The following is a 121896-nucleotide window of genomic DNA, read 5'->3' as shown; positions in this document are numbered from 1 at the left end:
GTCTCTTGTGGACACCAGAACATGAAGATGTAGGAGCCAGTGCGGAGGAGCGGAGCAGCGGAGCAGCGGGGAGCAAGTAAGTATGATCATTCAGTAGGAGAGGCAGCCTGTTAGAAGTTATATATTCGCAATCAACCCCTTTAAGGGAATTTCCACCAAAGATTAAAGCAACTGTCCAGTTAGGGGCTAAAAAACAATATGTAGTCAGTATCTAAAGCTGATGATTACCTGCTATATATTTTTCTTGTACTTGCTGCTTGGCCACTTTTGGCTACAGTGCCTGCATGGACTCTTAGGTAGTCTATGACACACTTTCTTTCTCCTTATTGGTTCAGACTGCTAATTCTAACATCTCATTTACTAATCTATGGCCAATTTTGAATTTTGGGTGGAAATCCTCTTGACTGTTTCTTCAACAAAACGTTGATGAACTTATAATTATATTTAAATCGGCAGCAAATCTCATTGATCGGTTGTAATATAGCTTGCCTCGGTTCCACTGACCGGAACACAGAGTGAGAATTCAATGAACATGTGAAATGTCTGGACACATTGGAAGAAGAGTCCTCTCGACTTAAAAGTTCTCATCTGATAAATACAGAGATATCCTGCTCTCTTTTAACATATTTTCTTTGGATCCAGCACCAAGTTTTGGCGCCTCTTGCTTGCCAATAACTGGGGCAGTTGCAGGGGCGGTAGGAGGTGGGGGAAGAACCCCTAAGAAGTACACACTGAACAATGTCCAGTCTCCGAGACCCATTCCCATCACATTTTTTATATCATTATTATCACTGTAGACAAGTGCTCTGCCATTTAAGTTGTGGTCTTTAATCTTCTGCTTGTACATTTGGATGTTCTTTTCTCGAAAACCAAGTTTGTTCATCTGAAAAGAAGAAAATAAAGGTTTTATCATAGAGAAGCATTGCACTGGACGACTGGTGCTCATTAAGGATCGAAATGTTAGGTGGATAATCCATTATTTCATGACTTGCCATGGAAGAGGCAACACAAGCTCCAGTATACAGTAGCAGAGTGGTACGAGGCATTAATCTGGTCAACCCTCACCCTACACTTAAGGGCCCTTTACACGGGCCGAGAATCGCACAGATCATTGCTAATAAGCTTCCACAGTAACGCTCGTTAGCGATGATCTGGCGGTGTTCTCTCGCTCATCGGGGAGTTGGATCGTTTGTGTGAACACAAAAGATCTTTTCCCGACGGCACGATCTGCTGCCGGGAAACAACGAATCAGTATGGGGAAGAACGATGGCATTAATGGCTTTTCCTCCCCATCTATGGAGGCCTCCTCCACTACCGAGAAGAAGATTGTTGGGACGGAACGCTTCCCTCCCGACAATCCGCTGATACATCACCCCATGTAAAGGGACCTTTATGGCCTATTCGCATGCTGGAAACACCTGTGGGCTGAACAGGTGCCAACAGAGTGGCCTTTTGGTATCCATCGGGCAGGTATATGATACCTGGTAATTACTCACATATACGTTAAACAGATTTTAATAAAGCCTTAGACAAGTGTTTCCAAACCAGAGGTCCCAGGATTCCTGATGTCCCAAGGAACCTGATCATGGCTTCCCCGTAATACAAAAGCATCTAGAGGTGAACATTTTCAGCAGAGAAGGCAAAATGACTTCATACTACTTAGCATGGAGGCAGGCAAAAGAGTCATCAAAGCTAACTATAATATATAATGCTTATTTTTTTTGATATTAGGATGGGAATAGGAATAATCATGGTGCAATAGTTGGGAATCGCTACCTAAGAGCATGTAGTAACATAACACATACTATGCTTTCATGCATGTAACATTCTTTGGTCCTAATGGACACTGATATCATTAGTATTTATTGCTGTCTCGTGCTTTGATGTAGCTCTGATTCTTAGAGCACTAAAGCTGATATGTTTTTTCCAAGTTTTGAGTTTTTTGATGCGGTTTTTTTTTTGCATTCTTTTTGTGCGAAAAAATGCCAGCTCCAGGTGTTAGCTGAAAGTTTATGTCAATTTTGGACACAAATCAGGACATACATTTTTTGAAAGTGCTGTTATTTTTTATTTCAGTGTTTTTTTTTTGTCTCTCACTTTTTTAAACGCAGCAAGTTGACTCAATATGCTGCAGTAACCTGGCATGGCCACTACACAGAAAATAGAGCTTTGCTTCCGTCTCTTTCCTCAGTGTCAGTTCTGGAGCCATTGGATGCTGGGAACAGCTGACTGGTGGGGGTGCTGGGTATCAGATCCCTACTGATCTGATATTGATGACCTATCCTAAGAATGAGTTATCAGTATCTACAAGCCGGAAAACCCCTTTCCTGGGATTCGCGTCCCCACCCATCCCTTGGTTGAACTTGATGGACTTATGTCTTTTTTCAACCATATTAACTATGTATCTATGTAATGTATATGGGTATGTTCACATCTGCATCAGATGCACAATTTGTGGTCTCCATCACAGAGTCCAACAAAAAAGCGTGGACAAAAAAAGTCCAACATGCAGGACTTTTTGTCTGGTAAAAAACAACATCCGGAGAGGAAACCAAATGGACCTCATTGTTGTCAATAGGGTCCGTTTGGCTCCATTCATTTTACTTTCGCATGAATTCAGCGCTTGCATTATTTTCATTGTTCTGCTCATCTAACGGAGATGTGAACCCACTCTAATAGTAAATAACAAAAAAAGTCACACTTACTTCTTTGCACACCTCATCCACACTCATGTTCAGCAGAGACAGCATGGTCAGTCGGTTGCTCTTTTTTGATTCCCACATATTATTACTGCCTCTTAGAAGTTCCATTTGTCTTTTAATGGAGGGGTCTAAATTAACAGTATATGGCAAAAAGAAGTTGGCATCTTCTACAGTAAAGTTTTCACATAACAAATGGTGGAAGATCTCTGGATCACCATCTAACTCCAGTAGTTGTTTTAGACTTGTCTTTATGGCATCCAGCTCCTCTAAAGACTTCTCAAAAACATCCCAAAGGAAAGTTCTGGAGTACGCAGAGTTGGTTTCTTCACCTGCGAGGCAAGTATTCTGTTGCTCGTCCTCAACGCACTGCAATATCCAGCTGAGCCGACAAGGCCATTGGGTTGCCAGGAGCACCCATTCTGTAACTTTGCGAGGTTGTATTTGGCTTCTTGGTACTTCGCGGATCATTAGTCTAATGCTTATGGTGATAGTATTCACCATCCTTCTGATATGAACAGCGTTGTCAGTGATATAGTCACTCATACTCTCATCAAAAAGATACCCGAGGGCTTCATCTATTAAAGTTTTTGTCTTTGGTCCTTTATCTACGAAGTAGCTGTTGAGCTCCAGCTCATTTGAGCCTCTTACTGCCATTGGTATATCATTGATATTAATGTTTATGTTAGAGGTATTTCGTTGGCGTAAAAGTTGGTCTTTCTCATTTGGTATGTCAATATCCAAGGAATTCTCTTCATCAGTATCTCTTATTAGCTCAATTTTCCCTTCAATAATACTTCTTAGCAAGGATAATTTTGTGTCACAGTCCATTTTTGGGATACAAAAGGGTAATGTTATTATGCGGTTTAGGAACTGATAGCCATTGTTGGCCATACCTTGCAAGACTAGAGAGCTTTCAACACATTCTACAATGATACTTGGATCCACGGCCAAAATGGAAATAAATGGGGCGTTTGGATCAGAGAGGAGGATATTCATGGCATTTAGAACCCCAACCACTTTGTCCGGCATGCATTTGTCTAAGTTGGTGATCTCAAGGACGACTCTAATTTTTTGCCTTTGATAGACTTCCATGAGTTGTAGGTAACGGGTGATGATTTTAACCTCTCTCTTCACATCATTCATGAAACCCAACTGGGAGCTCATATCTGTTCTATTCATTTTCTGTTGCACTGTACCCTTCTGAGTGACAACGGCATTTCTGATCACCACAATACCCACTCTTATCACTCCTGCTGCAGATATGCCAACCACGGTTGCCCCAACACCTTCAGCGGCAGCTAACAAATCTCCAGAGAGATCACCAAATGGAAAGCCAAATATAAGGATTAAAGCACCCACAGCAATTCCAATGAAGATCACCATCAAAGTGGCAACCCAAAGTGGGATACATAGGATCTTCTTATTAACCCATTCCTGTTTGAGTGGAGCATCTATTATTTTAATTTTTTTGCCTACTGCTCGATAGACGCTAATAGGTGCCAGTCCAAAGCAATTTTCAATGCCATCACAAAGCGTAGTGACCAGCCCAGCCCAAAGATGGTCACTGCCAGCGTATTCCCATGCACTAAAGCGGATGAAGCAATATCGTATATTCGTTCGCTGCTTGTGTGTTTCTGTGATTACTGGATGGTGAAATATCATAAGAAAGATGAGTTTGATTAGGTCTTTTCCTGTGGTTTTTCTTGTCCTCAGTCCAGTTCTCGCTACTTCTTCTTGATCCTTCTTCCATCCTTCAAGACAAAGGTACGCTGCAACCACAGTGTAAAATTAGGTTCTAGATCTTTAGGAATGATTCATTAATATTTTGTGTCATCTGTCATTTAATAAAATGTAGTGCAAAATCTTATTTAATACAAACATCAGTCACTGATCATGCTGATGGCCCTGACTTCATAGCCAACTATCAGTGACCTATTTTTGTGGACCTTCTTGTAGATAGGACTTAAAGGGAGTCTGTCATCTCCAAAATCTGTTTCAAAGTAAGCAAACTACCATGTAGGGTATCCCAAAACATAACCCTACCTTTCTTGTGAAAATTCGGTTATCCAATCTTGAGAAACGCTTCTCTTTATTTAATGCAACTAAGGTTTTCAGAGCACCGTGGGTGGGGTTGCACCGTTCACCATCTCTTGGCTAGTAATGCTGCCCAGGCCTCCCCCTCTCTTGTTTGATTGACAATCCCTGAGATTTCAGAGTTGGAAGTGATGATGCATGGGGAAGCCAGGTGCACTGAATGGAGCTCCTCCACCCATGGTGAACCAAAAACCTTATCTGTATGGAAATAAAAAGTAGCATTACCTAGGATTAGAAGACTGGGTATGGTTATGTTTTGAGGCACCTACCCTACATAGCGATATGATTAGGTTGGTATTTAAAATGCCCCCAGATTTCAGATTCCAACATTGGGAGGTATGAAAATATACATAATAGACATAACAAAAGGAGCACCACACTCTGTATATTTCATAATGAACAAGAACGAAGGGTCGTTCTAAAAGAGTAGCCCATCTTCTGGTGGATTTGAGCCATCCATGTATTACATGGTCAGCCATTTGTCTGAATGACCAACACATAATGCTCCATTTCCCGTGCGGAGGCCACTGCAGGGGATATGTATGGTCAAATGCTGGCATCTGTTCAAAGGGGTTGTCTGGCCTAGTAGCAGACTTAAAGGGGTTATCTCATTATTAATGTAAAAAATATAAAAAATCCAATATCATTCAGTACATAACAGTCTCTTTCTAACAAACTTAGAACCAGCCCTGTACTTCACATCCAGGAATCTCCCCATTCATTGCTCTGCTAGATTTATTTCAAGCTGGCAGCATAAGGGGTGTGCACTTTCTCAGAGGGCGTGTTCTTTCTCCTGCAACTGGTGGTAGTTGAAGAATGGAACTGAGCATGTGCTTCTATCTCAGTGAGCAGGACATAGAAATTAGAAAAAGAGCAAACAGCAGGTGGCGCTGTACAGATATATTTCAGTGAATAACTCAGTGGCTATACAAAATTTTTAATTACATGCAATTATAAAAGTATTCAGATCCAGGTGCTGGTTTGAAAAATGTAGAATATTTTTGTTGGGACAACCCCTTTAATTAATGTCTGAAATGTGTGCCCAGTCCGTTTTGGTCCCAGGCTATAAGATTATGAGCTTATTCAGGTGCAGGGGTGGACTGGTCATAGTCCCTACAGGGAAATGGGGCACGGAGTGTGGAGGATGGATTAAAATTAAAGCCAGCCCTGCTACATCTGTCTCCAAAGTCCAAGAGTTTGTCCCCTTAATATGATATCAAAAGCACTTCCACACAGGAGAGTGTCAAGTATAAGGAGCTATGTAGCCTACACTTTCATGTTTTCCTAGACAGTCCACTTTGTTAAAGAAGTGCACCAACAACACACAGTTGACAAAGCAAGCCATGTACTTACATTCAATCTTGTTAAGAAGGAAATCTTTGCGTCTTCCCCATGATGCATAGAACCCGACTGTCACGGGAGATCTAACGTAATACAAAGCCTTCGCCAGTGAGTAGCAGTAGATGTCATCTTTTGTCTCAAAACCTTAAAGTACAGAGTAAGGAAGAGAGTATGACTTGGGGACCGTGTTATAATGGGTGTGATGAGAGCCATAAATTTCCCCCGAGATCTGTAGTAATACTGACCATGTAATAGCCCAGCGGGGCTTATGAACAGAGACCCTCCTCTATGACATCCATATGCTCTATTAGGATATATCAACCACCCCTTTAAAGGGGTTATCCCATGATTTATGTAAAAAATCTAAATCAGACATCATATAGTACATGACAGTCTCTTTCTAACAAAGCTAGAACCATCCCTGTTCCTCCCATGGATCCAGAGATCTCCCCATTCATTGCTCTGCTAGATTTATATCAAGCTGACAGCTCAGGGGGAGTGTCTTTTCTGCTGCAGCTCAGGGGGCGTGTCTCAGCTCTCCCTATCACAGCTCAGGAGGAAGTTGTAGGATGAAACTGAGCCTGTGCGGCCTTCTCAGTGACCAGGACAAAGAAATAAGAAATAAAAAAACAGCAGGTGGAGCTATACAGATATACTTTACCGAATAACTCACTGGCTATGCAAAATTTTTAATTACATGCAATTAGAAAAGTATTCAGATCCAAGTGCTGGTTTCAAAACTGTAGAATATTTTTCGTGGGACAACCCCTTTAAGTGTAGGAGCTCGTACTTACGTGCTTCAAAACAGGCAATTCTTATAAGTCAAGCCCATGTCTTATTACAAACTTTTTTGTTCACTGATCATAGGATGCCACCCTGTTGTGAAAAATAACAGAACTTATACTCACCTCGCTGCTGTTGTTCCGTGCTGTTGTCCAGCTGTGCTCCCCTTCTTGCCCCTATCTCAACACGGCTGGGATTGCCGCTCCTCCAAACACAGCGGGGACTCGGCAACCTCCGGAACAGCAGTGGCGGGGGATGGCCAAGGTGAGTATAAGTCCTGTTATTTTTTTACAGCATGTGCAGCCTGATATGATAGCCTGCCAAGCACTCCCGATGGTCTGCCAAGCACTCCCGATCCCCCTATACACATGTATTCTCCACTTAGCCGAGCATGCATGCATTCTCAGTAGGAAGAGGGGAGGAAGCGCGGCTAGGATCCGCTTTTGGAGGGACAATCCCCGCTTTTGCCCCTTGTCCTTCTGTCCCTCTTTGCTACTTAAAGGGGTCTGCTCATCTAGTTGCTTACCTCATGTACATCTTTATTCTTTTATTCGCTTTATTGAACACACAAAGCCAATTATAATGACAATCTTTGTACATAATCTATCATTTGTTATACATCAGCAAAATCAAATTGGATCGTACAAATATCATGTACATAACATAGTTAATAAAACTATAAACACCTGTGCTGTACCTGCATACTTATTTCTTTCTTCCAGACAAGAGGTTCACCAATTTTTATCAAAGAATCATTGAGGTTATTCACTTATTGTGACTTATCTATATCACTATGTCCCACCTACTCCCTCCCGTCAAACTTTATGACTGTCTGACTTGTTCTGCCCTTAAAGCCTCTGTTAATCTTTGAACTGAATAAAGAGTTCTCGGTGACGTACACCATACCCCCCCCCCCCACACCTTTTGAAACTTGGGCGTACAGCCTCTATTCCTAAAAACTATGTTCTCATATGGTATAATAGTGTTAACCAATTGTTTCCATTGCGCTAAAGGGGGTGCTCTATCTCCCATCCATCTAATGGCTATTGCTTTTCGCACTAAGAACACGCGGTCCTTGAGAGCGTATAACTCCAATCATTGGAAAGGTGGACAGTAGAACTGGGGTATCTCGATAGTGTGTTTGCATGGCATGCCTTAATTGTAGGAATCTATAGAATGCCTGTCTAGGAAGTTCATGTCTGCGATTCATGGATTCATAATCGTTGAAAACATTATTACTATATAGGTTTCCCAATGTGGTAACCCCCTGTTCCCTCCAGAACGCTCCATCTCGCAGTGCCATCAGGTCAGGAAACATGGGGTTATCCCAAATCGGAGTCTCCAACAGGCCCGACGCCACACTATGTAGACGCTTACAAGCTGTCCAAACCTGAACAGCTACCCTATGGATCGGTTACAGCCTGCGTGGGAATAGTTTAGGTTGTTATAGAACTGGCCATAAGTTGGTAAGATCCAGGTATTCTGCAAGCTGTTTCTCCTGCCTATAGAGACAGTCTCCCGGTGACAACCATGACTTAATATTCCTCAGTTGCCCAGCTAGGTAGTATAAGTGAATATCAGGCAGAGACATGCCACCTTCCTTTTTAAGACGCGACAGGTTTAATATAGATAGCTTGGATCTATTCGCACCCCATATAAAGGGTGACAACAAGGAGGTAATTCTCTGAAAGAATGCTTTTGGGACTATATATGGTGCGTGCTGTAGAATATACAAACACTTCGGGAGAATAATCAGTTTTATCAAATTTATCCTTCCTGACACAGACAGAGGTAATCCCTGCCGCACCCTGAATTTTTCTTTACAATATTCTATGAGCAGTTGGATATTTAGTGCATGAAAGGAGGTGACATCCTTTGTTATATATATACTCAAATATTTATAACTATTCACAATAGGTAACTCTTCTTGGGGAAAAGAATCCTCCAACTTATATAGAGGGCATAAGGTCGATTTCGACCAGTTTATCCTTAGTCCTGAAAACTGGCTTAATATTTCAATTATGGTGATTGCTCTAGGAAGTGTGGATTCTGTTTGTGACATGAAGAGCACCATATCATCAGCATACAAGCCGACCCTATCCTCCTGCTCTCCTAATTGGATTCTATGAAATTGCGAGTCCGCCCTTATTCGCATAGCCAGCGGCTCTATGGCCAAGGCAAATAACAGTGGTGATAAAGGGCACCCCTGTCTTGTCCCTCTTCCCAGGCTAAAGCTGTCCGACAACAACCCATTCACTAATATGCCCGCCCTGGGGTGTTTGTACAACATTTCAACCCATTGTATAAAGTTAGGGCCGAGACCAAATCTTTTAAGAACCTGAAATAAGTAGGGCCATTCAACAGAGTCAAACGCCTTTGCTGTGTCCAAGGATGCCAGAGCCCATTTCTCCTTTTTCTGTAAACCTATCTGGGTCACAACTTGCACCCTCCTGATATTGTCAGTGGTGGACCTGCCTGGTAAAAACCCAGATTGATCCGGATGCACCAAAGTTTTCACTACTCTACCAAGACGTATGGCCAAAATCTTTGCTATGATTTTATAGTCGATGTTTAATAAGGATATCGGACGATATGACCCACACTCATCTGGCTCCTTGCCTGGTTTTAGGAGTACTACTATAGTTGCATCATACATTGATGGTGGTAAGCACCTGTTTTGAAATGCATCCTTGTACATATGCATCAGTAGTGGGTTGATGTGGGCAGCATATTTAATATACACTTCTAGAGGTAGTCCATCAGGACCGGGAGATTTACCCCTAGCTAACTGTGCTATAGTTTCCTGTAGCTCCAAAGTAGTTATAGGGGCTTCCAAACTTTCTATTGCCTCCTGTGTTAAAGTAGGGAACTCCAGATCCTCAAGATATTGCATGACGTCATCTATCCCATAATTTACTTTGGACTCATATAAATCCCTATAGTACTCTTGGAATCTACCCGCTATAGTTTCCGGATCTGACAATATCTGTCCATCTAATGCTTTGATGCGCTGTACCGCTGGGGATGCCTGATTTTGTTTAACTATGTGAGCGAGTAGTTTACTGGACTGATTGCCCAGTTCAAAATACGTTGTTTGACAAAAAACATTTTCCTTTGAGCCTTTTCTTTAAGAAGGGCTAAATACTGACTCCCTGTTGTTAACCAAGACTCTCTATTTAAATCATTGGGGTCGGCAATATATGTTGCTTCTAATCTAGAACATTCTGCAGCCAATCTTTCCTCCTGTCTAGCTGCTGACTTTTTAATGAATGATATAGTAGATCTGAGACAACCCCTAAGATATGCCTTCATAGTCTCCCACAACAATGTGCAATCCGACTCCTCTTCATGTCCTTCCATAAAAACTTTTAATTGATCGGGAATGCGATCAGACGGTCCAAATCGGGACAACCAAAAAGGATTAATCCGCACTGAGCGTCTGATCACATCCCCTCCCAGCCTCAGCACTAGTTGTATTGGTGCATGGTTGGAAATACCCCTTGGTCCATATTCTATATTATATGTCAAGGAGCACATAGATGAGTTACCCAGGGCATAATCTATCTGTGATATCGTATTATGACTAGTTGAGTGACATGAGTATTGTCTGGTGTCAGGATATTTAAGGCGCCACATATCCATACATCCCACTTCCTCCATTAATGCAGCCAGTGACGTCTTATTATTAAGGCGGTTGTCAGCAGCCTCTGCCAGGTGGTGTCTATCTAAATTCCTGTCTAAGGTCATATTAAAGTCCCCAAGACTCACTATACGGGCTGACGGATATGAGGCTGCAAAACTCACCGCCTGCTGAACTACCTGTAGGGAGAAAGGCGGTGGAATGTATATACCAAGAATAACATATAATATACAGTTGATGTACGCAGCTACGAACACATATCTCTCTGCTGAATCTATCTGACATGCCTCCAATTCCCACCTAAGAGACTTGTGCACCATGAGAGACACTCCCCTTGACATACTAGTATAGCATGAGTGTTGTGCCCATTAGACCCAGGGCTTTTGTATACGTCTAGTATTTTCTGCTATTAAGTGGGTTTCCTGCAGACAGAGAACATGTGGGTTGAATCCCCTGATTGCAGAAAATACCATGGTACGTTTCCTAGCTGTACCCAGTCCTCTGACGTTCCAGGACATTATACGTAATTCCGACATTTCCATCTTATGTATAGGACCTTATTTACCCCCTGCCTCTCTCTCAACACTTCACCATTTCCGATACAGCACAGAACATATAACATTTGAACTATCAGGCTTACCGTACAGACAGTACAGACCAAAAGTTTGGACACACCAGTACAGACCAAAAGTTTGGACACACCATCTCATTCAAAGAGTTTTCTTTATTTTCATGACTATGAAAATTGTAGATTCACACTGAAGGCATCAAAACTATGAATTAACACATGTGGAATTATATACATAACAAACAAGTGTGAAACAACTGAAAATATGTCATATTCTAGGTTCTTCAAAGTAGCCACCTTTTGCTTTGATTACTGCTTTGCACACTCTTGGCATTCTCTTGATGAGCTTCAAGAGGTAGTCCCCTGAAATGGTTTTCACTTCACAGGTGTGCCCTGTCAGGTTTATAAGTGGGATTTCTTGCCTTATGATGGGGTTGGGACCATCAGTTGCGTTGAGGAGAAGTCAGGTGGATACACAGCTGATAGTCCTACTGAATAGAAAAAAGCAGCTAAGTAAAGAAAAACGAGTGGCCATCATTACTTTAAGAAATGAAGGTCAGTCAGTCAGCCGAAAAATTGGGAAAACTTTGAAAGTAAGGGCTATTTGACCATGAAGGAGAGTGATGGGGTGCTGCGCCAGATGACCTGGCCTCCACCGTCACCGGACCTGAACCCAATCGAGATGGTTTGGGGTGAGCTGGACCGCAGAGTGAAGGCAAAAGGGCCAACAAGTGCTAAGCATCTCTGGGAACTCCTTCAAGACTGTTGGAAGACCATTTCAGGGGACTACCTCTTGAAGCTCATCAAGAGAATGCCAAGAGTGTGCAAAGCAGTAATCAAAGCAAAAGGTGGCTACTTTGAAGAACCTAGAATATGACATTTTCAGTTGTTTCACACTTGTTTGTTATGTATATAATTCCACATGTGTTAATTCATAGTTTTGATGCCTTCATAGTCATGAAAATAAAGAAAACTCTTTGAATGAGAAGGTGTGTCCAAACTTTTGGTCTGTACTGTATACTGCGAGTGCCTGCATGGTGTAACCTTGAACCATTTACATCACTCTTGTCATTTAAAGACAGAATACCTCGTTTGTTAGGTGGCACTTTAAGTAAACGGGGTGTGCATATGGTAAATTACCAGCAGCACTGTGAATCTTATACCTTATATATAAGCAAACTGTAACTTACCAGGAACCCAATCCCTAACTTCTAATGGGATCCGGGTCCGGGTCCCGAGAATCTAATCCAGCGGGGTCACTTATCAATCTAAATAGCTCAACAATTACTAAATAATTCCTGTAGCTTGTGAGATTGTTATCTTATCCTTCCTATCATTTCCCCAATTCGCTCCCCCCCCCCCCCAGCTAACTATATTCTTACTTAGGTTTTCTCTTGTGAGATCTGATACAAACGTTGCCCTGCGCTTCTGCAACTCGGATGAAAAGTCTGGGAAGATCATGGTGGTGCTGTTATCAAACTTTAGCTCCTGTTTGGTGCGCGCCATCTGTAGCACATGATCTCTGTCCATAGAGTTTAGTAACCTTGCAAGTAGAGGTCTTGGAGGGGCCCCCGGTGGAAGGGGTTTGGCGGGAACGCGATGTGCACGCTCTATAATAAACGCAGTTGAGAATGTTGCTTCTGGAAAGCAATTGCGGAGCCAGGTAGTGAAGAACGCACATGGATTATTGCCCTCTGCTTTTTCAGGCATCCCGATTATCCGCAGGTTATTGCGCCGTGTGCGATTTTCATAGTCGTCACATTTCTGTTGCCAAAAATTTACCTTCTGCTCCAGCTCTTGTACTTTTGTGGGAAGTGGCTGCAATCGGTCTTCCACGTCTGAGATCCTGTTCTCTGTCTCTTTAACGCGGTCCCGTATGGCCTGCATATCATGGCGAAGTAGGCCTATATCCACCTTCACTTTCTCCAGCTTACCCACCATTGATGTGCGGCAGGTGGCTATTGCTTGCAGCAGCTGCTCAGTAACCTGCTTTAGAGATGGTTCGGCGGCTGTATGCTCCGCTCCTTCAAGCGCAGGATCCTCCTTTGCCCCATCTAATGAGGATGAGCGAGAGCCCGCGCCATCTTGGTCTTCCACGCGGGCAAACTCTCGGAGCCGGTCTGCAGCCGACTGCTCTCTATTCCGGGACATGTTTGTGTTGCGGGTCTTTCCCGATCTCCTGCCCGTTCTGGAGGTAATTTTTGCGGCAAATAAGTGTCAGGATAAGTTTGAAGTTAGGGATTTGGGTCCGGAGCTCCACTACATGCGACCGCTCATACCAGCTTCCGGACACGCCCCCCCACCTCATGTACATCTTTAACACACTTTTTTATATATTTTTTTCAATTTGGACTCTCCTGTTTTCACCATGTAAAAAAAAAAAATCACCCTGGTTTGTTTCCATCCTGTATGTAGCACTTCCTGTTCCTGTATCCAACCAAACCCATGATGCACTTCTCCTTCCTCTACCACAGCTCTAGCACTGCTTCCAATCTAGTGTATAGCTCCTCCCACCCAGCTAGTTACATAGACACTCCCCTATCACTGCCCCGCCCATGGACATAACATCACAGGAAATAAGGAAGAGCTGCATGGACATGGTCATGTGACCATAGCCCAGACCGGAAGATAGGAGCAATAAAGGTAAAAGAAATACATTACAAAATTACAATGACCTTCATAAATAATTATTTTAAAAGATGTTGATGCAAACTGGTAAAAACCTTTAAAAATTTTAACGGCCCTATTTTACATGGAAATTTATATATTTTTTTATTAATAAACTTATTGCTCAAAAACCTGCTTAGTGTCTAACTGAATATCAGACCCCAATTTGTATATTATTCTATTATTTGCCTTGCAGCTCTGGGGTCCTGGGTTCAAATCCGACCAAGGACAACATCTGCATGGAGTTTGTATGTTCTCCATGTGTTTGTTGTGGGTTTCCTCCAGGTTTCTTCCCATGTCCCAAAGACATACTTATAGAGAACTTAGCCCCATTGGGGATGGCTTGATCCTAATGTCTGTAAAGCGCAGCGGAATATAGTAAAATAACTTGTTGCAATTTGGATCTTAAAACATCCTGTATTCTTATTCGTTTTGTGCTAATATTTACATTTAAAACTATTCGAGTATATGGACATGCATGAAAAATGGATGTTTGACACAGTGAGCCATAAGTGTCCCTCTCTGACCCTCCAAAAAGTTTGGAGGTTTGCAAAAGGATCAGGTAGTCAACATGGCCGATCCTTACCTCCCCCAATATCTGCCATCAGGGGAGAGTCAGGAGGCCACATACACATTAGATTGTTGGTGGTTTGGCCAACATACCTGTACATCTAATGAGTATAACAAGCTTTAAAAAAATAGGGTAATCCTTGAATTCATATGGAAAACTAGGTGTGTGCACCTTTGTAATACCTGTTTACCATGTGTTTAATGATTGAGGAAGTTCAGATAACATGAGGGGTAATACACAGCAGATAAGATAACATTTCTCTAATGGCAGGAGGATATTAACACATACTAGGACTATGTAGAAATTAGTGGAGTGGGAGAAGTATATGGGCATAGGTGGAGGGGAAAACAGAATAATGATAGGCGGTATACAATACAAAAAAAGAACCTCCTTACCAGGACACACCATGTCATCACTTTGTAATGTGCAACTTCTCCAGAGGACCTTATACCTGTGGAAAACAGCGAAAATACTATTAATGTGACCTCCTGGTCAGATCAGGACGCACATACCCTTTGATCTCCTCCCTTGCAGGATTCTGCCTTGTACAAACAGAATGTGGCATTATGTATGCACTTCTTATTCATTATCTCAGATGGCTGATAATGTTTGTGTACAGTATATTGGAAGGTGCATGTATTACGTATACAGGTTAAAGGGTAGCCGAGTTTTCAAAAAACGTTTCATATGTCATAAGATTTACATCAAAAGTTTTGATCGGTGGGGACCTAAGTGCTGAGACTCCTACCAATCCCTAGAACGAGACGAGAGAAGCACTCACATATCACGCTCCCTCAGGGGTGTAGCTAAAGGCTCATGGGTCCTGGTACAAGAGTTCAGCTTGGGCCCCCCCCCCCCCCCTTCTCTTGGTTCTTTGTGAGCAGGGGCAAGGAAGCACATTCATGCTACCTGAGGCAAAAATTGGAATGGCAACTCCCCTCCTCCATGCCAAATTATTGACCTATCCCTTTTCCTCTTGTATATACCTTGTGATTATTGTTGTAGTTCACATGAACTTTATGGATTGTCTAGTATCTTGATTCCTTCACTTCTGCTTTATGGTTCCCCTAATGCCGTCTACATTTATCATTATGCCTCTGACTCGGGGAGCAAAGTCTCATCAGACTGCACATGCTTTGTTTTATCTAAGGGCAGCCGGTGATAAAACTGCTGTTTCCTCACACACACTGCAGATACTCAGTGTATTGTATGCAATGGAGCTTCAGCCTGTCTATCCTGCCCCCTGCTTGTGATAGATTTCTCCCTTGACAAAGGGCATTGGTGCCCGAAACGCATCAAGAAGGTGATGTTTTTTTTTTGTTTTTTTTGGTTCAAAATATTTTTTAATTTGGCTATTCCCCACCCCTCCCGTAATTGCTCCGCCGCCCGTGGGCCGCGCGGGCACGAGCCCAGCCACCTCGGTGCGCTATCCAGTCCTGCAGCGCGCGACCCCGCGAGACCCGCCGCTGTAGGTCCTGGGTCCCGCGGGATCACGCGCCAAAGCGACCGAACCCACGCCCTTGCAGCCCGCAAGCAGCAGATCAGTGGAACAAGTACAAGGTGGAGGGGACTGTTTCTTGTAAAAATCTTTTTATTATTTTTTTTTAACAAGGTATTACAACAAAAGGAAATAATAATGTCGTAGGGAAAGTGAAAATAGGATGTTCACATTTCAATATTAGTGTAAAAACAAAATAACAATAACCAAAACAACATAACAATATCTTAACATAATTCTGCAGGAGTAGCCCTCATAATTGGGACCGGTAGTAATTAGTTTCCATCCACCTATCCCATCTGTAGTGGAATGTAGAAGATTTGTTATGAATCCGTGCTATTGTCTGTTCAAAAGAGCAGGTATTGTTTACCACTTGCCAGACCTCTTTCATCTGTGGGGTGTCAATGGACTTCCAATGTCTTGTAATGACAAGTTTGGTAGCCATGACCAAATGTGCCACGATCGATCTAGCTTCTTCTGGGAGATCTTCCAATCCTATCAACAATAATGCTAACTGTGGAGATAGACCGAGATGTATGTTCAAGACAGATTCAATAAGAACTTCAGTGGCTCTCCATAGAGGTTTTATAATTCCACAATCCCAGAGAGTATGTAGGAGTGTTCCCCTCTCCCCACATTGTCTCCAGCATCTGTCTGAAGAATCTGGGAAAATTAGGTGTAAAGAAGGTGATGTTTTTTATTGCTTGAGTGCTTACTTTTTTCTACAAATAAAGTGACCAGTTTGGAATACGGCGGTGCTGTTTTTTTCCCTCAAACCTCTCCCTGTCAGTTCTTACAAGCAGGAGGCAGGGGAGAGCAGTGTGAAGTAGCATGGCATAGAATACACTGAAGATTCTGCACACAGCACAGTTTGCAATTTTGCGGAACGGGTGCGGACCTATTCATTTCAATGGGGCCACAAAAGATGCGGACAGCAAACAGTGTGCTGTCTGCATCCTTGGTTCCGTTCTGCAGCTCTGCGGAAAACATAGAGCTTGTCCTATTCTTGTCCGCAATCGTGGACAAAAAAAGGCATTTTCTTATTATGGTTGCGGCCATGTGCGGTCCACAAATTGCGGAACGCCCACGGGCGGTATTCGTATTTTGCGGATCCGCAAAGCACTACGGCAGTCCGAAAAGGCCCTTAGTGGGAGTCAGGGGAGTATTACTACTCAGCAGCTAACCATTGAAGAGACTCACCAACTATATCACTGTTCTTCTGCTCTAGATAAGGTAAAAAAGATATATTCAGTAGCACTCCAGGAGGGATTTCATGGATGATGTTGTCATCCTGTAGTTAATTGGAAGTTCTCCACACAGATAACTCTGACCTTCTGTCTATACAGGAGAGAAAGCTCTAGACTGGTGGGGATCACATAACGACACAGTATGGATGCAACTGAGCCTGGATGAAACAAATTAGTTGTACAAGCAACAGCGATTTCTCTAAACTTTCGCAAAGTTTACCTATTTACTTGCATTGTTGGGGGAGTTGTTATGCATACGTCTTGCATATGCCTCTGGGATAGGTTATTGCCTAGCTTGTCCTGGTTAATTTAGGGGGGAACTGTTGATTGCTTAACCTTTATATGTCCAGGCCTTTTGCTTCCATGTTCTGTCCTCCTCCAATTGTCTCTAATATGGCTATGGAGCAGGGAACAACTACAGTAAGGTAAATTAATGAATGTAAATATTGGGCATGACAAGTAAAGGAGGGGGGTATTTTAGGAGCAAAGAGGCAAAAAATAAAGAAGGTATGTCATGTGTGCTAATGTCTATCCATTGTAACTACAACTAGTAGTCAAATTAGAGGAAAATAACTGCAGACTGTTTTCAGGGAAGTGGATGTGGAAGTCAATATCTATAGATGCTTACAGAGTATATTAGGAAAGCTAAAAGCCATGCAAATTATGACATGTATAGAGTTATATGTACACTGCTCAAAAAAATAGGGAACACAAAAATAACACATCCTAGATCTGAGTTAATTAAATATTCTTCTGAAATACTTTGCTCTTTACATAGTTGAATGTGCTGACAACAAAATCACACAAAAATAAAAAAATGGAAATCAAATTTTTCAACCCATGGAGGTCTGGATTTGGAGTCACACTCAAAATTAAAGTGGAAAAACACACTACAGGCTGATCCAACTTTGATGTAATGTCCTTAAAACAAGTCACAATGAGGCTCAGTAGTGTGTGTGGCCTCCACGTGCCTGTATGACCTCCCTACAACGCCTGTGCATGCTCCTGATGAGGTGGCGGACGGTCTCCTGAGGGATCTCCTCCCAGACCTGGACTAAAGCATCTGCCAACTTCTGGACAGTCTGTGGTGCAACGTGACGTTGGTGGATAGATCGAGACATGATGTCTCAGATGTGCTCAATTGGATTCAGGTCTGGGGAACGGGCGGGCCAGTCCATAGCATCAATGCCTTCGTCTTGCAGAAACACTCCAGCCACATGAGGTCTAGCATTGTCTTGCATTAGGAGGAACCCAGGGCCAACCACACCAGCATATGGTCTCACAAGGGGTCTGAGGATCTCATCTCGGTACTTAATGGCCGTCAGGCTACCTCTGGCAAGCACATGGAGGGCTGTGTGGCCCTCCAAAGAAATGCCACCCCACACCATTACTGACCCAATGCCAAACCGGTCATGCTGGAGGATGTTGCAGGCAGCAGAACGCTCTCCACGGCGTCTCCAGACTCTGTCACGTCTGTCACATGTGCTCAGTGTGAACCTGCTTTCATCTGTGAAGAGCACAGGGCGCCAGTGGCGAATTTGCCAATCTTGGTGTTCTCTGGCAAATGCCAAACGTCCTGCACGGTGTTGGGCTGTAAGCACAACCCCCACCTGTGGACGTCGGGCCCTCATATCACCCTCATGGAGTCTGTTTCTGACCGTTTGAGCAGACACATGCACATTTGTGGCCTGCTGGAGGTCATTTTGCAGGGCTCTGGCAGTGCTCCTCCTGTTCCTCCTTGCACAAAGGCGGAGGTAGCGGTCCTGCTGCTGGGTTGTTGCCCTCCTACGGCCTCCTCCACGTCTCCTGATGTACTGGCCTGTCTCCTGGTAGCGCCTCCATGCTCTGGACACTACGCTGACAGACACAGCAAACCTTCTTGCCACAGCTCGCATTGATGTGCCATCCTGGATAAGCTGCACTACCTGAGCCACTTGTGTGGGTTGTAGACTCCGTCTCATGCTACCACTAGAGTGAAAGCACCGCCAGCATTCAAAAGTGACCAAAACATCAGCCAGGAAGCATAGGAACTGAGAAGTGGTCTGTGGTCACCACCTGCAGAACCACTCCTTTATTGGGGGTGTCTTGCTAATTGCCTATAATTTCCACCTGTTGTCTATCCCATTTGCACAACAGCATGTGAAATTCATTGTCACTCAGTGTTGCTTCCTAAGTGGACAGTTTGATTTCACAGAAGTGTGATTGACTTGGAGTTACATTGTGTTGTTTAAGTGTTCCCTTTATTTTTTTTAGCAGTGTATTATATCAGTTACCTGATCTATGGCATCAGAATGCTCTACACCAGTCTGATCTACTTCAAAGCAGTTGACCATTAGGTGTCCTGTCCGGACGGGTTACCTGGGGCCAGGTGACAGATTACAATACAATGGAGGTGTTTGATGTTGGGGCTGTGATAAAGGAAGGGGAACTGATTGTTTTGTCATTTAGGATGCTAATAAACAAATTAAATGTTACTCCTCTTATATATTGCACTGGGCATAGCCACAGAAATCCGTCCTTGTGGAACGCGGTCAGTTTTTCAAAAGAAATGTAAAAAAAGTATAAACACTGACGTATTACAGCTATCAAACTTCATTATTGGTCATATAATCTCATTCTGCACCAAAAATCTCCACTGTTTACCGCACAATATATGTAAATGGGGTGTTCCAAACCCCATCAGCCCGTATCGGAAGCGTTCTGCATGGAATTCAGCGCATCCCCACGTGTTTGCAAATCTGCAGCATGGTCATTCTCAAATTCTCGCTGTGGATTTCAGCATTTTCAAAGTATAGTGTGAAATCCACACGTAGAACCTAATTCTCAGAAAATAAAACATAAAAGGGTTGTCCCGTCCCAACCTTTTTCAAATGTTACGACGAGTCAGGTTGGGCACCTTTGTGCATTTCCCCAACTGTACAATCCTATTTGGATCCTTAGGCTAGTTTCACATCTCCGGCATGGATTGTGGCAGGCTGTTCCGGCAGAGAACAGCCTGATGGAATTCTCCGGATCCGGCACCGCCGAATGCAACGAGAATGCCCGCTGGCTCCATTTACTATAATGGGGTCCGGCAGAGATCAAGCCGGCAAATATGCGGAGAATTGGCCAGACATAAACCACTGCAGGCTGCTGTTTGTGTCCAGCCGATTCCCTGCATTATCTGCCGAAACTGGCAGCGCCAAAGATGTGAAAGTAGCCTTAACGGGGTTCTGCAGTTCTATTAAACTGATGATCTATCCTCTGGATAGATCATCAGCATCTGACCGGGGGGGGGGTCCGACACCCGGGACCCCCGCCGATCAGCTGTTTGAGAAGGCCGCGGCACTGGCAGTAGCGCCGCGGCCTTTTTGTCATAACTAGTATCACTGGCCTGGGTGCGGCTAAGCTACATTTAAAGGGGTTGTCCGGGTTCAGAGCTGAACCCGGACATACCCTTATTTTCCCCCGGCAGCCACCCTGAAGCTAGCATCGGAGCATCTCATACTCCGATGCGCTCCCTTGCCCTGCACTAAATCGCGCAGGGCAAGGGCTCTTTTGTTTATCATAACACACTGCCGGGTGTCACGGGGTAGAGTCTTGGGTATAAAGATAGAGCAGAGGTGCACCCCCCTGAGCTGCCACCCGGTCCCCTGTCCCTGCCTACTTGCACCACCCGCCCTAGGTGACGGGGCGCAACTAGGCGACAGTCCCTCACCTGAGTAAGTGCAAGCAGAGAGATAGAGACAGCACGGAAGCGGACAGCCAATGAGAGGTAGCACTAGAGCGGACAGAGAGGTGAAACAAGCAAGGTACCACCAAAAACGGAATTAAAACGGCATTAAAACCCTGGGATAAGGCATCTGCCTTAATATTTTTACTACCTGGTCTGAAAGTAACAGAAAAATTTAAACAAGTAAAAAACGGGGCCCATCTGGCTTGTCTAGGATTAAGGCGTTTGGCCGCCTCAAGAAACACTAAGTTCTTATGATCGGTGAGGACAGTAATACGGTGTCTAGCCCCTTCTAAAAAATGCCTCCATTCCTCAAATGCTCATTTTATGGCCAGTAATTCGCGGTTTCCAATATCGCAATTTCTCTCCGAAGGAGAGAACTTACGAGAGAAGAAGGCGCATGGCCTTAAATTAGTGAGGTTAGAAGACCCCTGAGAAAGGATGGCCCGCACACCATCCTCTGAGGCATCAACCTCCACCACAAAAGGTTCCTCGGTATCGGGCTGAACCAAGACTGGAGCCATCTGAAAACAATATTTAAGGGTATCAAAGGCCCGACAGGCCTCCAACGACCAGTTAACCAGATCAGAACCTTTTTTAGTTAGGTCAGTAAGGGGCTTGGCAATAACAGAAAAATTATTTATGAATTTACGGTAAAAATTGGCAAATCCTAAAAAGCGTTGGAGTGCCTTTAAGGAGGATGGTCTTACCCAGTCTTAAATAGCCTGAACCTTACTGGGATCCATTTTAAATGAATGAGGAGTAAGAATATAGCCGAGATAAGGAACCTCTTGAACTCCAAACAAACATTTCTCTAATTTAACGGACAGATTATTCTCCCTGAGGATTTTAAAAACCAATCTGATGTGAGACACATGAGAATGCCAGTCAGGTGAAAAGACAAGAATATCATCGAGATAAACAATCATAACTTTGCCGATGAGTTCTCTAAAAATGTCATTCATGAAATTCTGAAACACAGCTGGGGCATTGCAAAGACCGAATGGCATAACAAGATACTCAAAGTGTCCCTCTGGAGTATTAAAAGCAGTTTTCCACTCATCTCCCTCCTTAATACGAACTAGGTTATACGCTCCTCTCAAATCTAATTTAGAAAACCACGAAGCACCCAAAATCTGGTTAAACAAATCAGGAATCAACGGGATGGAATACTGATTCCTAATAGTGATTTTATTAAAATTTCTATAGTCAATGCAGGGCCTGAGACCACCGTCCTTCTTTTTAACTAAAAAGAATCCTGCTCCCAGGGGAGAGGTGGAGGGCTTAATATGTCCCTTCTTGAGACTCTCCTGGATATAATCTTTCATGGGCCTACGCTCAGGACCGGAAAGATTATAAATCCGTCCCTTAGGAAATTTGGACTCGGGTACCAAGTCGATAACACAGTCATAAGACCTATGGGAAGGGAGAGTATCTGTCTCAGTGGTGGAAAAAACATCTGAATATTCAGAAATAAAATGAGGAATATCTGATGAGACCCCAGCTTGAACTACGGTTAAGCAAGAACTACAGTTAGGCCCCCATCTCTCTAACTCGCCCGAACTCCAGTTAATGACCGGATTTGTGTTGCTGGAACCAGGGCATACCAAGGACTACCTGAACAGAAAGATTCTCTAAAACAAAGAAAGAGCATTTCTCTGAGTGGCAGACCCCCACAGACTGGGTAACTACCGCAGTACAGAGTTTTACCGTGCCCCCTAGCAGGGGGGTAGAATCGATGGCGACAACCTGGATCGGGGTGGACAATTCTAGTATAGGAATTCCCATTTGTTCAACAAATTTGTAATCAATAAAACTAAAAGCTGACCCTGAATCGACAAAGGCATTTCCTGACCCCTTTAAGACTCCAAAGGCAATAGAAACCGGCAACAATAATTTACTTCTTACCACCTCCGGGAGTACCTTGTCCTTGGATACTTCAGACTTGGATGACTTTCCAGAAGGCAGAGCTTTAGGACACTGACGGATCCAGTGGTCGGGATCCCCACAATAAAAACAAGAGCCCCGACGACGGCGTAGCTCTCTTCGCGTCATCCCGAGTTGCATGGGCTCGTCTGAGTGGGCCTCCATCTTGGGTTCAATGGGGGAAACCTCAGGTTGAAGAAGGGTATGAGGAGAAAACAAATGCTCTCACTGTCTCTCTCTAATCCGTCTATCTAGTCTGATGACTAGCGTCATGGTCTCCTCTAAAGAGTCAGGACAGGGATAACAAACCAGCATGTCTTTTAACTTCTCAGTCAAGCCTGCCTTAAATTGACATTTGAGCGCTGGTTCGTTCCAACCCGAGGGAACGCACCACTTGCAGAACTGCGTACAATGGATTCTGCCACAGAGGCTCGGTCTGGTTCATCATAAAGATCCCCTAACGCCTGGAAAAAAAAGGTCCACAGAATTAAGACAAGGGGAATCCGGAGGCAAAGAAAAGGCCCATTCCTGGGGGTCCCCTTGAAGCAGGGAGATGATAATACCAACCCTCTGTGGATCAGGACTAGAGGCGTTAGGACGTAGTCGAAAATAAAGTGTACAGCTTTCCTTGAAATGTAAAAAACTTTGGCGGTCACCCGAAAACCGATCGGGTAATTTAATGTGTGGTTCTACCTGAACGGTGGCGGGAGCAAGAATGGGGGGAGTTTGGATGGTCTCCTGAACCTGTAGTCTCTCCCCAAGTTCCTGTACTATTTGAGCAAGACCCTGCACATGTTCGGTGAGGCTCTGTAGAGGGTCCATGCTAAATTAAGGCCTGTGATTCTGTCACGGGGTAGAGTCGTGGGTATAAAAATAGAGCAGAGGTGCACCCCCTGAGCTGCCACACGGTCTCCTGTCCATGCCTACTTGCACCACCTGCTTGACGGGGCGCAATTGGGCGACAGTCCCTGACCTGAGTAAGTGCAAGCGGAGAGATAGAGACAGCAGGGAAGCGGATAGCCAATGAGAGGTAGCACTAGAGCGGACAGAGAGGTGGAACAAGCAAGGTACCACCAAAAACGGAAGGGCGAGGCGGGTCAACTAGCCGGGGTCAGTCCAGGAGGTCACGTCAGTACAAGGGAAGAGGCAAAGACAAAATCCAAAAGCAAGCCGAGTTCAAAATCCGAGAGGTAGCGTCAAGGTTCAGGGAGCAGGCAGAAGAGGTGTCAGGAAGCAGATCAAGGGTCAAATCCAAAGGTAAGCTAAATAACAATAATAATACACAGCCTAAGGGACCAAAATCACAGGCAACCTGTAGCCATCAGGTTGCCTGTATTTATAGTGGGGAGTGAGGGTCATGTGACGTGGCCAGCATCACATGACCGACAGACAAACAAGTCGAGCACCGAGTGATCAGCTCGGCTCTCAAGGCAGACCTAGGAGCAGGGAGCCTCCCAGCTAGAAAAAGCCGCCCTGGGAACTAGGCTGAACATAGATCCTCGCTCACGAAGCTAAGCAGCAGGTCTGCGGCTGATGGGAGACCGAGTGCGCCTTCAGCACCCCGTTACAGCCGGGGTGGAATCTTCCGCCCGGCAGTGTGTTCGGTGATATCACCGGCTCTGATGGGCGGGCTTTAGCGCTGCCCTAGCCATTTTACTGGCTAGGGCAGCGCTAAATCCCACCCATCAGTGCCATTGACGTCACCGGGCTTCCTGGCAGCCCCATGGAGAGCCCGGTACATCACCGGATCTAAAAAAAATGCCTTTGCCCTGCGTGATTTAGCGCAGGGCAAAGGAGAGCATCGGAGCTCAAGTCAGGGGGTCTGCCTGGGTGAAAATGGGGGGTATGTCTGGGTTCAGCTCTGAACCCGGACAACCCCTTTAAGTGAACAGAGCTTAGCCCCGCCCAGGTCAGTGATACTAGCCGTGGCGGCACTGGGCCTGAGGGAAACCGAGAGAAGGCTGCGGCGCTCCTGGAGCGCCCCTGCCTTCTCACACAGCTGATCGGCGGGGATCCCGGGTGTCGGACCCCCGCCAATCAGATGCTGATGATCTATCCAGAGGATAGATCATCAGTTTTAAAGAACTGCAGAACCCCTTTAAGGTCCCTGCTTATCATGCTCGTCAACATTTTATCCCAAGGTTGAATATTTTTTAATTTATAATCTCTATCACCTTGATTAGCCACTATTAACTGCAGTACTACATGAGTAGTTGACTCTGACCTCTGATCAGTGCTTTTGATGTGTAGACTTGTCCCCATCCCACCCCTCCCAAATACATAGATAAGACTCATTATCTTGTGCTCAGGACTAGGATCTCTCTATTATGTGCACCAGCTCATGAGTCCTGGCAAAATATTACAGCGGATAGTGGCTAATCGAGGTGACAGATTTCCTGGTCATAGACATGAGATTTTTGTATTTGGATCCTTTGATGTTTTGCAGGATCCACTGGCAACCATGTTTATAGGTCAATGGGGAGAGGTGGAAAGCTGCTGCCTGGTGGCTTATCTCCCAGGAGAACTGAATATTAATTATTTGTATTAATTCCTTTATTAAACAATTGCCCGGAAAATACAATAATACACAAATAACCAAAAATTAAAAAGTAAATAAATGTTTAAATGAATATTTATCTGCTTTTACAATTTTTGTATAATTGCCATATAGCGAGAGTGCCAATCCATTATATTATTTTATTCTACTGGATCTGAATCAGAGATCAGGCCACCAGTTGGATTGTAGCTCCGGCACATATCCCCCATTTGGAATAAGGCCTCTTGCACACAAACGTTTTTTTTCCCGTTTACGTTCCGTTTTCATTTCAATGGATCCGCAAAAAACAGGTACTTCTTATGCCTTTCGTTTCCGTTTTTGCGTTCCGTTCAAAGATAGAACATGTCCTATTATTGTCCGCATAACGGACAAGGATAGTACTGTTCTATCAGGGGCCAGCTGTTCCGTTCCTCAAAAAACGGAATGCACACTGACGTCATCCGTATTTTTTGCGGATCGTTTTTTTGCGGACCGCAAAATACTGAAAAAGCCATTCGGTCATGTGCAAGAGGCCTAAGTAAGACGCCTGTACTTTTCAATTTTGCAGGACAAGTTGCACTTTCTAATGGCACCATTTAATATTGCATACAATGTACTGGGAAGCTGCAAGAAATTTACTAATGGGGTGAAATTGGAAAAAAAATGCAATTCCACTACAGTTTTAAGGGTTTTGTTTTTACGGCATTCCCTATGCGGTAAAAAGAATCTGTTCCCTTCATTTTCCTGGTCTGTACGATTACAGGCATTACCGCATTTCTTATGTTTTAATACTTAAAGGGGTTCTGCACTTTGTTTAAACTGATAATCTATCATCTCGATAGATCATCGGCATCTGATCGGCGGGGGTCCGACACCTGAGACCCCCGCCGATCAGCTGTTTGAGAAGGCTCCAGCAGCGCCGCGGCCTTCTCACTGTTTACCGCAGCCGAGTGAGGTCACGACTAGTATCAACTGGCCTGGGCACGGCTAAGCTCCATTCAAGTGAACAGAACTTAGCCCTGCCCAGGCCAGTGATACTAGTCGTGACATCACTGGGCCTGCGGTAAACACTGAGAAGGCCGCGGCGCTGCTGGAGCGGCGCTGCCTTCTCAAACAGCTGATCGGCAGGGGTCCCGGGTGTCGGACCCCTGCCGATCAGAAGCTGATGATCTATCCAGAGGATGGATCATGAGCTTAAACAAACTGCATAACCCCTTTAAAAAAAAATTAAAAACTTAAAAAATTTTTTTTTTCTGTGCATCACCATATTCTGACCCCCTTAAATTTTTTATAGTTACATCTATGGAGCTGTGTAATGGCTGAATTTTGTGGGGGGAAAAAAAGTTTTTATGGATACCATTTTTTTATCACCTTTAATTCAATTCTTTTAACAACTGCAATTCGGTCTTCTATGTTATGGCATTCACCATCACCATAAGGGAGAAACACATTTAATAGTACAGGCATTTTGGGACACTGATGCAAATTATTCTTATTTTTTACAGTTTATTTTTATTTTTCACTTATTTCACTATCTGCTCTTATCTTGTATATATATACGCTGCACAGTATCACTTCTCCTGTCCTGTATACTGGGTGTAATCCTCAGTATCTGCTGTTATTCTGTATATATACACTCACCTATAGAATTATTACGAACACCTGTTCTATTTCTCATTAATGCAATTATCTAGTCAACCAATCACATGGCAGTTGCTTCAATGCATTTAGGGGGGTGGTCCTGGTCAAGACAATCTCCTGAACTCCAAACTGAATGTCAGAATGGGAAAGAAAGGTGATTTAAGCCATTTTGAGCGTGGCATGGTTGTTGGTGCCAGACGGGCCGGTCTGAGTATTTCACAATCTGCTCAGTTACTGGGATTTTCACGCACAACCATTTCTAGGGTTTACAAAGAATGGTGTGAAAAGGGAAAAACATCCAGTATGCGGCAGTCCTGTGGGCGAAAATGCCTTGTGGATGCTAGAGGTCAGAGGAGAATGGGCCGACTGATTCAAGCTGATAGAAGAGCAACGTTGGCTGAAATAACCACTCGTTACAACCGAGGTATGCAGCAAAGCCACAACACGCACAACCTTGAGGCGGATGGGCTACAACAGCAGAAGACCCCACCGGGTACCACTCATCTCCACTACAAATAGGAAAAAGAGGCTACAATTTGCACGAGCTCACCAAAATTGGACTGTTGAAGACTGGAAAAATGTTGCCTGGTCTGATGAGTCTCGATTTCTGTTGAGACATTCAAATGGTAGAGTCCGAATTTGGCGTAAACAGAATGAGAACATGTATCCATCCTCTGATGGCTACTTCCAGCAGGATAATGCACCATGTCACAAAGCTCCAATCATTTCAAATTGGTTTCTTGAACATGACAATGAGTTCACTGTACTAAAATGGCCCCCACAGTCACCAGATCTCAACCCAATAGAGCATCTTTGGGATGTGGTGGAACGGGAGCTTCGTGCCCTGGATGTGCATCCCTCAAATCTCCATCAACTGCAAGATGCTATCCTATCAATATGGGCCAACATTTCTAAAGAATGCTATCAGCACCTGGTGGAATCAATGCCACGTAGAATTAAGGCAGTTCTGAAGGCAAAAGGGGGTCCAACACCGTATTAGTATGGTGTTCCTAATAATTCTTTAGGTGAGTGTATATACTCTGCACAGTGCTACGTCTCCTGTCCTGTATACTGGGTGTAATCCTCAGTATCTGCTGTTATTCTGTGTATATATATATACGCTGCACAGTGCTACTTCTCCTGTCCTGTATACTGGGTGTAATCCTCAGTATCTGCTGTTATTCTGTGTATATATATATACGCTGCACAGTGCTACTTCTCCTGTCCTGTATACTGGGTGTAATCCTCAGTATCTGCTGTTATTCTGTATATATATATATATATATATATATATATATATACACTGCACAGTACCATTTCTCATGTCCTGTATACTGGGTGTAACTTTCAGTATCTGCTCTTATTCTGTATATATACACTGCACATTACCACTTCTCCTGTCCTGTATACTGGGTGTAATCCTCAGTATCTGCTCTTATGCAGTATATATGTACGCTGCACAGTACCACTTCTCTTCATGGCAAGGTGACCTCAGTCTGGATGGGAAACTACTCTTTTTTTTACTTATCATTATGCCATATGGACATCTAAATTCAAGGAGCCGGTGGGCTAAACCTAAGGGCATTTCCTGACATCCCCTAGTATTCACCCTTTAATGGGATATAGCATATAGTAGAACGGTGGGTCCGGCCAACACTCTTATTAATGGGCATGGAGAGTTCCTGACCCTCCTCAACAAATATTGTCAGGGGAGACACGGATCGGGTGAAATTAATATTTTACCCAATCCTTTTATTCTCCCGGGACATAAGCTGCCGCTAGAAGAGTATGAGAGAAGCTTTCCCTGAGCCGAACATATATGTGTATGGGAAGCCGGGAGGCAGTGAGCAAAGATATATTTATCAAAATAGATTTGCTAAGCACCACACATTTATTTGTATAGTAAATGTGGTATAAGTATATACTGTACACTGCCTGTCCAAAAAAAAAAGTCGCCACCTGGATTTAACTAAGCAACTAGTTATGAGCCTCCTATTGGATAATTACTGCATGGGCGATTATCTTTCAGCCGGCAAAAAGTTATTTAACCCCAACTGGTGCAATGAGTTGCTTCTTATTTCTTAAACAACCATTTTAAAAGACACATCTCGTGGTCGTGGAAAAGATGTTAGTCTGTTTGAGAAGGGTCAGACCTTAACCCCATTGAGAATCTTTGGGATGTGCTGGAGAAGGCTTTGCACAGCAGTCAGACTCTACCATCATCAATGCAAGATCTTGGTGAAAAATGAATGCAACACTGGATGGAAATAAATCTTGTGACATTGCAGAAGCTTATCGAAACAATGTCACAGCGAATACATGCCGCAATCAAAGCTAAAGGCGGTCCAACGAGTGTGTGACCTTTTTTTTTTTTTGGCGACTTTTTTTTGGGCCAGGCAGTTTATATATATATATATATATATATATATATATATAAATATATATATATGTATATATATATATATATATATATGTATAATATAATTTACATTTATAGACTGCATTTCCCCTTTTCATTATGGCCATGTGCACCTGCATATTTACCTTATCTTGCAGAATGTGCTGATTAATTCAGTTTTTATTCACCCTTTATCTCCTATACAGGGATCTGGTCTTCACTGCAGGGGAACCACCAGTCCGCTACCTCTTGGAATAGTCCCAGTATAGTTAGCACAGAGGTCAGAGACACCAGTGTGAAGCATCGAAGGAGCAGACAATACATGTAGTCAGAAGACAGGCGGGATCAGGGCAAGCAGAGTTTGCGTGTATACATATAACAAATCTGAGGTCTGGGCAGGCAGAGTTCTGGCGCATCCAGAAAATAAATCCGAGGTCAGGGAAGGCACCAGAGGATCGGGTTCGGTAAGCAGACAGAGTTCGCACGCAGGTAGACAGAATAAGCACACCTTCACTAGAATACCTAAACTCAGGCAAAGGGGTGGATCAAAGTGTCCAGAATAAATAGGAGGGTTGATCATCAGTGTAATCAGCAGCTGAACAGAACAGAAAGCAAAAGGGAAGGTTACCTTTGCAGTACTACAGAGAAGTTTCTCTGAATACTAGCCCCAATACACACAGGGAGAGTGGAGCAGCAGCGGACACGGGTTGCCAGTGTAACACATAGATATAGATGGAAAAAATAGATAGAGATAGATAGATAGATAGATAGATAGATAGATAGATAGATAGATAGATAGATAGATAGACACTGTAGAAGAATAGAATAGCTACATCAATAATACAAGTAGAAGAATATGAATAAATTGATATAGATATGTAAAAGATAAATAGATCTTACACAGCAGTGATTTTAGATAGATGGATATTACGATAGACAGATACTATATAGATAGATAGATAGATAGATAGATAGATAGATAATAGATAGATACTGTAGAGTAGAAGAATAGAATAGCTACATCGATAATACAAGCTATAGAATATGAATACATTTATATAGATATGTCATAGATAAATAGACCATACACAGCAGTGATGATAGATAGATAGATAGATACTGTAGAAGAATAGAATAGCTACATCGATAATAAAAGTAATAGAATATGAATAAATTCATATAGATATGTCACAGATAAATAGACCATACACAGCAGTGATTATAGATAGATGGATATACAGATAGATAGATATAGATAGACAGATGATAGATAGATAGATAGATAGATAGATATACAGATAGATAGATAGATAGATAGATAGATAGATAGATAACCCATAGATAGGTACTGTAGAAGAATAGAATAGCTACATCGATAATACGAGCAATAGAATTTGAATACATTGATATAGATATGTCATAGATAAATAGACCATACACAGCAGTGATTATAGATAGATAGAGATAGATTCCACTTCTGAACAGCAAAGTAGTGGAATCCTTTAAGGGTATGTTCACACGGTATAAATAATATATGTATTTGCAGTGGAATCCAGGCCGACCCTCAGATTTATCCAATAAAAAAACATGGATCGCACATCCACATGCTTTGCATTGATTGCTCCTTCTCAGAGTAATTAGAAGTTTTCAGCCCCCTAATATAGTGCTGTACACGAGGCATTGGTAAACGTTGTGATCAAAATACATAAGACCACTCACCATGCCAAGGTTGCCTCTACGAGTCGGTACCTACTCTAATTTGGCACAGTGCCACGAACCTCAGATTTCTGCAGCAGATTTACCTCTACATGTCACGATTTCCATGTCCATTGAATGGGACTGGCTACCACCATGGTTTCAGACAAAATCCTTGTGGAATACACGTCAAAAGGTGACACGTCAATCCTTTTTTTTTTTTCTTCAAGATGGATTTCAACAGACTATGGTGCCTAATTCCCATTGAAAGCAAGGTGACACATTCCCTAATAAATCAGTCAATACAAATGAATGAGTGCCTGCTTTGTAGAACATGCAGAGGATAACTGGGGGTGTTCCAGGTATCTCCAGAGTCTACCAGCACCAGAATACATTGGGGCAAACACAGAACCGACACATGTATATATCCAGCATTAATATGTACAGCACAACCTCATGTTAGGAGAGCAGTTTACTCACCAGACAGATTGTCTTCATGTGTACGTCTCGCACTGTTGCAGAGTAAGAGAAGTTGACTCCACGCCTGTTTGGAATAGTATTACGTGATAATAGATGCGGCGGGCCCTAGAGTGCAGTAAGTCAACATGGGCCTGGCTTGGACTTTAAACCCACAATTACATATGGGGGTGACCAATGCCTGAGTAATACTACAATCTATGTTCTTGTGTGTAAACACAAATCAGCTTTTTCCACCGCAGAACTGTGATGTCAGGAGAAAAGAACCTTTAGGCGTGATGAATTTCAACATGCCTGATCCTTTGTTCTAAGAGGAGATAAGTGGTCACCATAGGTGTCTGGCAGCTTCTTTCTCTCCTCTCTCTCTGCAGAACTCCAAAAGGGCACCTACAATGGGCATGAGAACATCAGAACTGGACCATGGAGACATGGGAGAAGGTGGACTGGTCCTGTGAATCACTTTACTTTAATATCATTTGGATGGCTGGATGTATCTATAAGAGATGGCCCCAGGATGTACTATGAGAAGAATAAAAGTGAGCAGAGGCAGTGTGATGCCCTGGGCAATTTTCTGCTGCAGATCATAGGTTTTGGCCTTCAAGTAGATGTTACTTTAACACATACTGACTAGTGTTGAGCGAGCATGCTCGGCCGAACTGCTGTTCGGCTCGAGCATACATCTGAGTGCCTGGCCGAATACTGCGGGTGCTCAAGTACAATTTAATACAATTAAAGTCAATGGGAGACCCGAACATCAAACCAGCCACCCCCTGCTCTGAAGAAGAGAGGGTGTCTGGTTCACAAAAAAGATTAGAAATTGATGGAAACCCCATCAAAATGGTTTGGAAACAGCATTAAGAGAATAGCTGGATGCGTCTTGGACTCCTATTATCTACAACATACAATAGACAACCACACAAAGGCTATATGCCAAAAGTCAGGTAAATGGAAGCCATCAATCCATGAGAAAGATGACAGGCTTAGTCAGTATACCTTACAATGGCAGCCTTGTACACTATGAGACATTCCAAACCAGTTCTCATCTGACTGAGAGCCAGTAAACCTCAAAGTTACTTCAGATCTGTTGGATGGACCTGCGCACCTAGATCAATATCATTAGGGAGACAAACAGTTTTCTGATTGTCCTAACATAATATTCAATAACCTTTCTATACAGTTTTGTCATGTAAAAACTAATTTGCATAAGCATGGGCATTTGGAAAAGACATGAAAATGAGCAGAATCTGCCTTGTTTTTCAGCTGAAAAACCATTTGCATGGAAAATTTGCGATCTACACTACTCATGAACAGCTTCATCTATTGGTTTCATAGTCTTATGACAAGACGATTACTCTTTTCATAAGACTATGAAACCAATAGATGGCGCTGTTCATGAGTCAGAACAGCGCCAGCTATTGGTTTCATTGTCTTATGACAAGACAATTACTGTTGTCATAAGACTATGAAATCAATAGATGGCGCTGTTCATGAGTCATGAACAGCGCCATCTATTGGTTTCATAGTCTTATGACAAGATTATTAGTGTAGCCTTTTGCATGAAAAATTCGCGATTAGAATATTCGCGATCTACACTACTCATGAACAGCTTCATCTATTGGTTTCATAGTCTTATGACAAGATGATTACTCTTGTCATAAGACTATAAAACCACTAGATGGTGCTGTTCATCTTGTTGGGGTGCTAGTAAGTGGGGCACACTGCTCAACAGAGTCCACACACCGTGTATCACTCAGCCTATAATAGCCTGCGCTAACACTGAGGTGTATATCGGATTACTGCTATCATTCACACATCTTCTAGCACTTTATCTGCGGTAATATAAGCTTGCTAGGGTGTATCTGAGGACTATTGCCCTGCTTGTATTGACTCATGAACAGCGCCATCTATTGGTTTCATAGTCTTATGACAAGACTATGAATCCAATAGATGGCGCTGTTCATGAGTAGTGTAGATCGCGAATATTTTAATCGCGAATTTTCCATGCAAAAGGCTACACTAATAATCTTGTCATTAGACTATGAAACCAATAGATGGCGCAGTTCTGACTAATGAACAGCGCCATCTATTGGTTTCATAGTCTTATGACCAGAGTAATTGTCTTGTTATAAGACTATGAAACCAATAGATAGTGCTGTTCATGAGTAGTGTAGATCGCGAATTTTCCATGCAAATGGTTTTTCAGCTGAAAAACAAGGCAGACTCTGCTCATTTGCATGTCTTTCCCGTAAGCCCATGTTTATGCAAATGAATTTTTACATGACAAAACTGTATAGAAAGGTTATTGAATATTATGTTAGGACAATCAGAAAACTTTTTGTCTCCCTAATGATATTGATCTAGGTGCACAGGTCCACCCAAGCCATCCAACAGATCTGAAGTAACTTTGAGGCTTACTGTCTCTCAGTCAGATGAGAGCTGGTTTGGAATGTCTCATAGTGCACAAGGCTGCCATTGTAAGGCATGCTGACTAAGCCTGTCATCTGTCTCATGGATAGATTGATGGCTTGCATATACCTGGCTTTTGGCATATAGCCTTTGTGTGGTTGTCTATTGTATGTCGTAGATAATAGGAGTCCAAGACGCATCCAGCTATTCTCTTAATGCTGTATCCAAACCATTTTGATGGGGTTTCCATCAATTTCTAACCTTTTTTTGTGAACCAGACACCCTCTTCTCTTCCAAGCAGGGGGTGCCTGGGGTTCTCTCATTGACTTCCATGGTGCTCAGTAGAGCACACGAGCATACCGATGTGTTCGGCCAGAGCACACGAGCAGTTGGTGCTCGATCAACACTAATACCGACTACTTAAATATTGTACAAACCAACTATAGTCTTCACAGAAGCTATATTCCTTAACGTTAGTGATTTCATTCAGGAATGGTTTGAGGAACATAGAGTTCAAGGTGTTGACTTGGCCTCCAAATTCCCCACATCTCAACCCAATATAGTATCTGTGGGATGTGCCGAAAACGCAAGTCTGATCCTTGAAGGATGGACCTTACAGGATCCCCTGCTAACGTCTTGGTGCCAGATACCAGATTACATCTTCAGAGGTCCTGTGGAGTCAATGCCTCGATGGGACAAACTTTTGGTGGCAGGAATGAGACCTACAAAATATTAGACAAGTGGTTTTTAAAGACTATGGACACCCTCTGAGACATTTTTTATTATTGCATATATAGAATTTTCTAATTGTTTATTTTTATTAAAAGCTCTGCACCGTTTGGCTTCTGCAATGTCCAAATGTCACAGTACAGTACTATGATAAATAGAGCTTGACTGATGGTTCGTTCTAATTCATGTTAAAGTTAATACATGCCCAAATTGTTTATGCAAATGAGGGACATGGCCAGTACTTGAAAACTGAGGTGCACCAAGGGTCTAGGCTCTGCCTGTCAGTGCACTGAAGCCCTCATTAGCACAAGAAATTAAAGATTTTCATAAGACAGGTATCGTTTTAATCAGCCCTACTTGGCAGCAGACCTGGTTTGATAAGGTTGATCCTGCTGGTAGGTGATCTTTAACTATGCACAGCCAGTAATCAGATTTCCATCTGGGTTGGACTGGTTAACATCAAACTTGACTGATTCTTTTTTTTCTCACCAAAATCAGTCATTGGAGAAAGCACCCAGCAAGCGAGATAAAGCGGTATGTAGCTGAGGTGAGGTTTTTACGGCCATATATATATTTTTTACAATGCTCCTTTTTTTCTAAGCTGTTCCTAGATCTGCACGCTTCCTACAAGGCCATTGCACTTATATATACAATCCATTAATGAATCTGTAAAGATAGCTTACCGTGCAAACATAGTGTAAAGCTTAACTGCCGTAATGTAAGACTGATGACTGTGTAACATATATAGTGTGTTAAAGGTGAGTATGTCATAGTTTACAATGGAGAAGAAGAATAGAGAACTTTACATTTGATGATCACCCAGTTATTGCAGACAATATACGTACTGTACACAGTCGAGTCACATTATTATGACCAGCAACTAATATCCAGAGTAACCACTGTGTGCAGCACAGACTTCAGCTAGAAGGGCCCGGAGTGAGTCAATAAGGTCCTGGTAGGTTGTCACAAGTATCTGCAGCCATGTTGACTGGAAGGGGCGTGGGGGAGGATCCATAGAGCGAACACAATGATTGAGGTGGTCCCTCAGATGCTCAATTGGGTTCAAGCCTAAGGAATTATGGGGCCAGGGTAGTACTTGGAAGTCTTGGTAATGCTCTTCCAACCAATGTCGGACATTTCTTTCCATGTGACGTTTCATTATCTTACTGGAAAATCCCCCCCCCCCCTTCATCTATTGGTTTCATAGTCTTATGACAAGACGATTACTCTTTTCATAAGACTATGAAACCAATAGATGGCGCTGTTCATGAGTCAGAACAGCGCCAACTATTGGTTTCATTGTCTTATGACAAGACAATTACTCTTGTCATAAGACTATGAAACCAATAGATGGCGCTGTTCATGAGTCAGAACAGCGCCAGCTATTGGTTTCATTGTCTTATGACAAGACAATTACTCTTGTCATAAGACTATGAAACCAATAGATGGCGCTGTTCATCTATTGTCTTCCCCAGGGAAGACAATCAGCATGTATGAGTGTACGTGATCTGCAAGAGGTATGGACTGACCATACACCCTACAGGGAAATTTCCAGGTGAGCCGACGTCCAGATAGCCCAAAGCCCTCCTCACTGCCACCGGCTGTGTACATAATGGTCTGATGCTCTCAGCATTTATTAATCTAGGGCAATCAGGTACTTATGCATCTGGCCAACAACTGCAAGTGTCCTCCTGAATTCAACTGTGTCACTATCCTCAGGACAATCATACAGTGGCGAGAGCGACAGTATTTTGGGGTGCTCTGTGGTATTTGGTTCTGCTGAGGCAGTATATTGTGCTGCACTATGGTAATGCTAGCCCCGATCTTCTTATGTTTTACCTGCCTACTTACTGTATGTCAGCCCTATCTAATTGTGTTGACGCACCTTTAACATGGGGCCACTTTAAGATCCCATTCTGTCCCTGGATCTCAGAGTGAGATAAAATCAGTCATCAATTGCTCTCAGCACCCCTCTGAACTCCTTCAAGACTGCTGGGAAACCATTCCAGGTGACTGCCTTATGAAGCTGATCGAAGGGAATGATAAGAGTCATCAAAGCCAAAGGGGCGACTTTGAAGAATCCAAAATATAAAACATATTCTACCTTAACACTTTTATGTTTGCTACTTAATTCCATGTGTTCTTTCATCATTTTCATGTCATTAATATGAACCTATAATGTAGAGAAAAAAAAAAGAAGAAAAGAAAAACCGGGGAATGAAAAGGTGTGTCCAAATTTTTGACTGGTACTCTACATACATAAAAGGCAGCATACAGAGAAAGTTCAAAGGGTTTCTGAACAAAATATATAAACAGCAAAAAGGGACAGTGGTGGGCACAAAATGTTTAGCAAGCTGCAAAAACCTGTTTGTGGGCCTATTTGGGGACAGTATTGGGCTCTGTTCACGTAGTTCAAAAGAGAGGGTAAAGCAGTTCCATAATTGTAAGGGTATTTCACATACTGTACTTAGGTACTAATTGGTTCTGTCTCCTTTAATTATTACATCCCCTTCTATATTCTTTTTAATGATATTCTTTGTAATTTAGTAAGTTATGGATAGTTAGATAACATATACAAATACCCCATTGTGCTGAGAAGGCTACATTTCTTAGTGATTATCTCAGAGACATGCATACTCCAAACTGGGCATCCTTAGGAGGGGCTGAAAGGTAAGGTATAAACCTTTGTGCACAAAGAAAAAGACTGTAGCTCTGCTGAGATCATCATCCAGGTAATATGTTGTAGGTTCCTATCTCTCTCTCTTGCATCACCATGACTACAGGAGTTCTCCCCATTGTATTTTGTAGGCCAGGTGACTGATTATTTATTCTGTATGTGATTTGTTTGTTTTACCTTATGTTTAATCACACTTAGTAAATATTTTTTTGCACTTAGCCTGTTTAAGCCTATTTATTCGTAAATCGTTGAATCACGTTATAACACATACCATGGATTATACTGGGGCCTGATGAACTCTGCTGACTTATCATGAGGTTCCCTTGTGGCTTTAGTCTTTCTGAGCACAAATTTTTCTGCATTTCTGCTTCGGCTTACCAGAATTTTCAAAAAAGCTTGCACAATGTCTGTGCTTCTTTGTATAATCATAACTGTGAAGGAATAGGTCTTGTCTAGCTTCTAGGCCTCATGCACACAACCGTTTTTTGGGTCCGAATCCGAGCCGCAGTTTTTGAGGCTCTGGTGCGGACGCATTCACTTCAATGGGGCCGCAAAAGATGCGTACAGCACTCCGTGTGCTGTCCGCATCCGTTGCTCCGTTCCGAGCCCCCGCAAAAAAAATAAATAGCATGTCCTATTCTTGTCCGTTTTGCGGACAAGAATAGGCATTTCTACAATGGGACGCCCGTTCCGTAAATTGCGGAAGGCACACGGACGGCTTCCGTTTTTTGCGGATGTGCGGTTTGCAGACCTCAAAAAACCGGCACGGTCGTGTGCATGAGGCCTTAGCCATATTATTCTGTTTCAGCTGCATACATAAATGCAATTCACTCAAAAGCAGGGGGTGTCTCCCTTACGCTGTACTGCTTGGACATTCTTTCACCTTGCTTCCCACTATGTCTGTTTTCACCTCTGGAGCTCACAGAACAGATAATTAGGGGTTAATCATACTTACAGACACACAGGAGGCTCCTATAATCTTCAAAAGCTGTGTAAAAGTTATTTTATCAGGCTCAGCATCTCAGCTAGCTCTGACCCCCCCAAATCAGTGTCCTGAATGAGCAGAGGCAGATTTGGTATTTCTAGGGTCCCCATCAGCCCACCAACTCCCACTATCAGCAGTACAGCCCGGGCCCCTGTCTCCACCTGTGCACGAGGTGGTATGTTTTTTTAATTTATTTTATGCTATCTTCCGCAGTGCTTTACAGACATTAGCATCAAGCTGCTCGCAATCTAAGTTCCCTATGAGTAGGTCTTTGGCGTGTGGGAGAACCCGGAGGAAACCACACAAACTCCATGCAGATGTTGTCCTTGGTCAGATTCGAACCAGGACCCCAGCGCTGCAAGGCACATGCTGCCCTAATTAAGGTCAGCAGATTCTGGGGCCCCAAACATTAGCATTGTTTGGTGGTGGCAAAACCGCCAATGTGGATGAAGCCATGTCTTAGAAAGCACCTTGACCTATAATTGCAGGTGTAAATGTTGACTAAGACTAGTGTAGGCTTAGACAATATTAGTATTTGGATCTGGCCACTGATAAGTTCTACTAAGCCTCCCTGTTGTTTGGTGAATTGTGTACACATTACGTGATCTATGCGCCCTGCTTCAAGTAATACGGCGCTATAGCTACACCCATCATTCACGTAAGACTATTTTTTTTTTTCTGGGACAGCACGCCTAGAGCAAAAATAATCTGCGCCCAGACAACAATATGTGTTCTTCACAGCCATGTTCGCACTTGTCGAAGCCCGGTTTGGTGCCAAATGCACCGCTGATGTTGATTTAGGTTGCACTTTGTCAAAGTCACATTTATAATCGGTGACCTCAAGTTATTGTGTGATGGAATGCCTCCACAATAGCCATAGACGCCACAGCCATAACCATGACGGTCCTCCTCTCTGCTTTGTGCTAGTGGATAACAGCCATCAAGGCATGTGTGACACCCATGCCAGCTAATTGCACTTCCCTATAGGGTTCACATTTAAAGCTCATCAATATCAGATTGTGTGGGTCCAACACCTGGCATCCCCACCAATCAGCTGCAGCACCATAGACAGTGCAGTGGCTGTGCCAGGATGCTACTGCTCAGCTCCCATTCCTGTGACAGGAGCTGCAGTATGTGGCACCAAAGACTACACAGTGTATGAAACCTGCTGCTTCCACTCCATACACTGTATAGTTTCTGGCACCGTGCCTGCCTGAAACAACTGATCAGTCGGGGTACCAGATGTTGACCCTAAAGTGGCCCTGTGGGGAGAGGGGGGAGAAAAAAAACCTCAAGATGGCACCATATTGTAGGCGGGTTGAACTTCACAGGAGGAGGGGCGACACAAGTAGGTGGGGCCAGCAATACTATAGTGCAGAACAAAATACCACCCAAGCAGAACCAAATACTGCAGTGCAGCACAAAATACGGCCACCCTAGACACTGTATTGCCGGACAGCAGCTGCTGTCCAGGTGCATTAGTATATGATGCTCCTATCATTAATTAATGCTGAGGGCATCAGATCGTTACGTACCCGGCCGGCAGAAGTGCTTGGGCAGCCCCTCGGCCCACCAGGAAATTTCCCTGTGGTGTCTATGGCCAGTCCGGCCCTGCTGCGGTACCACTCATCCCAAACCATCTCAGTTGAGTTATAGTTAGGTGATCGTGGAGGCCATGTCACCTGATACACCACTCCATTAACTACGCTTCTTGGTCAAATAGCCTGTACATAGCCTGGAGGTGTGTATGGGGTCATCGCCCTGTTGAAAAACAAACCATGGAATCACTAAATCATAAACCAGAGGGGATGAAATGTAGCTGCAGAATGCGGTGGTAGCCATGCTGGTTAAGTGTGCCCTGAATTATTTAATAAATCAGCAACAGTGCCACTTGCAAAACGCACACCTCTTACTCTATGCTTCAGGGTGAGAATTAAACATCTAAAAACAATGTACTCACCTTTTCTTAATCTTACAAAGACCGAATAGTTAGAACCAAAAATCTCAAATTTTGACTCATCAAGATTTGAGACCAAAGTCCCTTAGAATAGAATAGTATTGCGGTCTATGGGATTTTTATTGCCTGCCTGTGAAGCAGTGCCTCGTGCATGGCTTTTCAGGCAGTTAACCATAACAGTCCTGGAAACTTTCCTGATCCTAAAAACATTGGGGAAACTGTGAGGCCTTGTAACCCAGTTTTCTGGCATCTAGAAGCCACCAATTTGAACACAGGGCAGTTTTTCACAGGATTTACAACTTTGTGATTTTAAGCTGCTCAACATTTTTAAAAAGTGGCTGGTAAATTGGGTATGGCTAGCTAGGTGAGAGCTTTTATGACAGATTTAAAGAGGACCTGCACTTACCCATTTAATAACAAATCTGGCGTATCTACACTGTGTGCAGAATTATTAGGCAAATGAGTATTTTGACCACATCATCCTCTTTATGCATGTTGTCTTACTCCAAGCTGTATAGGCTCGAAAGCCTACTACCAATTAAGCATATTAGGTGATGTGCATCTCTGTAATGAGAAGGGGTGTGGTCTAATGACATCAACACCCTATATCAGGTGTGCATAATTATTAGGCAACTTCCTTTCCTTTGGTAAAATGGGTCGAAAGAAGGACTTGACAGGCTCAGAAAAGTCAAAAATAGTGAGATATCTTGCAGAGGGATGCAGCACTCTTAAAATTGCAAAGCTTCTGAAGCGTGATCATCGAACAATCAAGCTTTTTATTCAAAATAGTCAACAGGGTCGCAAGAAGCGTGTGGAAAAACAAAGGCGCAAAATAACTGCCCATGAACTGAGAAAAGTCAAGCGTGCAGCTGCCAAGATGCCACCAGTTTGGCCATATTTCAGAGCTGCAACATCACTGGAGTGCCCAAAAGCACAAGGTGTGCAATACTCAGAGACATGGCCAAGGTAAGAAAGGCTGAAAGACGACCACCACTGAACAAGACACACAAGCTGAAACGTCAAGACTGGGCCAAGAAATATCTCAAGACTGATTTTTCTAAGGTTTTATGGACTGATGAAATGAGAGTGAGTCTTGATGGGCCAGATGGATGGGCCCGTGGCTGGATTGGTAAAGGGCAGAGAGCTCCAGTCCGACTCAGACGCCAGCAAGGTGGAGGTGGAGTACTGGTTTGGGCTGGTATCATCAAAGATGAGCTTGTGGGGCCTTTTCAGGTTGAGGATGGAGTCAAGCTCAACTCCCAGTTTCTGGAAGACACCTTCTTCAAGCAGTGGTACAGGAAGAAGTCTGCATCCTTCAAGAAAAACATGATTTTCATGCAGGACAATGCTCCATCACACACGTCCAAGTACTCCACAGCGTGGCTGGCAAGAAAGGGTATAAAAGAAGAAAATATAATGACATGGCCTCCTTGTTCATCTGATCTGAACCCAATTGAGAACCTGTGGTCCATCATCAAATGTGAGATTTACAAGGAGGGAAAACAGTACACCTCTCTGAACAGTGTCTGGAAGGCTGTGGTTGCTGCTGCACGCAATGTTGATGGTGAACAGATCAAAACACTGACAGAATCCATGGATGGCAGGCTTTTGAGTGTCCTTGCAAAGAAAGGTGGCTATATTGGTCACTGATTTGTTTTTGAATGTCAGAAATGTATATTTGTGAATGTTGAGATGTTATATTGGTTTCACTGGTAAAAATAAATAATTGAAATGGGTATATATTGGTTTTTTGTTAAGTTGCCTAATAATTATGCACAGTAATAGTCACCTGCACACACAGATATCCCCCTAAAATAGCTAAAACTAAAAACAAACTAAAAACTACTTCCAAAAATATTCAGCTTTGATATTAATGAGTTTTTTGGGTTCATTGAGAACATGGTTGTTGTTCAATAATAAAATTAATCCTCAAAAATACAACTTGCCTAATAATTCTGCACTCCCTGTATTCTTATTACTCTGTGTTCTGCCATTCCTCTACTATTCCTTCTAGAAAGTACAAATGAATTACAAGCAGATTGCAATGAAGATTCAGCCAGGATGGAGTCTGACAATGGAAGCACTGATTGGATAGTGTCAACCTGTTTGGGGATACAATCCAACTGGTAACACCCATCTGGACCTTCAATGCAAACTACTTATAATTCATTCAAAACTTCTAGCAAAAATAATACAGGAATGGCACAACAGGAGTCATAAGACTAGATGCTCCTGAAATTATTACATTGGGGATGCAAGTAGTTGTTAAAAAAGGAGGTGACTGCTCCTCCTTAAGAATTGTGACTTGGTCAAAAAGTTCAAATTTTCGCTCGTGGTCAGTGAAGTGGTGTCTAGACATACTTAAAGAAGCAACTAATTTATCAAACAGCGTGCGATGTTTGATATATTTGAGTCAACTTACTGCTTGGGCTTAAAAAAATTCCCCCTTTGTCTTAAAAGCTGTATATCCAATTTTAACAGACTGTGCAGATTATTAAAGGCTACAATGTAATGTCCTTTCATTTTGCTGACTGACGGGGGTCCCAGTGGTCATCCTCCCATCAAACATGATAGGCCATCAATATTTCAGTTCTAGAAAACCAGTAGTCTAGAAAACTACAATACAAAGAAAATAAAAGCTCTAGCACTGCTTGGTGCACACTGCCAGCTGGCCTTTATTTTTTGCCATCACATCACTGAATGAAAAAAAAAATCTGCTTGGTTTTATTTAATTGCCTCGGGATTCACACAGATTATCAAGAAAAGCAATTTTGCTTTGTACCTCAGGGCAACGATAAAACAAACATTGCTGGTGCATATAAAACAAGAAAACGTAACTCAAAAATCAGCCTAGAAAGAAAGTGATCTGTAAGAGATGGTGGAGGGCAGGAATGTGCAGGTGAAAAATCCCCAATCACTTACAGTGAAGAAAATATATTATTCAAAACACACACACTATACACTTGGTCATAGAGACAACATGACGGTCTGAACAATAGTAGCGTTATATACAGTAAGTCTGTCAATGTCTTTTGTTTTTTATTATTAGATCTGTAGCAATTCATTTCCAGGGGCTACTGCATATTACAAAAGCTGAAACTCCTTAGGAAAACTTCACAGGCAAAGCTTACGGTCTGGTAATAGGAGGCAGCAACAGCCCCATGGCATCTTGACTTCCATGCTACAAAACGTCCTGTTTGGCAGAGGATCTAAGAAGAACTAGCAGGTTCTACTAAGTCCTAGTCTATCTTCTGATATATACCAGTTCGAGTCAACTCGGAGGCAGCCATTCGTTTCTCATGCGTCGATTCCCTTTCTTGCCACGTAGATGAATTCATCAGCATTATTAGGGGAAAACGGAAGAAGGTTTTGGGGTTCTGCTAAATGCTTAGAAAAAACAAAACAAAAAAAAAAAAAACACAAAAACCTACGAGATTCACAATGTTATTACACTATGTGGAACATGGCGTTGAAGCTTGGAGTTTGAACATGGAGGAGGCACCAAGAAGTTAAAAGGCGCTGGGATGTCACATTTCATCATCTAGACCGTAATCTTCTTCTGGGAAGTCACCAACCACGACAAACTGGGGTTTGACGAATGCGCCGTACTTTGAAGAACATGTGAAATAACGCTTTCCCTCAACACTGAGCAAAATAAGAAAAAATAAATAAAAAAATAAGTTATTTTAAGACAATCATAGAACTACATTTTTTTTTAAATAAAAATATGTGAAAATATATTATTGGCATTATTTTCACATAAAGGGATTTATTCCTGAGAATGTAGATTACATGACACGTCACTTTATGCACATGCACTTTGTATTTTCTGTAACAGATGTATGTAATGGGATCCTAATTGTAACTTCAATCTGATTGGTCCTACACTGATGAAATGTCTTTTATAAGCTCTCACTTTCACTGCTTCTATGCTTGAGGAAGGCTCTTGTGAGCCGAAACGTCGCAAGTTGTGCCATTTTTATGGGTGAATAAATTGTTTATTTCACTATCATTTTGGAGTGCAGTCCGACTTCTTCCGTCTCTACAATACTTAGGGTATTGCCGCTACCCTGTACTGGACGTTGCACCCACATCCTGGCTGGTGCTCCCGCTGGATTCTCTCCTTTTTATATCTACACACACATATACAGTCAGGTCCATAAATATTGGGACATAGACACAATTGTAACATTTCTGGCTCTATACACCACCACAATGGATTTGAAATGAAACAAACAAGATGCGCTTTAACTGCAGACTGTCAGCTTTAATTTGAGGGTATTTACATCCAAATCAGGTGAACGGTGTAGGAATTACAACAGTTTGCATATGTGCCTCCCACTTGTTAAGGAACCAAAAGTAATGGGACAATTGGCTTCTCAGCTGTTCCATGGCCAGGTGTGTGTTATTCCCTCATTATCCCAATTACAATGAGCAGATAAAAGGTCCAGAGTTTATTCCCAGTCTGCTATTTGCATTTGGAATCTGTTGCTGTCAACTCTCAAGATGAGATACAAAGAGCTGTCACTATCAGTGAAGCAAGCCATCATTAGGCTGAAAAAACACAACAAACCCATCAGAGAGATAGCAAAAACATTAGGCGTGGCCAAAACAACTGTTTGGAACATTCTTAAAAAGAAGGAACGCACCGGTGAGCTCAGCAACACCAAAAGACCCGGAAGACCACGGAAAACAACTGTGGTGGATGACCGAAGAATTATTTCCTGGTGAAGAAAACACCCTTCACAACAGTTGGCCAGATCAAGAACACTCTCCAGGAGGTAGGTGTATGTGTGTCAAAGTCAACAAGAGACGACTTCACCAGAGTGAATACAGAGGGTTCACCACAAGATGTAAACCATTGGTGAGCCTCAAAAACAGGAAGGCCAGATTAGAGTTTGCTAAACGACATCTAAAAAAGCCTTCACAGTTCTGGAACAACATCCTACGGACAGATGAGACCAAGATCAACTTGTACCAGAGTTATGGGAAGAGAAGAGTATGGAGAAGGAAAGGAACTGCTCATGATCCTAAGCATACCACCTCATCAGTGAAGCATGGTGGTGGTAGTGTCATGGCGTGGGCATGTATGGCTGCCAATGGAACTGGTTCCCTTGTATTTATTGATGATGTGACTGCTGACAAAAGCAGCAGGATGAATTCTGAAGTGTTTCGGGCAATATTATCTGCTCATATTCAGACAAATGCTTCAGAACTGATTGGACGGCGCTTCACAGTGCAGATGGACATTGACCCAAAGCATACTGCAAAAGCAACCAAAGAATTTTTTAAGGGAAAGAAGTGAATGTTATGCAATAGCCAAGTCAATCACCTGACCTGAATCCCATTGAGCATGCATTTCACTTGCTGAAGACAAAACTGAAGGGAAAATGCCCCAAGAACAAGCAGGAACTGAAGACAGTTGCAGTAGAGGCCTGGCAGAGCATCACCAGGGATGAAACCCTGCATCTGGTGATGTCTATGCGTTCCAGACTTCAGGCTGTAATTGACTGCAAAGAATTTGCAAGCAAGCATTAAAAAGTGAAAGTTTGATTTATGATTATGTCCCATTACTTTTGGTCCCTCAACAAGTGGGAGGCACATATGCAAACTGTTGTAATTCCTACACCGTTCACCTGATTTGGATGTAAATACCCTCAAATTAAAGCTGACAGTCTGTAGGTAAAGCACATCTTGTTTGTTTCATTTCAAATCCATTGTGGTGGTGTATAGAGCCAAAAATGTTAAAATTGTGTCGGTATTATATATAACTCTAAGGGCTCTTCCCGCAATGGATTTTACGGCTTACAGTGGCATCTTTCTGGACACTGGACCAAGAAGGAACATTTCCTTTTCTTGGCATGGCTGCAGCTTTAAACCGCCAAATCTGATCCTAAATTCCGGCGTCAAGACGCAGTTATGAACGCACCCTAGCAACGGCACCAACATGATGACATTAAAGTTGGTAATGGTTTCATCATGATATTCAGGAGAATACCAAGGAGTCAGCAAGTGCAAGACTATCAGGGGGGTTAACCCTTCATATTTCGGCTCGTAGGTCTTGTCTTGTTTGCAAGCCGACAATCTAAGGCTACTTTCACACTGGCGTTTTGGCTTTCTGTTTGCGAGATCCGTTCAGGGCTCTCACACACGGTCCAAAACGGATCAGTTTAGCCCTAATGCATTCTGATTGGAAAAGGATCAGCTCAGAATGCATCAGTTTGCCTCCGTTCCGTCTCCATTCCGCTCTGGAGGCGGACACCTAAACGCTGCTTTTGGTCTGACGAAACTGAGCCAAACAGATCCGCTCTGACACACAATGTAAGTCAATGGAGACAGATCCGTTTTCTATGACACAATCTGACAATAGAAAACGGATCCGTCCCCAATTAACGTAGCCAAGACTGATCCGTCTTGAATACCATTGAAAGTCAATGGGGGACGGATCCGTTTTCTATTGTGTCAGAAAACGAATCCGTCCCCCATTGACTTTCAATGGTATTCAAGACGGATCCGTCTTGGCTACGTTAAAGATAATACAAACTGATCCGTCTGTGCAGATCCATAACGGATCCGCACCAAGCGCGAGTGTGAAAGTAGCCCAAGCGTTAAAACAAGGCATCAGGAGATATAGCTTTTAGAAATGAAACTGGCTCAGGAGGGATAGAGGTAGGGAGAGAAGAAAAAAAGAGGGTTAATCCTGTACTCCAAAAATAGGAGGTATGGGATGAACAGACAGGGCGCCAGAGGTAGAGGACACAGTGGAGTGGGGAGAATAAAAAAATATATATATATATATATATATATATATATATATATATATATATATATATATATATAAAATGGTATAGTGTAGGTACTTTTGAATCGGAGATCAGAGTCCAAAAAGCAGGGCAGCCTAGGTGATAAACTATCTGCAAGAAAGCAGTATAGTAAAATTGGAGAGAAGTAAAGAGAAAGAAAAATCACCAAATGGCGCCAACCGCTAATAACATGCAGTAAATGCTATGGTGTAGAGTATCCCAAAATACGGGAAAAGAAACGCTGTCAGATATATTAATAAAAAACCCCTATGGGGTCACGAGGAGCAATTGTTATAAAAGAATATAGAGTAAAAGGTGATTAACACCGAAACTCACTTCACCAGGGAGGGGTGTAATGGGATAAAGCTCAAGACACCCAATACAACCGCCTCCCTCGCCTGGTTCGTATGTAGAGTAGTAGGAAAATACGTCAGTCCACACCAAGGGTCTTCAGGTATAATCCTTTTAATAGGTGAATAAATCAGGTAGCCTCCCTGGTGAAGTGAGTTTCGGTGTTAATCACCTTTTACTCTATATTCTTTTATACCAATTGCTCCTCGTGACCCCATAGGGGTTTTTTATTAATATATCTGACAGCGTTTCTTTTCCCGTATTTTGGGATACTCTACACCATAGCATTTACTGCATGTTATTAGCGGTTGGCGCCATTTGGTGATTTTTCTTTCTCTTTACTTCTCTTCAGGAGGGATAGCAGGTTTTACTCCCAACCCAATTTCTAAAGGCCATTTAAATCTCCCTCCCTGCAGCAGTAAATGCTTGTTTTAAAGGCCCATATCTCTAGCTGTTACACAGCCCCAGATATGAAGGATTAAAACAAGCCAACCCTTCAGCCGCCTGTGAGCTCAGCCAGTCAGGAAGATGTGTAGGGGGGCAAGTGAAGGTCCCCCCCATCTGGACCTTCGGTGCAAACTGCAAGTAATTTATTCATAACTTCTAGAAGGAATAATAAAGTAATGGCACATCATACAGTCCTAAGACTAGATGCTCCAGAAATGTTATTACATGGGGGATGCATCCTGGAGGTCATCAGAAATAACGATATGTGACCGATTACTGGGGCGGACAATCCCTGGTGCTTCTGTTCCAGCACCCAGCTCCCTTCACCTCCGCTTCTACTACCCACTAGACTGGAAGCGAAGGGAGCACGATGGAATCGGAGTGCTGGTGACGAGCGAGGTTCTTTTTTTTTGTTTAACCCCCAAACCCTGCCTGCACATATGGAGGAGGGTCTGCCGGTCTCAGAGAACCCCTTTAACTGCAAAGAAATAGACAACCAAAACACACAATATAGCGAGCGCCCAGTAACAGGGGCCTGTCTGAGGCAGAAGTCGTACTCACCTTCCATCATGTTTCCCTAGAGGTTCATCATACTTTATGCCAACCCAATATCCAGGCTTAAAGTCTGTTAAACCTAAAAGATATAAAGACAAATGTTGGAAGGAGAAGGTGCAACATGGAGGTACTGAAAACCTACTCTTAGAAGGGAAACAGAAAATTATGTCCTGCTACTAAAAACGTCACCGTACATCTGTCACATGGCCTAGCTGCAGCTCAGCGTCATAGAAGTGACTAGGGCTGGGCTGCAATACCAAGCACAGCCTCCGGGAGCCGGCATCATTCACCCCCGGGACCCCCGCCAATGTGATAATGATGATCTATCCTGAGAATAGGCCATCATTATCATTCACCCATCATCTCCTATCTGTTGTGTCTATGATCCAATGGTCTGATTTCATTTAGACAATTTAGGACTACTCAGGAGAGCAGGGACAGGGGTAGTATGTTTGGAGTTGAAGCGTATCTGACAAGTTGCTGTGACAGCAACCCACCAATCCCCCCCCCCCCAAAAAAAAAAATCCAGCAATGTAGGATTTTTTTGTGATTCGGAGGTGGTGGCAACCTACTAGTTGTGCTGCAACCCCATTCAGGTCAATGGCTGCAATACTACACAGCCATCCTTGGTCACAAAATGGATGCTTCGGCCAAGATTGCCATGTAGCCCCACCATTAAAGTGTCCCCCCAGTTATCCGCTCCTGATGTGGAGAGACGCAACTGCACAATGAGCGGTACAATTGCTGAGGCAGCAAATATCATGCATAGGTCCTAATTTAATTAAAAGGGGTTCACTGGCTTGAAATTTTATTAAAGAGGACCTGTCCCCACTCCTCACATTCCTGTGTTAATAGCTTATAGAAACATAGAATGTGTCGGCAGATAAGAACCATTTGGCCCATCTAGTCTGCCCAATATACTGAATACTATGGATAGCCCCCGGCCCTATCTTATATGAAGGATGGCCTTATGCCTATCCCATGCATGCTTAAACCCCTTCACTGTATTTGCAGCTACCACTTCTGCAGGAAGGCTATTCCATGCATCCACTACTCTCTCAGTAAAGTAATACTTCCTTATATTACTTTTAAACCTTTGCCCCTCTAATTTAAAACTGTGTCCTCTTGTGGTAGTTTTTCTTCTTTTAAATATGCTCTCTTCCTTTACCGAGTTGATTCCCTTTATGTATTTAAAAGTTTCTATCATATCCCCTCTGTCTCTTCTTTCTTCCAAGCTATACATATTAAGGTCCTTTAACCTTTCCTGGTAAGTTTTATCCTGCAATCCATGTACTAGTTTAGTAGCTCTTCTCTGAACTCTCTCTAGAGTATCTATATCCTTCTGGAGATATGGCCTCCAGTACTGCGCACAATACTCCAAGTGAGGTCTCACCAGTGTTCTGTACAGCGGCATAAGCACTTCACTCTTTCTACTGCTTATACCTCTCCCTATACATCCAAGCATTCTGCTGGCATTTCGTGCTGCTCTATTACATTGTCTTCCCACCTTTAAGTCTTCTGAAATAATTACTCCTAAATCCCTTTCCTCAGATACTGAGGTCAGGACTGTGTCAAATATTCTATATTCTGCCCTTGGGTTTTTACGCCCCAGGTGCATTATCTTGCACTTATCCACATTAAATTTCAGTTTCCAGAGTTCTGACCATTCTTCTAGTTTTCCTAAATCCTTTTCCATTTGGCGTTTCCCTCCAGGAACATCAACCCTGTTACATATCTTTGTGTCATCAGCAAAAAGACAAACCTTACCAGCGAGGCCTTTTGCAATATCACTTATGAAGATATTAAACAAAATCGGTCCCAGTACAGATCCCTGTGGAACCCCACTGGTAACATTACCTTGTTTTGAATGTTCTCCATTGACTACAACCCTCTGTTGTCTGTCACTCAGCCACTGCCTAATCCACTCAACAATATGGGAGTCCATGCTCAATGACTGCAGTTTATTGATAAGTCTTCTATGTGGGACAGTGTCAAAAGCCTTACTAAAATCTAGATATGCGATGTCTACTGCACCTCCACCGTCTATTATTTTATTCACCCAGTCAAAAAAATCTATAAGATTTGTTTGACATGATCTCCCTGAAGTAAACCCATGTTGTTTTTCATCTTGCAATCCATGGGATTTTAGATGTTCCACAATCCTATCCTTTAATAGGGTTTCCATTAATTTGCCTACTATTGATGTCAGACTCACTGGTCTATAGTTGCTCGATTCCTCCCTACTACCTTTCTTGTGAATGGGCACGACATTTGCCAATTTCCAATCTTCCGGGACGACTCCTGTTACTAATGATTGGTTAAATAAATCTGTTAACGGTTTTGCCAGCTCACCACTAAGCTCTTTTAATAATTTTGGGTGTATCTCATCAGGCCCCTGTGACTTATCTGTCTTCACCTTAGACAGCAAACTTAGAACATCTTCCTCTGTAAAGATACATGCATCAAACGATTTAATAGTCATTCTTTCTAGTGGAGGTCCTTCTCCTTTTTCTTTTGTAAAAACTGAACAGAAGTATTCATTAAGGCAGTCGGCTAGCCCTTTATTCTCTTCTACATACCTTCCGTCCTTTGTTTTTAATTTAGTTATTCCTTGTTTTAATTTCCTTTTTTCATTTATATATCTGAAGAATGTCTTATCCCCTTTTTTCATAGACTGAGCTAGTTTTTCTTCTGCCTGCGCTTTAGAAGTTCTTATAACTTGCTTGGCCTCTCTCTGCCTAATCTTGTAGATTTCCTTATCTTCATTGCTCTGGGTTTTTTTATAATTACAAAATGCTAGCTTTTTATTTTTAATGATTTGGGCCACTTCTGCTGAGTACCACAGCTTCATGCATTCCCCCATGTAATAACTATTCAGAATCATCTATTCTTATAGCTCTATGTTGTGCCATTCCTTAACTATTGCCACTAGAAGTTATGAATTAATTACTATTAGGGTACTTTCACACTAGCGTTTTTCTTTTCCGGCACAGAGTTCCGTCCCAGGGGCTCTATACCGGAAAAGAACTGATCTGTTTTACCCTAATGCATTCTGAATGGAGAGCAATCCGTTCAGGATGTCTTTAGTTCAGTCCCTCTTACGTTTTTTTGGCCGGAGAAAATACCGCGGCATGCTGCAGTTTTCTCTTCGGCCAAACGTCCTGAACACTTGCTGGATCCAGCATTAACTTCCATTGAAATGTATTAGTGCCGGCATTAAGTGTTCCGCAAAACAGATCCGGTTTTCCGGTCTGCGCAGACCTTTAAAAATAAAAAAATACCGGATCCGTTTTTTTCCCGGATGACACCGGAGAGACCTATCCGGTATTTCAATGCATTTGTCAGACGGATCCGTCTGACAAGTGCCAACCGTCTGCGTCCGTATTGCCGGATCCAGCAGGCAGTTCCGGCGACGGAACTGCCTGCCGAATTCCTCTGCCGCAAGTGTGAAAGTACCCTTAGCCTTCAGTAAGGGTACAGAGGGGAGGTAACCAGTCGGGGGTGTGTACCTGCACAGTCTGAAAATGGCAGCACTGATTGGATAGAGTCAGTCTGTGCAGGGACACACCCCCAACTGGTTACCGCCCCTCTGTACCCTTCCTGAAGGCCAATAGCAATTCAGTCATAACTTCTAGTGCAAATAATAAAGGAATGGCGCAACATAGAGCCATAAGAATAGATGCTCCAGAATTGTTATTACATGGGGAATGCATGGAGCTAAAATAGGCAGGTCAGGAGCGGTGAAAGCCGGTCCTCTTTAAGGGCAAAACATATCCTTGTCCTTGCTCCACACACCCAATCAATGGCTGAGGAGTATCTCTTGGGCTACTTTCACACTTGCGTTTTTGCCTAATCCGGCAGGGATCAGCAAAAACACTTCCGTTTCTGATAATGCCACTGTCTGCATCCGTTATGAACGGATCTGGTTGTATTATCGCTAAAATAGCAATGACGGATCCGGCATGAACACCACTGAAAGTCAATGGGTATCAGATCTGTTTTCTATTGTGTCCATTGACTTTCACTGCGTCTCATGCTGGATCCGTTTTGCTCCGCATCCAATGCCGGACAGAAAACCGCAGCTTGCTGTGGTTTTCTCTCCGGTATGAGAACGCAACCAAACAGAACGGAATGTATTTTGGAGCACTCCATTCTGTTCATTTCAGTTTGGTCCCCACTGACAATAAATGGGGACAAAACAAAAAAAAGAGTTTCTCTCCAGTTCCTCTGCCGGATCTCAATACCGGAAAAGTTAAACACAAGTGTGAAAGTAGCCTTAGCTATGTTACACTGGGACAGTTGATGCCCAGCATCAGGGACCATGCAAAGTATTATCAGGTTATAAGCGGCAGGCGATAGGTGGAGGGGAGCAATGATTTCTTCTTTTATGAAAACTCCACTCTCCCCACTCCCGGAAAACCCATTGAAAGAGGACCTGTGCAAGTCACATCTCTTTACCTCCGATGTCAGACCTTGAGGCACAGTATGTCTGGAGGGACACTTTAAAATCCAACAAGATTAGGTCAGTGTATTCAAAAGGCTGGAACATTGAAAACTGGTCTTCCAGACGATCAATATCAGGTGGGTGGTAGGGGTGCGACTCCCAGTACTCCCATGATCAGCTGCGGCCTCTATATGGTATGGCAAGCCCACTGCCGTATTGCTCATACCGTAAAACCTGATGAAAGGTCCTCTTTATCTTTTGAATAGACATATGCCGTACTGGGTTTTGGCAAGCAGCCATTATACGACCATATATCATAATGCATAAAACGGCTATGTGCGACACTGAAAACCAGGGCCATCAAAGAGGTTTCCAATGATATGACTTACCCACATACATAACAGTGCCGCGTTTAGTGGGCTGTCCAGAAGCCCGCACCTCGCATCGAGACCCTTGGGCGATCGCCTCTGCTGCCAGCCTCTCCTCCTCCAGCTTGCACTGCTGCTCTGCCGACTTTTGAGCCGATTCCTCTTCATTGAACTTCCCCAACTTATTCTTCTTCAGGAAGGAACGTACAGAGTCTGCAGAAAGTGTGTGTGACGACAGATACAAGAGCGTGGCGCCATTTTAGAAGATAAAATTAGCCTATGAGATGATTCATTCAGATAAAGTAAATGTTATCTTGCGACAGTGCAGGGCGGCATTACAAATAGAAGAACGGGCAAAACTATGATGCAGAAATAGAAAACAAACACTAAAGAACAATGAGCTGCGACAGCGAATATCGGCAAGTCCCCATGAGAGCTGCTTGACCTGCCCTTTACTCCCTTAGTGAATAAGCAAATTCTTTTTTTTCCGCCTTCTAAGAGCTATAACTTTTTCATTTTTCTAACAATGCAGCCATATGAGGGCTACTTTTTGCAGGACAAGTTTAGTTTTTAATGGCACCGTTTTGGGGGTCACTTATTAATTCTTTCTGGGAGGAGGATGAGGGGGGAAAAAAAAAAAAAAAAAAAAAAAAAAAAAAAAAAAAAAGCGGTCGTGTGCATGAGGCCTTAGAGAGATTTGTGAACGATATTTGAGAGTAATGGGTATTTTGTGAATGTAGAAAATGCTTCAGATCTTTGAGTTCAGCTCATGCAAAATGGAAGCAAAACCAAAAGTGTTGCATTTATATTTTTAGTCTGTAAAAACCCTTTAAAATTATTATTATTTTTTTTTAATTAAAACTTTTGCATTGCCACCTCCCAAAACCAATAACTTTTTTAGTTTTCTTTCTAGCTGTGTGACAACTTGATTTTTGCTGGGCAACTTGTAATTTTCATTGGTATCATTTTGGGGTACATAACACTTTTTGATCTTTTTTTGGTAGCAAATAAGATTAAAAAAAAAAAAAATCCAGAATGACTTTTTAACTGTTTACTGTACAGGATGTTGTCACGGATTCAGCAATACCAAATATGTGGAGTTTTTCCAACTTAGAGACTTTTTTTTATTTAACAAAAACTAACTTTTTTTTTAACCATTTACTAGTCCCACAAGGGGACTTTAACAGGCAATCTTTTGATTGCTTCTCAAATACATTGCATTGCTTATGCAGTACAATGTATTATACTGTCAGTCACCAGCCGGCTGCACCCAAAAGGTGCTATGATACAATGCAGGCCTCCATTAGACCCCAGGCTGCCATGTGAAGACACCATCTCATTTGCGAGGTGCAGATGAAAGACAGTGGGAGCTCCTTCCCTCTCAACCAATTAGATGCCACAGCAGTTGCTACTGACTGCGGCAGGGGTTAAACGGCCCAGATCAGTGCTTCTGCTGGTCCGGGCCATTAGAGCAGGAGTCTGGCTCTCAAACGATAGCGGAGCCTCCGCTCTGCCAGACCTGTGCAGCACTTATACTAGGTCACCATAGAAAGTTGGGGGCCCAAGCCTAAAGCCCGCTAGTGACCACCATGAAAAGGCATATTGGTGGTCACGAGGGGTTAAGCTAGTGAATTAATGGTGGTATTATACGAATCAGTACAATGCTTACTCTCACAGGACATACCTGATCTTTTTTCATAGGATTCCTGCGATATCTCATATTTTTCCACTCTAGACACGTCTTCGTACTCTCCAGCCTTGGTGCCGCTCTTATCGATCACCTGAAGGTAAACATCTATTTCGTTAGTACCAGTGGAATCACAAAAACGTTCTTCTACCCCTCCACATCACACGCCCAATACAATCGTATGCCCCCCCAAGATAAGACATGTGGGGTACTGACATGTATCCTGCATCGGTCATCCACAGGGTAGGAACCCAGCAAGGCATCATCCTGATCCAGGTTCTGGATAAACACGTTATCCACGCTGAATAACTGCAGGTCCATACATGAGGCAGGAGACCCGACCACCAGCTCCAGCTTGCACTTTAAAAAAAAAAAAAAAAAAAGTATTAAACACATCACCAACATTCACTTCAATGAGCTCCCGACTCTCCCCCGACAGATGACACTCTGGAGACATTAAAGGGGTCCTCTCACTTCAGCAAATGGCATTTATTAGGTAGAGGAAGTTAATACGAGGCACTTACTAATGTATTGTGATTGTCCATATCAGTTCCTTCGCTGGCTGGATTCATTTTTCCCATGACATTATACACGGCTCGTTTCCATGGTTACAGACCACCCTGCAATCCATTGGTGGTGGTCGTGCTTGCACACTAAGAAAAAGCACCAGCCTCTGTGTGCTCCCACGGTCCTGGCCACCAGAGAGGCCGGCGCTTTTTCCTATAGTGTGCAAGCACGACCACCACCAATGGATTGCAGAGTGGTCTGTAACCAGTGCATAATCTGATGGAATAATGAATCCAGCCAGCAAAGGAGGTAATATGGCCAATCACAATACATTAGTAAGTGCCTGGTATTAACCTTCTCTACATGATAAATGCCACTTACTGTAGTGAGACAACCCTCCCCCATTCAGCGCATGCGGGATAATTTATGGTTACTAGAATACCTCTTTAAAAAGCTCAGCCGACAGCCATTCCTTCCAACCCCTCCAGTGAACACGCTGCTTGCTGGATTCAGTTGAGAATACGCCGCTGAGACGCCGCTAGAGGCGGTTTATCCACTATGACCATTGGGTATGTTCAAATCCAGCAAGCCCAACCTGAACACCCCCACATCCGTCATGGATCTGCACAGACGGATCCGCACCGATAATACAACCGCATGCATCCGTCCAGAACGGATCCGTTTGTATTATCTTTAACATAGCCAAGACGGATCCGTCTTGAACACCATTGAAAGTCAATGGGGGACGGAACTGTTTTCTATTGCGCCAGTGAAAATGGATCCGCCCCATTGACTTACATTGTGTGTCAGGACGGATCCGCTTGGCTCAGTTTCATCAGACGGACATCAAAACGCTGCAAGCAGCAGTGTCCGCCTCCAGAGCAGACTGATACATTCTGAGCGGATCCTTTCCCATTCAGAATGCATTAGGGCAAAACTGCTCCGTTTTGGACCGTGTGTGAGATCCCTGAACGGATCTCGCAAACGGAAAGCCAAAACGCCAGTGTGAAAGTAGACCGAGATGGTCAGCACATCCTACCAAAATCAGTGGGTTTGGATGGAACTCATTGAATGCGTCTAAAAACGACTTTATACTCGCCTTGCTGAACGTTACCGTTGACTGTGCCTGGACCCCTTGGCTCCTGTGTTGACACAGCAGGAAAAGGATGAGAATGCTGCTCAACCAATCACTGACCCCGCATCAGGCAGCAATCAGCTGAGCCACATTCTCAGCAGGAAGTGGGACCCGGGTACCACTGGGACAGTGACGGTAGTATAAGCTGGTTTAGTTTATTTTTTTCTTTAACCATTTGCAGGCCATGGGACAGCTTTTGTTATTAGGCTGGAAAAGCCCTTTAAAGGGGGCTATGCCCATCTGGAAAACCCCTTCTCAGGCCATATTCACACAGTCAGCGATTGTGAGCCAAATCGAGATGCAGGAGCAGATCTTTTCATTATACCTCGTCTCTGTGGAGGCTCCACTACTGGTTTTGGCTCACAATTACTGACTGGGTGAATAAGGCCTTAGGCTACTTTCACACTCGCGTTTTGGGGGCGGATCCGTCATGGATCTGCAAAAACTGAACCGTTACAATAATACAACCGCATGCATCCGTCAAGAATGGATCCGTTTGTATTATCTGTAACATAGCCAAGAAGGATCCGTCATGAACTCCATTGAAAGTCAATGGGAGACGGATCTGTTTTCTATTGTGCCAGTGAAAACGGATCCGTCCCCATTGACTTACATTGTGTGCCAGGACAGATCCGTTTGGCTCAGTTTCGTCACGCCGCAGGCAGCGTTTTGGTGTCCGCCCCCAGAGCAGAATGGTGACTGAACGGAGGCAAACTGATGCATTCTGAGCGGATCCTTTTCCATTCAGAATGCATTAGGGCAAAACTGATCAGTTTTGGACCGCTTGTGAGAGCCCTGAACGGATCTCACAAACGGAAAGCCAAAACGCCAGTGTGAAAGTAGCCTTAGTTTGAAGCCACCTTTGCAACCTACTGACAAGGGTACTTTCACACTAGCGTTTTTCTGAGTTCAGTCCTAGGGGCTCAATACTGGAAAAAAAACTGATCAGATTTATCCTAATGCATTCTGAATGGAGAGCAATTTGTTCAGGATGCATCAGTTCAGTCCCTCTTACGTTTTTTGGCCGGAGAAAATACCGTAGCGTGCTGCAGTTTTCTCTCCAGTCAAAAATCCTCAACACTTGCCGGAATGCAGGATCCGGCATTAATTTCCATTGAAATTACTTAGTACTGGATCCGGCATTGAGTGTTCTGGAAAACCGGATCCGGTTTCCAGATCTGCACATGCGCAGACCTTTAAAAATGAGAATAAATAAATACCGGATCCGCTTTTCCAGATGACGACCGGAAAGACGGATCCGGTATTGCAATGAATTTGTCAGACTGATCCGTCTCACAAATGCATCCGTTTGCCGGATCCGGCAGGCAGTTCCGGTGACGGAACTGCCTGCTGGAATCCTCTGCCGCAAGTGTGAAAGTACCCTAAAGATCCCTAATTCTCAATAATCAGCTGTTATCACAGCGCCCATTCAAATAAATGGGCGAGGACATAATGTATGGATGTATCTAGTCTGCCAGAGCAGAGCTCAACTCTGCAGCATAGCGAAAGACGATGCCAAGACTGGACAACCCCTTTAGGGCATAATGCCATGCACTGCAGCCTGGGCATTGCAGAGGATGAAATCCGCAGAATAAACGGAGATGCTGCTAATTTAAAATCCGCTCCAAATTTAAAGGGGTATTCTGGTTGTAACAAGTTATACCGCCAGAGGATAGGGGATAACTATTAGATCGGTGGGGGTCCTACCACTGGGATCATGAGAACGGAGGCCCACACCCTCAGAAATGAACGGAGCAGCAGGTCGTACTACGCTGGACTACTTCCAGAACTCAGTGCACATGCTCAACCTGCAGCTCTGTTCATTAATTTGGGGGGGGGGGGGGGCAGAGGTGTATAAGGTGCCCATTCTAAGAAATAGGACCCCCATGGATCTAATAGGGGTTCACTTGTAACACCTCGAATACCCCCTTTAAATTTTATTCCTGCAAAGTATGGCTGAGATTTCTTAAAGGGGTTGCACGATAAAACATGGGGGGGGGGGGGGGGGGGATATCGATAGGATAAGCTCCCAATGTCTGATAGGTGCAGGTCCCACCTATTCCTCGAACGGAGCCCGCCCTCCATTCATTCATTTCTAAGGGAGCGCTGATCGGCTCAGCGCCATTTCTGTCAGCCCCACAGAAGTGAACGGAGCAGTGGCTGCGCGTGCGCTTCCCATTCATTCCAACGGGACTTCTGACAAATTTTGAGTGCTCCCCTAGGAATGAAATGAGGACGGCCGCGCATGCGCAGTCCTGCACCTATCAGACACTGGATATGCCCCCCCAATGTCCGAGATGGGAAGACCTTTTTAAGATCTCACTTTGTTGGTGCTGTAATAAGCCGCACACAAATCCGCAGCATTTCAGTCCCGTGTGAACATAAGCGGGCTGGAGGCTGCGGTATTCCTTACAACCGGCCACATGCAGGGATTTATCCTTGTAACATTTAACCCCATGATGATCATCTCATTCCAACAGATTCCAGTCCAGGGAACAATACGTCGCGCCCTATACGGACCCACCCCAATTATCAGTCAGGCAGGATGAGCAGGGACCGCTATGGCATCAGGCCATGCACACAGACATGACACTACTTGCACATCACCCACACCCCTACAGCAGTCACGTGTGCCTCCCTCTAGGCCAACATTTTTGTTTTCGTCCAACCTTTAGCTCTGCCAATGTGATCCCTCTGTCCAGCCTCTTTTCTGCTAAGAATGTGTTGAGGCTGCTGCTGACCAAGACGGTCACGATCGGAGACGACCTGACGATAACGGAGCTCATGTCTGAAACGACGTCTTGCTTCTGCTGCGTCTGCTGCTCCAAATCCCCGGGAGGAACGAGATAAAAGAAACAACCAATCAGCGAGCACACTGTTGCGGGAGCAGCCAATGACAACGCTCGTTTTAGTTTCTGCCCAGCCAATAAGAATGAGAATAAATTGTCGTCTTCGTTCAAACCAATCACTGCCTGGTTCTTGCCAACCGTGGTCTATCTTAACCAATCAGGTGAAAGATTTCTCATGAATGGGCTTCCTGCTTCGCCCACTAGATGAACCAATGAGAATACACGTAGCTTTTACCTAGGCGTGGGACGGAATGACGGCTCGTTTCTAGACCAATAGGGATGTCAATGCCGCCCTACCCGTAGCCAATCACAAGAGAGAGAGAGGCGGATACCTTTTCTCGCAAACTGTCTGCTGGAACGCAACTGGTGAAACGCAAACAGATACGGCGTCCGCGATTGGTGGGATTGTTACTGCGACGGTTGCACCTAGCAACGAATTAAAATGACTTTCTTCTTTTTCATATGCTGTATAAGGGTTATATAATGCGGGTTAAATAGGAGTGACCCCCTGCAAGTGGCAGCTTTTGAAAAACCCATGGAGGGACAGCACCAGCAGGGGGTGTAGAGGGGCAAATTGGTTTACACTAAACCACGCCTCTAACCCTGCCCAATACCTGTCTATAGGCATCCAATTCCACCCAGTCCCCTTACTGCCCCCCAGAATAATGAGGTACTCTTAATACCCCTAACATAGTATGATGCCTCCTTATGAGGCCCACACACAGGATCATGCCCCATACACAGTGATGACCAGGGCCTGTGTTCTCTCTCTCTCTCTCTCCGTTCAGCATGTCCGCCAAAAAACGGATTGCATGCCACATTTTTGCTGACCCATAGACTTCAATAAGACCACGTCCTGATTTCACTGACAAGTGATAGGACGTGTTTTATTTGTTTTGCGGAGCCGTAGAACAGAAGAAAAGAGCTCCATAGAAATGAATAGGTCTGCATCTAATCTGCAAAAAAAATGGATCAGCATTTTTGCGGACAGCATACGGCCGTCTGAATGAGTCCTTACTCACCTATCTGATCCTCCGTGGCTCCCGTTCCGACACTTTCTGATCCCCCCCTTCTTGTATCAGGAGGGAGGACAGACAAGTGAGATGGGAACGATCAGAATGGGATCAGCGGAGGACCACTGAGGTGAATATCACTTTTTGGTTTTATTTTATTTTTTAGCAGTTCTGACCCTCTTTAAAAAATACAGACTGGACAACCCCTTTAAGGAGGTTGTTGTTTGGGGAAAAAAATATTTCAAAGTACAGTTTGAGAAAGACGCCTCAATTCTTTTAGGACCACAGCTTGGATGATCAACAATCTATGTATTATGCAAGGCAGATCCTGTGGTGTAAAGTTTTATATTGGAAAAAGTCCTTACACACCAGCAATGTGCAAGGGGGTGGCAGAACTTTCACACTTGCGTTGTTTGATTCCGGCAGGCATTTCCGTTGCCTGAACTGACTGCCTGATCAGGCAAACTGTATGCAAACGCATGTCATTTTTTCTGACTGATCAGGCATTTTCAGACTGATCAGGATCTGATCAGAAAAATGCATTGCAATACCGGATCAGTTTTTCCGGTGTCATCAGGTATTTATTTTTTTCTCATTTTTAAAGGTCTGCGCATGCGCAGGCCGGAAGGGCGGATCCGGCATTCCGGTATTTTGAATACATTCCTATGGGAAAAAAATGGCGGATCCGGCATTCAGCCAAGTCTTCATTTTTTTTCGCTGGAGATAAAACCGTAGCATGCTACGGTTTTCTCTTTTGCCTGATCAGTCAAAATGACTGAACTGAAGACGTCCTGATGCATCCTGAACAGATTACTCTCCATTCAGAATGCATAGGGATATGCCTGATCAGTTCTTTTCCGGTATAGAGCCCCTGTGACGGAACTCAGCGCCGGAAAAGAAAAACGCTAGTGTGAAAGTACCCTAAACAATTAATGCCTCTGCCAATATTATATTTATTGTTTCAAAATATATGGGTTGAGATGGGTTCATTTTTCAGAAAATTGCATATTCATTTGTGATGGGGGTTCTTAGCCTGGTGTTATGTTGGGATCAGTAGCATAGCGGACTCCTAGTGGCCACAAACTGTAACTACACTTACCAACAATATAAACGCAACACTTTCGGTTTGGCTCCCATTTTGCAAGAGCTGAACTCAAAGATCTGAAACATTTTCTACATAAACATAAGACCCATTACTCTCAAATATTGTTCACAAATCTGTCTAAATCTGTGTTAGGCCTCATACACACGGCCGTGTTCCGCGGCCGAGAGCGGTCCGTGGTAACCCGGCCGGGATTCCTTATGACAGCAGGAGCGCACGGCGTCATTGGTTGCTATGACGGCGTGCGCTTCATGCCGCCGCTGCTGTACAGTGATACACACATGCATCACCACAGTGATGGACCATGTGATCTGACATCACCACAGGTCCTTTAGCCGGCAGCTCATGATTAAAGAAGTAAGAAGAGACCGGCAGCTACGTGATCAAGAGGAGAAGGTGAGTTAATTATTTTTTATTTTTTAACCCTCAATTGACCACCTACTAAGCATTCTGTATTAAAGAATGCTATTATTTTCCCTTATAACCATGTTATAAGGGAAAATAATACAGTGAAAAGACTGTCACCTAGCAACCATGCGTGAAAATCGCACCGCATCCGCGGATGCTTGCGATTTTCACTCAGCCCCATTCACTTCTATGGGGCCTGCGTTGCGTTAAAAACGCACAATATAGAGCATGCTGCGATTTTCACGCAACGCATAAGTGATGCGTGAAAATCACCGCTCATGTGCACAGCCCCATAGAAGTGAATGGGTCCGGATTCAGTGCGGGTGCAATGCGTTCACCTCACGCATTGCACCCGCACAGAAATCTCGCCCGTGTGAACTCAGCCTTAGGCCCCTTTCACACGAGCGTGACGGATTAGGTCCGGGTGCGTTCAGTGAAACTCGCACTATTTTGCAAGCAAGTTCAGTCAGTTTTGTCTGCGATTGCGTTCAGTTGTTCAGTTTTTTCCGCGTGGGTGCAATGCGTTTTGATGCGTTTTTCACGCGGGTGATAAAAAACTGAAGGTTTACAAACAACATCTCTTAGCAACCATTAGTGAAAAACGCATCGCACCCGCACTTGCTACGGTTTTATCTTTTGCCTGATCAGTCAAAACGACTGAACTGAAGACATCCTGATGCATCCTGAACGGATAAGACTGATCAGAATCCTGATCAGTCTTAAAAATGCCTGTCTTTCCGGTGTCATCCGGCAAAAGGATCCGGCATTTATTTTTTTTACCTTTTTTCCAGTCTGCGCATGCGCAGACCAAAAGGACGGAACCGGCACTAATACATTCCTATGGGAAAAAATGCCGGATCCGGCATTCAGGCAAGTCTTCAGTTTTTTTCGCCGGAGATAAAACCGTAGCATGCTACAGTTTTCTCTTTTGCCTGATCAGTCAAAATGACTGAACTGAAGACATCCTGATAAGGGCTCTTTCACACCTGCGTTATTGTCTTCCGGCATAGAGTTCCGTCGTCGGGGCTCTATGCCGGAAGAATCCTGATCAGGATTATCCTAATGCATTCTGAATGGAGAGTAATCCGTTCAGGATGCATCAGGATGTCTTCAGTTCCGGTACGGAACGTTTGTTGGCCGGAGAAAATACCGCAGCATGCTGCGCTTTTTGCTCCGGCCAAAAATCCGGAACACTTGCCGCAAGGCCGGATCCGGAATTAATGCCCATTGAAAGGCATTGATCCGGATCCGGCCTTAAGCTAAACGTCGTTTCGGCGCATTGCCGGAGCCGACATTTAGCTTTTTCAGAGTGGTTACCATGGCTGCCGGGACGCTAAAGTCCTGACAGCCATGGTAAGTGTAGCGGGGAGCGGGGGAGCAGTGTACTTACCGTCCGTGCGGCTCCCGGGGCGCTCCAGAGTGACGTCAGGGCGCCCCAAGCGCATGGATCACGTGATCGCATGGATCACGTCATCCATGCGCATGGGGCGCTCTGACGTCATTCTGGAGCGCCCCGGGAGCCGCACGGACTGTAAGTATACCGCTCCCCCGCTCCCCGCTCCTACTATGGCAACCAGGACTTTAATAGCGTCCTGGGTGCCATAGTAACACTGAAAGCATTTGGAAGACGGTTCCGTCTTCAAATGCTTTCAGTACACTTGCGTTTTTCCGGATCCGGCGGGCACCTCCGGCAACGGAAGTGCATGCCGGATCCCAACAACGCAAGTGTGAAAGAGGCCTAACTAATCAGTTCTTTTCCGGTATAGAGCCCCTAACTTAGGGCTCTTTCACATCTGCGTTGTTGTCTTCCGGCATAGAGTTCCGTCGTCGGGACTCTATGCCGGAAGAATCCTGATCAGGATTATCCTAATGCATTCTGAATGGAGAGAAATCCGTTCAGGATGCATCAGGATGTCTTCAGCTCCGGAACGGAACGTTTTTTGGCCGGAGAAAATACCGCAGCATGCTGCGCTTTTTGCTCCGGCCAAAAATCCGGAACACTTGCCGCAAGGCCGGATCCGGAATTAATGCCCATTGGAAGGCATTGATCCGGATCCGGCCTTAAGCTAAACGTCGTTTCGGCGCATTGCCGCATCCGACATTTAGCTTTTTCTGAATGGTTACCATGGCTGCTGGGACGCTAAAGTCCTGGCAGCCATGGTAAAGTGCAGTGGGGAGCAGGGAGCAGTGTACTTACCGTCCGTGCGGCTCCCCGGGCGCTCCACAGTGACGTCAGGGCGCCCCAAGCGCATGGATCACGTGATCGCATGGATCACGTCATCCATGCGCATGGGGCACTCTGACGTCATTCTGGAGCGCCCGGGGAGCCGCACGGACTGTAAGTATACCGCTCCCCCGCTCCCTGCTCCTACTATGGCAACCAGGACTTTAATAGCGTCCTGGGTGCCATAGTAACACTGAAAGCATTTGGAAGACGGTTCCGTCTTCAAATGCTTTCAGTACACTTGCGTTTTTCCGGATCCGGCGGGCACCTCCGGCAACGGAAGTGCATGCCGGATCCCAACAACGCAAGTGTGAAAGAGCCCTTATGTTCCTATTTTGATATCCTAACTTATAATAGCTTGGTTATAATGTGACAAGTTATTTCCACTCACATGTATTGTTAAGCTTGTAATGCTTTATATCAACGCTGAATATATTCATTTGCATGTATCTTTGTGTTTATTTACTTATGTATGTTTATAACCTTGTAACCAATAAATCTGCATATTTTTATAATGCCTGTGTATTATTGTATAATGCAGAACTACATTTTATCATTAACGTCATCTCACGTCAAAAGAACTTATTTATCTGAGGAAATAGTCGGCCTCAGATGTGAATTGTATCAATTAGGTTGTCTACAATTCACCAGGTCATGATTTTAAGAATTTATGACAAATTTTATAAATTTTATTTTTTCATGGTTAATTATTTTATGATCATAATAATAATTCTTAATTGAATATTATTACCCGACAACACCCCTCAAGGAATATTTCAAGGTGTGTAGTGAGCACTTTGACCCATCGGGCGTTTCACACTATTAGGAAACGCTTGGCTGTGAAAATGAAAAATTATAATTTTTTACAGAAAAAGTTGCTTTACACCCACATTTTTCACTTTCACAAGGGGTAACAGGACAAAATGCACCTTACATTTTGTTCCCCATTTCCCCCCGAATACACCAACACCCCATATGTGCTCAAAAAATGATGTATGGGCGCATGGCAGGGCCCAAGTCAAACAGCTAAATATGGATTTTGCTGACCTGAATTGGCAGACATGGATTTTAGGTGCCATGTCGCATTAAATAAATTCCTGAGGTCCCCAGAAATTAAAAACCCCAACAAGTGACCCCTTTTCGGAAAGAGCACCCCTGTACAAACATTTTAAGTGGTAGAAAGGGTACTTTTCAGCAAACAGGTGTCTCACAGAAGACAAAAATACTTGTGAAAGCATTTCAAATCACATATTTGTGAAAAAATAATAATTACTAGCAGACCCCAATTTTTTTTTTCTCCAGGGGGTTAAAGGTGAAAATGCACCCCAGGTTGTGTTCCCGATTTTCTCCCCATTCAGGAAACACCCAATGTGTGCTTGTAGCCTGCTCTATGGGCGCGCAGCAGGCAAACGGCAAAATATGAATTTTGCTAACAAGCCTGAATTGGCAGACATGTATTTTAGGTAATTTAATGTATTTTAGGTGCCATGTCACATTAAATAAATTTCCAGAGGTCCCCAGAAATGAAAAACCCCAAGAAGTGATCCCATTTTGGAAAGAGCACCCCTGTATGAACATTTTAAGGGGTGGAAAGGGTACTTTTTAGCAAACAGTTGTGGAATGGTTGTTGGAATATGGAATGGTTGTTGGAAAGTGGATATGCAAGGGAGGTGGACTAAATCTGAGATATAAAGTGGAATTATTACAGGGAGCATAAAATATGAAATTAAATTAATACTCCATGGATGAGTGGTATATTCTGAAACACTCCTGCATGCACAGGCCAGGTTTTTCAGGGCAAGTTTCGCAGTGGTAAATGGTGTCTTTCCTTATCCCCCTTTTGAAACACACCCTGCATCTTTTTTGGGTCCTTCCCTTCCTTGCTGTCTGGGGGACTTGACCTGGAAAATGTTGCCCTGGTACGACACGGGCACCATGACTTCCTGAAGTACTGGGACCCTCCCTGGTCTGGGTTTGAAAAATTAGGGCCTTGATAACCACCTCTTGGAACTGAAGGAAAGTTTCTCTGTGGCCTGAAGATTGAAATAGGATGTATGCATTGCACATTGCCATCTGTACAATGTGTATGGCCAGCTTTTTGTACCACACTTTAGTTTTTCGTGTGGCACTGTAGGGCTTCATAAGTTGATCTGCAAGATCCACCCCTCCCATGTGCCTGTTGCAATCAAGGATGCAAACTGGTTTGGGGGTAGTGGAAGTGGTACCTCGTACAGCGGCAGGGGAGCTGGCGTTAATGTGAATGGTGGTCAGTACAAGGACGTCCCTCTTGTCCTTGTACTTAATCACCAGCATGTTATCATGGAGGAGAGCCCTGCTTTCACCCATTCTCAGTGGTTGCACTACCAGGGATCTAGGGAGGCCTCACTGATTTTAGTGCACTGTGCTGCAAGCCACAGTACTTCTGACAGTTAGGGACCTGAATAGGGGTATGCTGGTATAATAGTTATCCACATAGAGGTGGTAACCCTTATCCAGTAGTGGGTGCAGTAAGTCCCACGCAATCTTTACACTAACTCCTAGAATGGGGGGGCATTCTGGGGGTTTGCGGACTCCTCTGGTACTTCTCTACTTTCCTGGTATTTGACCCCGGCTTCTCCTGACCATTCTTTGCTTAACCCTTTGTACTGAGTAGCCCTCTTGGTTATGACCCGGTCCGTTCACGTTCTGTATTTTGTCTTGTCTGTCTTCCCTGCACATATCCTAAGTAAGGGACTGTCGTCCAGTTGTCCCCTGTCATCAGGACTCGTGAGGCAAGTAGGCAGGGCCAGGGGTGAGGGTGGAGCGCAGTGGTCACTATCCTTCCCCCTGTGTGTGTGTGGATGTGACCGTTACAGATTAACAGGCCCAATAACCACTATATCATGAATCCTCTTGTGACCCTGACTGACCATGTCTCTAACCTGACACAGATGGTGCAGGAGCTAGGAGAGAAACTCTGTTCTTTTGAGTTAGGGCAAGGTTCTTCCATTCCTCAGCCCTCCAGTCCATATTTTGAGCCCCAGATCAAGCTCCCAGAACCCTTTTCTGGAGACCGGAAGAGGTTTCTCTCCTTTAAGGAGAGTTGCAAACTCTACTTCCGTTTGTGCCCCGTGTCCTCCGGTCCCGAGAGCCAACGCGTGGGTATTATCATTTCTCTACTACAGGGTGATCCACAGGACTGGGCATTCTCGTTACCTCCTGGGGCCAGTTGTCTAACTTCTGTGGAGTTTTTTTTTCAGGCCCTGGGTACCCTCTATGACGAACCAGACAGGGCCCTGGTAGCCGAGACGGCTCTTAGGGCACTGGTTCAGGGCCATCTCCCTGCGGAGGAGTATTGCACCCAATTCAGACGGTGGTGTGTTCCCTCAGGATAGAATGAACCAGCCCTGAAGAGTCAGTTTAGGTCTGGTCTGTCTGATAATTTAAAAGATCTATTAGTCAGTTATCAAATTCCAGAGACCTTAGAGGAGATGATAACCCTAGTTGTCCGACTTGACCGACGAGTTAGAGAGAGACGACAAGAACGACAGTTCTGTTCTCAGATGGTGGTCCCGCCAGAGGCCTTTTCCAGGGACAACACTGAGGTCTCCACGAGGAACACATGCAGGTTGGCATGACCCGGGGTAATCTTCGTCGCAGACGTGGAGAGTGCTTCTACTGTGGAGATCCTGGCCATTGGATCAACAAGTGTCCTAAGAGGGTCCTCGCTGACAAGTCTCCTAAGGCAAGACAACCTAAAGACCAGGTACACCCTGATTTTTCTAAATGTAAGCTTTTGGTACCCATAACAATTTCTCTGTGGGTTAATAAGTGGCCGGGTAAGGCCTTTATTGATTCCGGTTCAGCGGCCAGCTTTATTGACCTTGAATATGCTAGTAAATTGGGTATTCCAATGTTTGCTTTACCTACACCTATCCATGTCATGGCTATTGATGCTACTCCCCTGATTGGTGGTACGATGAGGTCATGTACCTCTGAAATTTATCTAACCGTGGGTGTGTGCCACTCCGAGAGATGTTCTCTTTTAGTCCTGGAGAACCTACCGGTTGAGGTGGTACTAGGGTTGCCTTGGCTCCGTTTACATAACCCCACAATAGATTGGTCCAAAGGAGAGTTGGTGAAATGGGGACCTAAGTGTGACTCATGCTTATCCGTGGTCCATGCTGGGGTTTCAGTAAGGTCTAATACATTAACCTCAGTTATTAAGGAATATTCTGATGTATTCTCATCCCCTACTCCAGAGGTTCTACCTCCCATAGACCTTATGATTGCGCCATAGAGCTAATAGAGGGTGCAAAATTTCCTAAAGGGAGAATTTATAATCTTTCTAAGCCCGAACCCTGAGCAGGGTTTTTCTTTGTTAAGAAGAAGGATGGTGGTCTTAGGCCTTGTATTGATTACCGGAGATTAAATAAAATCACTGTCCAAAATAGATACTCTCTCCCATTGATTCCGGATTTATTTAACCAGGTTCTGGGGGCAACCTGGTTTTCCAAGATTGACCTGAAAGGGGCATACAATCTAATCCGAATCAAGGAGGGAGACGAATGGAAGACAGCGTTCAATACTCCGATAGGACACTTTGAATATCAGGTGATGCCTTTTGGACTCAGCAATGCCCCAGCTGTGTTCCAAAACCTAATGAACAATATTCTTAGGGAGTTCTTAGGTAAATTTATTATTGTCTATCTTGACGACATTTTGATATTCTCTCCCGATTTCGAATCTCATGTGTCTCATGTCAAACAAGTATTAGAGGTGTTGAGGGAGAACCAGCTATCCGCTAAGCAAGAGAAATGTGTCTTTGGTGTACAGGAGATACTGTTTCTAGGGCATGTTCTGACTCCTCACGCCTTTAAGATGGAAGGTTTTGGCAATTAAGGAATGGGTAAGGCCTTCATCCTTAAAGGCCTTACAACGTTTTTTGGGTTTCGCTAATTACTATCGTAAATTTATCATGAATTTTTCTGTAATTGCTAAACCATTGACCGACCTTACTAAGAAAGGGGCGGATTTGGAGAATTGGTCTACCAAGGCCATTTCTTCATTTGAAACATTAAAAAAGGCATTTAGTAGCGCTCCCATTCTGATCCAGCCTGATCAGGAGAGACCCTTTATTGTGGAGGTGGATGCGTCCGAGGACGGCGCAGGAGCAGTCCTTTCACAAGGTCCTGCTAGCCTCACTAACCTGAGACCGTGTGCCTTCTTCTCCAGGAAATTACGAGAGAGAAACTACGACATAGGGAATAGGGAGCTGCTGGCTATTAAATGGGCATTTGAGGAGAGGAGGCATTTTTTGGAGGGGGCAAGGCATCGGGTAACTGTTGTCACTGACCATAAAAACCTAATGTTTCTTGAGTCTGCTAAGAGGTTGAATCCCCGGCAAGCCCGATGGGCTCTGTTTTTTACCCGTTTTGATTTCTCCATTACGTTCAGGCCGGGAATTAAAAATGTGAAGGCAGACGCATTATCTCGGAGCTTCCATGCTTTTCAACCCACTGAGGCACCGCCTGAATCCATCCTACCAGCAAACATCTTCTTAGCGGCTCTAACCCAGGATATCTTGGCTCGCATTAAGGCTGAACAACATCTGGCACCGTCATCCACCCCAACAGATAAGTTGTTTGTTCCCGTACAATTTCGTCTCCAGCTGTTGGGGGAGTGTCACGATTCTGCCTTTTGTGGACATCCGGGTTTTGAGGGCACTAAGGATCTGGTTTCTAGATCTTATTGGTGGCCCACTCTGACCAGGGATGTCAAATCCTACGTGTCAGCCTGTGAGGTTTGTGCCAGGTCTAAGACACCTAGGACTCGCCCTGCTGGTAACCTACGACCCCTACCCATTCCCAGTAGACCCTGGTCCCATATCTCGATGGACTTTATAACTGACCTACCGCTGGCGGAGGGTAAGACTGTGGTTTGGGTAGTGGTCGATAGGTTTAGCAAGATGGTTAATTTCATTCCCCTGTCTAAACTTCCGAATGCAAAAACCCTGAGATTGTTCGTTTACATGGCATCCCGGAAAATATTGTTTCTGACAGGGGTGTGCAGTTTGTGTCCAAATTCTGGAGGGCCTTCTGTCAAAGATGTAAAATTTCATTGTCTTTTTCTTCCGCCTACCATCCTGAGAGTAATGGGCAGACTAAACGCCTTAATCAGTCTGTGGAACAATTCTTGAGGTTGTATGTTGCTGATGACCAGCAATTATGGGTCAAATTCCTTCCGTTGGCTGAATTTGCTTTAAAAAACCGTGTCAATTCTTCTGCTGGGGTCTCCCCTTTCTTTTGTAACCATGATTTTCATCCCCGTTTTCATTCTGGGTCGTCTGTCTCCTCCTCTAACCCTGAAGCGGATAAACTCTCCTCCGAACTGTGCACAGTTTGGGCCCGGTTTCAATCGAACCTAGAAAAGGCTCAAAGTTCTCAAAAACTCAAGGCCAATAGGAGACGTTCCAAGAGGGTGAACTTTCAGGTTGGGGATAAAGTATGGTTGTCCTCCAAGAATCTATCTCTCAAGGTAGCTTCTAGAAAATTTGCTCCTCGTTTTATTGGACCGTATAAGATCACGGAGGTGATTAATCCGATATCGTTTAAGTTGGAGCTGCCCGAGTCATTCCACATTCATAATGTATTTCATAAATCTCTACTTAAAAAGTATTTTGAACCTGTTGTACCGTTGAAAGCCTCGCCTCCGCCAGTTCTTGTTAGTGATGCTGTCGAGTATGTGGTGTCTAAGATAGTGGATGTCAGGAGAGTGCGTAATTCCTTACAGTACATGATTCACTGGAAGGGGTATGGACCCGAAGAGAGATCTTGGATACCCGCCAGGGAGGTTCATGCTCCTAGACTTGTTCGAAAATTTCATTTAGAACACCCTGAAAGGCCATCGCCTGAAGTCTTGGGTCCGGTGGCCCCTCATAAAAGGGGGGGTACTGTCACGGGGCGCCAAAGGCGCACTCTGTCTCCCATCAGCCGCAGACCTGCTGCTTAGCTTCGGGAGCGAGGATCTGTGTTTGGCCTCGTTCCCAGGGCGGCTTTGTTAGCTGGGAGGCTCCCTGCTCCTAGGTCTGCCTTGAGCGCCGAGCTGATCACTCGGTGCTCGACTTGTCTGTCTGTCGGTCATGTGACCCTGGCCACGTCACATGACCCTCAGACCCCACTCTAAATACAGGCAGCCTGCTGACCACAGGTTGCCTGTTAATTCTAGGTTCCTGGCTATTTGTTGGACTACTGAATACTCACCTGATCCTGTTCCCTGACGATCCTTTGCCAGCTCCTCCTGTACTGCGCATCCCTCCTGGTATTGTAACCTCGGCTCCCACCTGACTACTCTTTGCGGACTCCTCTTGTACTTCTCTACTCTCCTGGTATTTGACCCCGGCTTCTCCTGACCATTCTTTGCTTAACCCTTTGTACTGCATAGCTCTCTTGGTTCTGGTTAAAGAAAGAAATTGATTAAAATGGAAAATCTGCCCAAAAAGTTAAATTTACAAATTTTATCTCCATTTTCCTTTAATTCTTGTTCAAACTTTTTCAAAGTTTGTAAAATCAGTTTTGAGTAACTTAAGGGGTGTAGTTTCTACAATGGGGTCATTTATGGAGGGGTTTCCACTATGTAAGCCCCACAAATTGACTTAAGAATTGAACTGGTCCTTTAAAAGTGGGTTTTGGAAATGTTCTTAAAAATTATAAGAATTGCTTCTAAAATTCTAAGCCTTCTAACGTCCTAAAAAATAAAATTACATTTACAAAATGATGCCAACATAAAGTAGACATATGGGGAATGTTAAGTAAGAAATATTTTATGAGGTATCACTTTCTGTTTTAAAAACAGAGAAAAGGAAATTTAGAAAATTGTGAATTTTTGAAATTTTTGGGTAAATTTGGGATTTTTTCATAAATAAAGGTGAAATATATTGACTCAAATTTTTGACTATCATGAAGTACAATGTGTCACGAGAAAACAATCTCAGAATGGCTTGGATAAATAAAAGTGTTCCAAAGCTATTACCACATAAAGTGACACATGTCAGATTTGCAAAAAATGGCCTGGGCAGAAGGGCGAAAACTGGCCTGGGGTAGAAGGCGTTAAATCAGCTTTGGAACACATGCCAACGGATGAATATAAAGTAGTTATCAGAGCAGACAGAAGACCAGCAGGTGACGATTAGAGATGTCGCGAACATAAAATTTTCCGTTCGCGAAAGGCGAACGCGAATTTCTGCAAATGTTCGCGAACGGGCGAACCGCCATAGACTTCAATAGGCAGGCGAATTTTAAAACCCACAGGGACTCTTTCTAGCCACAGTAGTGATGGAAAAATTGTTTCAAGGGGACTAACACCTGGACTGTGGCATGCCGGAGGGGGATCCATGGCAAAACTCCCATGGAAAATTACATAGTTGACGCAGAGTTTAATCCATAAAGGGCATAAATCACCTAACAATCCAATTTTTTGTTTTGAACAACGTGGTTTAAAACATCCAGTGTGTGTATACAATCAGGTAAGATGTTGTATTGATCAGGTAGTGTAAGGGTTACGCCCGCTTCACAGTCATTGACAGACCAAACTCCCCTGTTAATGCACCGCAAACAGTCCATTTGCCCACCCGCAAACTCACCATTTGTACAAGGTTGGATACCAAGCTAGCCATGTCCCGTTGATATCATTGAAGGTTTCTTCCTCCACCCAGCCACGTACAACACCAAGGGTCCCGGAAAGGTGAATTGAATTGATTTTTCGAACGGGGAGATGGTTAAAAAAACGCTGGCTCCCTCCCCTTTGTTTGAATCCACGCCAGGGTCACTGCGTCTGCGCCGTGCAATTTACTGTCCCACCCGATATGAGTGCTATTTTCTGTAGTTCTCTCTTCTCATCAGTTTAATTTCCTGTTACGTCCCCATTCTGGGGTCCATTTATTAAATAGATTTTTCGAACGGGGAGATGGTTAAAAAAACGCTGTCTCTTCTCCTTTGTTTGAATCCACGCCACGGTCACTGTGTCTGCGCCGTGCAATTTACTCTCACACCCGATATGAGTGGTATTTTCTGTAGTTCTCTCTTCTCATCAGTTTAATCCTTTTACGTCCCCAATCTAGGGTCCATTTATTAAATTGATTTTTCGAACGGGGAGATGGTTAAAAAAAAGCTGGCTCCCTCCCCTTTGTTTGAATTTACGCCACGGTCACTGCGTCTGCTCCGTGCAATTTACTGTCACACCCGATATGAGTGCCATTTTCTGTAGTACTATTCTCATCAGTTTAATTCCTGTTACGTCCCATATCAGGGTGGGATTGCCTTTTGTGAAAAAAAATTTAGCCGGGTACCTTCGACTGCCTTCACAGTGACAGACCAAACTCTGATACACCAAACTGAATTGATTTTAGGAACCGGGAGATGGAAAAAGCAGCTTGGTCGGTCCTTTTACTCCCAAGTTGGGGCACTGCGCGTGCACGGAGCAATGTGCTGTGACACCCTATATGAGTGGTGTCTTAACTAGTACTATTCCTATCAGTTTAATCCCTGTTACGTCCCCTATCCGGGGACATGTGTCTAATTGATTAACCATTGTCGAATTAACGAACCATTACGACATCCTGGAATAGTTTAGTTCTGAGCTTTGTACTTGCTTTGTATTGGAATTGATGGGGATTTTTTAAATTGTCTGCATTATTTCTAATAAACTATTAAGAGACTTTATTATGATTTTTTTATTTTATGTATTAAAAACCCACCCATACAACTTAAAAAAAAAAAATTTAAGTTTTTTCTATGACAAATTATCCAGCCGATCGCTTTTGGTCTGATCATAATGAAGCAACGGCCTTATCATCTGGGGTGTGGCAACATTGCCAACACACTCAGAGGTGATGATCGCTTCATTGTGATACGCAAGCCCCTTCACCACAACAAGGTAACGATTTTTTTTTTTTTGCAGCCACAGTGCAGCACCAGAGGCCAGAAAAATTAGGCATGTACACATGCCTGAAAAATAATGTTATTGTTGCAGCCGTTGTTGTAGCAGCGGCCGGAAAAATTGATGTTTTCAAGGCAGAAAGGTGACTAAAACATTGCGGCTTGAACCCTAGTTGGTGGCGGAGAATTCACGAAAGTCATCCGGTATGCAGACATTAAATACAGCAGCGTGGGGACCATTTTGAGGCCAAGGCATGTCATCAGGCCTTTTGTTAGTCAAACGTATCCCCCACTGTCAGTCCCTTCGGGATCCATGCCTCATTCATCTTAATGAAGGTGAGGTAATCAACACTTTTTTGACCGAGGCGACTTCTTTTGTCAGTGACAATGCCTCCTGCTGCACTGAAGGTCCTTTCTGACAGGACACTTGAAGCGGGGCAGGCCAGAAGTTCTATCGCAAACTGGGATAGCTCAGGCCACAGGTCAAGCCTGCACACCCAGTAGTCAAGGGGTTCATCGCTCCTCAGAGTGTCGATATCTGCAGTTAAGGCGAGGTAGTCTGCTACCTGTCGGTCGAGTCGTTCTCTAAGGCTGGATCCCGAAGGGCTGTGGCGATGTGAAGAACTAAAAAAGCTCTGCATGTCCTCCATCAACAACACATCTGTAAAGCGTCCTGTCCTTGCCGCCGTGGTCGTGGTAGGAGGAGGATTACTTTTACCTCTTCCCCTGTTAGATTCCCGTTGTGCTGTGACATCCCCCTTATAAGCTGTGTAAAGCATATTTTATAGTTTTGTTTTGAACTGCTGCATCCTTTCTGACTTTCGGTAAGTTGGTAACATTTCCGCCACTTTCTGCTTATACCAGGGGTCTAGTAGCGTGGCCACCCAGTACAGGTCGTTCTCCTTCATCCTTTTTATACGAGGGTCCCTCAACAGACATGACAGCATGAAAGACCCCATTTGCACAAGGTTGGATGCCGAGCTACTCATTTCTCGTTCCTCGTCCTCACAGATGTCATTGACGGTCTGTTCTTCACCCCAGCCACGTACAACACCACGGGTCCCAGATAGGTGACAACAACGAGCACCCTAGGATGCCTGCTGTGGTTGGTCTTCCTCCTCCTCAAAGCCACATTCCTCCTCTGACTCCTCTTCCTCATACTCCTCTTGCAGCGTTGCCGCAGGTCCGGCAAACGATGATGACAAGGCTGTTTCTGGTGGTGATGGTGACCACAACTCTTCCTCTTCACGCTCATCTACAGCCTGATCCAGCACTCTTCGCTCCAGGAAGAAAACAAATGGGATGAGGTCGCTGATGGTGCCTTCGGTGCGACTGACTAGGTTTGTCACCTCCTCAAAAGGACGCATGAGCCTACAGGCATTGCGCATTAGATCGTCCAGTAACGTGGCAAAAAAATTCCCAGCTCCGCAGAGGCTGTCCTAGCACCCCGGTCATACAAATACTCGTTGACGGCTTTTTATTGTTGGAGCAGGCGGTCGAACATTAGGAGTGTTGAATTCCAACGTGTCGGGCTGTCGCAAATCAAGCGCCTCACTGGCATGTTGTTTCGGCGCTGAATGTCTGAAAAGTGCGCCATGGCCGTGTAGGAATGCCTGAAATGGCCACACACCTTCCTGGCCTGCTTGAGGACGTCCTGTAAGCCTGGGCACTTAGACACAAAGCGATGTACGATGAGATTCAACACATGTGCCATGCACGGCACATGTGACAACTTGCCCAAATTCAATGCCGCCAACAAATTGCTTCCATTGTCACACACCACTTTGCCGATCTCCAGTTGGTGCGGGGTCAGCCACTGATCCACCTGTGCGTTCAGGGCGGACAGAAGTGCTGGTCCGGTGTGGCTCTCTGCTTTCGGGCAAGTCAACCCCAAGACAGCGTGACACTGTCGTATCCGGGATGTGGAATAGCCCCTGGGGAGCTGGGGGGAGTCAGTTGATGTGCAGCCAGACACCGCAGCAGAAGAGGACTCAGCCGAGGAGGTTATGGAAGAGTATGGAGTAGGAGGGGTAGAGGAGGTGGCAGTAGGCCTGCCTGCAAGTCGTGGCGGTGTCCCCAACTCCGCTGCAGAGCCACGCATTCCATGCTTGTCAGCCGTCAGCAGGTTGACCCAATGCGCAGTGTAGGTGATATACCTGCCCTGATCGTGCTTTGCAGACCAGGTATCAGTGGTCAGATGGACCCTTGCCCCAACACTGTATGCCAGAGATGCCATGACTTCCTTTTCAATCACTGAGTATAGGTTCGGGATTGCCTTTTTTGAAAAAAAAAATCGTCCGGGTACCTTCCACTGTGGTGTCCCAATAGCGGCGAATTTTTTGAAGGCCTCAGACTCCACCAGCTGGTATGGTAAAAGCTGGCGGGCTAAGAGTTCCGTCAAGCCAGCTGTCAGACGCCGGGCAAGGGGGTGACTCTGTGACATTGGCTTCCTACGCTCAAACATTTCCTTTACAGACACCTGACTGTGGGCAGATGAGATGGAACTGCTGAAGGTGAGAGGCGGAGTGGCGGGTGGTTGAGAGGGGGCAAGGAGGACAGCAGTGGTTGACGTGGCTCAAGATGCTGGACCATGAGGAGGATGGTGGCTTTGAGCTTGTGTGCTGCTTCTACTCGTCATCATGTGTTGATCCCATAGGCGTTTGTGATGTGCGATCATGTGCCTTCGCAAAGCAGTTGTACCTAGGTGGGTGTTGGATTTCCCACGACTCAGTTTCTTTTGGCACAGGTTGCAAATGGCATCGCTGTTGTCAGAGGCAGACACACAAAAAAAATGCCACACTGCTGAGCTTTGCAATGACGGCATTCTGGTGGTGGCAGCAGCATGCGTTGATTGGCGTGCTGTCTGGCTGACCCCGGGTGCCGATACATGCTGTCTGACTGTGCCACTAGCTCCTTGCGACGACCTCCCCCTGCTTCCAACTCGTCTCCTCCTTCTCTCTGTCTCCCCTTCTGAACTTTCCCCCTCTTCTTCTTCTCTTCGAGCAGGCACCCACGTGGCATCCACGGACACATCGTCATCATCAACCACTTCACTTGTATCTGACACCTCAGCAAAGGAAGCAGCAGCGGGTACAACATCATCATCATCATCACACTGTACGTCCATGTGTGTAATGTTGCCTGACTGAGACATATCCCTGTTATCTCTATTTTCTGGCAATAATGGTTGCGCATCACTAATTTCATCCAACTGATGTGTAAATAACTCCTCTGAGGGATCAAGTGAAGAGGCTGTGGTGGCTGTGGTGGTAGTGGTGGTGGTGGCGGCGGGCGGGAGAGTGGTAACTTGAGAGCAGGTGACCAAAGCTGAGCTGGAGGAGGATGGTGCGTCAAGGTTCTTAGCGGAAGCTTGGGTGTCCTGTGCTAGCCAGTCAACTATTTTCTCAGAATTTTTTGGGTTCAGGGTACGTGGCCTCTGAACACTGGGCATTATTCCAGGGCCAGTGGAAATCACAGCACCACGAACACGACGGCCCCTGCGGCGTGGCCTGCCTCTGCCTGTCATTTTTTATTAGATAAGTGTTACTATGCGTGCAAGGTACTGTGCCACCCTATATAAGTGGTGGGGGGCAGTGGGCACAGTACAGTCTGTGTGGGCCTGACACACACTGGCTTGCAACTGTGATTATATCACAGAAAAATATTAAATAGAATTTTTTTTTATCTGCAAGGTATTTGTGAGTGAGTGACACCCTGTAACGGTATAAGTGGAGGCCTAGCCACTAGCCAGTGGCCACAATACAGTCTGTGTGGGCCTGACACACACTGGCTTACAACTGTGATTAGATCACAGAAAAAGATTAAATATAAAAAAAAATTATCTGTGAGGTATTTTCTGTCACACCCTGTATGAATGGTATGCACACAGTACTGTCTGTGACTGAGCCTGCAGCCTCTCACACACGGGCAGGCAACTGTAATATATATATATATATATATATATATAAATAAAATAAAAAAAACAAACTGATTTACCAGCCCTGAAAAGGGCTTTTTGGGGTGCTGTTAGGACGCTGTCCTTACAGCAGATGAGTCTGTGAACACAGAACACTGCCCTAGCTAACGCTTTCCCTATTGAATCAGCAGCAGCAGCAGCACTGTCCCTCCTCTCACTGAGAATGCAGATTCCGAATGAATCTAAAATGGATGCTGTCTAGGAGGTGGGAGGGTCTGGGAGGGAGGGTCTGCTGCTGATTGGCTGGAATGTGTCTGCTGACTGTGAGGTACAGGGTCAAAGTTTACTCAATGATGATGTATAGGGGGCAGACCGAACATCGCACATGTTCGCCCGCCGCGGCGAACGCGAACAAGCTATGTTCGCCGGGAACTATTCGCCGGCGAACTATTCGGGCCATCACTAGTGAGCATGAGCGGCGCTATAATGCTCCTTTGGTATATGAAGTTGCAGTAGTTATATCAGGCGATGAGTTTAATCAGCGAGATATTATAATTCAACGACGAGGCAAATCATTGCATATCGATCTTATCATGGTCTACAGTACCCCATGATATTCCCCCATGGTGAGGATTGATATCATTTTATTTCTGAGACAAGTCAACCCAAGCACAGATAAAACAACAAGCAAAAAAGTTTCAGCCATGGATTTCTATGCATACAGACTAATGATTCGAGATGAAGAGCAGAACCACATATTAAACTGCAGACAATTGTTTCATCAATTCATTGTTGATATGTTTGCTAAAACTGAGAGTGAGTGTCTTCTATACATTCGTTTAAATCAACGTAAACTAAGAGTTGAAGAATATATTCACTTGAGAGATTCTGTGGCAAATGATGGAAACGTTGAAAACCTCGGAGCCTTAGTCATACTACCATCTACATTTATAGGCAGTCCCAGACATGCACGAATGTACGCAAGATGCTATGACGTACGTGAGGACATACGGTAGACCAGACTTATTTATCACCTTCACCTATAATCCAACTTGGACAGAAATCAAGGGGATGCTTACCAATGGTCAACTACCCAGTGAGCGCCATTACTTGATTGCCAGAGTATTTCATCAGAAGCAGTTGAAATGAATTGAACGTTATAACAAAGGCCCACGTCTTTGGAGTGCCAAGATGCTGGATGTACACGACTGAATGGCAAAAGCGAGGACCGCCACACTAACACAATTTATTCTGGTTGACAGATAAAATTCAGCCAACACAAATCGCTGACGTTATATCTGCTGAATTGCCTGACCCAAAACAAGATCCTGACCTTTATGCAGTTGTAAACGAAAAACATGATCCACGGACCATGTGGATATCTCAGTCCCAGCTCTCCTTGTATGAAGGATGTAAAGTGTACCAAGAAATACCCAAGACGATTGATTCAAGAGACACAAACTGGAAATTATGGCTATCCTCTTAAGAGACGGTGAGCTGCAGAAGATGGAGGATTCAAGGCAAAACTAAAGATTCGCAGCAAAACAAAAATCGACAATAGATGGGTTGGGCCATTTTCCCCGTTGCTGTCCAAGATGTTTTAGGCACACATCAACATGAAGTACTGTAACAGTGTCAAATCTATCAAATATGTGTGCAAGTATATTAACAAAGGTAGTGATATGGTAGTTTTCGGCATAAGCAACCAAAGTCCAAACGATGAAGTGATGCGGTATCAGTTGGAAAGATACATTAGCAGCAACGAGGCAGTTTGGCGAATCCTCGGGATTTCCCATTCATGAAAGATATCCTACTGTCGTTCATCTCAGTATCCATTTAGAAAATGGTCAGAGAGTTTATTTTACAATAGAGAGCGCCCCCAGAATGGTTGATCAGCCACCAAATACAACCTTAGCCGCATTCTTTCAACTGTGTCAGCAGGACCCTTTCGCAAGGACTTTGTTGTATCCTGAAATTCCTAGATATTACACATGGAATATACCCATGAAAGTGTTCTGTAGAAGAAAAGTTGGCAAGCCCATCCCTGGACATGATGCATTCAGAAGCGATGCCTTGGGGCGAGTGTACACGGTTCATCCCAATAATGCCAAATGCTATTTCCTTAGAATGCTTCTTCACTCAGTTCGGGGACCAAGATCTTTCGCTGAACTAAGAACCGTAAATGGGGAAGTATGTCAGACATTTAGAGAGGCATGTCAGAAGTTGGGTTTACTGGAAGGAGATCAGCACTGGGATAACACATTGCGAGAAGCCAAATTAATCTAAATCCCACAGCAAATCAGAAACCTTTTTGCTATAATATTGACTACATGCAGTCCATCTAATCCAAACAGTTTATGGGAAAAATATAAAAAGGCCCTAAGTGAGGATATACCTGCCAAAGTCCGGAGGAAAAATCCCATGATAGAAATTAATTTTTGTCCCGACATTTTCAACAAGGCTCTGATTAGTCTTGAAGATAAATGTGTCGCCATGATCAATAAAACATTAATGCAACTTGGCCTGCCTGCACCAGTCCGAGAACCACAAGACGTGCTTTGCACAGATCATACAGTATATGGGAGAGTACATATGTTGCCGAGAAGAAGCCACTTTTAAATAAAGATTTTAAAAAAGCATACCAAATTTTTATGGATCAGGTAGCGAAAGAACAAGGTGGCATCCTTTTTCTGGATGCTTCTGGGGGAACAGAGAAAACATTTTTTAACTAATTTAATTCTAACCACAATCAGAACTCAGGGAAGAGGTTGCTCTTGCCATCGCCTCTTCAGGAATTGCAGCAACGTTAATGGAAGGAGGGAGGACAGCCCATTCTGCGCTTAAATTGCCACTTGACATTGCAAGGCAAGAAAATCCTACCTGCAACATAAGTAAGACAAGTGGTTGTGCATAAGTGCTCAAATCATGCAAATTAATAGTATGGGATGAATGCACCATGGCTCACAAGAAAGCTCTTGAAGCCCTTCACGTCACTCTAAGAGATCTGAGAAGAAATGACAACCTGATGGGAGAAGTTCTGGTACTCCTCTGTGGAGACTTTCGTCAAACTCTGCCCGTCATCCCAAAGTCAACACCAGCTGATGAGATCCACGCATGTTTAAAACATTCATATCTGTGGAGACATGTGCAACAGATAACTTTAATGCAAAGTTTCAGGGTGCAATTAGGGTCTGTAAACAGAAGATGGCGCATGGATCTGCTTTTTCATTCACATATACTAGCGCTTTTGAGCTTGCTGTCAGGCAGCTGGTGATCCTTGTACTGGCAGCCTGCGTACTGTATATCCCAACACCACTAATTTATGTTGAAACACATCTTGTATCTCCTCTGCAACCTTTCTCTACACATCTTCCTACTTTGCTGTCTAACTGGCACTGGAGGGATCTGTAGCGACATTACAGGGTTAAGGGGGGCTACACCCAACGGCTGCCCTATTTCCTTGGCTTCTCCCCGCTGTCTGAGCTCAGATTATCTCTGGCGGTGATGGAGCGACTTTATCCCTGATACCGGCTACCCTCCCTCATCCCTACCCCGGGCTCCTCGCTCTCCCTAACACCGGTACCGCTTGGTCGCCCCTGTCAGTGCTCCCCCCTCACTGAAGATGTCCGGCTGGCAGGATTACATGGATCTGTTGATGGCCGATGGCAGCTGCCATCCAGACACTAACTGTAAGAGCCATATAATGATGCTGGTGCAGAGAGTGAACCTGCCGTAGGCGACGGGGAGCCACACATACCAGCATCAGTGTTCATAGGCAACAAGGCATTAGCGATCTGATACCTTCCTCTGGAGTGCTCTGAATTCTCCCTGCTCACACATAGCGCTCACACTCCTTTATCCAGCATACAGCCGCTTCCCCAAGCTGTCAATCCGAGTCACCTCCTCCTAACCCTTTAACCCTAACCCTTTTTCATGTGCTTCTATCCACAGCACCATGTCAAAATATTCTCATTTTGTGTGTGTGTGTATATATATATATATATATATATATATGTATGTGTGTGTGTGTGGGTACGGCTGGCCCACGCAGGAACTCCTTCCATTTACAGCAAAGAATAAGAAATATGCTACAATTCAATAAAAAAATGTATTGAAAGTTGTTGAGGCTTTGAAAATAAGGAAATACAAGGGGAACACATATCTGTGAAACATTCATTACATCGTGTGTATATACAGTTGCAAGAAAAAGTATGTGACCCCTTTGGAATGATATGGATTTCTGCACAAATTGGTCATAAAATGTGATCTGATCTTCATCTAAGTGACAACAGTAGACAATCACAGTCTGTTTAAACTAATAACACACAAAGAATTAAATTCTACCATGTTTTTATTGAACACACCATGTAAACATTCACAGTGCAGGTGGAAAAAGTATGTGAACCATTGGATTTAATAACTGGTTGAACCTCCTTTGGCAGCAAGAACTTCAACCAAACATTTCCTGTAGTTGCAGATCAGATGTGCACAACGGTCAGGAGTAATTCTTGACCATTCCTCTTTACAGAACTGTTTCAGTTCAGCAATATTCTTGGGATGTCTGGTGGGAATCGCTTTCTTGAGGTCATGCCACAGCATCTCAAGTTGAGGTCAGGACTCTGACTGGGCCACTTCAGAAGGCGTATTTTCTTCTGTTTAAGACATTCTGTTGTTGATTTACTTCTATGCTTTGGGTCGTTGTCCTGTTGAAACACCCATCTTCTGTTTAGCTTCAGCTGGTGGACAGATGGCCTTAAGTTCTCCTGCAAAATGTCTTGATAAACTTGGGAATTCATTTTTTCTTTGATGATAGCAATCCGTCCAGGCCCTGACGCAGCAAAGCAGCCCCAAACCATGATGCCCCCACCACCATACTTCACAGTTGGGATGAGATTTTGATGTTGGTGTGCTGTGCCTCTTTTTCTCCACACATAGTGTTGTGTGTTTCTTCTAAACATTTTTCTGTCCACAGAATATTTTGCCAGTACTGCTGTGGAACATCCAGGTGCTCTTGTGTAAACTGTAAACGTGCAGCAATGTTTTTTTTGGACAGCAGTGGCTTCCTATGTGGTATCCTCCCATGAAATCCATTCTTGTTTAGTGTTTTACGTATCATAGATTCGCGAACAGGGATGTTAGCATATGCCAGAGACTTTTGTAAGTCTTTAGCTGACACTCTAGGATTCTTCTTCACCTCATTGAGCAGTCTGCGCTGTGCTCTTGCAGTCATCTTTACAGGACGGCCACTCCTAGGGAGAGTAGCAGCAGTGCTGAACTTTCTCCATTTATAGACAATTTGTCTTACCGTGGACTGATGAACAGCAAGGCTTTTGGAGATACTTTTATAACCCTTTCCAGCATTATGCAAGTCAACAATTCTTAATTGTAGGTCTTCTGAGAGCTCTTTTGTGTGAGGCATCATTCACATCAGGCAATGCTTCTTGTGAAAAGCAAACCCAAAACTGGTGTGTGTTTTTTATAGGGCAAACAAACAAACACCTCCAATCTCATCTCATTGATTGGACTCCAGTTGGCTGACACCTCACTCCAATTAGCTCTTGGTGATGTCATTAGTCTAAGGGTTCACATACTTTTTCCACCTGTACTGTGAATGTTTACATGGTGTGTTCAATAAAAACATGGTAACATTTAATTCTTTGTGTGTTATTAGTTTAGGCAGTTTAAGCAAACTGTGATTGTCTATTGTTATGACTTAGATGAAGATTTTATGACCAATTTGTGCAGAAATCCATATCATTCCAAAGGGTTCACATACTTTTTCTTGCAACTGTATACCTTCATATATTATCAGCAACACAGCTCAAGGGAAAATAATGTACAGAGACCAATAGGGCAGGACAATAGTGTGACTGGGACGCAGATTATTTCTGGTGAAATGTTAGATTTACTACTCCCACTATGATCCTGCGATGGATAGCCCCCTGTGTAAGCGCTAGCAGTGCCCCCCTGTCCCAGGACGATACTCTGCAAGTTGTGTTGTGAGCGCTGGGACATGGGCAGGAGGAGAGCCCCCCGCAGCCGCCAGTAACGCCGCCTGCTTGGAAAGTGACCGCAGACAGCGCCCCTCCTCAGCAGCCCTCCCGGTTGTACAGTAAATATGACAAACTAAAGACTTATGCAAGGCTTTACATTACATGTCGCAATAAATGTTTCTGTAAAAAAAAATATTAATTAAGTGGCAGCATAACCAAGTGTGTGAATATTAACCCTTTCATCCCCTGAGCGTTATTATATTACTAACTTCACAGAATTGTCCACTACAAAAAAGGCTACCTACCAAATTACATGAATGGCAGATTCTCCTATGTGACAATCCTGTGCTACATAAAGGTTTATTTACATACATGCATATATATACACGATGTAATAAATGTTTCACAGATATGTGTTCCCCTTGTATTTCCTTATTGTATTATGTATCGTATTGTATGTGGATTATGCCAAGCATGAATTAAGTATGTTCCTTTATTTAAAAAAAATATATATATATATTAAAATAAAAATAAATTAAGCAAAGTTTAGGCTATAATATGGTGTAGTAGGGCATGTCAATTTTTTTTACTTTATTTTTCAAAAAATGAGGGTGGTCAAAAAGTTGTGTTTTGGTTAGCAATTCACAATAATATTTACAAGAAATGGCAATTACATTGTTTTGCTTGGTAAATAGCTACTTCGATTTTGTGATATTTTGACGTTTTATGTAAAATTCGCAGCAAACTGTCTTCTTTCAAGAAGTGTCTTCTTCTTCTCATTTCTGTCTGTACTTCTGCTCTAAGGTTAAGAATATACTTATATTATACTATAAAATATGTAAAAAAAAAAATATTCCATTCGTAAAAGTGTTTAAACTAGCAATACTTATTTGCAGCAGAGTGTCTTTTTAATAATTTTTACTGTCATATTTTATCAATTTTTATCATAGTATCATACAAATAGTAACATTTTTTTTGTCTTTCTTTTTCCAGGCACGAATAGTTTCTTCCACTTGCACAATCTGAAAATTCGGAACCATGGCTAGTAAAAGGAAGACAAGACTGGCAACTTCCACTCACATGAGTAACTTCATTGGAACTGGTCGAGAAATGCTGCCTTCTGAACTCCCAACTCTGCGTGATGTTCTAAGATATGGCCTTCTGCTAAGAGAGCAGAGTGGAGAGAATGTCAGAAATTACCCAGCAGCCACTCTTGCAAAGGATATTTATCCTAAAGTGCTTGAAAAGTGGAAGCTAGCAAACAGTTGTTTTGTGGTACCAATTTTAAATTCGAGAGTCCTGAAGAAGATAGAAGAAAACTGGGAAAAGGCCAAAAACATATCACTTGGCAGAGGCAAACTGGAAGTGAAAGAGGCTTTCATAGCAACTTTAGACAAGCTCTTTGACATCCTCAATTGCAAGTGTGAGATTAAGCTATGTTCAGAATTTGAGGGTCCATGTCCAGGTGGTGCTGACTGTAAACATGAAGTGCACAGCTCCTGCTCTTGTTCTAAGGACATGAAGATCCCTGTCAAAGAACTAGTGTTTATTAATGGTCAAAGAGAGAAGGTTGGATGTGTTGGACAGCATCAAATTGGATTACCAGATCTACCTGAGCACAGAAGACAAATTAAAAAGCAGAAGAGGCAAGAAGATGAAGTAAGAAGAATTTCTGAATATAAGCAGAAAAGGAAGGAAGAGTTAACATTACAGTCATTACAACCAAATGAAGTTCTTTTCTCCGAAGAAGATGAAGAGCCAACTGATGTTGAAGATGAAGATTCTGAAGAACCTTTGCAGATACCATGTGATGATTCTGATGTACCTTCTACTTCAAGTACAAGTCAGTATAATAGATTACAATTGCTCAATGTTGCATTGCAAAGTATTAGGTATGGTGTCGGTCTACGTGCTACAGCTGCCATTACAATAGCTGCATTTTTTGGATGCTGGATTAATTACTGAAGGAGACAGGAGACTCGTGGTTGATCACAATAAAGTAAGAAGGGCCCTAGAAAAAGTCATGAAAATCACTTGATGAAGAATTTCATGCTCGATGCCGGATAGGCAAGATGGAATGTATCTTCTTTGATGGACGCCAAGATTCCACTAAAGTTCTGTTACAAGCAGATAACTCAAGTCATCAGTTTCCAAGTATTGTGAAAGAAGAGCATTACACTGTTTGCAGTGAGCCAGGTGGAAGGTATCTTTGCCATTTTACTCCAGAGAAAGACTTAACGAAAAAGAAACCTACTGAAGTTATTGCTAACCATCTTGTGGATTTTTTAAAGAAAAACAGCATTGATAAAAGTTTGCAGGCTATTGGTGGTGACTCAAAGAATGTTAACACTGGTTGTGAAGGAGGAGTCATGCATTGGGTTGAGGTAAAGCTGAATCGTAAACTCATCTGGTTGGTTTGTGCTCTTCATACTAATGAGCTACCTTTGCAGCACTTGATCGAACAGTTGGATGGGAAAACTTTGTCTAACAACAAGTGGAGTTGTAAAATTGGCAACATTCTTGATAATGCAACTGAACTTGAAATCAATCCCTCATTTGTCAGAATATCCTTTCTGGAGCCTTTGGTTCTATTGAGTGACACTGTTGTCAAAGATCTCTCTACAGATCAGGATTATGGTTACAGGATAACTTAGGCCATAAGGACAGGTGTACTTCCAACTGATCTGGCATTATTAGAAATTGGTCCTATAAGCCACTCTCGGTGGTTAACAACTGCAAATAGGATTTGTCGCATATGGGTTTCAAAACATGGCCTTAAAGGCAACAACTTGAAGACGTTGCAACTGCTTGTGGAATACATTGTTGGAGTATACTATACCTGCTGGTTTACAATCAAATCGAAATTCTCTTGGGTGGAAGGACCCCGCCACATTCTTTATCAATTGAAGCTCCTAAAATCCCAGAAGAAGGCAGTAACAGATATTGTTTTGCAAACAATCCAACGTTCATCGTGGTTCGCATTTAGTGAAATGGTGCTTCAGACACTTTTATGCTCGGAAGACCAAGAAGAAAGGAAAGCAGGGGTCCAGAAGATAATTGAATTAAGGAATGAAGATGATGATACAATATAATATAATGCGCATATCTATATTTATGTGGGAAGGGCTCAAGTTCGGCCATTCATATAATTTCACAGATACTGTAGCCGTTCTTGGGGAAGGAAAAATCTGTGCACTTAATATAATGTGCACATCTAACAGAGAACTTTATTGTCTGTGTATCTACATTCAAAGATGCGGATCTACTCTATACAGTAGCTATTATACAGTAACTGTAGGTTCAGGTAGACTGAGAGTTGTGGATAGAAGGCATGTCCCACAGTCTGTGGCTCTCCATAATTCATTTGCAGCACTTTCCGAGTGCAAGAGCAACATGGAGGATGGCTCAAGCACAGTGGGTGAGAAACAATCATCTCCCATGCCTAAAGTATGTAAGACTGCAGCCAAAGACAAAAAGGAGAAGGTGAGGATTGATAGTAAGCAGCTGTTGGTGGGCGATTCCATCATAAGAGGTGTGAAGTTTGAGGAGAATGGTGTTGTGAGATGTCTCCCTGGTGCTACCGCTAGCAGGGATAGACAACGGATCCTAAATATAGTTAGGCAAGCAAAGCAGGAAAGGGAAGTGGATGTTATTCTCCATCTTGGGACAAACGATCTGGCTTGCAATGAGGTTTCAAAGGTGAAAGAAGCCTTTCATACACTTGGAAAGGATATACGGGAGGTTGCATCAACTGTTTCATTCTCTGCAGTTTTGCCTGTGCATAACCTTCAGCATGACAGGAAGAAGCGCATTAAGGAATTCAATGTATGGCTTGGTGAATGGTGTCTGAACCAAGGGTTTGGCTTTGTGTCTCATGATAGCTCTTGTTGGAATGGAAAAGAACTGTACAAGAAAGATGGTTTGCATCTTTCTCTCAAGGGAACGAATGTCCTCGGTGAACAGTTCCAAGTATTTGCTAAGAAGCATTTAAACTAGGAAAGGGGGGCAAAAGAGTGATAATCCAGCAGTCCGACTGCCCCCCGGAACAATGCCAGAAGAGGCCAGTAGCACAAAAGTTAAGAAATGACAAGCTCAGAGTCTTGTCTACAAATGCTCGCAGTCTAGGGAATAAGATCAATGAGCTTGAGGCTATAATGGCATCTGAGAATATAGATGTAGTGGCTGTTACTGAGACGTGGTTCAAGGGGAGTAATGACTGGGATATATCAATACCAGGTTTCTCTCTATATAGGAAAGACAGAGAAGGCAGGAAGGGGGAGGGGTGGCCCTGTATGTGAAAGATAGCATAAAATCTAATTTGATACAAGTTAGCGAGAAGAATTTAGAGTCAGTTTGGGTTACCTTGCAGCTTGATAATCATAAGGTAACTCGTGTAGGTGTTATATATAGACCACGTACCCAAGTCAAAGAATTAGATGATCTACTAGTTGAGGAAATAGCTAAAATGACATTGAAGGGGGAAGTTATCATTATGGGAGACTTCAATCTTCCAGATGTAAACTGGAAAACCAAAATAGCTAGTTCTGCCAAGAGTACAGATATTCTAAATTCCCTACTGGGATTATCTCTACAGCAAGTAGTGGAGGAGCCAACCCGGAAGGAGGCCATTTTAGATTTAGTATTCACAAATGGGAATTTGGTATCTGATATTACTGTAGGGGAAAGCTTGGGATCTAGTGATCACTAGTCAGTGTGGTTTACTATAAGTACAGTGACTGAGTCACACCACACAAAAACAAAAGTTTTAGATTTTAGAAAAACTAACTTTTCTAAAATTAGATTAGTGGTATACGAGTCCGTATCAGACTGGAACAGTTTCATTGGAGTCCAGGAGAAATGGGACTACTTAAAAGTGGCACTATTGAAGGCAACAGAAGATTGCATTAGGCTTGTCAGTAAAAGCAAAAAAAGGAAGAGACCACTGTGGTACTCAGCAGAAGTGGCCAAAATCATTAAAAACAAAAAGATAGCATTTAGGAATTATAAAAAAAAAAAAAAACGAGGATGACAGACAAATTTATAAGATTAGGCAGAGAGAGGCCAAACAAGTTATAAGAGCTTCTAAAGCACAGGCAGAAGAGAAATTAGCTCAGTCAGGGAAAAAAGGCGATAAGGCATTCTTCAGATACATAAATGAAAAAAGGAAACTAAAACAAGGAATTACCAAATTAAAAACTAAAGAAGGAAGGTATATGGAAGAAGATAAAGAACTAGCTGACTGCCTCAATGAATACTTCTGTTCAGTTTTTACAAAGGAAAATGAAGGAGAAGGACCTCAGTTGGGAAAGAAGACTAATGAATCTTTTGACGCATGTGTCTTTACAGAGGAAGAGGTTCTAAGTCAACTGTCTAAAATTAATACAAATAAGTCACAGGGGCCTGATGGGATACACCCAAAGCTATTAAAAGAGCTCAGCGGTGAACTAGCAAAGCCATTAACAGATTTATTTAACCAATCACTGGCAACAGGAGTCGTCCCAGAAGATTGGAAATTAGCAAATGTTGTGCCCATTCACAAGAAAGGTAGTAGGGAGGAATCGGGCAACTATAGGCCAGTAAGCCTGACATCAATAGTGGGGAAATTAATGGAAACCATACTTAAGGAGAGGATTGTGGACCATCTAAAATCCCATGGATTGAAAGATGAAAAACAGCATGGGTTTACTTCAGGGAGATCATGTCAAACTAATCTTATTGATTTTTTTGATTGGGTGACTAAAATAATAGATGGAGGAGGTGCAGTAGACATCGCTTATCTAGACTTTAGTAAGGCTTTTGATACTGTCCCACATAGAAGGCTTATCAATAAAGTGCATTCATTGGGCTTGGACTCCCATATTGTTGAATGGATTAGGCAGTGGCTGAGGGACAGGCAACAGAGGGTTGTAGTCAATGGAGTATATTCAGACCAAGGTCTTGTTACCAGTGGGGTACCTCAGGGATCTGTTCTGGGACCCATATTGTTTAATATCTTTATCAGCGAAATTGCAGAAGGCCTCAATGGTAAGGTGTGTCTTTTTGCTGATGACACAAAGATTTGTAACAGGGTTGACGTTCCTGGAGGAATACACCAAATGGAAAAGGACTTAGGAAAACTAGAGGAATGGTCAAAAATCTGGCAACTAAAATTTAATGTTGATAAGTGCAAGATAATGCACCTGGGATGTAAAAACCCAAGAGCAGAATATAAAATCAGTGATACAGTCCTAACCTCAGTATCTGAGGAAAGGGATTTAGGGATCATTATTTCAGAAGACTTAAAGGTAGGCAGACAATGTCACAGAGCAGCAGGAAATGCTAGCAGAATGCTTGGGTGTATAGCAAGAGGAATTACCAGTAGAAAGAGGGAGGTGCTCATGCCGCTCTACAGAGCACTAGTGAGACCTAATTTGGAGTATTGTGCTCAGTACTGGAGACCATATCTCCAGAAGGATATTGATACTTTGGAGAGAGTTCAGAGAAGAGCTACTAAGCTGGTACATGGATTGCAGGATAAAACTTACCAGGAAAGATTAAAGGACCTTAACATGTATAGCTTGGAAGAAAGACGAGACAGAGGGGATATGATAGAAACTTTTAAATACATAAAGGGAATCAACAAGGTAAAAGAGGAAAGAATATTTAAAAGAAGAAAAACTGCTACAAGAGGACATAGTTTTAAATTAGAGGGGCAAAGGTTTAAAAGTAATATCAGGAAGTATTACTTTACTGAGAGAGTAGTGGATGCATGGAATAGCCTTCCTGCAGAAGTGGCAGCTGCAAATACAGTGGAGGAGTTTAAGCATGCATGGGATAGGCATAAGGCCATCCTTCATATAAGATAGGGCCAGGGGCTATCCATAGTATTTAGTATATTGGGCAGACTAGATGGGCCAAATGGTTCTTATCTGCCGACACATTCTATGTTTCTATGTTTCTATTAGCAGGTATTCATACACTACTGTACATTAGAAAAAACAATAAAGACCAAGTGTGTCCAATTGATAAAGAATGGAAGACAGTGTCCACCCAATATAACCAAAAGGACACCCGTAGTTGTAACTCAATACTAGCTCCCGAGTGAAACAAGCAAAAAAACAAGAGAACAGAGCTCATAGTACCAAAAGTAAAAATATAATTTTATTGTAACATTATAAAAAAATATATAAAGCAATGAGTAATGTGCCGTTAAAAAGTGAATGGAAGCAGAAAAAGAGCACCACCCTGGGATAGCACACGTGTCAAATGTAAAAGATGGTGATCAATGGAATAGATTATATACGGTACAGTGACCAGCCAATGACCAAAAAAATGCAACCTAAATGACGGATGAGTCAGCGGTCAAAAGAGAACCTACACGGCAAAGAAGCTAGAACAGGGTTTTCATTGCAAATGCAACATAAATGAAGTAAGAGCAAACCTCAGTAATAACTAGATGTAAAATATCCTAAATTAAGTGCTGTATAGGTGAAAAAGAGCAGAGACTCACCAAAAAAAGGACCGTGTGCTATGTCACCCAGGATGGCGCTACCCCAACGCGCATTTTGGCGTGCCTTCGTCTGGGGGTAACACCATCACTGTGAATCATCTATTTACAGGCTCTCTCCACCAATCAGATGTTGATTGTACATACTTGTCCTCAGCTGTGCATGTATGCTGGCGCGCAGGGCTCCAGTCAAACCGCGCCCAGCTACCCCCCGGCCGGCGTCCCGCCTACACGCCCACATCACATGACGAAGTCACATGATCGGATGATAGCGGCGTAAGGACGCACAGGCGAGAGGCGCCGGGGGCGGCACCAAGCACCGCGCGCACACACCACAGGAGAGGAGAAGGACAATAACATACACCTCATTATATAAAATGAGTATCTCCGCAGAAAATGTAACATAAATTATAGGCACTTCCCTTGAATCTCAACTGTACAGAGCAAATTAATGAATAATATCGAAAAATACAAGTATTACATGATAAATACATAAAGTGATGAAACAACAATACGTAAACGGAGACAAATATATAAACATGAATACACAGTACAAAGATAAATTAGCATTCTGTAATGATGAGAAACAATTATGAAATTATAACCAGTGTGTTTATGCATAATAACCGGTTTATACATAATAACCGGTGTGTTTATGAGTATAAAGTGCAGGTGTGCTTGAGGTAATGTGTAAGATATACAAAATGTGCATAATGATACAAAATATTGACAATAGATCCAAGAAAAGTGTATGAGTGAGTGAGGGAGAGGGAAAGGAAGCGGGGAACTAGAAAGATAATGATGTATGATGAATAATTATGTGACGCACAGAATAAAAGGACATGGGAAGTGTGTGGAATGGGTGAATAAGTAATAAAAATTGATACAATTCATATTATGAATACCCAAGTAATGGAATACTACAACAAAGTGAAATCAAATTGATGGCGGTGTACAATAAATAAAAATAGTACCTTCATGGATGATGAGGGGGAGGGGGGGAGGGAAAGGGAAGAAAAAGGGGGGGAGGGGGAGGAGGGAGGGAAGAGAATGGAAAAAGGGGGAAATAAAGTGACAGTGCATGATAGGAAATAAAAAAGGAATATAAACATGATTGCCTTGATTACACTCAAGATAAAGTATATATATAAGTAAACGTGTAAAAGAAAAGACGAATCATAATGGGAAGGACAAGAAGGATGTGTTATATGCAGAAAAAATATTTCTAAAAATATATCTGTGGAGCTAAAATAGTGCTCCAACCAAAGTTCGATGACAAGAGGAGCAGACTGAAGAGAGGTTGATTTTTCGCGGGCATGAATGGATAGAGGGTGTGAAGATGTTACGTCCTATGAAAAAAATAATAATAATGGGGAGAAGGGAGAGAGAGAGCATATTAGAAAAATTGATTAAAAATAATACCTAAAAAAATTATTAAAAAATTATGGGATCCATGAGAGACATTTCAAAGAGTTTCACTCATGTAATCCCAGACTTTTAAAGGTTAGAGGGATTGACTGTGTCCAGGTCGATCTACGTGCAGGCAATGTATCAAAGAGGCTAGCTCAAAAGGAGAGCCTCTGGATTTGGACTCTTGGGACTTTACGCCCCAGGGGCCTAAATGATAATTTGGTTTTCTCATCTTTCCTGTAACTGCTGGGGTGGTCCCAGCGGTTACAGGAAAGATGAGAAACCCAAATTATCATTTAGGCCCCTGGGGGGTAAAGTCCCAAGAGTCCAAATCCAGCAGCTCTCCTTTTGAGCTAGCCTCTTTGATACATTGCCTGCACGTAGATCGACCTGGACACAGTCAATCCCTCTAACCTTTAAAAGTCTGGGATTACATGAGTGAAACTCTTTGAAATGTCTCGCAATTGGCAATTGGTTTAGGGACTTCATCCTCTTTTATTTCCTGTGCATTGAGGATGTCCTTTACATGTTCACGTACGCAAATCTTTAGTTCGCGTGTTGTCAAGCCCACATATATCTTAGGGCATGGGCATGACGCATAGTATATCACCCTCGAACTAGAACATGTGAGAGAGTGGTGAATCTTAAAGGACCTCATTCCAGAGGAATCCACAAATTCGAAAGATCGTTCCATGTTGGGACATGCGGCACATCTGCCACATGGTCTAAAACCAGTTTTTGGTCTACCTTGTCCGATACAAAGTTGGGGAGATGCTGGTTGTAAATAGCTTCTGACTAAATTATCTCGTAGAGTGTTAGCTCTACGTGCTGTAACTAAAGGTCTCATAGATAGAAGTTTTTCTAAAATGGAATCTGTCAATAAAATAGGCCAATGTGAGGCTAGACATTTCCTCATTTCCTCCCAACGTGAATGGTATGTACTTATAAATCAGATTATTTTTTTTTGTCAGGTATCTTATCTCTTTTAGTTTGTAGCAATTGTGTTTGTTGTTGTGTCTTTGCTCGCCAATACGCCTTTTTAATAGAGCGATGGCTGTAGCCTCTCCTAAGGAAACAGTCTTTTAGTTCACTGGCTTGTTTCTTAAAAGTCGCATCATCGGAACATATCCGACGAATGCGCAAAAATTGGCCAACAGGAATGGCACAAATAGTGTTTCTGGGGTGCAAAAAAGTTGCATGCAGATAAGCATTGACGGCAGTCTCTTTACAGAAGACATCAGTCACCTCGATTTCCTTCAGAGGTGAATTGATGAAAATCTTGGACACTGGGTTGGAGAGGAACATCATCTCCAAACAGATGTATGAAGCCCTTATCGTTCAGGAACCCTCTATTCCAACTCTGTATTTGCTATCTAAAATTCACAAGAACGCCTCTGTACCTCTAGGTAGTCCCATCATATCGGGGTGCAACAGTATGGTAGAAAATATTTGTAAATTGCTGGATTTTCATCTTAAACCAATTGTGGAAACTTTGCCTTTATATGTCAGGGATACATCTGACTTTCTGCAAAGGATACAGGGAATTACTCTTGATGAGGACACCCTTATGGTGACTTGTGATGTAGAATCCCTCTACACCAGCATTCAACATTCGGATGGCTTGCAGGCAGTAGAATTTTTTCTTTCCGCCAGCAATATGCCAAGGGATTTTAGTTCCTTTTTGTTACAACTTTTAAAATTTGTACTTATGAGGAATTTTTTCTCCTTTAATGGGTCCTTCTTCTTGCAGCTCCAGGGGACCGCTATGGGGGCAGCATGTGCGCCCTCGTATGCGAATCTGTTCCTGGGGCTGTGGGAGAGGGACCTTTTCCTGTCAGACAGACACATCATCATGGACCGCGCCATCCTTTGGGCGCGGTACATTGATGACGTCTTCTTGATCTGGCAGGGAACTGAGGGACAACTACATGATTTTTTCAAATTACTCAACGACAACTCTAGAAACATCAAACTTACCTATACGTATCACAAGCAGAAAGACTTTTTAGATGTATTTGTGTTTAAGGATGTTGGTGGCCATCTCAGGACTGATGTCTTCCGTAAAGAGACTGCCGTCAATGCTTATCTGCATGCAACTTCTTTGCACCCCAGAAACACTATTTGTGCCATTCCTGTTGGCCAATTTTTGCGCATTCGTCGGATGTTCCGATGATGCGACTTTTGAGAAACAAGCCAGTGAACTAAAAGACCGTTTCCTTAGGAGAGGCTACAGCCATCGCTCTATTAAAAAGGCGTATTGGCGAGCAAAGACACAACAACAAACACAATTGCTACAAACTAAAAGAGATAAGATACCTGACAAAAAAAAAAATCTGATTTATAAGTGCATACCATTCACGTTGGGATGAAATGAGGAAGTGTCTGGCCTCACTTTGGCCTATTTTATTGACAGATCCCATTTTAAAAAAACTTCTATCTATGCGACCTTTAGTTACAGCACGTAGCGCTAACACTCTACGAGATAATTTAGTCAGAAGCTATTTACAACCAGCATCTCCCCAACTTTGTATCGGACAAGGTAGACCAAAAACTGGTTTTAGACCATGTGGCAGATGTGCCGCATGTCCCAACATGGAACGATCTTTCGAATTTGTGGATTCCTCTGGAATGAGGTCCTTTAAGATTCACCACTCTCTCACATGTTCTAGTTCGAGGGTGATATACTATGCGTCATGCCCATGCCCTAAGATATATGTGGGCTTGACAACACGCGAACTAAAGATTCGCGTACGTGAATATGTAAAGGACATCCTCAATGCACAGGAAATAAAAGAGGATGAAGTCCCTAAACCAATTGCGAGACATTTCAAAAAATTTCATTCATGTAATCCCAGACTTTTAAAGGTTAGAGGGATTGACTGTGTCCAGGTCGATCTACGTGCAGACAATGTATCAAAGAGGCTAGCTCAAAAGGAAAGCCGCTGGATTTGGACTCTTGGGACTTTACGCCCCAGGGGCCTAAATGATAATTTGGGTTTCTCATCTTTCCTGTAACCGCTGGGACCACGCCTGTGGATTCCATTATTTTTTAATAATTCTTTTAGGTATTATTTTTAATCAATTTTTCTAATATGCTCTCTCTCTCCCTTCTCCCCATTATTATTATTTTTTTCATAGGACGTAACATCTTCACACCCTCTATCCATTCATGCCCGCGAAAAATTAACCTCTCTTCAGTCTGCTCCTCTTGTCATCGAACTTTGGTTGGAGCACTATTTTAGCTCCACAGATATATTTTTAGAAATATTTTTTCTGCATATAACACATCCTTCTTGTCCTTCCCCTTATGATTCGTCTTTTCTTTTACATGTTCACTTATATACACTCACCTAAAAATTATTAGGAACACCATACTAATACGGTGTTGGACCCCCTTTTGCCTTCAGAACTGCCTTAATTCTTCGTGGCATTGATTCAACAAGGTGCTGATAGCATTCTTTAGAAATGTTGGCCCATATTGATAGGATAGCATCTTGCAGTTGATGGAGATTTGAGGGATGCACATCCAGGGCACGAAGCTCCTATTCCACCACATCCCAAAGATGCTCTATTGGGTTGAGATCTGGTGACTGTGGGGGCCATTTTAGTACAGTGAACTCATTGTCATGTTCAAGAAACCAATTTGAATTGATTCGAGCTTTGTGACATAGTGCATTATCCTGCTGGAAGTAGCCATCAGAGGGTGGATACATGTTCTCATTCTGTTTACACCAAATTCGGACTCTACCATTTGAATGTCTCAACAGAAATCGAGACTCATCAGACCAGGCAACATTTTTCCAGTCTTCAACAGTCCAATTTTGGTGAGCTCGTGCAAATTGTGGCCTCTTTTTCCTATTTGTAGTGGAGATGAGTGGTACCCGGTGGGGGCTTCTGCTGCTGTACACAGGACTGCCGCATACTGGATGTTTTTCCCTTTTCAACCCATTCTTTGTAAACCCTAGAAATGGTTGTGCGTGAAAATCCCAGTAACTGAGCAGATTGTGAAATACTCAGACCGGCCCGTCTGGCACCAACAACCATGCCACGCTCAAAATTGCTTAAATCACCTTTCTTTCCCATTCTGACATTCAGTTTGGAGTTCAGGAGATTGTCTTGACCAGAACCACACCCCTAAATGCATTGAAGCAACTGCCATGTGATTGGTTTACTAGATAATTGCATTAATAAGAAATAGAACAGGTGTTCCTAATAATTCTTTAGGTGAGTGTATATACTTTATCTTGAGTGTAATCAAGGCAATCATGTTTATATTCATTTTTTATTTCCTATCATGCACTGTCACTTTATTTCCCCCTTTTTCCATTCTCTTCCCTCCCTCCTCCCCCTCCCCCTCCCCCCTTTTTCTTCCCTTCCCCCCCCCCCCCCCCACTTCCCCTCATCATCCATGAAGGTACTATTTTTATTTATTGTACGCCGCCATCAATTTGATTTCACTTTGTTGTAGTATTCCATTACTTGGGTATTCATAATATGAATTGTATCAATTTTTATTACTTATTCACCCATTCCACACACTTCCCATGTCCTTTTATTCTGTGCGTCACATAATTATTCATCATACATCATTATCTTTCTAGTTCCCCGCTTCCTTTCCCTCTCCCTCACTCACTCATTCACTTTTCTTGGATCTATTGTCAATATTTTGTATCATTATGCACATTTTGTATATCTTACACATTACCTCAAGCACACCTGCACTTTATACTCCGGTTATTATGTATAAACCTGTTATTAACACCGGTTATTATGTATAAACCTGTTATTATGCATAAACACACTGGTTATAATTTCATAATTGTTTGGCATCATTACAGAATGCAAATTTATCTTTGTACTGTGTATTCATGTTTATATATTTGTCTCCGTTTACGTATTGTTGTTTCATCACTTTATGTATTTATCATGTAATACTTGTATTTTCGATGCTATTCATTAATTTGCTCTGCACGGTTGAGATTCAAGGGAAGTGCATATAATTTATGTTACATTTTCTGCGGAGATACTCATTTTATATAATGAGGTGTATGTTATTGTCCTTCTCCTCTCCTGTGGTGTGTGCGCGCGGTGCTTGGTGCCGCCCCCGGCGCCTCTCGCCTGTGCATCCTTACGCCGCTATCGTCCGATCATATGACTTCGTCACGTGATGTGGGCGTGTAGGCGGGACGCCGGCCGGGGGGTAGCTGGGCGCGGTTTGACTGGAGCCCTGCGCGCCAGCATACATGCACAGCTGAGGACAAGTATGTACAATCAACATCTGATTGGTGGAGAGAGCCTGTAAATAGATGATTCACAGTGATGGCGTTACCCCCAGACGAAGGCACGCCGAAATGCGTTGGGGTAGCGCCATCCTGGGTGACATAGCACACGGTCCTTTTTTTGGTGAGTCTCTGCTCTTTTTCACCTATACAGCACTTAATTTAGGATATTTTACATCTAGTTATTACTGAGGTTTGCTCTTACTTCATTTATGTTGCACTTGCAATGCAAACCCTGTTCTAGCTTCTTTGCCGTGTAGGTTCTCTTTTGACCACTGACTCATCCGTCATTTAGGTAGCATTTTTTTGGTCATTGGCTGGTCACTGTACCGTATATAATCTATTCCATTGATCACCATCTTTTACATTTGACACGTGTGCTATCCCAGGGTGGCGCTCTTTTTCTGCTTCCATTCACTTTTTAACGACACATTACTCATTGCTTTATATATTTTTTAATCATGTTACAATAAAATTATATTTTTACTTTTGGTTCTATGAGCTCTGTTCTCTTGTTTTTTCGCTTGATACACTACTGTACAGTAGATTATGTGATGCAGTTACTGTATATTGTTACCGCATTTGTTTATATTCCAGTTGTGATTCAATTATAGGTAGTTCCTCTTCTTATTAGTATTAAACCTTCATAAATAAAATGTATTCCTTATACGGCTGTTAATATATTAATAAAGGATTGGTATAGGATAGTATAGTATGGTGACACTTCAACCTCATATTTACTGTAGATACAGTATTATAACCAGCAATTGTAGCAAAAATCATTCCACAATGTCCTACATTACAGTATAATCTGAGTGATCAGTTACTGTAACTGCATTTTGCATTTTTATATATGCATATAAGAATATGATAAAAGTACAAGCACAAAAAAGGATACAGTACATAAGGATATGAAAATTTTAAAATTGAGAAAATATATGTATAACAAAAAATATATAAAAACATAAAAATTATGCACTAAAAATACATAGAAAATACTTGGAAATTAGTGCAGTGTCTTCATATATAGAAATGGTTGTACTGTATGATTGATTCCTTCTCATATCTATGAGTTTGCAAACATATTTGTACTGTATGTATGTTTTTTTATTTACCACAATAAAATTATTTATTCTAATCTAAAGGGTTTTTGTGATTTTTGTGCGTTTGTTTCATATTTTGTTAATAGAAATGTAGAGGTAGAAGGATGATCAATGTTCTTAATTGGTTCTGGAGCAGTGTATAACTGTTTCAATACATACTGTAAATACACTGGGATCTTCCCATGACAGAGGGATAGATAGATAGATAGATAGATAGATAGATAGATAGATAGATAGATAGATAGATAGATAGATAGATAATAGATATGAGATAGATAGATAGATAATAGATATGAGATAGATAGATAGATAGATAGATAGATAGATAGATAGATAGATAGATAGATAGATAATAGATATGAGATAGATAGATAGATAGATAGATAGATAGATAGATAGATAGATAGATAGATAGATAATAGATATGAGATAGATAGATAGATAATAGATAGATAATAGATAGATAATAGATAGATAGATAGATAGATAGATAATAGATAGATAATAGATAGATAGATAGATAATAGATAGATAATAGATAGATATTAGATAGATAGATAATAGATAGATAATAGATAGATAGATAGATATTAGATAGATAGATATTAGATAGATAGATAATAGATAGATAATAGATAGATAAATAGATAGGAGATAGATAGATAGATAGATAGATAGATAGATAGATAGTGAGAGCATGCCGGGAAGCGGTAGCTGCGGCTGCCGAGCGGCGTATCTGCAGTATAGTACAGTATACAGTATGGACAGAGTCTTACAATTACAGCTGATCCTTCAATGTGATCAGGTGCAGGGACTTCCAAAAATTCACTGAGCTTTGGTTAATGTCACCTCTCTCCAGTGCTCACCATCTCCCTGTACTGTACAAAGATGATGCACTTGCTGTACAGATGAGAGGAGAGGGGATTCCTACAGTATCAGAAACCCCTACAAAAAGCACTTTTCGTTGTATGTTCAGTGTATTTTTTATATATGTGTCATTTTTATGTACCTTCATTTATATATCTTCGTGCTTTTAAAGAGGAGGCACAAAGCTTATGCATGCTATTTCCTCAGTTATTTACAGCAATAAACTACCGTATTTATGCTAAAAAAAATCATAAAAATAAAAAACAAAATAAAAAAATATATACAGTATATCAATTTCCATTGCTATTGACAGTCTGTTGCTTTTTCTGGCTTTTAAGTCGCTTTCTTTTACGGTACACGGCAGTTCTGTTTTGATAAAATCTTCTTATTAAAAAAAACAAAAAAAAAAAAACATATCTGATCCAGACTGGCAAGAATGGCAAAGAGAAAGATGGCAGATATGGGAGCTCATATCTGCCGATAACCCAGATACACTTCCTGAAACCTTAGTATGATGATTCTGACATACTGTAACAAGGACACCAATGGAGATATTGTGGACTACAGCCAAGAATGATATTGTCATTTTTTATTTCTTTTTTTTTAAATTATTTATTTACACATAAATTTTGATTAAAAAAATTGTGACTGTGCTTCATAGGTTATCACTGCCAACAACCCATTTGTTACGTTCATTATGCAGGTAACTAGCAAACAATATTGCCATACTTGGATCTCTGGTGACTGATTTTTAATAAATACTACAATTAATGGCCAAATACAGCTTTATGGTATTTATACAATCCCTGATAATGCATAGTTTGTAATGGGCTGTAACTTGTAAGCACATATAGAAAAAAAAAGGCAACAAAGTAGCTTTTTTATTTTATTTGTAACTGCACTTGTTTCGCCATTTACAAGGATTTAAGCAGTGGTCCTGTGTGTGATGAGAAATATACAGTATACTGTGTGTGCAATAGTGCCGGCTCAGATTCATGAATTGGTCTGAAAGGAAAACTGTTGCTCATACCGTAGCAACCAGTTACATCACAGCTTTCAGTTTGTATGAAAGCAGCAGTGTGGTTGCTATGGGCAACCTTCAAGGGTCTGAAAGGGTTAATAAAAAATATCCTGAGCAATAACTCTTTGCAGACGTCCAAAATAATCAAAACTTCCAAAGGTTTTAATCCTATGTCCCAGGGCAGCTACAGTACATCAACATCGGTCCCCGGGCTGCAGACAAAATACAGTATCATACAGTGTAAGGGTCCGCATTTTGCGGAACGGAATTGCGGACCCATTCATTTCCATGGGGACGCACGATGTGCAGCCTGGATCCGGAATTGCGGATCCGCACTTCCGGGTCTGCAATTCCGTTCCCGAAAAAAAATAGAACATGTCCTATTCTTGTCCGCAAGATTAGGCATTTTCTATTAAGTGCCGGCGATGTGCGGTCCTCAAAATGCGGAACGCACATTGCCGGTGTCCGTGTTTTGCGGATCCGTGGAATGGACCCTGAGAGTGTGTCAATGTGTCTTTAACAGAAAACAAATCTGGAGCACAACATTTCAGAATGTGTGTCCTATTAATATTTCAGGAGGGTGGAAAGGATGAACAGATGCTACTGTCCAGGGACTAAAATCATTCAAGAAAAGACACAATCTTGCAATATACGGTAATGCTGAGAACTTAATAAAATATGTAGATTTTTTTTCATGGGCGCCCTACTTTTATTTATAAGGTCAAGCCTTTAAGTATAAATGAGAGAAGCAATGATTTCAGGGACCAGAAAGAATCTGGCAATTCACTATTGTCCGTTCCTAGTAATGAATATTCAGTCCAAAGAGTATACAGTATAATGGTTGTATAATACTGCCAATGCCGGGCAGAACAGGCAGCTGCCCTAGGTGCCGGGAGACTTGGAGGCACTTGGAAAAACATTGGTTGAAGTATGAGATCAAACGAAATAACCAAATATTGGAAGGAAGAGCACACAGAGAACACCACGCTGCACATGGATAACAATGCCCACACCCACGCCACCGGCAAGCGGCGCATGGACAGACCCACCCCAAAACGAAGACGACAAATGGCCAAAGATGGTAGCCGGGCTCCCTCGCGCCCTGGACATCCAGCGCCTGTCCGGACCTATGCTGGACATCCAGGACACACGGGAGCCCGTCCACCATCCCCAGGCATCCACCATCCTCCTTCCACCCACCAGCCACGCAAGCACAGGCATCACCATCCACACACAGCACAATATTCAGGCTGCATTCACCCACCCTGGATGCACGCTCTACCCCCTGAGCGCAAACACATCTCACTCAGCAACTTGGTAGATAAAAGGGGATGAAAGAGTTAATATTTACCCTTTCAGGGAGGGAGCCTGGAGCGCTGAGCACTACTTCATTGTGGCTGCTAAGCGCTCCATGTAAATCCCTGGCCCCTTCTCCATCGCAGGATGGTGGTGCCTGGTGAATAACTGTACTTAGAGATGTCATCTACAGTATGAAGGAACCGCATCGTATTCTGCGCTTCTATATATGGGAATATGCATACAAGTTTCATACACATATACAGTCATGTGAAAAAATTAGGACACCCTTTGAAAGCATGTGGTTTTTTGTAACATTTTTAATAAATGGTTATTTCATCTCCGTTTCAACAATACAGAGAGATTAAAGTAATCCAACTAAACAAAGAAAACTGAAGAAAAGTCTTTTCAAGATCTTCTGTAAATGTCATTCTACAAAAATGCCTATTCTAACTGAGGAAAAAGATAGGACACCCTCACATGTATTCACTCTTAAATTGGCTCAGATCTCACACAGGTATATCACACCAGGTGCACATAATTAGTAGATCGTTACTCTGCATGTTGAATGAGGCTTGCCCTATTTAAACCTCAGACATTTAGTTTGGTGTGCTCCTGACTGTTGAAGTGAGAGTGAGCACCATGGTGAGAGCAAAAGAGCTGTCAGAGGACTTCAGAAAAAAGATTGTAGCAGCCTATGAGTCTGGGAAGGGATTTAAAAAGATCTCAAAAGATTTTGAAATCAGCCATTCCACTGTCCGGAAGATAGTCTACAAGTGGAGGGCTTTCCAAACAACTGCCAACATGCCCAGGACTGGTCGCCCCAGCAAGTTCACCCCAAGAGCAGACCGCAAGATGCTAAAAGAGGTATCCAAAAACCCTAAAGTGTCATCTCGAGAACTACAGCAGGCTCTGGCTACTGTTGATGTAGAAGTACATGCCTCTACAATCAGAAAGAGACTGTACAAGTTTAACTTGCATGGGAGGTGTGCAAGGAGGAAACCTTTGCTTTCCAAGAGAAACATTGAGGCCAGACTGACATTTGCCAGCGATAAAGTTGACAAAGACCAGGACTTCTGGAATAATGTTCTTTGGACAGATGAGTCCAAAATTGAATTATTTGGACACAACAGCAGAGGACATGTTTGGCGTAAACCAAACACAGCATTCCAAGAAAAGAACCTCATACCAACTGTGAAGCATGGAGGTGGAAGTGTCATGGTTTGGGGCTGCTTTGCTGCAGCAGGACCTGGTCAGCTCACCATCATAGAATCCACGATGAATTCTACTGTGTATCAGAAGGTGCTTGAAGAACATGTGAGACCATCAGTTAGAAAATTAAAGCTGAAGCGGAACTGGACCATGCAACATGACAATGACCCAAAACATACTAGTAAATCAACCAAAGATTGGCTGAAAAAGAAGAAATGGAGAGTCCTGGAATGGCCAAGTCAAAGTCCAGATTTGAATCCCATTGAGATGCTGTGGGGTGACTTGAAAAGGGCTGTACGTGCAAGAAACCCCTCAAACATCTCACAGCTGAAAAAGTTCTGCATTGAGGAGTGGGGTAAAATTTCCTCAGACCGATGTCGAAGACTGGTAGATGGCTACAAGAACCGTCTCACTGCAGTTATTTCAGCCAAAGGAGGTAACACTCGCTATTAGGGGCAAGGGTGTCCTATCTTTTTCCTCAGTTAGAATAGGCATTTTTGTAGAATGACATTTACAGAAGATCTTGAAAAGACTTTTCTTCAGTTTTCTTTGTTTAGTCGGATTACTTTAATCTCTCTGTATTGTTGAAACGGAGATGAAATAACCATTTATTAAAAATGTTACAAAAAACCACATGCTTTCAAAGGGTGTCCTAATTTTTTCACAAGACTGTATATACACACACGTCATATACAGTACACATACCTATATATACATATACATAACCAAGCCATTCATATACGCATACCCACATATACTAATATGTAGAGATGGCCTTGCGGTTCGCTCGGTGGTCATTTCACCGTGAACTTTGCTCGTTCGCGGTTCGCCGAACATATGGTGATGTCCGCCGGCGCCATATTCATTTACATTGTGAAGAACTTTGACCCATGACACATCCATCAGGTGGTACAGGACAGCCAATTGAGACATTTCAGCACATGGACATACCCCCTACTGTATAAATAAACCTGATCTGGCCGCCATTTTACATTCAGTGTTTTGCCAGTGTAGGGAGAGATTGCTGTGTGGAGCAGGGACAGACTGTTAGGGACACCAAACGCTAGCTAATAGGGCCACAAAAGTCCTTTTAAAGACTGGTATAGGCAGGGGCGGACACAGGCAGCAAAGGGCCCCTGTGCAAAGGATGTATCTGCCCCCCCCCCCCAAACCACACATACAAATATAAACATATATGTGCAAATAAAAATCATCTTGTGAATATGTTGACAATATGTATATATATTCTTTTCATACTAGGTCACGCCTCTAACTCTGCCCAAAGCATAACTATACACACCCAGTCCCCTTAATGCCCCCAAATAGTAATTATTCCCCCTTTATGCCAGTACATAGTAGTAATGGTCAGATATGTGCCCCCTCACAGTAGTAATGGTCAGATATGTGCCCCCTCACAGTAGTAATGGTCAGATATGTGCCCCCTCACAGTAGTAATGGTCAGATATGTGCCCCCCCCCCGTAGTAATGGTCAGATATGTGCCCCCTCACAGTAGTAATGGTCAGATATGTGCCCCCTCACAGTAGTAATGGTCAGATATGTGCCCCCTCACAGTAGTAATGGTCAGATATGTGCCCCCTCACAGTAGTAATGGTCAGATATGTGCCCCCTCACAGTAGTAATGGTCAGATATGCGCCCCCTCACAGTAGTAATGGTCAGATATGTGCCCCCTCACAGTAGTAATGGTCAGATATGTGCCCCCTCACAGTAGTAATGGTCAGATATGTGCCCCCTCACAGTAGTAATGGTCAGATATGTGCCCCCTCACAGTAGTAATGGTCAGATATGCGCCCCCTCACAGTAGTAATGGTCAGATATGTGCCCCCTCACAGTAGTAATGGTCAGATATGTGCCCCCTCACAGTAGTAATGGTCAGATATGTGCCCCCCCACAGTAGTAATGGTCAGATATATGCCCCCTCACAGTAGTAATGGTCAGATATGTGCCCCCTCACAGTAGTAATGGTCAGATATGTGCCCCCTCACAGTAGTAATGGTCAGATATGTGCCCCCTCACAGTAGTAATGGTCAGATATGTGCCCCCTCACAGTAGTAATGGTCAGATATGCGCCCCCTCACAGTAGTAATGGTCAGATATGTGCCCCCTCACAGTAGTAATGGTCAGATATGTGCCCCCTCACAGTAGTAATGGTCAGATATGCGCCCCCTCACAGTAGTAATGGTCAGATATGCGCCCCCTCACAGTAGTAATGGTCAGATATGCGCCCCCTCACAGTAGTAATGGTCAGATATGTGCCCCCTCACAGTAGTAATGGTCAGATATGTGCCCCCTCACAGTAGTAATGGTCAGCTATGCGCCCCCTTCACAGGAAGTTAAAAATATATACTCACCTAGTTCCTCATGATCACAGTTCAGCCGCTGGCGCTCCACAGCAGCAGCAGGGTGTAGTGTCACACATTGCTCTGCTGGTCTGTGTAGGAGGAGGAGCAGATTCCCGGCCGCACCGCTCCTCCTCGTACACAGACCAGCAGTGTGATGTGTGACACTACATCCTGCTGCTGCTGTGGAGCCAGGTCCATATTTAGATTTGATGCTGCCCTAGGCACTTTAGTGCCAGCTTTCTCCCCCCCCCCCCCAGACGGGGGGGGGGGGGGGGTTCCGATTACACCTAGAGGCTCCGCTCTCTCTGTAACTTCCGTGCCCTCTGCACTTTAACATGGCCCGGTGGGATGACATTTTCACTGCCAGGCCCTGTTAAAGTAGACAGGGAGCGGCAGTTGCAGAGACAGCAGAGCCTCTAGGTGTAATGGTAACGCCCACGTTGCTCCTAGAGGCTCATTTGCATATTTTCAACTAATCATTTTTTTTCTCAATAATGCAGGCATATATGAACATGGGCCCAACACTGACCGGCACTGATGGGTGGCTTTAGCGCTGCCCTAGCTATTTTACAGGCTAAGGCAGCGCTAAAGCATGTCCATTAGTGCCAGTGACATCACCAGGCTCACTGCCAGGCGGAAAGCCACCCCCGAATAGTATCCCCAGTGGTAATAAGGCTCCCTACAGTGCCCTCAGTACTAATAAGGCCTCCCTATAGGGCGCTTCTAATAATCTATAAGGGCACTTCTATAGAACCCTCAGTAGTAGTAATGCCCTCCACCACTGCCCACAGTATTTATAATGTTCCCTGCAGTGTCCCCTGTAATTATAATACCTCCTGCCGTACCCCCTATAGTTATAATCATCTCTGTAGTGCCCCCATAAATTATAATGCCTGTCCTCTCCCTCCAGTCTTCTATACCATGCAGTCCCATGTAAATAATACCAGTCGTCTCCCACCAGTCTTCTATATGATACAGTCCCATGTAAATAACCTATCTTCCTTACAGTCTTCTATACCATGCAGTCCCATGTAAATAACTTCACTCCTCTCCCTTCAGTCTTCTATATAATGCAGTCCCATGTAAATAACACAAGTCCTCTCCCTCTAGTCCCATGTAAATAACTTCTCTTCCTTACAATTCTCTATAACATACAGTCCCATGTAAATAACTTAAATCCCCTCCTTCACCCCCCCACTCCGACACATAGTCCCATACAAATAACATCACTCCTTACCCTCCAGTCTTCTAAAATATCCAGTCCCATGTAAATAACATATCTTTCTAATAGTCTTTTATAACATACAGTCCTATGTAACTGACACCCCTCCCCTCCCTTCAGCCCCTCTAACATACAGTCCCAGTTAAATAACATATTTCCCTCCCACTAAGCAGGGGGAGGTATAATGGGGAGAACCACATCTCCCAGCATTTCTCTGGCACTTACATTCATTCCATGGCATCACAGGTCTCCGCTGCTGAGCGCTGCCTCTTTCTGCACTGGTCACATGACGGTGACCTCATCACAGGTCCTACCTCCACTTCCACTGCTGAAAAGATCACATGACTATGATGTCATCGAAGGTCCTTCAGCTATGGAGTGTAGACACAAACGGGCAGCAGATTTGCAGTAAGTGCTAATCAGGCCCCCCCCCCCCCAAAAACTCTGCCCCTTCCCGGCCTCCACACCAAGGTGCCCAGGTTACCCTGTTAGCAGAGGTAGGGAATGAAAAATATGATAAGATAAAAAAATAAACGCCTCTGCTGGCACTGGGATGGGCCCCCTCCCTTGCTGGGCCCCTGTGCAGCTGAACCAGCTGCACAGGCGGTATGTCCGCCCCTCGGTATAGGTGTGCTATCGATAGGTGTGACTTACTGAGGGGTGTAATATAATTATAATATAGAAAGTATATTATAACATAGAAAGTATATTATAGTGCGTTTGTATTGTGCAGCAGTTGTGTGCGGTTCTGCTGCGATACCGCATCTATACAGAGTGACAAACGCTATTGGAACAAATAATTTCTACTGGTGTGAAATAACAGTTGCCCCCCCCCAAAAAAACTAATTGAAGCAGGGGTGTTATATACCAATAATATACTTTCTATATAGTGCATTTAGGTATTGGTAATGGTAATCTTGGCAGCGCCTACACAAGAGGTTCAACTTGCTTTTTTAACCCACGTCTAACTTCAGCTCCAATGCCCGAATTTTAGGTGCAGGCAGGAACCCAGGCTGCTGCCAAGCCCCCGTGTGCTGTTCGGGATATATACCAGCAGGAGCCTGTATAGCTGTTGTGACTACCTCACAACAGTATCTGGTAAGCGAATTTTATACTTATACAGAATAATACTTTCAGCAACACCACACATGAGGCAATGTCCTCTCTCTCTTTTTTATTTTCTCTTTTCTTGCATTTAGGTACTGCAGCAGTTGTGTGTGGTTCATCTGTGATTCTGCAGCTACACAGAGTGACAAACGCTATTGGAACAAATAAATTCTACTGGTGTAATATGCCAGTTGCCCCCCCAAAAAACTGATTGAAGCAGGGGTGTTATATACCAATAATATACTTTCTATATAGTGCATTTGGGTAGTGCAGCATTTGTTTGCGGTTTTGCTGCGTTACCGCATCTACACAGAGTGACAAACGCTATTGGAACCAATAATTTCTATTGGTGTGATATACCAGTTGCCCCCCAAAAAACTGATTGAGGCAGGGGTGTGATATACCTTCTTCCACAAATACTGCTCTTCTATAGGAACTTTTGTCACAGGGTCATTTTGAAAATGACAGGCAGAAGAACAGGCAGGCCATTCCGCAGGGGTGGTAGGGGTCGGGCAGGTGCACCAGGCCGGAGCCTAAGTGGGAAGTTGCAGAAGGTGTGTGCGATTACGTCAACCAGACTTGGTTGATTGGCTCACTCAGCCTTCCGCTTCTGCACCCTCCTCATACTCTCTATCTGCACCCTCTTCACTCTCTGCTGTGTGCACCCCTAAAGACACCACCACTACCACCATATCCCCTCCGCTCGAGTCAGAGGAATTTTTTTCCCATCCATTCCAAGACCTTACCGATGCGCAGCCATTCTTGGCATCGGATCAGGAAGAGGAGGTATCAACGGTCGCCACCCAGCAGTCTGACAACAGTACCCGCTGTTGCTGCCTACTCCGAGTTCTTTTATGCCAGTGGTGGTGAAGGTGACGATGATGACGCGTCGATGGACGTCACGTGGGTGCCCACAAGAGAGGAAGAAGAGGGGAGTTTAGAGGGAGAGACGGAGCATCAGATAGGGAGGAGAAGGAGAAGAATCAGGCAGAACCTGCAGTGCACAAGAGGCAAAAAGCAGACTGCTAATGTATCTGGAACGAGCCATCCACCATGCACGGTCACATCTGGCGCTCCCAACACGCCGACACATGGCTCCGCAGTGTGGGCTTTTTTTTAACATGTCCGCTGCTGACAATAGTGTTGCCATCTGCAGCCTGTACTGTCAACGCATAAGTCGCGGTAAGCCCAACACTCACCTAGGGATGACCGCCTTAAGAAGGCACCTGGCCTACCATCACCGAGCCCAGTGGGAGCAACACCGTCAGAACCCACAAAGCCACACTCCTGGCGCTCCAGGTCCTGCCTCTTCTCCTTCTCCTCTTTCCTCCCATTTGTCCTCCACTCCACCTTCCACCGTGCCGTCGTCGCGTTCATCTGGCAAAAGGCATGCTTCCGCCACCCAAATCTTCGAGCGTAAAGCGATGATGATGCCGGATAACCCTCTTGCCCAATGGTGGACTGCTGGCTTGTCGGAACTGCTAGCCCGCCAACTACTGCCATATAAACTGGTGGAATCGGAGGCCTTTAGAAAATTTGTGGCCATTGGCACACCGCAATGGAAGGTCCCCCGAAGGAAATATTTCTCCCAGAAGGGCATCCCGGAGCTATATGGCCACATTCAGCGGCAAGTGAATGTATCTCTGGCACACAGTGTCGGTGCCAAGATACATCTGACCACAGACACGTAGTCTAGCAAACACGGGCAGGAAAGGTACATAACTTTTACTGCCCACGGCGTGAACCTTCTGACAGCCGTCAAGCATGCAACCCGTGGCACCCATGTGGATTTGCCTCTTCTTCTCCTCCTACTCCATCCTCCGTCTCCTCCTTGGCTGACTCCTCCTTTTCCACTGCTACCGCCTCTTTCGCTGCGGCCCCCCAAGCTCCCCAGAACCTATTCAACGTGCCAGGTGAGACGTTGCCATGCAGTGCTGCGGCTGTTGTGCCTGGAAGCCAAGAGCCACACCGGTCCTGCACTCCTTTCAGCTTTGCGGTCACAGGCCGATCAGTGGCTAACCCCGCTCAATTTGACAGTTGGTAAAGTGGTGTGCGGCAACGGTGCCAATCTGCTGAGCGCGCTGAAACAGGGCAAAATGACACACGTGCCGTGCATGGCACACGTCCTGAACTTAGTCGTGCAGCGATTCGTTGCCAAATACCCCCAGGTGCAGGACGTCTTGCGGCAGGCCAGAGCTAAATGGCCACATTTAGCAGCAAGTGAATATATCTCTGGCACACAGTGTCAGTGCCAAGATACAGTACAGACCAAAAGTTTGGACACACCTTCTCATTCAAAGAGTTTTCTTTATTTTCCTGACTATGAAGGCATCAAAACTATGAATTAACACATGTGGAATTATATACATAACAAACAAGTGTGAAACAACTGAAAATATGTCATATTCTAGGTTCTTCAAAGTAGCCACCTTTTGCTTTGATTACTGCTTTGCACACTCTTGGCATTCTCTTGATGAGCTTCAAGAGGTAGTCCCCTGAAATGGTCTTCCAACAGTCTTGAAGGAGTTCCCAGAGATGCTTAGCACTTGTTGGCCCTTTTGCCTTCACTCTGCGGTCCAGCTCACCCCAAACCATCTCGATTGGGTTCAGGTCCGGTAACTGTGGAGGCCAGGTCATCTGGCGCAGCACCCCATCACTCTCCTTCATGGTCAAATAGCCCTTACTTTCAAAGTTTTCCCAATTTTTCAGCTGACTGACTGACCTTCATTTCTTAAAGTAATGATGGCCACTCGTTTTTCTTTACTTAGCTGCTTTTTTCTTGCCATAATACAAATTCTAACAGTCTATTCAGTAGGACTATCAGCTGTGTATCCACCTGACTTCTCCTCAACGCAACTGATGGTCCCAACCCCATTTATAAGGCAAGAAATCCCACTTATTAAACCTGACAGGCAGGGGCGGATTAAGTGCATGATAGGCCCGGGGCTGTCTAACTAACTTGGGCCCCCCCCATCCATTTTAGTTTAGGGTTTTTTGTATGAAGAGGCTGCGGTGCTTCATGGGCGCCACAGTCTCTTCTTAGGCCATATGACATCTTCAGACAAAAAAAAAATACCCCAAATTGGGTCCTAAACTGAAAGATTTGGTCGCCAAATTTAAAATAGATATAATTATAATAAAAAAGACATGGAGGGGAATACAGCACCACATACCTCTTACATCCAGTGACATCTCCTGTCATGTAGACCTTCTCTTTCCTCTTCTCCTCCGTTTGACCCAGACCACTATGGCAAATTCTCTCAGCCGCATCTCGTCTCTACAGTTTGTAACACAGACACGTTAGATCAACCTCCTCATCCTGGTGTCCCCACAGTGTCATCCTGCTGCCACTCCCAATACTGTGCTCCCCAATGTCCCAGGTACTATACGGCTTAAAAAATAGTGACCCTAATAGACATAATTGGAGTCCTTTATCAAACTGGTGTAAAGTAGAACTGGATTTCCAAAAGAGCTGTCAAATATGAAAGGTGGAATCTGATTGGCTGTTATGGGCAACTAAGCCAGTTCTAGTTTACACCAGTTTGATAAATTACCCCAAATGTTCCTATAGTGTCCACAGCAGCTATAATGTCCCCTAGACTGCCCCGAGTAATAATACCACCCTCTATTGTGCTCCAGGCAATAATCCCTGTATAGTGTCCCCAAAAATAATAGAATTGCCCCTACAGTGCCTCCCCAATAGCAACACCCCCATATAGTAATTTCCACCACACTGCCCCCACATAGTAATTCCCCCATAGTAATTTGCCCCCACACAGTAATTTCCCCCAAACTGCCTCCATATAGTAGTTTGCCCCCACACAGTAATTTCCCCTACATAGTAATTTGCCCCACACTGCCCCTACATAGTAATTTCCCCCACACAGTAATTTGCCCCCACACTGCCCCCACATAGTAATTTCCACCACACTGCCCCCACATAGAAATTTCCCCCACACTGCCCCCACATAGTAATTTGCCCCCACATAGTAATTTCCCCCACATAGCAATTACCCCACACAAAAGTTTCCCCCACATAGTAATTTGTCTCCCCATAGCAATTTCCCCACACTGTCCCCACATAGAAATTACCCCACACTGGCCCCACATAGCAATTTCCCCCACACTGCCCACACATAGCAATTTCCCCCACACTGCCCCCACATAGCAATTTCCCCCACACTGCCCCCACACAATAGTTTCCACCACACTGCCCCATATAGTAATTTTCCCCCACATAGTAGTCCGGCTCTCATAATAATTTGCCCCCACACTGCCCCCACATAGTAATTTGCCCCCACACTGCCCCATATAGTAATTTGCCCCCACATAGCAATTTCCCCCACACTGCCCCCACACAATAGTAATTTGCCCCTACACTGTCCCCACATAGCAATTACCCCACACTGCCCCCACATAGCAATTTCCCCCACACTGCCCCCACACAATAGTAATTTGCCCCCACACTGTCCCCACATAGCAATTACCCCACACAATAGTTTCCACCACACTGCCCCATATAGTAATTTGCCCCCACATAGTAGTCTGGCTCCCATAATAATTTGCCCCCACATAGTAATTTGCCCCCACACTGCCCCATATAGTAATTTGCCCCCACATAGTAGTCCGGCTCCCATAATAATTTGCCCCCACACTGCCCCCACATAGTAATTTGCCCCCACACTGCCCCATATAGTAATTTGCCCCCACATAGTAGTCCGGCTCCCATAATAATTTGCCCCCACATAGTAATTTGCCCCCACATAGTAGTCCGGCTCCCATAATAATTTGCCCCCACATAGTAGTCTGGCTCCCATAATAATTTAGCCCCACACAGCCCCCACATTCCCCCTCCCATATACTCGAGGTCTCTTCCCTAATATGTCCTCCTCTGTGTGTCGTCCCCCACATGTCCCCCAAAGTAGGCACATGAAATAAAAAAATTAAAAATGGAAAAGAAAATGAAAAGGTAAATACTCACCGTCCAGGGCCAGGCACTTGATCGCAGACGAAGGCGGGATGAGGCAGGCGTGCACACGTCAATGTAATCTGCCCCCACATAGTAATTTCCACCACACTGCCCCCACATAGAAATTTCCCCCACACTGCCCCCACATAGTAATTTGCCCCCACATAGTAATTTCCCCCACATAGCAATTACCCCACACAAAAGTTTCCCCCACATAGTAATTTGTCTCCCCATAGCAATTTCCCCACACTGTCCCCACATAGAAATTACCCCACACTGGCCCCACATAGCAATTTCCCCCACACTGCCCACACATAGCAATTTCCCCCACACTGCCCCCACATAGCAATTTCCCCCACACTGCCCCCACACAATAGTTTCCACCACACTGCCCCATATAGTAATTTTCCCCCACATAGTAGTCCGGCTCTCATAATAATTTGCCCCCACACTGCCCCCACATAGTAATTTGCCCCCACACTGCCCCATATAGTAATTTGCCCCCACATAGCAATTTCCCCCACACTGCCCCCACACAATAGTAATTTGCCCCCACACTGTCCCCACATAGCAATTACCCCACACTGCCCCCACATAGCAATTTCCCCCACACTGCCCCCACACAATAGTAATTTGCCCCCACACTGTCCCCACATAGCAATTACCCCACACAATAGTTTCCACCACACTGCCCCATATAGTAATTTGCCCCCACATAGTAGTCTGGCTCCCATAATAATTTGCCCCCACATAGTAATTTGCCCCCACACTGCCCCATATAGTAATTTGCCCCCACATAGTAGTCCGGCTCCCATAATAATTTGCCCCCACATAGTATTTTGCCCCCACACTGCCCCATATAGTAATTTGCCCCCACATAGTAGTCCGGCTCCCATAATAATTTGCCCCCACATAGTAGTCCGGCTCCCATAATAATTTGCCCCCACATAGTAGTCTGGCTCCCATAATAATTTAGCCCCACACAGCCCCCACATTCCCCCTCCCATATACTCGAGGTCTCTTCCCTAATATGTCCTCCTCTGTGTGTCGTCCCCCACATGTCCCCCAAAGTAGGCACATGAAATAAAAAAATTAAAAATGGAAAAGAAAATGAAAAGGTAAATACTCACCGTCCAGGGCCAGGCACTTGATCGCAGACGAAGGCGGGATGAGGCAGGCGTGCACACGTCAATGTGCTGTGTCCCGCCACAGGGGCGTGATGACATCATCACGCACGCCTGCCCCGGGATTTCACTACCGCATAGGCCTCAGGCCTACTAGGCCTAAAGCTTATGGCGGTGATAGGCGACGGGACAGGGAGCTATGCGCCAGTGGCGTAGCGTGGGTTGCCAGCACCCGGGGCAAGCCAAAAATTGCACCCCCCCCCCTACAGGCACGCCCCTTTTAACAGATACTGTAGTAGATCACTAGCAGCCCTATGTAACACCACAGATAACACAGTGATAACTCTGAGTACAGATGATGTAGTAGATGGGTGTAAGCCCCAGAATTCAGAACACACACAGTGTGACCTGAAGTCTGGGGCCGAATGCAGCAGGATGGGCCATATTCTCAATCTCCTCCCCCAACCCTACTGTGAAACAGATATGTGCATGGACATTATTATTACAGTATAATACCGCCCCATACCTGTTACATCCAGTGACGTCTCCTGTGATGTAGACTCTCCTCGACGTCTTCATTCAGAGATAAGACCGCCATGATACTTTCAGCCGCTTCTCGTCTCTGCAAAGTTTCACAGAATTTTTTTTAGGTTCCTCACTTTACTATCATCCTCTCCTTCCTGGTGTCTCAACAACTCCTCCTGCTGCCCCCCAATACTGGGCTAGAGCCAGATAGTCCCCCATTCCTCATAATATTATTTCCCCTGTATATTATAATGTCCCCCTCTTTATTATTAATATAATGGCCCCCTCTTTATTATTAATATAATGGCCCCCTCTTTATTATTAATATAATGGCCCCCTCTTTATTATTAATATAATGGCCCCCTCTTTATTATTAATATAATGGCCCCCTCTTTATTATTAATGTAATGGCCACCTCTTTATTATTAATGTAATGGCCCCTCTTTATTACTAATATAATGGCCCCCTCTTTATTATTAATATAATGGCCCCCTCTTTATTATTAATATAATGGCCCCCTCTTTATTATTAATATAATAGCCCCCTCTTTATTATTAATATAATGGCCCCCTCTTTGTTATTAAAGAGGGGGCCATTATATTAATAATAAAGAGGGGCCATTACATTAATAATAAAGAGGGGGTCATTATATTAATAATAAAGAGGGGCCATTACATTAATAATAAAGAGGGGGCCATTATATTAATAATAAAGAGGGGGCCATTACATTAATAATAAAGAGGGGGCCATTACATTAATAATAAAGAGGGGCCATTACATTAATAATAAAGAGGGGGCCATTACATTAATACTAATGTATTGGCCCCTATTTATTAATAATATAATGTCGCCCTCTTTGTTATTAATATAATGGCCGCCTCTCCCCTCCTCTCACCTAATTACACAGGGTGGGACTCTGCACTCAGGGACAGTCACTGACTCAGACTGTCACTTACTCTGGGTCGCTTGAATCACTGCCTGGCCTGGAGTTCTGCATCTTCATTCATGCTCACTGGCTCTGCACTGCCTTTCCCGCCTGGAAGGTGGGCGGAGCCTATCGGGAACTGCCGTGCATGCCCCGCCACCCTCTCCCCTCCTCACTCTGCTCTGCAGCCGGACGCTGTGTGAAGAAAAAAAACACAGCTTCAGGCTCGATTTAACTTGTGCCAGCCCAGCGGACAGCCGCGCCCCCCTGCAGTGTGGCGCCCGGGGCAACGGCCCCCTCCCCCCACGCTACGCCCCTGCTATGCGCTCCCGCCGCAGTATGTGGGCGTTCGGGTCGGCGCTGGGCCCCCCAGCGGTGCTGGGCCTGGGGCTGCCGACCCGAACGTCCCTATTGTAATCCGCCACTGCTGACAGGGCACACCTGTGAAGTGAAAACCATTTCAGGGGACTACCTCTTAAAGCTCATCAAGAGAATGCCAAGAGTGTGCAAAGCAGTAATCAAAGCAAAAGGTGGCTACTTTGAAGAACCTAGAATATGACATATTTTCATTTGTTTCACACTTGTTTGTTATGTATATAATTCCACATGTGTTAATTCATAGTTTTGATGCCTTCAGTGTGAATCTACAATTTTCATAGTCATGAAAATAAAGAAAACTCTTTGAATGAGAAGGTGTGTCCAAACTTTTGGTCTGTACTGTACATCTGACCACAGACACGTGGTCTAGCAAACACGGGCAGGGAAGGTACATAACTTTTACTGCCCACTGGGTGAACCTTTTGACGGCCGTCAATCATGTAACCCATTGCTCCCATGTGGATCTGGTGTTAGTGCCAAGGATTGCATGCAGGCCTGCCTCTTCTTCTCCTCCTCCTACTCCATCCTCCGTTTCCTCCTTCAGCTGACTCCTCCTTTTCCACTGCTACCGCCTCTTCTGCTGCACCCCCCAAGCTCCCCAGAACCTATTCGATGTCCCAGGTGAGACTTTGCCATGCTATGCTGCGGCTGTTGCGACTGGAAGCCAAGAGCCACACCGGTGCTGCACTGCTTTCAGCTCTGCGGTCACAGGCCGATCAGTGGCTAACTCCGCTTAATTTGACAGTTGGTAAAGTGGTGTGCGACAACGGTGCCAAGCGCGCTAAAACAGGGCAAAATTACACACGTGTCGTGCATAGCACACGTCCTGAATAAAGTTGAGCGAACATCTGGATGTTCGGGTTCAAGAAGTTCGGCCGAACTTCCCGGAAATGTTCGGGTTCGTCCCGAACCCCATTGAAGTCAATGGGGACCCGAACTTTTCCGCACTAAAAAGGCTGTAAAACAGCCCAGGAAAGAGCTAGAGGGCTGCAAAAGGCAGCAACATGTAGGTAAATCCCCTGCAAACAAATATGGATAGGGAAATTAATTAAAATAAAATAAAAAAATAAAAAATTAACCAATATCAATTGGACAGAGGTCCCATAGCAGAGAATCTGGCTTCACGTCAGCAGAGAATCAGTCTCTTCATGCCATAGCAGAGAATCTGGCTTCATGTCAGCAGAGAATCAGTCTCTTCATGCCATAGCAGAGAATCTGGCTTCATGTCAGCAGAGAATCAGTCTTCATGTCATAGCAGAGAATCAGGCTTCACGTCACCCACCACTGGAACAGGCCACTGTCACATATTTAGGCCCCGGCACCCAGACAGAGGAGAGAGGTCCCATAACAGAGAATCTGGCTTCATGTCAGCACAGAATCAGTCTTCATGTCATAGCAGAGAATCAGGCTTCACGTCACCCACCACTGGAAGAGGCCACTGTCACACATTTAGGCCCTGGCACCCAGACAGAGGAGAGAGGTCCCGTAACAGAGAATCTGGCTTCATGTCAGCACAGAATCAGTCTTCATGTCATAGCAGAGAATCAGGCTTCACGTCACCCACCACTGGAACAGGCCACGGTCACACATTTAGGCCCTGGCACCCAGACAGAGGAGAGAGGTCCCGTAACAGAGAATCTGGCTTCATGTCAGCACAGAATCAGTCTTCATGTCATAGCAGAGAATCAGGCTTCACGTCACCCACCACTGGAACAGGCCACTGTCACATATTTAGGCCCCGGCACCCAGACAGAGGAGAGAGGTCCCGTAACAGAGAATCTGGCTTCATGTCAGCACAGAATCAGTCTTCATGTCATAGCAGAGAATCAGGCTTCACGTCACCCACCACTGGAACAGGCCACTGTCACACATTTAGGCCCTGGCACCCAGACAGAGGAGAGAGCTCCCGTAACAGAGAATCTGGCTTCATGTCAGCACAGAATCAGTCTTCATGTCATAGCAGAGAATCAGGCTTCACGTCACCCACCACTGGAAGAGGCCACTGTCACACATTTAGGCCCTGGCACCCAGACAGAGGAGAGAGGTCCCGTAACAGAGAATCTGGCTTCATGTCAGCACAGAATCAGTCTTCATGTCATAGCAGAGAATCAGGCTTCACGTCACCCACCACTGGAACAGGCCACTGTCACACATTTAGGCCCTGGCACCCAGACAGAGGAGAGAGGTCCCGTAACAGAGAATCTGGCTTCATGTCAGCACAGAATCAGTCTTCATGTCATAGCAGAGAATCAGGCTTCACGTCACCCACCACTGGAACAGACCACTGTCACATATTTAGGCCCCGGCACCCAGACAGAGGAGAGAGGTCCCGTAACAGAGAATCTGGCTTCATGTCAGCACAGAATCAGTCTTCATGTCATAGCAGAGAATCAGGCTTCACGTCACCCACCACTGGAAGAGGCCACTGTCACACATTTAGGCCCTGGCACCCAGACAGAGGAGAGAGGTCCCGTAACAGAGAATCTGGCTTCATGTCAGCACAGAATCAGTCTTCATGTCATAGCAGAGAATCAGGCTTCACGTCACCCACCACTGGAACAGGCCACTGTCACACATTTAGGCCCTGGCACCCAGACAGAGGAGAGAGGTCCCGTAACAGAGAATCTGGCTTCATGTCAGCACAGAATCAGTCTTCATGTCATAGCAGAGAATCAGGCTTCACGTCACCCACCACTGGAAGAGGCCACTGTCACACATTTAGGCCCTGGCACCCAGACAGAGGAGAGAGGTCCCGTAACAGAGAATCTGGCTTCATGTCAGCACAGAATCAGTCTTCATGTCATAGCAGAGAATCAGGCTTCACGTCACCCACCACTGGAACAGGCCACTGTCACATATTTTGGCCCCGGCACCCAGACAGAGGAGAGAGGTCCCGTAACAGAGAATCTGGCTTCATGTCAGCACAGAATCAGTCTTCATGTCATAGCAGAAAATCAGGCTTCACGTCACCCACCACTGGAAGAGGCCACTGTCACACATTTAGGCCCTGGCACCCAGACAGAGGAGAGAGGTCCCATAACAGAGAATCTGGCTTCATGTCAGCACAGAATCAGTCTTCATGTCATAGCAGAGAATCAGGCTTCACGTCACCCACCACTGGAACAGGCCACTGTCACACATTTAGGCCCTGGCACCCAGACAGAGGAGAGAGGTCCCGTAACAGAGAATCTGGCTTCATGTCAGCACAGAATCAGTCTTCATGTCATAGCAGAGAATCAGGCTTCACGTCACCCACCACTGGAACAGGCCACTGTCACACATTTAGGCCCTGGCACCCAGACAGAGGAGAGAGGTCCCGTAACAGAGAATCTGGCTTCATGTCAGCACAGAATCAGTCTTCATGTCATAGCAGAAAATCAGGCTTCACGTCACCCACCACTGGAACAGGCCACTGTCACATATTTAGGCCCCGGCACCCAGACAGAGGAGAGGTTCATTCAACTTTGGGTTGCCCCGCAATATAATGGTAAAATGAAAATAAAAATAGGATTTAATGAGGAAGTGCCCTGGAGTACAAAAATATATTGTTAAGGGGAGGTAGTTAATGTCTAATCTGCACAAGGGATGGACAGGTCCTGTGGGATCCATGCCTGGTTCATTTTTATGAACGTCAGCTTGTCCACATTGGCTGTAGACAGGCGGCTGCGTTTGTCTGTAATGACGCCCCCTGCCGTGCTGAATACACGTTCAGACAAAACGCTGGCCGCCGGGCAGGCCAGCACCTCCAAGGCATAAAAGGCTAGCTCTGGCCACGTGGACAATTTGGAGACCCAGAAGTTGAATGGGGCCGAACCATCAGTCAGTACGTGGAGGGGTGTGCACAGGTACTGTTCCACCATGTTAGTGAAATGTTGCCTCCTGCTAACACGTTCCGTATCAGGTGGTGGTGCAGTTAGCTGTGGCGTGGTGACAAAACTTTTCCACATCTCTGCCATGCTAACCCTGCCCTCAGAGGAGCTGGCCGTGACACAGCTGCGTTGGCGTTCTCTTGCTCCTCCTCTGCCTTCGCCTTGGGCTTCCACTGGTTCCCCTGTGACATTTGGGAATGCTCTCAGTAGCGCGTCTACCAACGTGCGCTTGTACTCGCGCATCTTCCTATCACGCTCCAGTGTAGGAAGTAAGGTGGGCACATTGTCTTTGTACCGGGGATCCAGCAGGGTGGCAACCCAGTAGTCCGCACACGTTAAAATGTGGGCAACTCTGCTGTCGTTGCGCAGGCACTGCAGCATGTAGTCACTCATGTGTGCCAGGCTGCCCAGAGGTAAGGACAAGCTGTCCTCTGTGGGAGGCGTATCGTCATCGTCCTGTGTTTCCCCCCAGCCACGCACCAGTGATGGGCCCGAGCTGCTTTGGGTGCCACCCCGCTGTGAACATGCTTCATCCTCATCCTCCTCCACCTCCTCCTCATCCTCCTCGTCCTCCAGTAGTGGGCCCTGTCTGGCCACATTTGTACCTGGCCTCTGCTGTTGCAAAAAACCTCCCTCTGAGTCACTTCGAAGAGACTGGCCTGAAAGTGCTAAAAATGACCCCTCTTCCTCCTCTTCCTCCTGGGCCACCTCCTCTTCCATCATTGCCCTAAGTGTTTTCTCAAGGAGACATAGAAGTGGTATTGTAACGCTGATAACGGCGTCATCGCCACTGGCCATGTTGGTGGAGTACTCGAAACAGCGCAACAGGGCACACAGGTCTCGCATGGAGGCCCAGTCATTGGTGGTGAAGTGTGTCTGATCCACAGTGCGACTGACCCGTGCGTGCTGCAGCTGAAACTCCACTATGGCCTGCTGCTGCTCGCACAGTCTGTCCAGCATGTGCAAGGTGGAGTTCCACCTGGTGGGCACATCGCATATGAGGCGGTGAGCGGGAAGGCCGAAGTTACGCTGTAGCGCAGACAGGCGAGCAGCGGCAGGATGTGAACGCCGGAAGTGCGAACAGACGGCCCGCACTTTATGCAGCAGCTCTGACATGTCGGGGTAGTTGCGAATGAACTTCTGCTCCACCAAATTCAGCACATGCGCCAGGCAAGGGATGTGCGTCAAACCGGCTAGTCCCAGAGCTGCAACGAGATTTCGCCCATTATCGCACACCACCAGGCCGGGCTTGAGGCTCACCGGCAGCAACCACTCGTCGGTCTGTTGTTCTATACCCCGCCACAACTCCTGTGCGGTGTGGGGCCAGTCCCCCAAACATATGAGTTTCAGAACGGCCTGCTGACGTTTACCCCGGGCTGTGCTGAAGTTGGTGGTGAAGGTGTGTGGCTGACTGGATGAGCAGGTGGAAGAAGAGGAGGAGGAGGAGGAGACAGGAGGCAAAGAATGTGATACAAATAGTGGATAGCTCACCACCTCTTTCAACCGGAACTGGTGCTCTAGCCTAAAGACTGATCACCCAATCAGTCAAAGGGTTAAAATGTAAAACAAGTATAAGGCTGGCACTCAAATATGTGGGATCAATAGAGATGACAATTTATTCAAATGTAAAATACAGACATAAGATTAAAACCATATAATGAATATAATAAAACCAGTAGTTATAATTGGTGGTAATAAAACTATCGCAATGAATAAATATAACAATATATAAAAAGAAGACCGCAAATAAATAAATAAATAAGCACTGGGGACGA

At 44.0% G+C, this 121896-nt stretch overlaps 2 protein-coding genes across 3 annotated transcripts; both read right to left on the bottom strand.

The window, feature by feature from the left end:
• Positions 1-280: 280 nt before the first annotated feature.
• LOC121009601 (NTPase KAP family P-loop domain-containing protein 1-like) lies at positions 281-31561 on the bottom strand. Of its 2 annotated transcripts, XM_040442823.1 has the most exons (6): positions 31500-31530; positions 17065-17088; positions 14762-14817; positions 6150-6281; positions 2706-4471; positions 281-883 (listed from the first exon to the last, which is right to left on the bottom strand). In XM_040442823.1, exons 3-6 carry the CDS (start codon positions 14772-14774, stop codon positions 575-577), a joined length of 2220 nt encoding a protein of 739 aa, XP_040298757.1. In that variant the 5' UTR covers positions 14775-14817; positions 17065-17088; positions 31500-31530; the 3' UTR covers positions 281-574. The 2 variants fall into 2 exon arrangements, with proteins under 2 accessions (XP_040298757.1, XP_040298756.1); XM_040442822.1 differs by lacking the exon at positions 17065-17088 and having other exon boundaries at positions 31500-31561.
• An 11340-nt stretch (positions 31562-42901) lies between these two features.
• TBCB (tubulin folding cofactor B) lies at positions 42902-59394 on the bottom strand. Its single transcript, XM_040405367.1, has 6 exons — positions 59217-59394; positions 55122-55265; positions 54903-54999; positions 53240-53431; positions 48413-48485; positions 42902-43895 (listed from the first exon to the last, which is right to left on the bottom strand). Exons 1-6 carry the CDS (start codon positions 59331-59333, stop codon positions 43778-43780), a joined length of 741 nt encoding a protein of 246 aa, XP_040261301.1. The 5' UTR covers positions 59334-59394; the 3' UTR covers positions 42902-43777.
• Between the last annotated feature and the right edge of the window lie 62502 nt (positions 59395-121896).

Source organism: Bufo bufo, chromosome 8, assembly GCF_905171765.1.
Source record: "Bufo bufo chromosome 8, aBufBuf1.1, whole genome shotgun sequence".
Classification (NCBI taxonomy): domain Eukaryota; kingdom Metazoa; phylum Chordata; class Amphibia; order Anura; family Bufonidae; genus Bufo; species Bufo bufo.
This window is presented reverse-complemented; position numbering and strand designations above follow the sequence as displayed.

Excerpts from the sequence above, each read along its gene's own strand:
- LOC121009601 (XM_040442822.1), bottom strand. Across the intron at positions 4,472-6,149 it reads CCTTCTTAACAAGATTGAAT|CGTACCTTTGTCTTGAAGGA; the intron begins GTAAGTACATGG and ends CTGTGGTTGCAG. Across the intron at positions 884-2,705 it reads TGGATGAGGTGTGCAAAGAA|ATGAACAAACTTGGTTTTCG; the intron begins GTAAGTGTGACT and ends TCTTCTTTTCAG.
- TBCB (XM_040405367.1), bottom strand. The coding sequence starts at position 59,333 with ATGAGCTCCGTTATCGTCAGGTCGTCTCCGATCGTGACCGTCTTGGTC. Across the intron at positions 55,000-55,121 it reads ATGACCGATGCAGGATACAT|GTGATCGATAAGAGCGGCAC; the intron begins GTCAGTACCCCA and ends GTTTACCTTCAG. Across the intron at positions 53,432-54,902 it reads ATCCTATGAAAAAAGATCAG|ACTCTGTACGTTCCTTCCTG; the intron begins GTATGTCCTGTG and ends CACTTTCTGCAG.